Source organism: Girardinichthys multiradiatus, chromosome 3 (genome assembly GCF_021462225.1).
Source record: "Girardinichthys multiradiatus isolate DD_20200921_A chromosome 3, DD_fGirMul_XY1, whole genome shotgun sequence".
Taxonomy (NCBI): Eukaryota; Metazoa; Chordata; class Actinopteri; order Cyprinodontiformes; family Goodeidae; genus Girardinichthys; species Girardinichthys multiradiatus.
Genome location: NC_061796.1, coordinates 48,575,871 through 48,719,263, shown reverse-complemented (window position 1 = coordinate 48,719,263; position 143,393 = coordinate 48,575,871). Strand labels below are relative to the sequence as shown.

The following is a 143,393-nucleotide window of genomic DNA, read 5'->3' as shown; positions in this document are numbered from 1 at the left end:
ACCATGCAATGTTTATGTTTGAGAACCAAGGATTATCTTGAAGAATCTGGAAATGAAGTTAAGTTAGTCTTAGAACCAACTTAGACAATAATCAGCAACGTTTAGACAACCATTCACAATGTAAGATCAGATAAAATATTATTTTAATAAAATAATGTTTTAAAGAATGATCTGCTGAATAAAACCAACCTTCTGGATGACCATTTCACATTGGTGTCTAATTAGCTGCCTTTAGTTGTTGAAATAATATTTAAATAAATATTATTAAGGGAATATTTTGGAAAAGAGCCAAATCTTTCTGGAGAAATGGGGCTTAATGATGTTTACTTAGTTATCAACTTTAGTAAATGATGTTCAGGGACTATTATTCACTAGCTTGAAAACCAACAACCTTTCTGTCGACTAGCCTTAATGCTAGCACACGTGTTCTTACCGGTTAGCCGTTGGGCTAACAAAGAAGCTAATAGCTTAGCAACAGAATCAAACACACCTTTAAAATATCAGGTTAATAAAAGGGTTAAAATGCATAAGCGCGGACGGCGCGTTATGAGCAATGTTCTGTTTAAAACCACCCTTTAAATAAATGTTATCTTAACTTTACAAAGAACACGAACCGGCCTGTGTGCTACAGGTAGCATGCTACAGGTAGCATGCTAGCACAAAGATAGCCGAGTTCCACAAAACAAACTTCATAACATGAAAACGTTTAGATCATTTCATCCTAAACATATCTGTTAATCTGCCCAAACCCAACCTCTGACCATGTTGAGGGAATGTTGTCCAAGGGCGAAGTTTGAAGAAGGTATCCAGTCAACGAGCGGTTGGCTCGGTAGCTAACCTCTGTGTTCGCTGTGTGAACAAAAGAGTTAGCTCCGGAGAGCTGGCGGCTCGGCCTGTCCGCTGCCCAGCTGTTCGTTACCGTAACACGGTTGTGCAGGCCGTAGTAACTTCCTTCAGACTGGGCTTGTAGAAACAGCTTCTCCACCGGGATCTCTCCTTGACACAGGTTTGCTTCTGTGGGGCCTCGAAGAGAAAATGTAAGCAACTCTTACACCTTAATTTCCCCGTTCAGGAATGAAAATACCGGATATACAGACAGTATTTCATTCTACTTAACTTTGCATATGATCGATGATCGTATGGCTTCGGATCCAGTTGAATTTATGTCTTTTTACCAGCAAAAGACCTCAGCGCGCTTTCCTCTCCTATCCGGTCTCTCTGCAAGGCCGCGTGGAAGAGAGCGATATGTGGGAAGGGTGGGGGTCTTATACGGGCAGTGGCATCACTGGGGCGTCCTCTGCTACCCCCCTTCCCCCTTCGGAGTTGTGCTTTTATTTGGGTAATGGCGCCACAGGAAGTCCGCAGTTATCCCCTTTTCTGGCTGAAAAGTTCCAGGAATGTCCGTACCAGTTTAAGTTGAAATCCATGGCTGTATGGTCCCAACAGCATGCATCTGTGGGGTGGCTCTGCACCTCCTTTAGGAGCCTCCTGCTCTAACTCCTCAGCTCAGTCATGCAGCAGAAGCTCTCTTCTCAGGTCAGAGAGCACGTTGGAAATGTCAGGGAGAAGCCTGCAGCGGGGAGAGCTGCTGCCACAACGTTTCTGTTTCTGCTGTGAATCCAGGCGGAGCAGCAGGAGAACATGGAGTCCCGTTAGTCGGGTCAGCTGGAACTACTGCTACCCGGCTAAGTTAACGGATCAGAGCCTTTAGGCAACTCGCAGCTTCATGGTGTTTAACAGAAGAAGCTGCTCAGAGTCTGGGGTTCTTTAAAACCACATTCAGAAACTGAAATGTTTAGGTGACATCTCACAGATTCTGCTCAGTCTACAGTACTGTGCAAAAGTTTTAAGCAGGTGTGAAAAATGATGTTAACAAAGAAAGCTTTCAGAAATATAAATGACGATTGTTTCTTTTTATCAATTACTAAAATGCTAAGTGAACAAACCTAAACATAAAGCCAAAGTCATGAAGAACTATCTTCAGCACAAAGAAGAACAAGACTTACTGGAAGTGATGGTCTGGCCCCACAGAGTCCTGATCTCAACATCATGGAGTGTTTCTGGGATGACATGAAGAGACAGAAGGATGTGAGGAAGCCTCCATCCACAGAAGATCTGTGGTCGGTTCTCCAAGATGTTTGGAACAACCTACCAGCCGAGCTCCTTTAAACACTTTGTGCAAGTGGACCTAGAAGAATTGATGATGTTCTGAAGGCAAAGGGTGATCACACCAAATATTGATTTGATTTGAACCTACATAATGAGCTACAACATTTAATTTCCCTTTGGGGTTAATAAAGTATTTTTGAATTTGAATATGGATTTGATTTATGTTTCTCTTTTGTTTATTCACTGCATTTTGTTGATTGATGAAAATAAATGATTAAAACTTTCATTTCTGAAAGCACTCTTTATTGACAGCATTTTTTTTACACCTGCCTAAAACTTTTGCACAGTAAGTTAAATGATCTCAGCATCTTCACAGCAGAAAATCCCTTGATCAGCTGGTTGGTTTCACTAAGAAGTTCACAGATCCAGACTGAAACATGAAGGTGGTCAGACGTCCGCAGTGGTTCTCTCTGTATGTGCAGATGAGTGAGCCAATGGAGGAGAGCCTGGAGATGTGGAGGTATGCTCTGAGGAGACAGGGGAGGACAAGAGTTTCAGTACCTGGGCCCAAACATCTAAAGCAGTAACTGCAACAGGGTGGAGCGGAAAGAGATGAGCGTTAGGGTGACGGAAGGAGAGGTTTCCTAAATGGAAGGTAGATCTGCTGGCTGTAATAGTGGATGGTTAGAAGTTAGTGGCTCTAATGCAAAGATGTTCATATCTTCATCGGGGAGACAGCTCAGGTTGGAGACAGGATCAGAGAGGCCAAGCTGTTGAGATGTTGGATAAAGCTGCTACAAAGAGAACGCAGCATGCTGACTCCATCTGATGGTGTTAGAGAGGACTCAAGCTGAAGAAGCCCACTCCCCCTCGGATCAGACCCGCCTAGCTGCCTTCATCTCTTACCTGGCTTCTCCTAATGACACCTGCAGTGGCTCAGGGACCGAAACGGTCCATTTACAACTCAAAGTCGTCGATCCCAGAGCTAGTTAGGAGGATCAGAGGTCAAACGTCACCACAGCCAGAGGTGAAATAAAAACAAAATCTGAAATGGAGGAAGCAGGAGACTAAAGGAGCAACAGAAAGTCAGTGTCTCATAAACAAACGGACCAATCAGAGTCTTCTCCTCCTCCTCGGCTTCCTCCTTTCCGATGTCACAAGACCTTTGACCTTTTCTTGACTAAATAAATCAGTGAAAACAAAATAGTGAAACATTATATAGATGAATTCCACAGACAGATGTTTTTAAGCCTTTAATTCTAGTAATTATGATGTTCTGCTTTCAGCCAATGAGAACACAGCATCTAAGATCAGAATGTAACATCAGACCAATAAAACCATTTTAATAGATGTGAGCCAAATGAGAAGGATGTTTAATACCTGAAAAGTTTTAATCTGACAAATGGGCCTCATCAGAACCCAGATTTTAGTTTATGAAACATGACATTAACATGGTGTTAATGACAGAAAACGGATCTGTGCAGAACTTCAGAAGACACCAGATTGAGCATCTTCGTCATTCTCTGCAGCTGCACGGTCAGTAGGTCGGACTGGACTGATGTTCTATCAGAACTCCCAGTTCAGCTCAACAGAAAGCTAAAGGATGTTTGAAGTCCAAAGCGTCAGCTGTGGAAAATAGCTCAGGTTTACTGGAATCCCGCAGCAGAGCCCGGTTCTGTCTGAGCCGGGTCAGCTGTGTGTCCCCGTCTCCCTCTCTGTCTGTGGTCCATTCGTTCCTGATATTTGCAGAAATGAACAGAAACATCAGATAGATCAGAGTTTCTCCAGGTGAAACAGAACCTTCATCCAACATTATGATGAGCATGTGAACTTCCTCCATGTTGTCAGAAAAGTGACTGGTGGTCCGTCCTCTCTAATAAACTAAAATCCTCACAGCATCTCCATCATCATCATCATGATGTCTGCTCTTAAGCAGGAGTTTAAATCCCTGTCTGCAGCCAGAACCTTCATGACTCAGAATCCAGGAAACACAGTCCTGATTTAGCAGAACATTTCTGGTGATTATCCCTCAGAAGGTTTCTGGCTCCAAGCCTCAGTCCAAATTTAGCTCCAGTAAATCTGTTCTTGCTCTGATCTGATATTGGGCTCCGTTTTGTTCTGGTCTCAGAGCAGCAAAGGAGACGAACTGCTCAAAGCTCCAGATCAGAGCATCACACTGGACCAGGTTGAGTAATGTGGGTCTAACAGCGGACGAGAACCAGAGGAACCAGTTGGTCAGTTTTCCATGCTATCTGAGGCAGGTCAACATGCAACCCTCCATCTACCTGTGAAGAACCTGTGAAGATCAGTTGATGATCACGGTTGCCCTCCATGATCAGATCTACAGGACTGTAAATCATAGGTAAAAGAGCTCCTCCATTTCACAAGACTCCAAATTTCAAGATGCCTCTGTCTGGAAATGATCCAGACTGGGAGGAGACCCTGGGTCAGGTCCTGAACATACTGGAGAGCTGGAGTTTCCGACTGTACCAACCTGTGTGTTGGAAATATCTAGGAATTTTATCATCTGGATCAACTCTATTTTTTTGGTCAAATGGATTTGGTTTACTGAGGATCTGCAGACCAATGTGATGAGACCCCAAGAAGGTCCAAATGCAGTCCAATATGGATTCATCCTGAAGCAAGTTTAAGATAGAACTGATCCAGAACCTGGAGGATCACAGAAGGTGGCTTTTTTACATTTCCCACTGGGTTAGGTCTGAAGCTGCAGGTAAACAACCCACACCTCAACCTTCTGCTGAGGGAACCCCTCATCCTCCTCCATCTTCCTCGCCGTCCCGCTCATTACAGACCTTCAACACCAATGTTCTCCAGGATAAATGGGAGCACTTGTGGTTTAATTAGGAAGTCAGAAAGATGGACCAGGTGGAGAGCAGAAGGTTCAGGTGACAGTTAGAGGAACTCTGCACAAAAAAACTTAATTCATCCTGAGGTCCAGTTTAAACCAGTACAGCCCAGTGCCATTGAATCAGAGCATGATGGAAATGATCTGGGTCAGTCAGAACCGTTAATAACAGTCTGAAGGCAGTTAGAACAGAACCAAGCTCAACTGTTCACCATCATCAGTCACATTAAACAGAAAATTAATTTTCCAGAAATATCGGAAATGTGATCAAGAGAGTGATCATGGAGTCCAATGAATGTTCTTTCACAGTAAAAGCTTCTCAGATTGAGGAGAACCTTTACAGATGTCCACCAATGAGTTCCTATCTGTCCTCCTTGCTGGAGGAGCCCAGACCCGAACCGAACCTGAAGATTCCTGCTGCCATCTGCTGGACAGACAATGTTACTGCACCTATTCGTCCTAATAACTCACCTGATCAGATAGTGGAACAGACCCAAAGACAGGTGAGAAGGTCTTACCAGACTACAAGAACCAGGTCCGGAAGATGTAGTGATGACATCACACTAAGGAAGAAGAAACAGAACACACACAGCTAAGATCCAAATTGAGTCTTTTTGAAAAGAAAACCCACTACCAGCTTCAGAGCTGCCATTCTTCTCTAGTTGTGTTGTGATGATGTCACAGCGGCAGGAAGGCGGCGTGGGAGGAAGCTAATTCACTGTGAAACAGAGTCTGAGTGGGAACTGAAGCTCAGCTGGCTCCTGCAGGTCCGATCTGATTCACTGTCATCTGATCAGAAATGCTTCTAGGTCATTCTGTTTAATGCTGCTGAATCTGACTGGTCCTGATCAGCCGGTCCTGGAAGTTTAGTATCCGAGGATTTCAGGAGGAAAGTTAAGCAGCTTTCTTTTGGAAACATGTGAAATGACTATCTCAGATGTTTCACCACAGCAGGACGTAGAGGAGCGTTTTGAGCTCCACTCTGATTTAAGGTTCCACTGAACTCAGAACCACAATTAAATGCTGTTTCAGATTCAGCTTTGGACATTTGAAATAGAAGCTTTAAACCATTAATGGGAGTGAACACACACCAGTATAATGTATCACTGCTGGGAACGCGCTCTGAAGCTTTTCTCCTCATGCCTGCTGATTTTCCAAACCGGGTTAGAACATACCAGGTTCAGGTATAATCACTGTTAGGTTATTTTCCTGTTGGGCTTCATGTGTCATCAGACCTTAGAGGCTCTTTTCTACCCGGAGGATCTTCTGAAAGCTGCTCTGATTGACTGATTGGGCTGTTTGTTGGTGACTGTTTGATTTTAGTTGGTTTTAAATGTTTAACATTTTAAAAAACTAATCTGAGAATTTCTCAAATTCTCTAGTTTTTCTTCAATTAGATTAAAGTTATTCAGGAATCATCAGAAGCCTCCAGAGAGCTCCTAACGTGAGGAGATGTTCAGAGCAGTGAGGAGGACCTTTAGTGATCCTAAGAGTGTCTGAAGCAGAGAAGATGGAGGAAAGACAGAGAGAAAGGAGAGATCTTCTCCTCCAATGAACAACAGTGAATGAATAAAACGCTACCAGGTCCATGGTGCAGAGATCCACCTCCTAAACAGTCGAGTTAATGAGAACAGAAACTTCTAGAACAATCATATAATTATTAATATAGAGATAAGATTAACTTTATCATCCCCCTAGTGGGAAATTAAATAGTTTCAGCAGCAGGACAGGTTAAAGGTCAACCTCTAGTAAGGTGATATTAGGAAGGATCAATAAATAATAGAAACGTGAGGATTTTAGTTTATTATCATTTTTCTCCATTGAAAACTGGGAGCACATTTGTCTGTTTTTTGTTTTCTTTTAACAACCAATCACAGCTCTCAAAAGACAGCGTCACCCCTTGCAACGGGGTCAACCACACCTCCTCACTAAGATAGGAAGTCCTCTTCCCAGCAGAGAACCTGAAGAGACTCGTTCCCAGGAATGTTGAGACCAAGTTAGGAGCTCTCTGAGAGACTCTCCGGATCTTTGGTAATAATGGCCCCGACCTCCAGGTCCAGTTCTGTCCCCCATGCAGGGGGCGCTACAGCCTGAGCAGTCAGACTGGTCTCTGCAGTGTGTGTGTAGGAGGAAGAGAGAGAAACTCAGCGCTAGAACAGAGAAGGCTAAACTTCCGGTTGGAAAACAGGAAGCGTTTATTAATAAGACAATAAAACAATAAAAATCCTGATGAGTCAGGAATCTTAAGGCGCTCCGCTGCGGAGCAGTCACGTGATTGTTCTGAACACACAAACAGGAAGTAAATCATTTTTTGCAGGAAGTCCAAACAGGTTCAGTCTCTGACGTCGCAGGTGACGTCTCAACGTGAGGCCACATCCGACCTGCTTAAGCCCCGCCCCCGCATATCACCCGGATGTCTGATTGTTCAAGAATTCTGTGCACGTGATCGTGGCGCGTGCACAGTGACCCCCCCCCCCACGTTGGACACTCACAGACACGTGTTATATAAAAACAGAACCACAACTCCCATTGGATCCAGTCTGATTCAAAATGTTCTAATCCAGTATTCCCAGTTCTCCCAGTCAGACGCAGGGCAGGCTGTCCGGACCACGGGGAAGGTCTCTGCAGTCTGGGGAGAACTGCAGCCTCCGAACCGCCTCCTTGATCAGGTTTCCGGAGATAATCAGTTCTTGTAGCAGCCGGTGCGGGTCTTCCTCCTGGACCCGGACTGGGACTCGTGTCCTGTTCCACGGCCTTATCTGGTCCCAGTCCTGGTCCACATGGGTGGACAGTTGGTACGGGCTGCGGGTTCTATAGGTTCCCCGCTGGTTCCTAATCTTCAAACAGCAGCTGCGGGGGTTCTGCTTCAGGTTTGGGATCACCGCCGCTCCGCAGAACCCGGTCCTCTGGTGCCCCCCCGGGGGTCCGTGGAGCTGCAGCGTCTCTTCGATCTTCGTGACCAGCGCGTCCACCTCCGCAGGGTCCACGGTCACGGACTGCTGCAGCACGAGGTAGTTCTCCTTCAGACACGGCATATTTCAGCGGGATGAATGAAACCGGACGGAACCGGGCCGCTCTGCTCAACGCACACAAACAAGTCGTTTGATTTGTAAACAATGGGTGACGCGTCTGGACCGTACCATCTGGTGGGGGGACGGGTGGAGGGTTTCGGGGGCTGTTTACCCTTCATCAGAACCTGAACCGAACCCCCCCACCACCACAGATGGAACCATCCATTTGAAGCAACATTACATAACTGCAGTCTGCTGCTGGAGGAATCCAAACAAAAACCAGAACCTCATTCGACCCAACCCGAGGACACAATCAGCTACAACAGAACTCTCAGAACCAGCATGACCCAAATACCAAAACACCGTCTGATCTTCCTTAGTATCAATAAGCTTTTATTACTGAAGTGGGTAAAAACCTCATCCTGGTTCCAGAGGTTCTGACAGCTGCACACGCGTGATGATGGTATGGAACCAGAACCAACAGGAGGTTCTGAACTTCATGCATACGGTCAGTGTGGACGTGTGGTATTTGAGATTGTCCAGAACGTGTGTGTGTGTGAGAGGACATTGTGTTCAGTGTTTCTCGGAACCAGCCTCTGAACCCGTCGCTCCCTCAGCCCTGATGACCATATAAGGAGCCATGTGTTACAGCAGCCAATCAGAGGCCTCTCCTCTCTCCCGAGTGTGTGTGTGTGTGTGTGTGTGTGTGAGAAGATTCCTGTGGCGGTACCTTCCTGAAACACTGGATCCTGGGCTGAACTGGTTTTAAACGGTCATACTTGGCTCAGACTGGGACCATATGGTTCTGTTGGAGGTTCTCCTGTCTGTTTCTGACCTCCATACATGTTACACAAGAACTGATTTAAGATCAGTTTGATTAATGGAACTAAATCTCTCCATCAGAACCACTTCTGGTGGATTCTGCTGAAGTTTCTCCATAAAAAATGGAATGTTCCACATAATCCAGGTTCTGTTCAGTTCTGGTTTTCAGGGTCACTGCTTCTTTAAAGTAACATTTTATTTTTGTGAAACTTGGTTCTGGTTAGTTTTGGATCTGCAGCTGAGACCAGACAGAACCACTCCTGAAGTGCCTATCAGTGAAACCCGTGTGGTCCGTCCTGTTGGTATCCTTCACGGAACCATTTGGGAGCACACTCAGTATCAGAACTGGGTTTTTTATATATTTTTGCTGCACTAGAGGCCTTCATTTTTCGACAGTAGGTAGACAGGAAAGAGGGTACAGGTCGCCAGTCCGGGACTCGAACCCAGGACCACAGCCTCTGCACATGGTTGGGCACTTGACCGCTACACCAGCAGAACCCAGAACTGGTTTTTGATGAAGTGGATTCCCACTGTGTTTCTGGATCAGCTCCGTGTTGATGTGTCGCAGAAGGACCCGACTGGAGTTTCCTTTTCTCTAGAACTTGGATGATCTAGATACAAATATTTGTGGGAATTTAACAAAACTGAAAGAACTCGTGTTATTTAGAATAATGATTTAGCAGAACATCTTTAATGTTCTGAAGGTTCTTCTGTTTAAATCCAGTAAATGGAGCAGCTGCAGAACTTCAGCGGAACCTTTCCTCTCTAGATCACAATGCTCCTGATCCTCCATGGATCCTGTGGACTGGGTCGGTGACGGGCAGAGCCGATCTGGGAGTAGCAGACAGAAACAGAAGCTGCAGGATCACCAGATGGAGCTCAGCCAGCAGCAGCTGAGTTCACAGAGTTTGTTTCCTCATCCAGAGACTGTTTATCTCCACCCTCCATCTCCACCACCACCTCCACCCCCAGCGCCTGAGCTCAGGGAGGAACATTCGTCCCTCGCTCTCTGAACTCGTGTTTAAACCCGTTTCTGGAAAACCTCCTGGAAGCTGTTGAAGTTAAATCTCTGATGGGTTCCTCACAGCGTTCCTGGTGGTTGTTTGTGATTGCATCAGGTCTAAAACACTGACTGAAGCATGACTGGTTCTGATCGGAGACATTTGCAGTCAGGCCTCGGACTGGTTTCACTGGTGTTTCTCTTAGTTCCTGCAGTAAGTCTCCATGTTGAGCAGTAAAACTGTGTGTGTTCAGCCCAGTGATCATCTCAGGTTATTGTTAGCGATGTTCTGTAAGAACACCATCAGAACCCGACTGTGTTTGGAATTCAACAACTCATCAGTGAAGATCTGGACTGGTCAACATCATCAGGAAACAGGTGACCTTCAAAAGTATGATCAGATCTTCAGAGGAGGAGCTGAACAGACAGGATCACATCAAGTCCAGAACATGTCCAACAGCCAGTTATCTGAGTCTGAACAGTGTCAGCCTGCTGGATCCTATGTTTCCCACAATGCACCAGCATGAGAAGCAGCAGACTGGAAGTTAGAGCGGCACAAACAGTTTAACCCGTTGATCCATCCAGGAACCAGGAGAACTCAGTATCTACAGATTTCTGGTTGTTGCTTCTTGGTGATAAATGTCAGACTGAAGGAAATCTTGATCGTTTCCCCTCTAAACGGAGCAACATCTGGAAGGAAAACATCTGTGGGTTGAGTAGGAAGGAGGCTGCTGCGAGAAAAACCTCTTTGCCAACCCAAAAGATGGTGTGACCCAGCATCTTCCTCACTAGACAAACGAGGCTTATTATCATTAGAGGCCACCTAACTCCAGAGAGTTACGACGATGAGATTCTGGAGCCATTTTCCCTCTCTTTAGGACCAACCTCTGTCCTCCAAGATGTTGCTGCTGCCTCCAACAGAATGGATTTATCAGAAACCACCAACAGGATTTGGAGGTGGAGAGGATGGAGTGGTCCTCTCCTGCAGCCCAGACCTCAGACCCACTGTGGGTGATCAGCTTCGTGTCGGAGTCAGAAACATTAAACGTCACCCAAGCCAATAAACAAGTCAGTAGCAGAATGCACTCTTTAGTATCTACTGAGAAGGTTTGGAACCGTGAGCAAAGCCCACATGTTCTAATGTGGCTCCATCTGTCTGTAGGTTCTGTTTTCAAATGTCTCCTTCAGGTTCCCACACTAACAGTCAGCTGACAGGAAGCTGAGCATCAAACAGGAGGAAAAGTTTCAACTTCCTGGGCTAAAAAGTTGCTTCAATGTAATAAAACGGATCATGTGATAAAAATGAGGCACAGCACACAAACATCCAGAACCCTTCAAGAGAAAGTAATAGTCCCAGCAGATGGTTCTGATGGACCATATCAACATTAATCTGTGTGTTCAGTCAAAGCTTAGACAGTTGGTCCAAACAGCAGCTGGGTCAGAACGGGGCAGCCAGCTGCTGCAGGTTCTGGAGAAGAAACACCAACACCTCCATCTTCTGGACAGCTGCAGGAACTGCAACTAAGTTTAAATATCTCAGCAGGGTTTCATTAAATAAAAGTGAAATATTTCAGACAGATTCATGGACTGTATGTGCAAAAAAAAAAAAAAAGAACAAAGTATTAGACCTAGAAATGCCGGTGCCCATATGTTCTGTTTACGGTCAACGTCACTTCTGTCCCAGTTATCGGCCCGCTGATCCCAGTTTTACAAACGATCAGATTCAATTACAAGAAAGTATTTTCACATCAAGACAGAAACAAACAGAACCTGTCACCACAGACACGAACTCATTACTAACATTTTAAAAATAATCTGTGGATAGAAATAAAAAGAACGTATGCGAGCAAGACTGCATGCTGGGAAAAAAATAACCCAACCAAAACCAAGAAACAAGAAGGCTTTTAGTTCCACATCTAGATGTTTATTTTAAGAACCATCTTCTGTTCTAAACATCGAAACTTCAGACAGAAACTTGATTTAAAAGAATAAAATGTCAAATCAATCTTGTAAAAGTTCAGATTCTGCTGGAATCAGTTGGTCTGCAGGACGCCGGAGTTTATTTCCCTCCAGCTTCTTTCTTGGTGTCGGACCACAGAGGTTTTTATGGAGAAATTTCATCTTAATTCACTTTAACAGGTTAATATCCAAACGTTTTGGTTTGTTTTTCACATCTGTAACTAAAATTAACATCAAACAAGAAACACCCTAAAAGTTCTCCCTGTGCATGTGTGGGTTCACCTGTCCAGGTGCTGAGATGGGCAGTCCTGGGCGGCTCGCTGGCAGGTGGACTGGTGGTGTGATTGAACAGAGACCTGCAGGGCTTTATGGAGCTTATGGGCCAACGGTGAAGACACTTCAGGAAATGGTTCTCATTCTGTTCCTGCCAGATTCTGTTGGACTCTGTGTGCTTCATTGTAAACATTACTGTTTGCTACAGCTTAGCCATAAAGGTTAAAGGTCACTTCTCATCACGGTTAGCCTTAAATCTGCTTGAATTAGGTCATTTTAACAGATTACATCTCATGTTTTATGCTTTCATGTGATGCTTCGCTTTTAAACTCTTCCTTTAAAGCTGACACTCCACAAATAAACTGTCCTCACATTATTGCATAAACAGCTTTCCATACACAGTCTAATCTACATGTTCTGTCTCCATGCTAGGAGCTCGTAGTTACCATATACCAGGGGTCGGCGACCTTTAACACCCAAAGAGCCTTTTGGACCCGGTTTCCACGGAAAAGAAAACAGGATGAGGACACTGTGTATATTCTTTTTTCTTATCTTTACACGTTGTATAAACAACTATAGTGTGTTGCTTATGAAATCCATGAAGTGCTACAGAGAAAATGTCATTTTATTTATGTAATGAACGCATTTTGAATTCTAAGTAACAAAAAAAAGCAACACGCTGATTTTAAGGTCTGTTTCAGATGAATTAAAAAGCTGAACTTAAACTATCCATGTAGAAAACAGGACTGTCGTCTGTGAGGCGTGAGCGTTGTTTGTCTTTAACGTATAGCTACAAATGTGGATCCAAAGATCGAAAGGACTCCAAATGCTAATTTCTTCGTCTTTATGCAGGTGTCTGGGATGGCAGGCCATGTTTCTGGTTCTGGAAGGTTCTTAATATCGCTCCATTTGTGAATCTGAACAAGAGTGGCCTTCTGACGAGCAACACCTTCAAGATCTTCTGTCGAGCGTTTGAATTTGGACGCCCACGTGTCTTTGTCAGCTATGTCAGCCAGCTGCACCTCCAGATCAGGTTGACTTGCACCTGTAAATGCAGTCACATTTAACAGGGACGGACCGATGGTCAGGGGAGTGACGGGGAAGAAGGACAATGTATTTTTTTCCTCTCTGAACTCAGAGTCGTTTCCCAAACGAAGCTTCCATGGTGGTGATTGCAGACTGCAAATACTCTGAATTTATCACCCTGTGAGCTTGTTCCATTAAAGAGGGGAAATGACAGTGTGCCTCTGTGTAAATCTCTGATAAAAATGTCAGTTTGCGCTCAAACGCTAACGCCTCCTCCAGCATGTCCCTCCTCTCCCCTGAAGAGTTGGGTTCAGCCGGTTCAGGTTCGCTCTCATGTCCACCATGAAGTGCAGCTTTTCCAGCTACTCTGGCTGTTCCAGCTCAGGAAAGGTGAGCTCTTTGCTGCTCATGGAAGTTTTCATCTCTCCCAGCAAAACGTTTCAGCACCTCTCCTCTGGACAGCCACCGGACTCTTGTCATGCAGCAGGAGATCAGACTACGTGCTCTCCACCTCATCCAGTAACGAACAGAACCGACGGTGATTTAAACCTTTAGCCATTATTTTATTGATAATCTGAATGACAACATTCATGACCTCTGTGCATTCTGGATGACAATGCCTCTTGGTGCAGCTTTCTATTCAGTGACCTCTGCAGCAAAGCCACAAAGCCACTGTGCGCTCCAGTAACTCGGTGCCCCATCAGTTCCACTGACACTAGGTGGGTTGTTTTTATTTCTTTGGCTCTTAAACAATCACGCACAGCCTCTCAGATGTCCTCCCCCGTGTCTGGCATCTTAGTGGCATCAGCTCAACCATTTCTTCACTTAGAGTTCACATATCAGCAGAGCAGCACTATTTGTTCATTTGGACTCATCACAGGCGATTGAATACGCTGCAGCTGAAATGATGTCTTATTTTGTGATATTTTCTGCCATTTTCATGGTTCTGTCTTTGACACAGTCTTATAGGTGTTCTGAAAGCTTAATGACTCTTTCATATATTCTCCATCTGTGAACCGTTTCCCCTGCCTGACTATTTCCTGAGCAGCTAAAAAACTGGTAGCTGAACTTGCAGAGTTCATCCGCTTCTTGATTTTTCCTGAGATCAGCCTTCTGCATCCGTTTAGAAACAACTTTTCTCTCTTTTCCCTCCTGATATTTTTCAGCGAAGGCTCTGTGTTTATTTTAGAAATGTCTCGCGACATTTGACCGTTTATTGTTAGCCAGGGTTAGGCTTAAGCATACTGGTAGGCCACTCTCATCAGTAGAAAATGCAAATGAATCTGTCCAGGCATCATGAAATGTTTGATTTTCTTCAGATATTTTTCTTTTCTTACATACTCCATACTTGGCCTACCTGGGGTTGAAAGTCTCAATAAATGGATGCCGTTTTGGCAGGTATAATGGTGCGTTCACACTGAACGCAGATTCTGCGATAAGGAGAGGCGCGTTCAGGAGCGGCGCGGTGCGAGGCGGTACGAAGGACACGGTGCGGAAGGCACCCCGAGTGAAGCAGGAGCGAAGCGATGAACGAGTTGAAAGATCTGAACTTTTTCCTAAAGTCGCGTCAACCAATCAGGGACTGGATGTGGCTGTGATGTAGGGTGAAGAACCGCAGCGGAGAAGAAGTGGTTGTCAGTGAAGATGGAGGACCAGATCATAATGGTGGTGTGTAGCAAGCCAGAGTTGTATGACTCAACTAATTACTTTTACCGAGACAAGTACAGAAAGGACCTGGTTATGTTTAGGCACAAATATCTTATATTTAGGAGATGTGGACATTAAAAACCGACTGTTTTTTATTTACTCACCGAAGACAGATGGACAGGCGTTCAGCAGCGGGGATACAGCACCGGTAGTTGGTGTCTCGGAGGCCGATTCATCTCACAACGCGGGGCAGCAGATCTTCGAACTGGGTCCTGGATAGACGGAAGTACCGCTGAAATCAACCGTCATCCAGACGCAGCTCCTGGAATAAGTGGTGGTAATCTCCGAACTGTTCCCGTCCCTGAAGAATCTGGTGTTTTTCAGCTCTCCACAGGTGATTATCCGTGAAATCCATGTCGGCCATGTTCAGTTGAAACCAGCAAGCAGCAGATAGAAGCTCCTCCTACTTGATGACGCGGCGAAGCGTTGCTGCTTGTTGCCAAACGGCAACGCGGAGTTCACGCGGACAAAAGCACACAAATGAGGCGAAAAATTCGCAGAATCCGCGTTCGGTGTGAACGCACCATAACAGCTTCGCTGAGTGTGACGCTTATTTTGAGCGAGAGAAAACAATATAATTTTATTTTGACATTTCAAGATCACAAGTCTTCCAATTTAGAACTAAATTTTTAAAAAAGAACTAACAAATGAAATACACTTCAATTAAATTAAATTTATTTTTCCCAAGCCACGCAGAGCCGCGGGTTGCCGACCTCTACCTTATACACTTAGACAAGGTTCTAACCCTGGCTGAGCAAAACAGGTCCAGCTGCATCCTGGGCCACAGGAGAGGAGATAAATGAACCAATCATAACAGCTAGGGGGCTCCGCCCCAATCAGTGGTCCCCCTGGTATGAAGAACAACCAGCATCTTCTCAGAAGGTAACGTCGTTTATTCACATTTTCTGTCAAAGGCTGGGAACAAAAGTGCAGCTTCAGTAATTCGGATTTCCAACGCAGAGAGAGGTCAGTGAAGTGGACAAAAGCATCGCAAACAATAAAAGAACAACTGAGGAGAAGAGCTGCAGAAACAAAGACCAACAGAGAGAAAACTGAAGCTCAGGAACCAATCAGCAGCTAGATCTTTGCTGCTCTCAGTCAGTAAATAAAACCTCGTTCCGTCCTCATTAAAAACCAAACCTGATCCAGACTCCGCCCCCTCAGTCTTCCAGAGACTGCCCCGCCATCATCATGTACTCGTCCAGCTCTTCGTCCAGACGTCTGCGGGACATGGACATGTAGTCCTCCAGCTGCTTGTCCAGCCTGCTCCTGGACAGAGACATATACTCATCCAGCTGTGCATCCAGTTGCTTCCTGGTGGGAAACCACCGGCCCTTTAACGATGTGGCTCCGCCCCTCTGCAGCGTTTGACTCAGTCTTTGTCCTCCTGCCAGAAAACAGAGTTCATGTAAGCGACCGCTTCAGACATCTGATGCTGGTCCTTCAGGATGTTTTCAGCTACAACCAGCTTCTGCAGATGTTGCTGGAGCGAACTGCTCACAGAAGGTGCAGCAGGAACCGGATTAGCTGATGTCTGTGGGAGCGTATCCAATCACAGTTCGGTTTCATCAGACTGAGGAACTGACCTGCAGTCTGTGTTTGGAGCTTTGCTGTCCTCACCAGGCGACTCTGGCCCAGACAACCGTCCAGCTTTCCTCGTCCTGTGGAGAACCAGCACAGAAGCATACAGGTTGGATCCAGAAGACACAATCTGAGGCCTCCAGAAAGGCGACGGTAGCAGCTCATGAGTCTGGTGAGGCATCTAAAGAAATCTCAGAAGGATCTTCTGTTAAAGCAAGAAGGCTAAACCTGGTTGAGAAGAAAAAAGGTCTGCAGAGTGGACAACTAGCAGGTCTACTGCTTCTTCAGCTAGATGTTCATTAACTCACAGCTCAGTTTGTCTCTGGGTTCCTAGTGATGATCATCTGCTGCTGCACAACACAGAGAAACAAACCTCAAAGTTCAAATATCTGCCAGTCCAAACATGTATGTAGCAACAAGTCTGGAGAGCAACAGTTTTAGCTCCAAGACCTTTAGGACCTTGAGAAAAACAAAGAAATTCATGGATTTCAAGCACCAGGATGAATCCTGAATATCAATCGTTTCTGCTGCTCAGCTGTAGACATCAGGAGATCTTTGGGTTGAGGAGACCATCTCACAGATCTAGAGAAACTAAAACAATCTTCATCAGAACCATTACGTTTAACTCTGATATCACCTGTTCAGCTGTTTTATCTTCATGTTCTCCATATTCAGTCAGAAACTTTCAGTGTTTAACCCTTTCTCTCTCCTAGACATGGCTACTGACTGAGCTTCTACTGTAACTAACTCTATGTTCTCTTTTTCAGACTCTAACCTTGAAAACTAGTTCAGAGTTTATCTGTTCTTTCGTTCTAGATGAAACGACTAAAGGAGCTACATCCATTAACATTTACTTTTCCTTCCCATAGAAAGTACTCCTGGATCAGTGCTTCTTTGTTCTCTTTGTGTCTCTGCTCTGTTCTCTCAACCTCAGTGGTCGTGGCAGATGGCCGCTCACACTGAGCCTGGTTCTGGTTCTGCTGGAGGTTTCTTCCTGTTAAAAGGGAGTTTTTCCTCTCCACTGTCGCTACATGCATGCTCAGTATGAGGGATTGCTGCAAAGTCAACACCAGTGACTGTCCACTGTCTCTACATGCTCATCCAGGAGGAGTGAATGCTGCAAGTCACTGACTGGATGCAATCTGCTGGGTTTCCTTAGATAGAAAAACTTTTGATCCAATTTGAATAAATAACTGAATCTGACTGAACTGTTCAATGGTTACGATTAATAGGAATGTATGAACCTGACTGTTGTGAAGAACCTTGAGACGACATGTGTTGTGAATTGGTGCTATAGAAATAAACTGAATTGAATTGAACAAACAGCTCCATCGTCCCAGGATGTTCTTTCATCCAATCATCTCTGGTTGAAATCCACCAACGTGTTTTGCTTGCCGCTTCAGTCGCTGCTTGTGGTACATTTCTTTGTTTCTATTGAAAAAGTGGCATCTGGTAGACATGCTGTTGGGCCACTTGTTAATGCAGATCTTCCTGCAGGTTCTGCTGGGTTTGAACAGGTTGAAAGAGGTTTTTAGCATCATGTTTTTACCCAACTGCAGCCACTTTTAGAGGATGATTTAATCTTTGAAAGATTTCAGTCTAGCTTCAGACAGCGAACTAACACAGAGTCTACCTGACTAAAGAGTGATTTCAGTGTCAAAATCTAGCTTTGACCAGCTTGGTCTTCTAGCTGAAGCTCAGCCTTTGTTAACCCGCGCTGATCTTGCGAAGACTATACACGCTTTTCTTTTTTTCACGGTGCTTTTATTTGAATTTGCATGGAACAGACAGATAGTTAAATGGGCATTAAGGACATTGTAGAATCCTTCATTTAGAGATATCTTGTTATAAGTAACCATTTCTGCTTGAACTGATCAGATCTTAGCTGTAGTTGAGCCGTTAGGGCCTCCAGTTCATCCACCTCCCTCAGCTCCTGTCTCCATTCTACCAACATAGGCGACTGTGAGCTCCTCCATTTCATCGTTATCAATTTCCGAGCAGTCATCAAGAGTATATGTAATTCTATACACGCTTTTCTTGGCTCAAGACGTTATGACTGTAACGCTCCTAATGTTGTTGCCTCTCCGTCGCCCCTCAACAGGCTTCAACTGATCCAAAAAGCAGCTGCACGTCTTTGAACCGACACCTCCAGACACGAGCACATCAGCCCGTTGGACCCTCCCTCCCTGGCTGCCTGACTGCTTTAAAATATTAAAAACTCGTACTCGTCGTTTTCCGCTTATCCGGGACCGGGTCGCGGGGGCAGCAGACTCAGCAGAGACGCCCAGACGTCCCTCTCTCCAGACACCTCCTCCAGCTCCTCCAGGGGGAGCCCAAGGCGTTCCCAGGCCAGCCAAGAGACATAGTCACTCCAGCGTGTCCTGGTCCGTCCCCTGGACCTCCTCCCGGTGGGACGTGCCTGGAACACCTCCAGAGGAAGGCGTCCAGGAGGCATCCGGTATAGATGCCCGAGCCACCTCAACTGGCTCCTCTCAATGTGGAGGAGCAGCGGCTCTACTCCGAGCTCCTCACCCTATCTCTAAGGGAGTGCCCGGCCACCCTACGGAGGAAGCTCATTTCAGCCGCTTGTATCCAGGATCTCGTTCTTTCGGTCATGACCCAAAGTTCATGGCCATAGGTGAAGGTAGGAACGTAGACCGACCGGTAAATCGAGAGCTTTGCTTTTCAGCTCAGCTCTCTCTTCTTTAAACCTTTATTGTTCCCACCTTACATTTCTGATTGAGTTTCTGCATGTGTGGTTGATCCCTGAGGTCACCGTCCCAGTTGTTCTTGAATGTTCCGGGTACTAAATATAAACGTTGGGGTGACCGGGCCTTCTCGGTCACGGCACCCAGACGCTGGTACCAGCTGCTCTGGATCTACGCTCAGTCACTGACCTGGGCCTTTTTAAATCCAAACTTAATACATTTTTATTCAGGAAGGTTTTAATGCTCAGCAGCACTGTGGCACTTTATTCCAGATTTTTACTTTTCTCTGTTTCTATTATTTTATTGTTAAACAGTTTGACTGTCTGCTTTAAAAGGGCTAAATAAATGAAACCTTAGAACAGGAACCTGGACATCATGCTGACTGATCTGATGGAGCAGCATTAGGAACAGTTTACAGCTCCCACATCTGGTAGACCTCCTCACCAAACCCATTTAAGCTGCTTGGAGTGACCCAGACCAGTGGTTCTGCTGGTACTCACTCCTGTAGGTGGCGCTGCGCCTGGCTCTCAATGTGTACTTATTCCTGAAGCTCCAGAATCCGGGCAGGCTGCAGTACGACAGGTGGCGGGTGAGCTGTAGACCTCCGAGTCGAGTCCAGACACTCCTCCTCCTCTTCCTCGGACGCAGCTTCATCCTCTGAAAGACACAAGTGATGATGACGAATCTGAGACAGGCTCTTCAAAAAAGGTCAGGACAAGCCCAAGAGGGTCTTTTGATCTTTCAGCTGCAGTGTTTAACCTGCCCTGTTACCACGGCGACACACCTTTTGACCAACTGTTTTAGGCAGGATGAAGGAAGCATCTTTCAGACAGAAAAGCTCTCTCCAATCACCTCTGATTATTATTCATTGACTGAATCGAGCTTCTATTTCTGACTATGAATCCAAGACATTTAATGCTCATCCACCCATGAACACCTGACCTCTACTACTTCATGAGAGGTGAAGCTGCAGCTCACCTGTGACAGAGGCAGCACCACCCTCTTCAAACGGCTCCGGGGGTGCAGAGAAACAGGCTCAGAGGTCCTAATAATGGGCTTGTTGGGTCGGGTCAGCTGGCTCTGCAACACCTGAGAGAAGCTGAGGAACACAGAGAGGAGTTTCAGAAGAAAACTTGTGCTAAACCTCGCGAACCAGGTGACATTGCAACAAAAAGGCCAAATCAGCTTTCTGGAGGCTTCAAACTAATGCTTAGAAACAGGTTCAGGTTCTGGTTCTGTCTCACCGCTCATTCAGGGAAACTGTCGACGTGCTTCTCAGGTACAGCGGCCCGGGTTGAGATGGATCCATCAGGCTTCTGTTCTGCTGCTGAGAGAACCCGTGTTCCCCAGCAGACCGATCAGCAGGAACAAGTCCTCTGTTTCTACACAGAGAAGAACTTCAGCTAGCACTTCATGGTTCCTCACAATGGCAGACACAGCACAGAAGATCACAGTGATTCACCGAGGCGTTGCTAGAACCTCAGCCCAGGTCCAATACAGTTTCATTTTCATCTGACAGCGGCCCAGTTCATTAGTAATTTAATATTAAACTAATACAGGAGCTGTTGTACTGGTCCTCTGCCAGGGCTGGGTCTTCAATAACTCTGAGAACCTTTACTTGGTTTTAATTCAGAAAGCACCCATAGGAAAATCTAAGCCGATATTAATATTGCTCCTATGGCCGATATTCACTGATATTATATATTATACATACTTCCATATGCAAGTTGTTTTGGTGGGCATTTTTCTCACTGGGTTTTGAATGAAAGAACCTGGAGTTTGTTCTGTTTAAAATAAAAGAACAGCTCTCAGGTGTCCTAATTTTCTAGGTTTTTCTGTTCAGTTTATGTTGTTTTTTGAACAAAGCACAAAGACAATTAACTTCATTTAACCCTCCTGTTGTCCTCATTTTCTGTATACACCCTGTGTCCTCCGTCTTCACTAAACCCTCAATATAAACAGCTTAATTGAATTTTAAACACCAAATTTCATCTTGCATATTGTCATTGAGCTCAGAATGTGTGAATACTTGAGTTTTCCCTCTTCATTTGAATTTCTATAACTTAAGAAACAAAATGTGCAAAAAGGAGTTTTGAATACATTTTTATTCATCCCAATGACTCAGTTTCATTTTTTTCCCCCAGTGAACAATTTAAGACGATGTACAATACAAAAATAGGAAAAATAACATAACCCATTCAACTAATTAGCACATGTAGGGCAGTATACAAGTGCACAGCTCCTGCAGCACACAGTATGTGTTTTACCGTCCTTCATTTGAGGGCAGAACTGATATCTCTTCCTCTTACGTGCCCTAGCTGGGGAAGTAGCTGTGGTAGATGGATCCTCAGGTTGATCAGGAGCTCCTGCACTCTGAATAGCTTTCACAACTGCTGCTGAGGGTTCTGTGCAGGGGACATGTTTCCTTCTTTCAATGAGTGGAGTTACAAGTGCCTTTCCTAGCTGCTCCAGGAACAACCTCCTCTTGTTCTGCTCCAAATCACAAAGGCATTGTAGGAGGAAACATCAATGATGTTGTGGAAGATGACCAGGGACCAGCAGTCATTCTTCTGCAGCTATATGTTCCAATCACCTAATCCAGGTTGTCCACACCTCCTTTGTTGCGGTTGTAGTCATGGATGATGATTGGCTTCCTGCCCTCATGATCACTAATGTCACCGTCTGTGTGCAGTTTGCTCAGAAGAACTACATTCTTGTTTTTCTTTGGGAAGTGGGAAACTAGAGTAGTGTTGGGCGTGAAGGCAAACTTTGAGGAGAAGACCTCTCAGTGCAGGTGGGAGCTCAGGCTTATTCTTTCGAACTGTACCAACCATGGTGATCTTCCTCTTCAGGAGCTGCTGTCTGAGTTCATAAGAGGTGAAGAAATCATCACACGTCACATTGTGACCCCTCAGTCCCATCAAGCACAACTCGCCTGGTTCTTCTCTGGGCATCCACTGGTCGGCTTCCCAGTATAGACTTGCATTTTCCAAGCATAGCTTGATTTGGCATTTCAAGCCACCCATGACTTGGTCCCATATTTTGCTGGCTTGCTGGGCATATACTGCCGGAAAGAACAATGACCTTTGGAAAAAAGACATTAGCATCCGTGATTAGTATCAATGTCACGGAAAACAGTCAAAGAAATCAGTAGTGAAAATCACTTTTATTACAAATATGAAAACAGATTACCTCTAAATGGAACCAGTTGTTCATCCACTGTTACTTCAGGTCCTGGATTGTAGAAGTAGGGCAGCAGCTCCACCCACTTGTCCCATACCTCTCTTATGGCGGCAAGTTTGTCTGTCACACGTCTTGCTGGTCTTGACTCACGGTCATCAAATCGTAGCACTCTTGAGGAGGTGTGAAAGACTTTGAGTGGCATTGTGGCTCGGAAAATTGGCCTTCCACTCTCAGCATCCCATAGACTAGCTGCAGCCTCACCTCGGGACCTGTGTACACCTGCTGAGATTAGCTGCCCTAAGTAGGCCTGCAGGTCAATCTCATCCATCTTTTTCCAGCTGTCTCCATATTTGCGAAAACCCTCCAGATTTGTCATCCCCAGGATTATTTTTTCTATTGCTGTTGTGATAAAAAGGTAGAATGTAGAGACAATATCATGGGCATGAGAAACGGCATACCTTGTGGGTCCTGGGGTTATCTTTATGATGTTTTGTTCTGCATGCCTGCCGTGTTGGTCATATGCTGCTGAGGACCATGTTATTTTGCCTTTTTTTGAAAGGAAAGTCTCTCTTTCAGCTTCAGGGTTTTCTTCTTCTTCTGAAAATGATTCATCATGCTCTTGGTTGTATTCCTTCCCATCTTCAGATACATCCTCCGCTTCTTCTGAATCAGAGTTGTCTTGTTGGACATCTGAGAAAATCAGCTCTACAGCGTCTTCAGCAGTATAACGCACACTCATGGCTTCAGCACAGACAGAATTCAGGGTCCTGTTATCTGCAGCTTCTTTATAACCTCTGGAAATAAACAGGTGGTCTTCTGAAGCCTGCGAGAAACCACCTGATTTTCCTTGTGAACTTCTGCTACTGATTGATCTGAGATACATCTAAAACATTGTAACATTCTGTGGTTTGTAAATAACTCTGTGACCTTGATTTCAACTCTATTTGTCTCATGGGTCATTTTGACCAGAAGACCACCTTTGTACCTTTCTTTGTACAGCTTATATGGAAATGTGAATAAAAGGAACATTTCACTTTTTCTATTGTTGGGGCCAATCTAGGAAAAGTCATAAAATTTCAAGTTAAAAAAATAGCATTTATTGGATTTTTGGGGGGGTTTTAACACAGTGGCGGGTCATTTTGACCCGAGGACAACAGGAGGGGTTAAGCATGTTGAAAGCCTGATCAAACTGCTACCAATTAACAAAAGTATAAAAAATGTACATTTGACTGAACTCTGATTATCTAAACTACTTTTATCTTCTGCTGAAGCTGCAGCTGAGGAGGATCATCTAACGTCCAATGACCACATTTAACCATTATTGTCCATCTCATAACATCCAGATTTTTTATTAAAATAATTAATTTGGTTCCAAACTTTTTGATGTTTTAGATTTATAATAATTTTTCTTTATGATTTGACCTTTATTAGTTTTCGGATCGGGGCGTTTCATAACTTGCTGCCCTTTCTCTGCACACTCCGGTCACAGTAGTAACAAGTAGTTGTCCGGTATTAGTTTGTTGCAGTAGGAACCATGTTCGAACCGCGTGGTTCTGTGTTCATTCGCACCCAAACCAGCGGATTTTACCGCTCAACGGCGACCTGAGACCGCATGGAGCCGCTGCTACTAGCGGCGGAGGACGTCCGTTTGACCGCCTCCATGCCCCCTCAGGGCGGCTACACGCTAAAGCTTTCTGCTCCTCTGAGACTTCTTCGTATATTTAAATGTGATTATGTTGTTTCTCGTGTTCATAATTCAGGAAAATCTAGAAATACAAGAGCTGAATGGAAATTAGAGGACCAGTTAGCTCTGATGCTAACAGCCCGAAGCTAGCAAACTCCCCAGCAGTTCAAACTCATCTAAACCCGCCGGTTTAACTCGGATAACTAGTCCCACAGGTAAGATAGACCAATTAACCCACCTGTACAGCTTTCGGTGGCCGGCCTCTCCGGTTCCGGAGAAACCCGGTGGTTTGTTTCGCTCCATAACCGCCGAGCCGCCGCTGACCTTCACCTCTGACGTCAACCTGGACTCCATGTTGGTTTCCAGAAAGTTCGGTTTGGCTGAGTGGGAAAAGGTTCTTGAACCAAATAAAGTCATAAAGATCTCATTTAAATGGATCCACAGATTTTACCTTGTGAAACAATATTTATCCAAATCAAAGAATGATGCAGATATTTGTTGCTCTTTTTGCCAAAAGCAACATGAAGCATCAACTCACTTATTTTGGTACTGTGAATTTACCTGCAAATTCTGGACGGACCTTTAATACAATTATTACAGATTCTGTCTTTTCCAATTTTCGCCTTTACTATAAGAATGCTATTTTTGGTTTTCATTATTTTAATAACAAAACTAGTGATGCTTTTTATTTTTGGCTAAATTTCACATACACAAAAAGAAATTCATCAACAGGAAGCCTGAACTCTTTATACTGAGAAATTAACTTGAATAATATGTATATATGTCTGTATATGTATATAAGGACAATCTCCTCATCGAAAAACACAAAGGCTCTAAAGAATATCAACATTTATAAACCTTTAACATCTTTACTTGAAATACACTCTCCCTCTCGTCTTTCATTTTTTTCAAAATGTCTCATCTATACAGGTCCTTCTCAAAATATTAGCATATTGTGATAAAGTTCATTATTTTCCATAATATCATGATGAAAATTTAACATTCATATATTTTAGATTCATTGCACACTAACTGAAATATTTCAGGTCTTTTATTGTCTTAATACGGATGATTTTGGCATACAGCTCATGAAAACCCAAAATTCCTATCTCACAAAATTAGCATATTTCATCCGACCAATAAAAGAAAAGTGTTTTTAACACAAAAAACGTCAACCTTCAAATAATCATGTACAGTTATGCACTCAATTCTTGGTTGGGAATCCTTTGGCAGAAATGACTGCTTCAATGCGGCGTGGCATGGAGGCAATCAGCCTGTGGCACTGCTGAGGTCTTATGGAGACCCAGGATGCTTCGATAGCGGCCTTTAGCTCATCCAGAGTGTTGGGTCTTGAGTCTCTCAACGTTCTCTTCACAATATCCCACAGATTCTCTATGGGGTTCAGGTCAGGAGAGTTGGCAGGCCAATTGAGCACAGTGATACCATGGTCAGTAAACCATTTACCAGTGGTTTTGGCACTGTGAGCAGGTGCCAGGTCGTGCTGAAAAATGAAATCTTCATCTCCATAAAGCTTTTCAGCAGATGGAAGCATGAAGTGCTCCAAAATCTCCTGATAGCTAGCTGCATTGACCCTGCCCTTGATAAAACACAGTGGACCAACACCAGCAGCTGACACGGCACCCCAGACCATCACTGACTGTGGGTACTTGACACTGGACTTCTGGCATTTTGGCATTTCCTTCTCCCCAGTCTTCCTCCAGACTCTGGCACCTTGATTTCCGAATGACATGCAGAATTTGCTTTCATCCGAAAAAAGTACTTTGGACCACTGAGCAACAGTCCAGTGCTGCTTCTCTGTAGCCCAGGTCAGGCGCTTCTGCTGCTGTTTCTGGTTCAAAAGTGGCTTGACCTGGGGAATGCGGCACCTGTAGCCCATTTCCTGCACACGCCTGTAGCACGGTGGCTCTGGATGTTTCTACTCCAGACTCAGTCCACTGCTTCCACAGGTCCCCCAAGGTCTGGAATCGGCCCTTCTCCACAATCTTCCTCAGGGTCCGGTCACCTCTTCTCGTTGTGCAGCGTTTTCTGCCACACTTTTTCCTTCCCACAGACTTCCCACTGAGGTGCCTTGATACAGCACTCTGGGAACAGCCTATTTGTTCAGAAATGTCTTTCTGTGTCTTACCCTCTTGCTTGAGGGTGTCAATAGTGGCCTTCTGGACAGCAGTCAGGTCGGCAGTCTTACCCATGATTGGGGTTTTGAGTGATGAACCAGGCTGGGAGTTTTAAAGGCCTCAGGAATCTTTTGCAGGTGTTTAGAGTTAACTCGTTGATTCAGATGATTAGGTTCATAGCTCGTTTAGAGACCCTTTTAATGATATGCTAATTTTGTGAGATAGGAATTTTGGGTTTTCATGAGCTGTATGCCAAAATCATCCGTATTAAGACAATAAAAGACCTGAAATATTTCAGTTAGTGTGCAATGAATCTAAAATATATGAATGTTAAATTTTCATCATGACATTATGGAAAATAATGAACTTTATCACAATATGCTAATATTTTGAGAAGGACCTGTATCTGTACTTTGTCCCTGTTCTTGATCTGATTTTAATCTGATTGTACTTCCTAACATTTAATAAAAAGAAAAAAGGGGGAAAAACACCCCAGCTGGACCAGACCGAACAGAACCTCTGAGTTCCCCGGAGCGGATAAAACTGGATCCACAACAAACTGAGCATCTGCGCTGTTAATCTGATGTTTAATATAGAAAAATATTATTCGTTTTTCTAGACAGGCGCTTCATTCTGCAGCCACTCTATGTTGTGACTCTAGGGGGCGCTCTAGGGTTATTAGCCAATGTGAAAAGCTTAGGTTTATAGATCTGAACAGCATCAGAACACAAAGACTGAGTCAACACCTTATACAAAGTCTTCAAAGATTACATTACAAGTTAAATACTATATTAAAACTTTATTCTGACAAAAATGAACATTTTTCACCACACTACAGCAGCTTCCTGTCTGCTGGAGAGCAGCTCTCATACCAGACTGTGGTGAAGAAGGTGAGGGTCCTTTCAGCTAGATATCTGCAGTTGAATATCAAGCCCAGTTTGCCCCAACTATCTGACGTCATGCAGGTTTTGGTAGTCCTTCCTATGCTGGACCATACCAGGTTTCTGCAAATATGACCTGCATAATCAAAGCTGTGGTCCATTTCTACAGCTGCTCCAGTGACGAGCTTCCTCCTCTGCCTAATGTTAATGTCTTTTTGGGAAGGGCACTTACCCCAAGTTGATTATTGATATGTACATCAATGTGAATCTAGTGTCAAATATTTCGTGGTCAGTATGACTAGAAAGGGTTTGTACAAGTTCACTTAATTTACCATTTAATTAATGAATCCTTTTAAAGTTTTAAGGGAAGACCTCCTAGGAGTGCTGAGTGTGAAGTGTGAACCTACTCAAACACCCATCCATCTATTGTCTATACCTGCTTGTCTTGCAGAGTTGTAGGGGGGGGCAGTTATTTGAGGGAGAGACAGTGTCCACCCTGGACAGGTCTCCAGGCCATCACAAGACAATGCAGAGGCACACAGGACCAACAACCATGCACACACTCACCCCAAAGGTCAACTAAGAGGGACCAATTAGCCTAGCTGTAATGCTTTTGGAATGTGGGAGGAAGCTGGAGTACCTGGAGAGAACCCACAGGCGCACAGGGAGAACCTTGTAAACTCCATACAGAAACATCCTATGCTGGGATTTAAATCCATGACCTTCTTGCTGCAGGGCAAGAAGATTATAGAATAGATTAACACCAAAGTGTTATCAAACTCTGCAATAGGGTGAAGGTTGGGTATTCATCGTAGCAGAATTAAAAACATAAATAAAACAACAACACCGGAAATAGGACACCAGACGTTAAAAGAGAACCAGAACTGCACCCACACACGCACACAAATCCCAAATTAAAATCGCACACTAATTGATGTTGTTCCTTTCTTCGCCACTAGATGGAGCTGTGTTCCGATTGCACGATGGCCTGCTGACACCAGGTAACCATGGGCAACCTCACGCGCGCGCATGGTCTCGCAGAACAAACTTTAGTTGTTCGTCCTTTCAAAATAAGAGCTTCTGTTACAGCGCAGGATTTTATGTTTTTAATGGGGAACTGCTTGGTGATCAATGGGCTGATTTTATAGCGGCGTGACGTCACAAGCTAGATAAAGTGTTTGTTGTTGATCGGTCACGTGATGGTGTCCTGTCTCTTGATTTTTCCTTGGTCCAGTAGAGCATGCGCTGATGTTAGAAGCTTTCTGTGACCTCATTTCTGATTCTGTTAACACTTCAACTTCCGCTCTGGCGCTGGGAGACCTGCTGTTTGGATCAGAACAACGTACTGTTCGCTTCTGTTTGGACTCTTATTTTCCTAAAACACGGAGGTCAGCAGACTTCCTGTTATGTCTAGCTGTCGGGGGAGCGTGACACAGCCCCCCCCCACCCCCCAGACAGACGGTCTGCAGCATCACACTGAGACCCACGCAACTCCGCACCACAGATACACGCGGCTCAGCACAGCCCAGACGAGCGCTCCGAGTCCCGGTGAGTGCCGCTGAAAGAGCCCGCTGCGGGGTGGAGGGTCTTGGGGAACAACTGTTGCTGCAGCGGGGGCTGACTTTCTGTCTCTGTGTCTGCATGGCTGTCTGTCCAGACTGTCTCTATCTGTCTTCTATGTCTGTCTGCCTTTCTTTCTGTCCATTTGTCTGTCCTGTTTGTCTGGGTCCATCTTTCTGTTCCCGTCTCCCTGTCCATCTGGGCGTCAGTTTAACCGATTGATTATCAGGTCACTCATCCATAACATCATTCGATCATCTATAAAGGTGATCAGATATTTTTCAGAAATTCTGTTATTTATATAAGGATGGCTTTGGACATTATGTTGGTATTGTCTTTGTGTCTCCATGTCTATCTTGCTGGTCCCTGTCTTCCTGTCTGTCTCCTTTACTCTGGTCCTGTCTCTCCTCCTGTCTTCCTGTCTCTGTGTGTCTAAGGGATGGAGACTCTGGAAGAAGGTGATGTAACATCAGTAATGAAGCTTTAACTCATGTTTCTGATCAACAGAGATCAATACAGTTGTTAACAGCTTCCTGCTGGCTCCCTAACACCCTCCCCCTCCCCAGGGGCCCCTGGTGGCCCCGGGTTGTCTTCCTGTGTCCCCTGACGGTCTGGTCTGGTCAGTTGGACTGTATGTGTTCTGTCATGTTATCTGTGAACTGTTATCACATTTATTTAAATTCTGCATATTGGGCTGATTTAAGGCCATTTATATACTGATAATGTGATATTGTGTATTAATTTGTATGACTGACAGATATTACAGTGACAAAGTGATCAGAAAGTGTTTGTTACTGCAGACTTGTGAATCTGCCTTCCAGTATTTCCTGTAATCCTTCCTTGTTCAACTGTTCTCTGGGCCTTCTGAAGGTTTGGACTTAGCTTAGTTGAAAGGTTTAGACGAGCCATCTGAGCTCACAAATGACCAGAATAAACTCTCATCCTGTGTTTGGGTCAGAAATATCCTTCAGTTAACTCATCTTATTATTTGCTCTCTAATTGTCTTGCAGCTCCGCCCCTCTATATTAAGTGACCATGTCGGTGCTTGGCCCCGCCCCCAGCAGCGCCGACGCCTGCCTCAGCATTGTCCACAGCCTGATGTGTCACCGGCAGGGCGGAGAAAACGAAGGCTTTGCCAAGCGCGCCATTGAGAGCCTGGTGAAGAAGCTGAAGGAGAAGAAGGACGAGCTGGACTCGCTTATCACCGCTGTCACGACCAACGGCGTCCACCCCAGCAAGTGCGTCACCATCCAGAGGACACTGGATGGACGGCTGCAGGTAGGAAGCAGGGGGAAAACCTGACCAGATGGCCTGCAGACAGGACAGTACCAGATGTTCTGAGGATTCCTGATATGTATCTGTGAGAAGCACCTCACCAGTGACTCAAAGCGATCTCCCAAATGTAGCAAATGTTAACGCTGCATCAGACGTATCTTCTCTTAGTCCTTTCACACCCTGATCCATGTGGATCCACATCCAATCATCTTATTCAATTCAATTCAGTTTATTTATATAGCACCAATTCACAACACATGTCGTCTCAAGGTTCTTCACAACAGTCAGGTTCATACATTCCTATTAATCGTAATCATTGAACAGTTCAGTCAGATTCAGTTATTTATTCAAATTGGATAAAAAGTTTTTCTATCTAAGGAAACCCAGCAGATTGCATCCAGTCAGTGACTTGCAGCATTCACTCCTCCTGGATGAGCATGTAGAGACAGTGGACAGTCACTGGTGTTGACTTTGCAGCAATCCCTCATACTGAGCATGCATGTAGCGACAGTGGAGAGGAAAAACTCCCTTTTAACAGGAAGAAACCTCCAGCAGAACCAGAACCAGGCTCAGTGTGAGCGGCCATCTGCCACGACCGACTGGAGGTTAGAGAGAACAGAGCAGAGACACAAAGAGAACAAAGAAGCACTGATCCAGGAGTACTTTCTATGGGAAGGAAAAGTAAATGTTAATGGATGTAGCTCCTTTAGTCTTTTCATCTAGAAAGAAAGAACAGATAAACTCTGAGCCAGTTTTCAAGGTTAGAGTCTGAAAGAGAGCACATAGAGTTAGTTACAGTAGAAGCTCAGTCAATTTATCAGACCTGCTTATTGATTTATTGATCAGTGTCCATCGCTTCATGTTGTTTTATTTACAGCCAGCAGGGGGCTCTGCTCGTACAACGCGGTTCCAGTCAGAAGCACAGATGTTCTTAGCCTCTGACCTTCTGCTGGAAGCCATGCATGTTCACTCAGAGATTCTCACAACGATAAGATCACTCACTCTCAAAAAAGCAGTTATAAAGAGAAGTCTTTTCCCTGACGGGTCGTCCACATTTACACATGAAGCTGAAGTGTATGGGTTCTGTTAAGGCTCAGAGTTTACTCCCATCCAAACTGAAGCATAGACTTCACTGTGAGCAGATCTGAGTCCTGAGAGGTTGGACTTCATTACAGGTTTAATCAGGAGGTATGAAAACTTCTCAGCCTAAAGCTAACCAGTGAAAATATTCTGGTTCTGACTTAGATCAGGATCCTTTCTGCATGAGCCGGTAACACGGCGGATCTTCTGTGAGGTGGTAGGAAGAGGTTTCTGTCTGAAGTTCTGATGGTGGTTCAGAGGTTTCATGTGCAGCTGATGTGTGATAGTAATTATGTTGAGCTGCAGCAGACTGGGCGTGACCCAGTCCAGCAGTAATCATCACGGCAGACACTTTAGTCTGTTCAGGTCTGCAGAACCACCACGCAGACTCACTGTAAATAGCCCGTGCAGCTCTCTTAAAGAGAACCCAGCAGAACCTCTTTAGAATACTTCAATGAATCCAACAGGGAATTCTGAGCAGCACAAACAATGAGAACCAGATTCAGACAGAGTGGACGGCTGGAGGTCAGAGGTCAGGAACCATAAAACAAACCGTATTAGCAGTAAGTATAGTTATGGTCCAGTCTGGAACCGGATCTGTGAAGACTCAGATTACAACAAGCCAGATCCTGCCAAAGACTCCAGACCTGCTCAGAACATCCCAAACACACCACAGTTGGACTGATTTCTAGGATTTAGCTCCAACAAGGTGATTTCCACAGAGCTGAAAACTTTGGTTACAGCAGGAGGACGCTGAAGCTCTCAGATCCTGGATCTTCTGAAACAGATCACTACTCCAGACGTTTCCAGTTCTGACTTCTGTTAGCCAGTTTCTCCAGGTTGTTAAAGGAAACGCTGCTGAGATATTCCGGGTTTTCTGCTCTTTGGGATTCACTTTGTTGGAGCTAAAAACCCATAAATCAGTCACAGGTTCAACAATCTTCTAAGCAGTCAGGTGCTGGAACCGAAACGGCCAAAGTCCAAAGACAAACTGGGAAATTGTTGATCTGGATCAAAGGAAGGATAATGATACCTGGATTATTCTGCTGCAGTTTACTCAGTGTGTAAATGAACCTGCTGATAAGTTGTTGGTGGAGCTTTTTAAGAAGAACCAGGAGAACATCTCCCTAGAAGACTGAACAGGACCCGGCAGCAGCGGCTGATCAAGGCTTACAGAGAACAGGCTCCGTTTGTCTGGGATTCAGACGTCCTGCAGCTGGTTTTACTGGGAACTGACCCTGTTTGGAGTCTGGGTGTTACTGGATCCTCGGAGACAGAGAAGTCTGGATCGTCCTGGAGGAGGAGGAGGAAGGGCAGCTGGCTTGTTTTGTCTGAAGTACAGGAAAGGGGCTGGGTTAACTAAAGCCAGAGTGTGTGTGTGTGTGTGTGTGTGTGTGTGTGTGTGTGTGTGTGTGTGTGTGTGTGTGTGTGTGTGTGTGTGTAGGCAGACAGCAGAATGTGGACTCGTCTGGTGGATCTCATACCACAGAGTTTCCAGGCTGTAAGAAACTCCGACTGATTCAGGCTGAAGTTTCCACATGTGACTGTGTTTGATCCGGAATAAACTGGTTCTGATTCCAGTCAGAGTTCAGTTAGGGAGAAAACTGAAACTAAAGTCGGATCAGACGGTTGGACTCCAACTAACTGCTGTCAGCCATTTGCTTCTCTTCTTTCTGGAACGACATTAGGATCACAGTCTGGTCCTGATGGAGAACTAACACAGAGTTGGAACCCAGGCTGGTTCTGGTTCTGTCCTGCATCATAATGAGATGATCTGTATCAGATCTCTCTGCCTGATCCTGATGGTTGAGGCAACATGTTTGGAGAGCCAAAGATCTTCTGTGTTTTGTCTGCAGCCTTCTCTTCCTGCCCTTCACCTGTGCACACAGAGCGCTCTGCGCCAGACCCGACACACACACACACACACACACACACACACACACACACACACACACACACACACACACACAGCAGGAAACGGCACGCTGCATCACTAGAGGTCCCTTTATCAGTTCTGAGCTCACTGAGGAGAGATGAACTTTATGAGATGAACTACCTCAGACACCACCAGGAACCTCTGAACCATCAGCTCTGAGCAAAGGCTTTGGATCTTCAAGATGAGATGTTGTGTTCCAAGAAAGCTACAAAGCATAAGACCTGAATCCCAGCGGCTCAATGGTCAGAGATCCTTTAACAGTTTAAGTCCTTCCTTCTCGTAGCGAGGGGGATCTTTGACATCCAGCTCCATGTTCTTCCTGCTTCCAGATCCGAGTGGAACCGTGTGTTTCCTCATGTTTTCCACAGTTAAAATGCTGCGGCTCATTTTCTGTTTGTTGCATGGCTGCAGGTAACAGTGGTGCGGAAAGGTTTCTTCTTTTTTGCATGTTTGTCACGCTGAAGTGTTTCAGATCATCAAACTAATGTAATTATTAGTCAAAGACAACACCAGTAAACACAAAATGCACTTTTTAAATGATGGTATCTATTATTATCCAAACCTCCATGGCCCTGTGTGAAAAGTGATTGACCCCTAACCCTGATAACTGGTTGGGTCGCCCTTAGCAGCAGCAACTGCAATCAAGTGTTTGTGAAAACTCGTAGTGAGTCTTTTCCAGATTGATAGATTACAATTCATTTCTCATTTGTTGCTGAATTTCTTTGGTTCTTGGCACGATGTCTAGCTTTATAGGATCTTTTGGTATGCTTCACATTGTCAGGCAGGTCCTATTTAGGTGATTTCTTGATTGAGAACAGGTGTGGCAGTAATCAGGCCTGAGTGTGGCTAGGGAAAATGAGCTCAGGTGTGATAAACCACAGTTCAGTCATGTTTTAACAGGGGGCGATCACTGTTCACACAGGACCAAGTAGGTTTGGATTTAGTTTCTCTTTTGATAAAAACCTTCATTTAAAAACTGATGTTGTCTTTGACTAATATTTACATTAGTTTGATGATCTGAAACACTTCAGTGTTTAAAGAAGAAATCAGGAAGAGGGCAAACCTTCTCATGTCGCTGTATGTGTTCACCATAAACTGTCCTGGTGCTGCACTGATTACACTTCAGAGTTCCACCTTCAGCGTTCTTCAGAATTAGGTGATAAATAAACATTAGGATAAGTGAGTTCATCTAGTCAGAATCGTTCAGGCCTGCTTCACCATGCATCTCCAACCCTGTTGATAAACAAGTCTGAGGTGTTTGCTGGCATGGAAACTTTGACCTCAGTCTTCTGTGGTGCTCCTCCTGATGTCATGATCTTCCTGCTGTTTAAATTGGTCTGATCCTCCCTGCAGATTCTACATCCAGTGAAGACCCCAAGACACGAAGCAGGTTAGATCTGGGTGTTCATGTGATTCTGACCTCTCAAGGTGAAGGATGGGCTCTGGTTTCAGTCACCTTCACTCATCTGACCAGTCTGGTCATCCTAAACAGAAACCAGTTAGAACCATTCACAGTTCAGTCCATCCCAGTTCTCACTGTCCTGAGAATGGAGCAGAACATTTAACCAGAGCAGATGTTCTCAGAGTGAGCTTAGTCTGATGAAGCTGCTTTAGGTTAGAAAGTATTGATTGCTTTCTGCATGGTACATTCTGACATCAATCTGGTCCAAACTTCTGGGAAGAGCTGATCTGAAGTCTCTTACATTATCAAGCTGATGGTAATTTAATCACATGTACGTCTGCTTATTCTCCATGATCTTTATGTCAGTCTGGTCTTCTCCCCTAAATCAATAAAAAACAAAGATTTTATCCAAAATGTTTCTGAAAGATTGTTGGAGCAGCAGCTGAAACTGGGTTGAACCTTCCAAGATGAACTCACCTGAAAGCTCTCCAGGAGTATAGTCTGGTTCTGTGTGAACGGACTGACAGTGGGACATCGCTACCTCTTCTATGGTGTGAGTGGAGACCACAGAACACACCAAACCACTGTGGACACCTGCAGAATATGGATCTGTCTGCTGGTGACAGATGGACACAGTGTCCATGTGTCCTGATGTGGACTGGACCTTAGCTGGTCTGAGTGCAGTCCAAATGCTGCAGCAGCCTGAGGTCATGCTTTTTCTTCATGCTTTCACTCTGGATCACCTGGTTCACACATACACAGACCTTGTTTCCATGGTAACAGTCTCTGTATTAATTACTTTGAGTGTTTTTAAAGTCCCAACATGGAGCCTATTCACAAATTGACTGTATGCAGTCTCACCTGTCTGTCTCTGTCTCTCCTGTCTCTCTCTCATCTGTCTACCTCACCTGTCTGTCTCACAGGTAGCAGGCAGGAAGGGTTTCCCTCATGTGATCTATGCCCGTCTGTGGCGCTGGCCCGACCTACACAAGAATGAGCTGAAACACGTGAAGTTCTGCCAGTACGCCTTTGACCTAAAGTACGACAGTGTGTGTGTGAACCCGTATCACTACGAGAGAGTGGCGTCCCCCAACTCTACAGGTAATTGCCACATACCCACTGCAGGCAGAGGAGGGCTCCGATTGGTCAGACAGACCTGAATGAAATAATCAGAATCAGCTTTATTGCCAAGTTCGTACATACCAACAAGGAATTTGACTCCGGTACACTTTGTTCTCTGGGTTGTTTTTTTGGTTTTCTTTTTGTTTTTTAATACGTTCTAAGATATATTTATACATATATCTTTATGTCCTTAAATATACAGACATAAAAAGGTACATTTGCAACATCTGTATGCTGTTGTTTTGTTCTCTATTAAATGTTCAACAGAGAAACAGTCTGGGGGAAGAAACTGTCTCTGTAGCTGGTTTTAGTGAACAGTGCTCTGTAGCGCCACCTGAAGGTAAAACTCTGAACAGTTTATGTGCAGGGTGTGTGGGGTCAGCAGAGATTTTAGCAGCTCTTTTCCTGACCCTTGACCTGTATAAGTCCTGGATGGAGAGAAGGTCAGTCCTGATTATTGGTTGCAGTCTGGACCTGTCCTGTTTGGTGGATGAACCAAACTAGACTGAGATGGATGAAGACAGGACAGACTGGATGATGGCAGTGGAGAAGATGACCAGCAGCTCCTGTGGAAGGTTGAACTTCTTGAGTTGCCTCAGGAAGTACAGTCTCTGCTGGGCCTTCTTCTGAACAGTATCTATGTGTGAAGACCATCTCAGGTCCTCAGAGATGGTGGTTCCTAAGAACCTGAAGTGGTCCACAGCCGATACAGTGTTGTTGAGGATGGTGAGGGGGGTGTATGGGGGTGGTGTTCTCTGAAAGTCTACCATCATCTCCACAGTCTTGAGTGGGTTCAGTTCCAGGTAGTTCTGACCGCACCAGTGTACCAGCCGATCCACCTCCTGTCTGTATGCAGACTCATCACCGTCCTGGATCAGTCCAATGACAGTGGTGTCATCTGCAACCTTCAGGAGTTTCACGGACGAGTCCGATGAGGTGCAGTCATTTGTGTACAGAGAGAAGAGGAGTGGGGATAGAACACACCCCTGGGGGGCACCAGTACTTATTGATCTGGATCAGGAGAAGATGCTCCCCAGTCTCACCTGCTGCTGTCGGTCCATCAGGAAGCTGTTGATCCACTGACAGGTGGAGGCTGGGACGTTGAGCTGTGTGAGCTTCTGGTGGAGGATGTCTGGTATGATGGTGTTGAAGGCCGAGCTGAAGTCTACAAACAGGATCCTGGCGTACGTCCCTGGGTGGTCGAGATGTTGCAGGATGAAGTGTAGACCTAAGTTAACAGCATCATCTGCCGACCTGTTTGCTCGGTAAGCAAACTGCAGGAGGTCCAGCAGGGGGCCTGTGATGTCTTTCAGGAGCTTCAACGCCAGAAGCTCAAAGGATTTCATGACCACAGACGTCAGGGCTACAGGCCTGTAGTCATTTAATCCTACGATGGTGGGTTTCTTGGGAACCGGGATGATGGTGGATCTTTTGAACCAGGAGGGGACCTCACATTTCTCCAGTGATTTGTTGAAGATCCTTGTGAAGATCGGAGCAAGTTGATTTGCACAGGCTTTCAGGCATGATGGGGAGACGTTATCAGGTCCTCCAGCTTTCTTTGTTTTCATGCGCTGAAAGAGCTGTTTACATCTTCCTCAGAGGTCTTTAGTGCAGGTAGAGGATCTGAAGGTGGAGGGTTGGTAGCTTTATGGGAAGAACTTGTTCCTGAATGGGATGTGGAGGAGATGGTTTGAGGTGTGAACAGCTTCTTGTCATGTCTGCAGTAGAAACCATTCAGACGGTTGGCCAGGAGACGACTCTGTTCAGGATGGGTGGGGGGGCTCCTGTAGGCAGTCAGGTTTCTCAGACCAGTCCATACAGCTGAAGTGTCACCAGTAGAAAGGATGTTCTTCAGCTTCTTACTGTAGCTTCTCTTAGCTGCTTTGATCTCCTTTGTTAGTTTGTTCCTGGCCTGCCTGTACCGCGCCCAATCTCCACTGCTGTGAGCTTCTTCCTTTTCTCTGCGCAGATTCCTGAGGTGTGGAGTAAACCATGGCTTGTTGTTCCCAAAGGTGCAGAAGGTCTTGGTCTGCACACACATGTCCTCACAGAAACTGATGTATGATGTCACCACATCAGTGAGTTGGTTTAAGTCAGTGGCTGAAGTTTCAAAAACAGTCCAGTCTGTGCATTCAAAGCAGGCCTGTAGCATCTGCTTTGATTCCTCAGTCCACTTCTTAACAGTGTGAACCTTGGGTTTGGAAGCTCTTAGTCTCTGTCTGTAGGTTGGGATGAGATGGATTAGATAATGATCTGAAAAACCCAGAGCAGCCCTGGTAACAGCATGATATGAGTCCTTTAAAGCTGTGTAACAATGGTCCAGTGTGTTTTTGTGTTCCTGTAAAGGAAACCCATTAAGAACCTAATTTAATAATTTAGCTGCGAATTGATTAACAGAAACTAAGACAGCTAAATGCTTCACCTGGAGCCTGGAATGAGTTTGGAACCTGGAAGGTTCTGAGACAAACCTGGAATAAGGCTCTGCAGCTGAACTGCTCATTTCCAAGTTCTGTGCACTAGCGCCTCCTGCTGTCTGCAGTTTGAAGCCTGGATCAGACTCAGAAGAGGTTTTCCAGGTTATAAAATGCAACTACCTGTGAGAACAACATCACGGAAAGCTGTAGAGGTCTGTTAGCCTCGGCTCTGCCAATAACATCTGACATCTGAAAAGATCTGACAGCAGCCTTAATTTCAGCCAGCAGGGGTCGCTGTTTGTGTAAGCAACATAAATATCTGAACCCCCGGTTGTTGCAAACAACCAATCAGACTAAAGTCTCTGACTCCCTGCCCTCATTTAGGTCCACAGTCTCTGATAAAGGAAGAGTTCATGCAGGACTGTCTGCAGCTTGACCTGACCCCCCATACAGACCTGTATGACCAGCACTGCCCTGTCAGCATGTATCCCAACATGTCTCTATCTCCTCCAGGTGAGCACCTGCAGTCTATCCTCAGCTGTGCTTCAGGATGTGGAAATTCTAACACTTCTTTGTCTCCTGCAGGAAGGAACTCCATGACGCCTGCAGCTCTGAGTGTGACAGGGGTCAGTGAGGCTTCAGAAGGCCCCGGACTCCTGCAGATCACCATGCCCCAGAACCACGGGGGCCGGACCTCCCCTCCTCTAACCCCCCAGTCTGCACACCCTGATACTCCCACCTCCCCACCACCGCAGAGCCCAGATTACAGCAGCAACCCCACACCTGGTACTGCTCCCATTCTGCAGCTCACCTGTACAGCTCACCTGTACAGCTGTATGGAACTGTTTGCAGTAGTTTTAAACAACCCTAATCTTTCACTAACTTTAGAAAGGTACTGACTCTAACTCTGCTGTGTCTTTGCAGCTAACTGGACAGGTAACAGCCCTGCTCCCTATACACCTGCAGGACATCAGCAGAGAGGCCGGGCCCACACACAGCAGTCAGCATTACATCATCATCACCACACCCCCAACGCTCACTTCTGTATGACACCATGGGAATATTACTGCAGCATATCTGGTACTGATTATTACTGTGAAATTCTACATTATTGAGTCAGTGTTTGTTCTTGCAGGGTCACAGCATCACAGCACTCCTCCATATCCACAACCAGTCTCCAACCATCCAGGTGAGACATCTGAAGAAAATCCAACTTTATCCCGGCCACGAAGATGTCTCTGTCTCTGCAGATGTCCTCTGTTTGCACCCCTTCTATTTAGTCTCAGTCACACTCACTCGTTCCGTTCTGCAGGTCCAGAGTTCTGGTGCTCCATCTCCTACTTTGAGTTGGACGTTCAGGTTGGTGAGATGTTTAAGGTCCAGTCCAGCTGTCCTCTGGTGACGGTGGATGGCTACGTGGATCCTTCAGGAGGAGATCGATTCTGTTTAGGACAGCTGAGCAACGTCCACCGAACTGCGGCTAGCCACCGTGCCAGGTGACCAGTCACACCAGATCCAATCAGTGTGTTCAGACCAGTTCAGTCAGTTCTGGGTTGACCAGTTTAGATTTATTTAGATCAGTTCATACCAGTTTGGATTCAGTCAGTCAGTCAGTCATTTTCTACCGCTTCTTCCATAGTGGGTCGCGGGGAAGCTGGTGCCTATCTCCAGCAGTCTATGGACGAGAGACGGAGTACACCCTGGACAGCCAGTTTGGATTCATTTATACCATTTGGTTCCAACCAGTTGATTTCAGTTCAGACCAGTTCAGAGATGTGAAAGTAGTCTGTTTTACTATTTCATTTAAGGAGGGCAGTTCAGACGTTTTTTTTTTAGACCAGTTTAAACCAGTTCAACCAATTCTAGTCTAGTTTGGAGGAAGGAGTAAGACCAGTTTTGAATCTCTTAACCAGCTGACAGCAGCAGGTGGTAGCTGAGATGACAGTCGTAACTCGCCACCTTCCCGTCCTGCAGGCTCCACATCGGTCGGGGGGTCCAGCTCGAGTGTCGGGGAGAGGGTGATGTCTGGATGCGTTGCCTTAGCGACCACTCGGTGTTTGTCCAGAGTTACTACCTGGACCGGGAGGCGGGCCGAGCACCAGGTGATGGAGTTCATAAGATCTACCCTGGAGCTTATATCAAGGTGAGTAAAAGATCACTCGTCCCTTTTTCTTATCTGTATTCAGGTGTTCCTACTCCTGTTTTCTGATTGGTTCTCTCTTCCCTGGATTTACTCCATCCTTAGCAATAACAAAACACTCGGTGTACCTGTGTTGACAACAATACCCAACCTGTCTCACCTCTGTGTGTGTCCATCTCCACTGTCCATCTGTCTCACATGTCTGTCCCATCTGTCTACAGGTGTTTGACCTGCGCCAGTGCCACAGGCAGATGCAGCAGCAGGCTGCAGCAGCTCAGGCAGCAGCAGAGACTCAGGCGGCAGCAGTTGTCGGTGCGATGCCTGGTCCCAACAGTGTAGGCGGAATTGCACCTGCCCTCAGTAAGTATCATCTGTCTGAACAATAAATGATTCATCTGTACCAGCAGTCTGCAAGCGTTACCTGTTTGCACCTGAATACCTAATTAATAATGGAGATGTTACTGGATGCTTTTGGTGTTTGCCGGCAGATGTCTGTAAGTGTGCAAAGATGTGTTTTGCTCCACCGTCAGGTGTGTGCTCGACAGCAGGTCCGGGCGTGGATGACCTGCGCAGACTGTGCATTGTGAGACTGAGCTTCGTCAAAGGTTGGGGTTGTGACTACCCGAGACAGAGCATCACGGACACCCCCTGCTGGATGGAGGTCCACTTGCATCGGGCACTGCAGCTGCTCGACCAAGTGTTGCACACGCTGCCACCACGAGAACATGCTCTCTGACACACTCGCCTGAAGACACACACCTGACTACTGTCAACGTGCTGCTGCACCAAACCACCTGTGATCTTCTTGGCTCCGCCCCATTCCTCTCTGCACAGGCACACCAGCAGCTCATTGTTCAGCTGAGAGACCCTTAGCTCCAGCGTTTCCAGGGTAAAAGGATCCAGGGGTCAGTTCAGATGGAGAAATCCGGGGTCATCTGGAGTTGATCTACATTCAGCATCAGGAAGACGCTGAATGTAGATCAACTCCAGAGCTTTGTGTGAATTGATCCTTTAACAGCTGATTTCATATCAGCTGAGACCAAAAATCAGACGTTTGTCTATGCTTGTCAGGGTTTATTTTAGTATTTATTTCCATTGATTATCTACCAAAGATTCATTTCTAACTAATGACATCATATCAGACATCACATCATATTGATCAGATCCTCTGTCGGACTTGTTTTTCCATCATGTGGCTTTTGTTTTTACAGCTTTAATCCTATTTTAAACACTTTTCTACAGAAAGCTTGGTGCCATCTGCTGTTACCATCAAACCTTTCCCATTCAAATAAACATGTCAAAGCTTGTCCTGCATTCTGGTTTCCTCCTGTCTTCTAGGTGATGTTGGAGTGAGTTTTTATGAATGGACGTTTGTTGTTCTCAGTAAACATGGCGCCAATCAGGACAAAGACTTCGCGCCCACAGAGTTTAAATCTTTCTTTCACGCCTTCTCATTTGCCTTAGTAAAGTCCCACCTTTGCATTTTCCACCAGTTACTGACAAAATATTTACATAGTGCGCTCGAGGGAGGGGCTTGTGACACATCAAGTCTTCGGACCAATCAGAGCGCGAGCTCCTTTAGCTTATTAATATTCATAGAAGAGTGGGCGTGGTCTATCGGTGGGGGTCGGGCAGCAGCGAACATGGAGGTTTAGTCATCGTCTAATGGCGGCTGGAGAAGGAGAGCATTACTGAGTCTGCTTTTAGTTTATTCGTTTCTCAGTTACACTTTTTATCCGCTTTGTTCGGCCTTTCATCATGGAGATGAAGAAGAGAATCAGCCTGGAACTCAGGAACAGGAGTCCAACGGAGGTTTGTCATAAAAATAATGGCGAATATTTATGTTATTCCCAGAACCAGCAGCTGAACGATGCAGTCCGACATGATGGATATGTTCCGCGGGAAAGAGGCGTCCCTTTCTCCGCTCTTAGCAGCGTATAAGTTTTTTTGAAAGCTGCCGCCGCGGCGGACCTGGAGCTCGGAGAGAGACTCGGTCTCCGCTCGAGTCTCCGTGGATTCCGCCGCGTGCAGATGCTCTCGCTCACTTCTCGTGCGGTGGTGGGGGCGCCTCGCGTGAGCCGACTTTAGCTACGAGCTAACAGGCTAACAAACCTAGAATCCGGTCTGTGTGTTCCGGAGCGGCTGAGGGCTCCCAGACCCCGTGGTTCAGAGAAAACCAGACCGGATGATTTAATCATTCGGGGTTAGATTTTCTGAAAGGCCGCTGTTTGGTCTCCTGACCGGGCCAACTCTCTGTAACCTTCAGAGATAAACAGTTGGATATTCATCACGCTGTAATGGCGCATCAACCAGACTTAATGTTAAAAATGTTAACTTTTATATTTTACCGACTGTAAGCCCAGTCACCGTGTTGACTCCGGTTCGTGAAAGTGTTAAAACGTGTTTTCAGTTGTTTTGGATCAGTTCGGCCCAGTTTTAAGGCAGCATGAGCAGTTTGTCTTAAAGTTTACGAAACCCGCTGTTCCCGCCCACCCCGCTGCTGCCGAACCTCCGGAGAACAGTTGACTTGTGGCGGATTTTAAACGCCGATAAACCGCGTTCAGGGAAATCTGTGACCGTTTCCAAACACACAGATGGTGTTTCCTGTCTGCGGTTTGCTTCGCTCTCTTTTAACCGTCTCAGAGCTGCTGGTGCTCGGTAGCCCTGCTGGGTGCTCCCCGTCCTGCAGCGGGTGGGGGTTGATCGATCAGCGGGCAGGTCGGCGGATTTTCTCCCATTATTCTGTATTGCGCAGGTTGGATGTGAGAGACAAGCTTTAGTTTCTGATTTTGCAGAATCTACATTACATGTTTACATTTTATAATAACACATTTAATTTGCAAAGATAGTCACATTATTTGCACAGCATGACGACACACAGTGAAGCACACAGGTGAGGTTTTCAGCTCTAAACTCCAGCATTTTACAGCCTACATTCTGAGCTGACAACTTATGATCCTCAGATACTATTAATTATTGATTCTGATATAAACTTGGATTCTTTCTGTTAAAATCTGAATTTGAAATGACTGAAATATACCCGATTATGAGTGAACAGTTGACGGATCCGGTCCGGTTCCTGCTGAAGATTTACTCTGCATAGACTTCACCTTTTCTGTCCAATATTAACAAATATTAATCATTTATTGTCCATTTATTGTCAAAGAAAACCAAACTATGTCTCGACAGTAATATCAGCCCAGTTTGCAGACCTCCCTGCACAAGTGATCTGCAAACTGCAAAATTTTATTGTTTTGGGACAACAAAACGAACCTAATCTCCGATGGCAGCATTCTGCAGAGCAGCTGGGTGTTCATGAGGAACACTGAAGCAGTTTGTGGACCTCACCCAGATGTAAACATGTGTTAGATGGATGCTATATATCCAGCATGTTGCATGATCCTCTGCAGAAACATGGTTTACTTTGTTGTATTCAATGTTTTACAAACTGAGAATCAGTGGACAACAGAGCAACCGGTTCTTAGGCTCTCTTCACACCTGCTACTAAATCTAACCTGGGATCCCAGTCACCTGCTTCACATCCAGATAAATATATTAAATCAGCTGCAGTACATTAAACGGATCATAGCGCTGCTCAAATTCACACCAGTCTCATGTAGCTTAATGTGATGAGGAGAATAAATGGGACAGCCCAGAGCTCAGCAGCAGCACAAACATTTGACGGCTCTCTTGTGAAACGGATTGATCATGTATGTGATTAGCTCAGGGCATTATACAGTAATTACTACAAGACCACATAGAGTGACCCAGACCGCATCCTAACATTCTCTGATCAGTTCTGACAGAACATCCTGTTTTAGATCAGCTGGCGACAGTCCAGCTTTCCAGGTAGGAGCTGCTGCTGCCTGATGGGAGTCCCTGCAGGTCTCAGGACTTCCAGATAGAGTCCCAGGCCTCCGCTGAATGTGAGTTATTGCATCATTTTCGGGAAGATCCCATTCTGAGGAGTAAAACCGACAAGCTCTTCTTGACGTTTCTGGACCCTAAAAGTTGGCAGGAAGCTTGGGATCAGTACTTGTGCTAAACAATTTTGTCGTCCCATAGATAAATATCAAAAATACTTTCAGGCATTGGTCGATGTGCTAACTGCCCTCTGCTGAGAGCTACAGTGGTACCAGTTCATGTAAGTGGTGTGGAAGAAGCAAGACGTGTTCTGATTGTATGCAGGTGAACCACAGTAAATGCATAATATATACAGAGGTTGGACAATGAAACTGAAACTCCTGTCATTTAATGTGGGAGGTTTCATGGCTAAATTGGACCATGAAATGGTGCAAGGAGCACAAATCTTGGGCTGTGGACAATGTGAAACATGTATTGTTCTCTGATGAGTCCACCTTTACTGTTTTCTCCACATCCAGGAGAGTTACGGTGTGGAGAAGCCCCAAAGAAGCGTAACACCCAGACTGTTGCATGCCCAGAGTGAAGCATGGGGGTGGATCAGTGATGGTTTGGGCTGCCATATCATGGCATTCCCTTGGCCCAATACTTGTGCTAGATGGGCGCGTCACTGCCAAGGACTACCGAACCATTCTTGAGGACCATGTGCATCCAATGGTTCAAATATTGTATCCTGAAGGTGGTGCCGTGTATCAGGATGACAATGCACCAATACACACAGCAAGACTGGTGAAAGATTGGTTTGATGAACATGAAAGTGAAGTTGAACATCTCCCATGGCCTGCACAGTCACCAGATCTAAATATTATTGAGCCACTTTAGGGTGTTTTGGAGGAGCGAGTCAGGAAACGTTTTCCTCCACCAGTATCACGTAGTGACCTGGCCACTATCCTGCTAGAAGAATGGTTTAAAATCCCTCTGACCACTGTGCAGGACTTGTAGATGTCATTCCCAAGATGAATTGATGCTGTATTGGCTGCAAAAGGAGGCCCTACACCATACTAATAAATTATTGTGGTCTAAAACCCGGTGTTTCAGTTTCATTGTCCAACCCCTGTAGATATTATGTACACTGCTCAAAAAAATAAAGGGAGCCTTCAAATAACATCCTAGATCTGAATGAATGAAATATTCTCATTGAATACTTTGTTCTGTACAAAGTTAAATGTTCTGACAACAAAAACACAAAAATCATCTGTGGAGCAACGTGACGTTGGTGGATGGAGCGAGACATGATGTCCCAGATGTTCTCAATCAGATTCAGGTCTGGGGAACGGGCGGGCCAGTCCATAGCTTCAATGTCTTCATCTTGCAGGAACTGCTGAGACACTCCAGCCACATGAGGTCTAGCATTGTCCTGCATTAGGAGGAACTCAGGACACACCGCACCAGCAGATGGTCTCACAAGGGGTCTGAGGATCTCATCTCGGTACCTAATGGCAGTTTTGTTACCTCTGGTTAGCACATTTCTTTGGAGGGCCGTGCGGCCCTCCAAAGAAATGCCAGCCCCACACCATTACTGATCCACTGCCAAACCAGTCATGCTGAAGGATGCTGCAGGCAGCAGATCTCTCTCCACGGTGTCTCCAGACTCTGTCACATATGCTCAGTGTGAACTAGAGGGTGACACGGGAGTGGATTTTCTCTCCCGTCCCACTCCTGGTAAATTGACTCCCACTCCTGTGACTCTCCCATTTTAGTTTTCTTCATTTAGTCTTTTGGTCATTTCTTTCTTTGAAGGACCAGTTAGGTCCCTGTTTTTAGTTGTAGTAAAGGCTAGTTAAAGTAAAAAGAATAATAATAAAGAAATAATAAAATATCAAACAAGGAAACAGACCATGTCTATCTTAGTTGAATAAACAAAATGTACATAGTTGTATTTTCCGCACTATAAGGCGCACTTAAAAACCTTTACTTTTTTCAAAAAATGACAGTGCACCTTGTAATCCGGAGCGTCTTATATATGGATTAATTGGTTAATTGGTTGATCCATACTGGTTGTACACGGCGCTCTGTCAAAATGTTTCAGTACGACTGGTAAACTACAAAGCCGCACCGCTTGCAGCATTACGGCTACCGTAGTCAGGGGTGTCGCCGAAGTAATAGCGGTAAACACCTGTACTGTGCTAACTCCTAGTCCAACACTTCTTGTGTGTGTATAACGACTCCAAAATGGCACCTTTCAAGAGACACGCTTACGATGCTGAGTTCAAACTCAAGGCTGTCAGATACGCAGTCGAACATGGGAATAGAGCAGCAGCGAGAGAATTCAACAGTTAACGCTACTATATTGTGAATGTACTAACGTTTGATTTAGTACATCAAACTGTTTCTTTTACGTGTTTACTGAATTTCACGTTTTAACTAACGTTTGATTTCAACTTCATGGACTCCAATGCATTCCTAACGTGCGGTTGGCTCTATTCAATAGAATCTATGTAGAGGAGACCTTATCATGAGAGTGAATGGAGTTATCAGAACGCTGGTTTGTAGTTTATTAATAAAGTTTCACTGACTGACTTTGTTGACATTCTCTTTAGCTCCATCTAGTGGATGCATAACGCAACCCCAGTCAAACGTTTGACTGCAGTAGCTTCTATTCTATGCGCCTTATAATCCGGGGCGCCTTATAGTGCGGAAAATACGGTAGTTGTATTTTACTCATTTATTAAGTGATTGTTTCCTTTGAACAATGACATCACTTTTATGTTTCAAGTTGCTGAAATTAAAGAAAAATGCACCTAGTAAGAGAACTGTTCTTGGTGAACAAAAGGGTGTAAAAAGATTACCTTCATAATTTAGAAACTGTACCTCAATGGTTCACAGCCCTGGTCCTCAGGGACCTCTTCCCTGCAAGTTTTAGATGTTTGTCTGCTCCAGAACACCTGATTTAAATTCTGACATGACCTCCTATACAGGCATCAAGAATGGAGGGTCAAACTGGACAAAATTAATACAATAAAATTATCATTAAATAAATAAATGTTGTGAATGTCCCATAAGTGAAGTAAATGTAACATGAAAGAAATGTAACATTAAATGTGCCATTAAATTAAAGGTACCATTTATTTATTTAATACATCATTAGAAACAATAAATGTACCATTATATCATGAAATGGACTATTATGCAATTAAATGTGCCACTGAATAATTAAGTATAAGTTTAAAGACGACATGATGTAATTAGTGGTACACTTAATATTTAATGATGTATTACATAAATTGTACATTTAATGGGACATTCAATTTTTTTCTATTTCACAACATATTTATTTAATATCTTCTCTTGATGAAGCCTTTCTACGAGGTCCGCGAGGGGACATGGGGGGATGTTTTTCTCTTTTGTTTCCCCACGCAATAGTCTTTGAGTTATTTCGCAATATTTTGTGGGATAGTTTCCAAACCAGATAACTGCTAAAATGAAACAAACACTACACCCGTTATTGAGATTATTGAGTTTTATTTTGAAATCAGCCTTAAATAAAATGATCTTCAAATCAGACTAAAAGACAGTTTTTATCCACAAGCTGTCAAACAAACTACTGAACAATAAAACTACATGAAACCACATCTGTGACACTTTATTTCCTTATTACTGCTGCATGATGGGTACTTTTTTTTGTATGACATTAGTGTTTTTGTTTTTATCGTGATTTGAACGGTTCTTCTTATCCTAAACATTTAATCACATTGTTTACTGCATGTTAACCTGCATATGATAAATAAATCATATCAATGACATATCAGTGTTTGTTTTATGAGCAGTTTATCATCTGTGCTGTTGCTCCAAAATGCCGAACGTAAAAGTATTGCGTGGAGACGCAAAAAAACAAAAACAACCTCCATGTCCCCTCACGGGCTTCCGTACCTTTCCCCTCTACTGTGGCAAAGGCTCTTAAATCTTTAATGCAGCAGTTTTGTTGGTCAGATGAAACTTGACACATGATGGTACTTTTGGTTTGATGAATGAAGAGATGCAGGACTGATTTAATCCAGAATCTGTCTAACAAGTGTCCTTTAATCTCTGGTGAACTTGATTACAACTAAACACGTTTTACAAGCAGCAGACTGCGTGTTAACATCAACTCTCCTGAAGTTCAGTAATATTTGTGACTTTCCTGTCAGCTCTATGAGTTTAATAGATAAATCTTTACTTCTGACTTTACGTTGCTAATCCAATTTTACTACGTCCAGTTCTCCACCTGCGTTTGTTCCCTCCATCCTGAACGCAGGTGGAAAACATCGAGCAGAAGCACTGTTGGCTTGTGGGTCATGTAGTTCGTTTGACTCACATTATAGTTTAGGTTTCTTGGAAAAAAACTACACAATGGCGGCGTCGATCCAAGTTTTATTTTTTCTTAAAGTTTATAACAAAGTCTCAGTTTTACATTTCCAAAGACAATTGATCCTAGTTTATTTTCCTCCTATTGATTAGCTCCCGCTCCCGTCTGCTCCAGTTCATGTTTTATCTTGTACCGTCCCAATCACGTGATCTTTACTGACGCTGTCTCCCGTCCCGCGGGTTTCCCGAAAAAATGTCAGCCTCTAGTGTGAACCTGCTTTCATCTGTGAAGACCACAGGGCACCAGTGGTGAATTTGCCAATCCTGATGTTCTCTGGTAAATACCAAGCGTCCTGCACGGTGTTGGGCTGTGAGAACAACCCCCATTTGTGGACGTCGGGCCCTCATACCATCCTCATGGAGTCGGTTTCTAACCGTTTGTGCAGACACATGCACATTGGTGGCCTGCTGGAGGTCATTGTGCAGGGCTCTGGCAGTGCTCCTCCTGTTCCTCCTTCCACAAAGGTGGAGGTAGCGGTCCTGCTGCTGGGTTGTTGCCCTCCTACGGCCTCCTCCACGTCTCCTGGTGTACTGGTCTGTCTCCTGGTAGCGCCTCCAGGTTCTGGACACTACGCTGACAGACACAGCAAACCTTCTTGCCACAGCTGGCATTGATGTGCCATCCTGGATGAGCTGCACCACCTGAGCCACTTGTGTGGGTTGTAGAGTCCGTCTCATGTTACCACGAGTGTGAAAGCACCACCAACATTCAAAAGTGACCAAAACATCAGCCAGAAAGCATCGGTACTGAGAAGTGGTCTGTGGTCCCCACCTGTAGAACCACTCCTTTATTGAGTGTCTTGCTAATCACCAAAGATTTCCTCCTGTTGTCTTTTTCATTTGAACAACAAGATGTGAAATTAATTGTCAATCAGTGTTGCTTCCTAAGTGGACAGTTTGATTTCACAGAAGTTTGATTTACTTGGAGTTAAATTGTGTTGTTTAAATGGTCCTTTTATTTTTTTCAGCAGTGTATAAATATAAATGTATGAATATAAGCCAGGAATGTTTAGGCTAAGTTAGGAGCTCTCTGGGTCGATGTTGCTTTTCTCCAGGATTTAAATTCACCTGGATTAGTTTTTCTGATCAATGATCCCCAACAGATCCCTGCTGACTGTTCCCGGCTCAGTCAGAGGTTCTGACCCGGCTCTGTCGGAAGATTTCTCATGCACACTTCTCTTCAGCGCCGTTAATTCTTCAGATTAAGAATAATCTGTGTTGTTTTGGTCTTCAGGTGGCGGAGCTTGTGGTGGACAACTGTCGCTCTACTGATGGAGAGGTGGAAGGTCTGACGGACGAGTACACAGAGCTGGAGATCCTCAGCATGGTCAACATTGGCCTCAGCTCGCTGTCCAAGCTTCCCTCTCTTCCCAAACTTAGGAAGGTCAGTCCACCCGGATGCTCCAGGACCACAGAGGTTCTGATGGCTGTAAAATGCCTCTGAGTGAAACTGAACTGTGTGTTTCAGCTGGAGGTGAGCGATAACTCCATCTCCGGAGGGTTGGACACACTGGCGGTGAAATGTCCCAACCTGACGTACCTGAACCTGAGTGGGAACCAGATCAAGGAGCTGAGCAGCATTGAGGCGCTGGTAGGTTCTGACCCGTTGACCATTGCATCAGGGACAAATGTAAACCCAGCCAACAGTTTTACTCTGAGTTCCCCTGGGAAGAAACCACATTATGATCTTCTTCACTCTCAGCCCAGGTTCTAAACATGAAGTCTGAGAAACGTTCTGGTCACCAGAACATTTGTTCTATACGATCAGAGCGAAAGGTGTGTTGGTTCTATTAGCTCGGAGCTGACTGGACACGGGTCCCGAATCCATCTGTTGGAAACAATCTGGTCCTGATTTGGCCTTCAGCTGCAGAGCATCAGGAGAACTTTGGCGATATTCCTAGTGATTGATCTGAAGCACCTGCTTTGGGTTCACTGAAGGTACTGCAGCTGGGTTGAGACTGGACTGGATCTCTGTGAGGAAACACAGCTGCTTACATCGAGTTGTCAGCTTCACAACAAGCAAGCATGTGGTGAGAGCAAGAAGGAAAACTGCCTTTTACCGTCAGCAGAACCAGAACCTAGCTGACCAACTGGGGAAGACGGAGCGGAGACGCAAAACCTAGAAGCACTGATCCAGAAGAACCAAGAAGATGATTAATGACATCAGTAGCTTCATCCAGGAGAGAAACGCAGATAAGCTCCGAGCCTCTTGAGGAGCACCTACTGGATAAAGAACCAAACGTGTGGTTAGTGGCAGCAGAAGTTCTGTCTGTCACTACAGACTCCACCAAAAGGTGGCGCTGTAACCGATTTTAATGGATATGATGATTAGCAGATGTGATCTAAAACGGCTAAATCCCTTAGATCTACCCTAGACGGAGGACCACTGCCGACTGACACGGGTTCCTGCGGTGGAACCAACATTACCACAGGCCGGTGTTGGGAAGTGTGGGTCAGATTTGGGTTTGTACTGGTGTTGCATTCAGGTATAATAGGAAGTGTGAATTTCCATCATCTGACTTTTAAAGGAAGGGTAAATGTCATCGGTTGTGTTTGATCATTAGAACCTCTGTTCTTCTGAACTTGAATGAAATATACAACTGCTCAGGAGAACCAGGCGTATAGTGTTCTGGTGGACTCATCTCTGCAGCTTGGTCTGTTTCTTGCTTAAAACTGCTGTGCTGTGACCCTGCAGCAGAACCTGAAGAACCTGAAGAGTCTGGACCTGTACAGCTGCGACGTCACGGCTGCAGATGACTACAGAGAGAGCGTCTTCGAGCTGCTGCCTCAGCTTGTCTATCTGGATGGATTCGACCAGGAGGACAACGAGGTGCCGGACTCTGAGAACGGTGAGCCTCCATGCTGACCTCACGGTCCGTCAGAACCACTGGTGCTGGTTGGACTCATGCAGTTTCTGGGTTTCCTCTGAACCTAATGGGTCGATGCTCTGTCTCAGATGAGGACGATGAAGCCGGACCACCTGGAGACGACGATGAGGAGGATGATGAGGAGGAGGGTTCTGAGAGAGACGAGGTGGGCTTGTCGTACCTGATGAAGGAGGGAATCCAGGTGAGTCTATGGGTGATGTGACCACTGGTCACTGGTCACCGCTCCTCTTCCTGTTTTCTTAATTCACTGTCTTTTTCAGGATGAGGAAGATGATGGTGATTATGTGGAAGAGGATGAAGATGATGAGGAGGAAGAGGAAGATGGAGGTGGGTCTTGTTCATTAAATGTTAACCATCAGAACTTTGTTCTGTTCTGAAGTTTTTCTTCATAAGAAGTAAAGCTCTGCAGTGTTCTCCTTCAGAGATGTTCTCCATCAGGTACTGAGATAGAACTCATCAGCCTGAGGGACAGTACCACACATCCAAAGTTAGGGGGCGCTATAAGTCATAGATGGATCTGTGGTAGGTTTGGTACAGCTGTTGTGGAGAATCAGAAGAAACTTTATTGCCAAGTAGTGTTTCACACGTACGAGGAATTTGCTTTGGTGATACAGACAAGATATTAAATGTCCCACCAGAGATAAAAACACACTGAACCATTGTTACACAGCTTTAAAGGACTCATATCATGCTGGTACCAGGGCTGTTCTGGGTTTTTCAGATCATTATCTAATCCACCTCATCCCAACCTACAGACAGAGACTAAGAGCTTCCAAACCCAAGGTTCACACTGTTAAGAAGTGGACTGAGGAATCAAAGCAGATGCTACAGGCCTGCTTTGAATGTACAGACTGGACTGTTTTTGAAACTTCAGCCACTGACTTAAACCAACTCACTGATGTGGTGACATCATACATCAGTTTCTGTGAGGACATGTGTGTGCAGACCAAGACCTTCTGCACCTTTGGGAACAACAAGCCATGGTTTACTCCACACCTCAGGAATCTGCGCAGGGAAAAGGAAGAAGCTCACAGCAGTGGAGATTGGGCGCAGTACAGGCAGGCCAGGAACAAACTAACAAAGGAGATCAAAACAGCTAAGAGAAGCTACAGTGAGAAGCTTAAGAACATCCTTTCTACTGGTGACACTTCAGCTGTATGGACTGGTCTGAGAAACCTGACTACCTATAGGAGCCCCTCCACCCATCCTGAACAGAGTCGTCTCCTGGCCAACCGTCTGAATGGCTTCTACTGCAGACATGACAAGAAGCCATTCACACCTCAAACCATCTCCTCTACATCCCATTCAGGAACAAGTTCTTCCCACAAAGCTACCAACCCTCCACCATCAGATCCTCTACCTGCACTAAAGATCTCTGAGGAAGATGTCAACAGGCTCTTTCAGCGCATGAAAATAAAGAAAGCTGGAGGACCTGATAACGTCTCCCCATCATGTCTGAAAGCCTGTGCACATCAACTCGCTCCGATCTTCACAAGGATCTTCAACAAATCACTGGAGAAATGTGAAGTCCCCTCCTGGTTCAAAAGATCCACCATCATCCCGGTTCCCAAGAAACCCACCATCCTAGGATTAAATGACTACAGGCCTGTAGCCCTGACGTCTGTGGTCATGAAATCCTTTGAGCAGCTGGTGTTGAAGCACCTGAAATACATCACAGGCCCCCTGATGGACCTCCTGCAGTTTACTTACCGAGCAAACAGGTCGTCAGATGATGCTGTTAACTTAGGTCTACACTTCATCCTGCAACACCTCGACCACCCAGGGACGTACGCCAGGATCCTGTTTGTAGACTTCAGCTCGGCCTTTCTGGAGAGCAATTATCATCCCGATCATTTGAAATATGTCATCCAAACAACTCAAAATGGCCTCATATGATAAATTATTCCTCTCAATTTGATCTGCTGAGGTAACCAGAGCTGAATGAAGTTAAAGAAACTCCACCATCCTAAACCTTGAGGTGGCGCTGTAGCTGCTCAGGGAGCAGGTACCCAGGAAACTAATCTATGTAAAGCTCAGCCAATGAGGATGCAGATCCAGCCCGATGACGCTGATTGGCCCACAGTCATTCAGTTGTAAAGTGACATTATGAAATAAACGGCCATATAACATAAAATCTGGCTTTTAAAAATAATTTTAATGGAAAATAAAATATATTTCATAATAGTGAGCTGACAATTGAATATGCTTTCAAATATTTCCCAATTTAATTGTCACATTAAATCATTACCTATATTTTATTGATGTAGATATGTTTTATTTATTGATTTAATTATGAACACTTTGGTTCCATCAGTTTCTGCTCTGTTCACGATCGCCTGCCCTAACTTTCACCAGCAGATGTCACCATCGAGTAATGAAGCTTTTTTTCTTTAATTGTGAGCCTGACACCGGGCTCTTGGATGGGAACATGTTCCCTGCGTGTTTTGGGTTTCTTGCCTTGAACATTCTTCAGATTGATGCTCAGAGATCCCTCACTGGTGCAGCTCCAGTACTGGATGTTCAGCGGGGAGGCGCCCAGGTGGGTCAGGCTGCAGGAGACACATCTGCTGGATCAGCCAGTTTAGGGAGGGTCCTGCTGCCACTCGCCTTGCTGGTTTCATTTATCACTGTGATGGTGTTAAATCAGTCGCATTAAGAATATAATCTACCATTACAACCATGTTTTATTATTTTTTCATTTAAACATTAAAAACTGATTTTTGTGGCTTTCCTTCAGAGGATGATGAAGCTCCTGCTCAAGGCGAGAAGAGGAAGAGAGATGCAGACGACGAAGGTGATGATGATGATGACGAATAGAGGAAACACTTGGCACCGCCCTTACCTGCTGACCCCTCCCCCTGCTGGGCGTGGCCTCAGAGATGCAGAACAGGAAGTCCTGAGATTGGGTTTACAGCAGGGTTGATGATGTCTTTGTTACCATGGTAACCTTACAAGAAGTTGTGAAATTGACATCCAGTCTGAATCCACTGATGAACATCCATCAGTTTTTTTGATTATGTAAAAAACTAAACAAAGAACAGAAACATGCTGCAGCAGCTCACATGATCCGGGTCCCATCACCAGCCACATTTTGTTCTGACAGCTGAATGCGGGTCAAATCCAGTTGTGTCTTTAGATTTTTATCAGAACACATATCCAGTTCTGCCAATTGAGGAAATCCTGGTTCTGACCCAGAACTGGATCCAGACCTAGTAAAGTGTAATCAGGGTCTGCAGCATGTTTCTGTGATAGCTCAAAGCTGATTGGTTCTCTCAGACTGACTTCATCCTTCCACAAACTTTCCTGTTCTACCAGTTGAACCAGCTCAGCCTTTCTAAGACTACACTACCCATGATCCTCAGACCTGACTGGTATCCAGCTCCAAGTCTCTGCTCTCTGATTGGACGCCTCTCTGGGACTTTGTATTGGACTGTTACTGATTAGCTCTGCCCCCTGTTCCCCCTGCTGTCTGGTCCGTGTAAATAGACGTGAAGCGGTCCCTGTAGGTTCTGTGGTGTCGTCTCTTTCAGTTTGGAGCGGGCTCTCAGCTTCTCCAACGTAATTTTATTTTTTTATTCCTGTCTGCTGATGGTGTCGCTGTAACCGGAGTGTTTTTGAATAAAACCACTGAAACCAAAATTTGATCTGAAGCTTTTCAATCATTCAGCACAACATCAGAACCAGAACCTTCCTGAGGACCTGCTTTCTGGAAACTGACCACAGGTTCTCAGTGGAGTTCAGATCTAAGGAGTTTTCTGATCACAGGTCCAATATTTCTATGTTCTGATCTTTGACCCACTTTGTTCTCGCTTTAGCCGTATGACCCGGTGGTCCATCATGAAGGAACATCCACAGATAATTATAATTCTGTTCCTGGATGGAAGTTCGCTGGTGTCACCATCCTGATTAAAACAGCCTTTGGTACCTCTGGCAGTGTGGGCCGGTAGCAAGCCCTGATGGAAAATGAAATCAGCATCTCCATAAAGCTCGTCAGCAGAAGGAGGCATGAAGTGCTTTAAAATGTCCTGGTAGATGGCTGAAGTAACTGGACTTTAGAAAACCCAGTGGACCAGAACCATCGGATGACACCACCACCCAAATTATTATTGGCTCTGGAACCTTCACACTGGACCTCAAGTAATGTGGATTCTGTCTATTCACCTCCAAGTGATTTCCTGATGAAACTTCACTCTCATCTGAAAAGATTACTTTGGACCACTGAGGAAAGTCCGCTTCTGATGCTGTCTTGTTGGTTCAGGAGGAGTTAAATGTGACAGCCCAGCGTTCTGGTTCCATCTATGTGTGGTGGATCTTGAAGGTCTGACTCCAGACTCGGTCCAGACTTTGTGATTCTCCACAAAACTCTTGAATGGGTTTGCCTGCTGCTTGAGCTTATTTTTCTGCCACAATTTTTTTCTTTCCACTCAACTTTCCATTTGTGTACTTGGACACAGAAACAAATTGTGTCACTGACTGTCTGCAGGACAAATGTCCAGTTAGCAGTCTTCATGATCATGAAGAACATAACAGAACTTCTCTTTGTAAAAATCTGTCTGTGTGGAATGGATGAAATACTAACCAGTTGATGATATTCTAATTTAGACTGCAGGTTTGGAAATGTTTATGAAGAACAATTATTTGTTATAATGTGAAAGTTTGTGATTCTCCATTCAGGAGATTTCCTCTGTAAATGATTCAGCTGCTGCAGTTGCGGTTGTTTACCTGTAGAGGGCATAGCTGCTGCACTGTTACCGCTGTTTGGTTTCATAATGTTACCATGCCAACGGCTTCTGGGTCACAGGTGGTTCAGGGTGTCTTTAATAATGGATGTTTTATTTCTAAATCAATGAGTCTGACCCGGAACCATCATCAGACGTGGAACAGGTCAGTCCTGCAATGAACTGGTCACCTGACTGCCTGTTTTAACATCAGCTTCCTGTAAGGACTGCTGCACGCACACACACACCGTACACACACCACACACACCGTACACACACACCGTACACACACACCGTACACACACCACACACACCGTACACACACACCGTACACACACCACACACACCGTACACACACCACACACACCGTACACACACACCGTACACACCGTACACACACACCGTACACACACCACACACACCGTACACACACACCGTACACACACCACACACACCGTACACACACCACACACACCGTACACACACACCGTACACACACCACACACACCGTACACACACCACACACACCGTACACACACACCGTACACACACACCACACACACCACACACACCACACACACCGTACACACACACCGTACACACACCACACACACCGTACACACACCACACACACCGTACACACACACCGTACACACCGTACACACACACCGTACACACACCACACACACCGTACACACACCACACACACCGTACACACACACCGTACACACACCACACACACCACACACACCGTACACACACACCACACACACCGTACACACACCACACACACACCACACACACCGTACACACACCACACACACCGTACACACACCGTACACACACCACACACACCGTACACACACACCGTACACACACCACACACACCGTACACACACCACACACACCGTACACACACCGTACACACACCACACACACCGTACACACACCACACACACCGTACACACACACCGTACACACACCACACACACCACACACACCACACACACCGTACACACACACCGTACACACACCACACACACCGTACACACACCACACACACCGTACACACACCACACACACCGTACACACACACCGTACACACACCACACACACCGTACACACACACCGTACACACACCACACACACCGTACACACACCACACACACCGTACACACACACCGTACACACACCACACACACCACACACACCACACACACCGTACACACACACCACACACACCGTACACACACCACACACACCGTACACACACCACACACACCGTACACACACACCACACACACCACACACACCACACACACCACACACACCGTACACACACACCACACACACCACACACACCGTACACACACACCACACACACCGTACACACACCACACACACCGTACACACACCACACACACCGTACACACACACCACACACACCGTACACACACCGTACACACACCACACACACCGTACACACACCACACACACCGTACACACACCACACACACCGTACACACACACCACACACACCGTACACACACCGTACACACACCACACACACCGTACACACACCACACACACCGTACACACACCACACACACCGTACACACACCACACACACCGTACACACACACCACACACACCGTACACACACCGTACACACCGTACACACACACCACACACACCGTACACACACCGTACACACACCACACACACCGTACACACACCACACACACCGTACACACACACCACACACACCGTACACACACCACACACACCGTACACACACCACACACACCGTACACACACCACACACACCGTACACACACCACACACACCGTACACACACACCGTACACACACCACACACACCGTACACACACCACACACACCGTACACACACACCGTACACACACCACACACACCGTACACACACCACACACCGTACACACACACCGTACACACACCACACACACCGTACACACACCACACACACCGTACACACACCACACACACCGTACACACACCACACACACCGTACACACACCACACACACCGTACACACACACCGTACACACACCACACACACCACACACACCGTACACACACCGTACACACACACCGTACACACACACCGTACACACACCGTACACACACCACACACACCGTACACACACCACACACACCGTACACACACCACACACACCGTACACACACCGTACACACACCACACACACCACACACACCGTACACACACCGTACACACACACCGTACACACACCGTACACACACCACACACACCGTACACACACCACACACACACACCACACACACCGTACACACACCGTACACACACACCGTACACACACACCGTACACACACCGTACACACACCACACACACCGTACACACACCGTACACACACCGTACACACACACCGTACACACACACCGTACACACACCGTACACACACCCACACACACCGTACACACACCGTACACACACACCGTACACACACCACACACACCGTACACACACCGTACACACACCACACACACCGTACACACACACCGTACACACACCACACACACCGTACACACACCGTACACACACCACACACACCGTACACACACACCGTACACACACCACACACACCGTACACACACCACACACACCGTACACACACACCGTACACACACCACACACACCGTACACACACCACACACACCACACACACCACACACACCACACACACCGTACACACACACCGTACACACACCACACACACCGTACACACACCACACACACCGTACACACACACCGTACACACCGTACACACACACCGTACACACACCACACACACCGTACACACACCACACACACCGTACACACACACCGTACACACACCACACACACCGTACACACACCACACACACCGTACACACACCACACACACCACACACACCGTACACACACACCACACACACCGTACACACACCACACACACACCACACACACCGTACACACACCACACACACCGTACACACACCGTACACACACCCACACACACCGTACACACACACCGTACACACACCACACACACCGTACACACACCACACCACACCGTACACACACCGTACACACACCACACACACCGTACACACACCACACACACCGTACACACACACCGTACACACACCACACACACCACACACACCACACACACCGTACACACACACCGTACACACACCACACACACCGTACACACACCACACACACCGTACACACACCACACACACCGTACACACACACCGTACACACACCACACACACCGTACACACACCACACACACCGTACACACACACCGTACACACACCACACACACCGTACACACACCACACACACCGTACACACACACCGTACACACACCACACACACCACACACACCACACACACCGTACACACACACCACACACACCGTACACACACCACACACACCGTACACACACCACACACACCGTACACACACACCACACACACCACACACACCACACACACCACACACACCGTACACACACACCACACACACCACACACACCGTACACACACACCACACACACCGTACACACACCACACACACCGTACACACACCACACACACCGTACACACACACCACACACACCGTACACACACCGTACACACACCACACACACCGTACACACACCACACACACCGTACACACACCACACACACCGTACACACACACCACACACACCGTACACACACCGTACACACACCACACACACCGTACACACACCACACACACCGTACACACACCACACACACCGTACACACACCACACACACCGTACACACACCACACACACCGTACACACACACCACACACACCGTACACACACCGTACACACCGTACACACACACCACACACACCGTACACACACCGTACACACACCACACACACCGTACACACACCACACACACCGTACACACACACCACACACACCGTACACACACCACACACACCGTACACACACCACACACACCGTACACACACCACACACACCGTACACACACCACACACACCGTACACACACACCGTACACACACCACACACACCGTACACACACCACACACACCGTACACACACCGTACACACACCACACACACCGTACACACACCACACACCGTACACACACACCGTACACACACCACACACACCGTACACACACCACACACACCGTACACACACACCGTACACACACACCGTACACACACCACACACACCGTACACACACCACACACACCGTACACACACCACACACACCGTACACACACCACACACACCGTACACACACCACACACACCGTACACACACCACACACACCGTACACACACCACACACACCGTACACACACCACACACACCGTACACACACACCGTACACACACCGTACACACACCACACACACCGTACACACACCGTACACACACACCGTACACACACACCGTACACACACCGTACACACACCGTACACACACCACACACACCGTACACACACCACACACACCGTACACACACCACACACACCACACACACCGTACACACACCGTACACACACACCGTACACACACCGTACACACACCACACACACCGTACACACACCACACACACACACCACACACACCGTACACACACCGTACACACACACCGTACACACACACCGTACACACACCGTACACACACCACACACACCGTACACACACCGTACACACACCGTACACACACACCGTACACACACACCGTACACACACCGTACACACACCACACACACCGTACACACACCGTACACACACACCGTACACACACCACACACACCGTACACACACCGTACACACACCACACACACCGTACACACACACCGTACACACACCACACACACCGTACACACACCACACACACCACACACACCACACACACCGTACACACACCACACACACCGTACACACACCACACACACCGTACACACACACCGTACACACACCACACACACCGTACACACACACCGTACACACACCACACACACCGTACACACACCACACACACCGTACACACACACCGTACACACACCGTACACACACCACACACACCGTACACACACCACACACACCGTACACACACCACACACACCGTACACACACCACACACACACACCACACACACCGTACACACACACCGTACACACACCACACACACCGTACACACACCACACACACCGTACACACACCACACACACCGTACACACACCACACACACACACCACACACACCGTACACACACACCGTACACACACCACACACACCGTACACACACCACACACACCGTACACACACCACACACACCGTACACACACCACACACACCGTACACACACACCGTACACACACCACACACACCGTACACACACCACACACACCGTACACACACACCACACACACCGTACACACACCGTACACACACCACACACACCGTACACACACCACACACACCGTACACACACCACACACACCGTACACACACACCGTACACACACCACACACACCGTACACACACACCACACACACCGTACACACACCGTACACACACCACACACACCGTACACACACCACACACACCGTACACACACACCACACACACCGTACACACACCGTACACACACCACACACACCGTACACACACCACACACACCGTACACACACCACACACACCGTACACACACCGTACACACACCACACACACCGTACACACACCACACACACCGTACACACACCACACACACCGTACACACACACCGTACACACACCACACACACCGTACACACACCACACACACCGTACACACACACCACACACACCGTACACACACCGTACACACACCACACACACCGTACACACACCACACACACCGTACACACACCACACACACCGTACACACACCGTACACACACCACACCACACCGTACACACACACCGTACACACACCACACACACCGTACACACACCACACACACCGTACACACACACCACACACACCGTACACACACCGTACACACACCACACACACCGTACACACACCACACACACCGTACACACACCACACACACCGTACACACACCGTACACACACCACACACACCGTACACACACCGTACACACACCACACACACCGTACACACACCACACACACGTACACACACACCGTACACACACCACACACACCGTACACACACCACACACACCGTACACACACCACACACACCGTACACACACCACACACACCGTACACACACACCGTACACACACCACACACACCGTACACACACCACACACACCGTACACACACACCGTACACACACACCGTACACACACCGTACACACACACCGTACACACACCACACACACCGTACACACACCACACACACCGTACACACACCACACACACCGTACACACACCACACACACCGTACACACACCACACACACCGTACACACACCACACACACCGTACACACACACCGTACACACACCGTACACACACCACACACACCGTACACACACCACACACACCGTACACACACACCGTACACACACCACACACACCGTACACACACCACACACACCGTACACACACCACACACACCGTACACACACCACACACACCGTACACACACACCGTACACACACCACACACACCGTACACACACCACACACACCGTACACACACCACACACACCGTACACACACACCGTACACACACCACACACACCGTACACACACCACACACACCGTACACACACCACACACACCGTACACACACACCGTACACACACCACACACACCGTACACACACCACACACACCGTACACACACACCGTACACACACCACACACACCGTACACACACCACACACACCGTACACACACACCGTACACACACCACACACACCGTACACACACCCCACACACCGTACACACACCACACCACACCGTACACACACACCGTACACACACCACACACACCGTACACACACCACACACACCGTACACACACACCGTACACACACCGTACACACACCACACACCACACCACACACACCGTACACACACACCGTACACACACCGTACACACACCACACACACCGTACACACACCACACACACCGTACACACACCACACACACCGTACACACACACACACACCGTACACACACCACACACACACCACCACACACACCGTACACACACACCGTACACACACCACACACACCGTACCACACCCACACACACCGTACACACACCACACACACCGTACACACACCACACACACCGTACACACACACCGTACACACACCACACACACCGTACACACACCACACACACCGTACACACACACCACACACACCGTACACACACCACACACACCGTACACACACCACACACACCGTACACACACCGTACACACACCACACACACCGTACACACACACCACACACACCGTACACACACCGTACACACACCACACACACCGTACACACACCACACACACCGTACACACACCACACACACCGTACACACACCGTACACACACCACACACACCGTACACACACACCGTACACACACCACACACACCGTACACACACCACACACACCGTACACACACACCACACACACCGTACACACACCGTACACACACCACACACACCGTACACACACCACACACACCGTACACACACCACACACACCGTACACACACCACACACACCGTACACACACACCGTACACACACCACACACACCGTACACACACCACACACACCGTACACACACACCGTACACACACCACACACACCGTACACACACACCGTACACACACACCGTACACACACCACACACACCGTACACACACCGTACACACACCACACACACCGTACACACACCACACACACCGTACACACACACCGTACACACACCACACACACCGTACACACACCACACACACCGTACACACACACCACACACACCGTACACACACCGTACACACACCACACACACCGTACACACACCACACACACCGTACACACACCACACACACCGTACACACACACCACTCACACCGTACACACACCACACACACCGTACACACACCACACACACCGTACACACACACCGTACACACACCACACACACCGTACACACACCACACACACCGTACACACACCACACACACCGTACACACACACCGTACACACACCACACACACCGTACACACACCACACACACCGTACACACACACCGTACACACACACCGTACACACACCACACACACCGTACACACACCACACACACCGTACACACACCACACACACCGTACACACACACCGTACACACACCGTACACACACCACACACACCGTACACACACACCGTACACACACACCGTACACACACCACACACACCGTACACACACCACACACACCGTACACACACCACACACACCGTACACACACCACACACACCGTACACACACCACACACACCGTACACACACCACACACACCGTACACACACACCGTACACACACCACACACACCGTACACACACACCGTACACACACCACACACACCGTACACACACCACACACACCGTACACACACCACACACACCGTACACACACCACACACACCGTACACACACCACACACACCGTACACACACCACACACACCGTACACACACACCGTACACACACACCGTACACACACACCGTACACACACCACACACACCGTACACACACACCGTACACACACCGTACACACACCACACACACCGTACACACACCACACACACCGTACACACACCACACACACCGTACACACACCACACACACCGTACACACACACCGTACACACACACCGTACACACACCACACACACCACACACACCGTACACACACACCGTACACACACCGTACACACACACCGTACACACACCACACACACCGTACACACACCACACACACCGTACACACACCGTACACACACACCGTACACACACACCGTACACACACCGTACACACACCACACACACCGTACACACACACCGTACACACACCGTACACACACACCGTACACACACCACACACACCGTACACACACCACACACACCGTACACACACCACACACACCGTACACACACCACACACACCGTACACACACACCGTACACACACCACACACACCACACACACCGTACACACACCACACACACCGTACACACACACCGTACACACACCGTACACACACCACACACACCGTACACACACACCGTACACACACCGTACACACACCACACACACACACCACACACACCGTACACACACCACACACACCACACACACCGTACACACACCACACACACCGTACACACACCACACACACACACCACACACACCGTACACACACCACACACACACACCACACACACCGTACACACACCGTACACACACACCGTACACACACCACACACACCGTACACACACACCGTACACACACCACACACACCGTACACACACACCGTACACACACACCGTACACACACCGTACACACACACCGTACACACACCACACACACCGTACACACACCACACACACCGTACACACACCACACACACCGTACACACACCACACACACCGTACACACACCACACACACCGTACACACACCACACACACCGTACACACACCACACACACCGTACACACACCACACACACCGTACACACACACCGTACACACCACCACACACCGTACACACACCACACACACCGTACACACACCACACACACCGTACACACACACCGTACACACACCACACACACCGTACACACACCACACACACCGTACACACACACCGTACACACACCACACACACCGTACACACACCACACACACCGTACACACACCACACACACCGTACACACACCACACACACGTACACACACCACACACACCGTACACACACCACACACACCGTACACACACACCGTACACACACCACACACACCGTACACACACCACACACACCGTACACACACACCGTACACACACCACACACACCGTACACACACCACACACACCGTACACACACACCGTACACACACCACACACACCGTACACACACCACACACACCGTACACACACCGTACACACACACCGTACACACACCACACACACCGTACACACACCACACACACCGTACACACACACCGTACACACACCACACACACCGTACACACACCACACACACCGTACACACACCACACACACCGTACACACACCACACACACCGTACACACACCACACACACCGTACACACACCACACACACCGTACACACACCACACACACCGTACACACACCACACACACCGTACACACACACCGTACACACACCACACACACCGTACACACACCACACACACCGTACACACACACCGTACACACACCACACACACCGTACACACACCACACACACCGTACACACACCACACACACCGTACACACACCACACACACCGTACACACACCACACACACCGTACACACACCACACACACCGTACACACACACCGTACACACACCACACACACCGTACACACACCACACACACCGTACACACACACCGTACACACACCACACACACCGTACACACACCACACACACCGTACACACACACCGTACACACACCACACACACCGTACACACACCACACACACCGTACACACACCGTACACACACACCGTACACACACCACACACACCGTACACACACCACACACACACTTCACAGAAGAGATGGAGCTTCCTGTTTTCCTTATAAGGGAGAAAATGACAGTGAAGACCATATACTGGTTCTCTGATCAAAACCACAAACTAACCCATAAATAACGTCCCACTCCCACCATTAGTTACATACACAACCATCCATTGATCTTATCATTTCTATAACAATACAGCGTTGTTTAAAAGTATTTACCCCGTTACAGATTTTGTAAATTTCTGCTTTTTGTCCCACTTAAATGTTTTAGACTATAAACTAATTTTAATTTCAGACCAAGATAGGCTGAGTAAAACCAAAATCATCATGTCCTGATCTAGAGAAATCAAGAACAAATGAGAAACAAAGCCTGAAAAGGATTAATGAACCATTTGTAAGGCTCTGGGACTCCAGAGAACCACCCTGAGAACCATTATGCACTTATGGAGAAAACATGGAACAATGGAGTCCTTCCCAGGAGTACCTGAATTACTTCAAGAGCTCATCAACAACTCATCCAGGAGGTCCTAGATGAACCCAGAACAACATCTAAAGCCCAGCAAGTCCCACTGCCCCAGTTGAGGCTAAAGATTCAACAGTAAAAAAGAGAGACTGGGCAAAAATATTCTCCATGGAAGAGTTTCCAGGCCAGAACCACTGCTAACCCAAAACAGCACTTGGTTAAAAAAATCACCCATCTCACATTTACCAAAATAAATATCTTGATGATCCTCAAGACATCTGGGAAAATATTCTGTGGACTGATGAGACTAAAATTGACCTTTTGAAATCAGGTTTTAAAACTAACAGTATTTCAAAGCCTACAGTAAAACATGGTGGTGGCAGTGTGATGGTATGGGACATCTTTGCTGGTTCAGGACCTGGACAACTTGCTGTAATTTTTGGAACCATGAACTCTTTTCTCTGGCATTTTTTAACCTTAAACCCAAGTTACCTTTGGTTCTGAAGGACTGTGGTCAAAAGCACACCAGCAAATCCACCTATGAATGGTTAAATTAAAAAGCAACAAAAAGATTAAGATTTTGGAGTGGCCTAGCCAAAGTCTGGACTTAAATCAGCTTGATGTAACTTTAAATAGGCCGTTCATGCTGGCAACCCCCTCAATGTCTTTGAATTAAAACAATTCTACAGTGCAGAGTGGGTCAAAGTTCCTTGTAAGGTTTAGGGGGTAAATACTTTTTCTCACAGGGTCAGGCTGGTGGATGGACTTTTTTTCCCTTAACGACTAAAAGGGGTTTCTGAAATGATTTAAAAAAACAGCTTTTGGTGTTTCCTAAGTCATCTTCATCCAATATCAACATCAGTTTGAAGATGTAGGATTAAAAAAAGCAACCAGTTTCATCAGCAGTAAACCAGCTGCAAACAGACTACAGCATCTGCCGAGTCACCGGCTGCACCTGTTCCCCCCGGTGACCTCACACACACCTGAGCATGTTACGGTCGTCATAGAGACTGACATAAGGAAGTTTGCATCCAGTTTTAATAACACCAGTTTCAGACTGGAGCTCAATAACACACATGCCTTACACCAAAACAGTTTAGATCTGGTTTACATTTAGAGTAGAGCACACATTTAAACCAGTTTAAACACTGTTAGGTTTAGTTCAGACTTCACTTACACTCAGCTTGGACTCTGTTAGAACCACTTTTTGATCCAGATTTAGATTAGATCACATTTAAAGCCAGTTTAGGTTCAATTTTAAATTAAAAGCCTAATCCAGTTTAGATCCACTATAAATACAACTATTTTCAGAGTGGATATTGGTAAAATGTTTTAGTCCAGACTAGTTTAGACCCAGTTTAGCACCTATGTAACCCAGCTTTGGCCTAACATTAAGGTTTAATAATAATCCAATTTAAACCCAGTTTGAGTTCTATTTGTACGCAAAGTTAGCCATGTTTAAACCCATCTTGGATCCAGTTTAAAACATACTTTAGATCCAGATTGGATCTAGTTTAAGTTCTGCGGATCCAGCCGGGTTATACCCAATTTAAACTAGTTTAGATTCAGTCTCAACTGCATTCATAACCATTTTAGAGTATTTTGGAAAATCTCAATGCAGTTCTGATCCAGTTTAGTTTACATCTTAATTGAAGTGTAATCACATGTTCATTTGTCAAGAACACCTTTCCAGGTGCTCCTGCCTCTGTAACCTGGAGGAACGCTGGGATGACCTCCTGGACCCTGAGGTGGATTCATCAGGTAAATCAGATAAACAGGAGCGTGTCAGATTTTATTTTCAGTCCTTCAGCCACATGTCCAGTTTAAACTCCCATCAGTTCTCGTAGTATTTCCAGTTTTTGGTACAGTACGAGTATGTGATGTACCTCTTCCTGACACTTTGCTCAACATAGAAGAGGCAGAAATCACTTCATTGACAGTTTCGCTTCCTGTCACTCTGTTTCAAAATTTGAAATGATCTGCAGGTGTTTTCCTGTTGGCTTCTGGAACCAATCAGCTGAGAGGGTGAATGATGAGAACGTGACTGTTACCTTGACAACACGAGGGGGTCAACTCTGCAGGTGTGAACTTATGTTTGCATGTTGGATCAACATTTGTCATGTTCTGAATAATCAGAATAGTTCTTATGAGCTCAAAGCCCGTTACCTACATTAAACTGAAATAACAGAACTTTAACCCAACGTACATCAGAACCACACAAGAACCAGATATGTTTAACTTTACCCTTAAAATCACTGAAATACAACCATAAACGGTTGTTGGTGTTTGCTTCACAGTTAAGTTTACAATAAAGCTCTCTCTCTCACACACACACACACACACACACACACAGTTAACGAGCTCCTCTTTCATGAGCTCCTCGTTAGCAGCAAAGTGAGACTCCACACATTCAGGTTCAGTTTGCAGATTTTTATTTAGCACGAGCAGTTCATGACTCAGCTGCTTCAGTTGTTTCACATCGTATCTCAACTAAACTACATTTCCCATGATCCCCTGCAGGGTTTAAGGCTATAGCAGCAGCTTGCTGCCACAGGAGCACATTTAAAATATGACTGAAGGAGGCAGGGAAGACAGTTAAAAGAACATCCCAGCATTCTGAGAGATGAACTAACACCGACCCGGATTTAGTCCAACTAGAACCACTTGGTCTTTATTCTGGTTCCAATGTGGCTTCAGGCTCAATTCTGTCCAGTTCCAGTCTGAACCCAGGAATGTTTCAATCTGGTTTCAGTCTGGTTTTACTCTAAATCCAGACTGAACCGGTTTGATCCCAGTATGGTCCCACTTTGACCCAGTCTGGTCCCATCCTGAACCACTCTGGTCCCAGTCTTGACTGGTTCCAGTCTGAGTTCAGTTCAGTTCAGGTTTAAATTTGGTTCTTACCCAGTCTGGTCCCATTCTGATCCCAGTCTGTGTTTAGTTCAGGTTTAAATTTGGTTCCGATAGTTTTCTATCAGAACATCGAGCTGTCGGCCCTTTTACACAAACTTTGAGTCCAGTTAAATTAGATCTTAAGTGGATGAGAAACTAGTGTCCCACTGGTTTCACTCAGAACATTGACTGGTCCAGGTTTAGTTTGAGATGATTCCACTGTTCAGCTGGTACTGACAGACAGATGAGGATGGAGGGATTCAGTCCGGTTGGTCCAGTTTAAGGTTCACCTGAGCTGTGAAAAAGTTTCTATCTAGAGAAGAAGAATCAGTGGAGTCTCCAGAGAGCTCAGTCCAACATCATTCCAATGAATGTGAGACAGAACAGTACCGGCCCTGCAGCAGTTGGTCCAAATAGAACCAACGCTGCTGCAGTTCTGTAACTTTTAAACATGGTTTTTCCCTGATGGAGCAGTTTGGGTTGAACCAATTAATTCAACCGGACTTTTTATCCATAGCTGGCTTCATCCACAACGTTCCTGTAAACAGAAGGAAGATCTGACAGAGGAGCCGAGTACCAAGCCCTGAGGAACGTTCTCCAGCAGGAGAAATCATTAGATGGAGTCCGTGGTTCCAGAAGAACCCCGATGTAATCTGGTGGTACCAACACTTTCAGAAGAACAATAAATGCAAAGAAGCAGCGCCACTTGGAGATCCAAACACACTCTCTCAGTTCTTCATTCAGATTTAACACACCGGTACCCTGTGGGATAAAACCGGATCCAAACACTCCACTCAGTTGGAGCTCTTGGCACGTTCCAGGTGAAAGGTTAGTTTAAATCTACCTGAGAAACAGCAGGAAGCAGCAGGGTCTGGTTCTGAAAGGTTACAGGTGGGTTTGAACTTCCTGTTTGGATCAGTAAAACCCTGCAGATGTGATGAGATGAGTTCGGTTCTGTGCTACAGAAAGCCAAAGATACCAAAAGAGTTTACATAGAAAACAGTTTTTCCCAATTGTTGATCTTCACAGCAGCTTTTCTGCAGAACAAAAAGTCCAAGTCAGCAGAGGGGAACCAGGGCTGTTTACAAAATGAAATCAGAACCTTTTCCTAACTGTGTTTTACAACTTCTACCATCAGTCCACCACTGCAGAACTGGCTGTGGAGCTAACAACTCCAAGTGCCAGACTCCACAGCTCCTTCTGGACAATCCAAACGTATCCCCAGAACAGTGCCTTTAGGGGGTTCTGGGTCTGGCAGAGGTCTCCTCCCAGTAGGAGAATTCTGAAAAACCTCCAAATGGGTCATCCTGATCATTCAGAAGAACCAACTCAGCTCACTCCATTCGATGTGGAGCAGCAGCAGCTCTACTCTGAGCTGCTCCGGGATGATGGAGCTCCTCTCCTCATCTCCAAGGCAGAACCCAGCCACCCTGCAGAGGAAGCTCATTCAGCTGCTTCCATCCAGATTCTGGATCTTTCAATCTTGATCTATATCTCAGAACCATATGTGAGGACTGCAGCAGTAACTCCAGAGCTTCACCCTTTAGTTGAACTCCTTCTTCTCCACCACAGACCTGAGCAATCTCCTCATTGCTCCTTCTGCTCCATCCTGACATCCCTCAGGAACACCGGGACACTGGAACTGTTCTTCTGCAGTTGGAGACAGAACCCGACCCCAGAGGGAACATTCAACTAGTTTAGAACCATGACTTCAAACTGAGATCGGACTCTCATCCCAGCAGCTTCCCACTCTGCAGGGAACTGTCCCAGTACAGCTGAAGGTCTTGGCTTTTAGAACCTTATCAGAACCAGAACAATGTTTGTTTAACATGTCTTTTCCGTGTAGAAATAAATCCGCTGGTTTTGCTTTAGAATATTCTAGAACTACCAACATCGATCGGTTGGCTTTGAATCGGGTTTCAATTTCATCTGGATGAGTTCATAAACTGGATCAAAATTCAGTAAAAAACAGCATTTACATACAGCAGAAGCTTTGTTTAAATGTGAATCCTGCAAAATCAGCAGCACCATTTGGCTTTCCAGACCCAGATCATGGTTCCTGAGCAGGGAGTTGGTCCAACCAGAACTTCAGGCCAACGTTCAACCTGAACCCTGCTTAAAGAAGCCACAGAAACCTGAAAAGACACCTGAACGTACAGGTAGGGTTGCAGGTACCCAGTGAGGTCGGCTAGACACCCATGATGCTGGGCGGTCCGAGAGAAAACAGAAGGTCTCACAGGCTCGATTTTGGAAAACAGAACTTATCTGCTGATTGTTACAACAACTTGTGCTGTTCAGACTCCTGAGGAGGTTCTTTGGACTTAGCTGAGCTGAACAAAGCAAAGCGGTGCTTCCAGTTTTGAGTCCCTTCATCTGAGGTCCAGAACCAGGTCTGGGATTTCTGGCTCCCCCTGGGTCAGCCCAGTCTGAAAGACCTCACCACCTATATCAGACTCTTGCGGTTGGGGTTAATTTTGGTGCTGTTGGAGGGGGAGGTGGAGTAGCTGGGATCCAGCTGTCGGTACAACGCCTTCAGCTCCTTGACTTCCTCCAGGACCTCTCGGGCCTGGTTCCAGGCCGCCGCCGCCTCCTTCAGGAGTCTTTCTGCTTCAGTATGGGCTCCATCTGTCGACTGTTTCCCCCCCTTCCCAGCATCCCCGTCGCTTCTGACCTTCATCAGCAGCTTCTCTGTCTTCTCCAGCTTCTGGCTGATGAGCTCCTGCAGCTGGCTGATCGGCATGGTGGTTCCGGTCGGTGTAGAGGTTGAGGAGCGGGATGTGAGTGAGATTTTGTTCTTGGCAGCTTTGGTCTCTGAGTGGTTCAGGATCTCATCCATGGAGGAGCAACGGTTTTTCTCTGTTGTGCTGAGCCGTTTGTCCGGCTGGGGAGTATGGCTCAGGCCCGTCCTTTGCCACACCACCGTCTCACGGGGAAGGCTCTGAGACTTGGTGGAAAGCTCGGTGGTCCAGTCCGAGAGGGCACCATCTGTTTGAGACCTGGGACAGTCTGGACTGAGCTGGGACATTGATTTGTTCAAGTCTTCTGTGCTGACTCCTTTATGAGATGCAGCGACCTCCTCTTGGATCAGGTCCAGAGTCAGCATCCCGTCTGAGGAGGAGGTGGAGGCCTGACAGACAAAGAGGAGATGGGTCACTGACACCTGGTTCTGAGAAAGTTCCTAACCTGAAAAACTGGTGAGCCCAAACATCCTGACAAGAACACCAATAATCCCACAGGATTTGAAATGTTGGGATGTTGGTGCCGGTTGGGGTCAGCAGCATGTGGTCATAATGTTTTGGCTCATCTGTTCTGGATGAATGTTGGATCAAAATGAATAAGCTGAAGGTTTCCCTTCATACTGACCACGGCCAACAGGTGGCCTCGGGTTGGAAGCCGGCGGTTTTGAGGAATCTTCACGCGGTCTCTGGTCAGATGAGACAGCTGAGAGTCCTCCACCATCACCTGGAAGATGAAGAAGAAGCAGAGACCTTGTTAGACTGAATCGGGTTTAAAACCGGAACTAGGGCCAGAAGAGGTGTAAGGCCCGAATGCTGTCGGTTCTTATTGACCCTGACCCGCCTGCTGTCAGAGGGGACCAACAAAGCCAGGGACAGGAAGCTTCGAGACATCAGACAGCTGTGGTGTGAAGACAACAGGAAGTCAGGGTAAAGATTTTATCAGACATCGGGGAAGTCGAGATCCCTAAAGACACTGAGAAACAACAGATCAGAAGAACCCTTCAGAACCAACTACAGAACCTGAGGGTCAGAGACAGTTTAATGTAAATCCAAACAGATCTGACCTTGCTCTGGGGAAGCACCAGAAATCCTGAGAGAACGGAACAAAAATTAATCAATGAACCTCTTTAGACTCATTCAGCAAATCGATGTAAAGCATTTCCACTGATGCCCAGAAAACTTCAGTTTCCCAGGTTGGGTTTAAACCCAAAAGAATCTCTTTAAGCCAGCTAGTGAACAAGTTAACTTGAATGGGTCTAAAACAGTTCTGATTGGAGCAGAAAGGACTGAAAATATCCATACATTTGTATTACAGTTTTTTACTACTGCTTAAGCATGATTTTGAAAACAGGACTCAGAATTTCAAAACACTTCACATACAATATGCAGAACACCTCAGATCCTGTGCAAAATGAAACACTCTTGTAGCACGTTTCTAAAAACCATATTCTGTTACCATATGAACCACACACATTACATAAGGCCGAAATCTGTTTGAACCAGTTACACACTGCTGTGTTTCAACACTTTTAACGAGCCTTGAACAGCCGCAGCGTCGATTTGGTCACAAGCCTCTTCCATGGCCTGAATGAGGGGCACCTGAGCCTGGGGCCTTCCATTTTGGTTGAAAGCAGGAGACCTCACCTGCTGCATTTTTCTAGTGCTGAAACCTGATTGGTGGGTCTACAATAAAGCAATCAGGTGTTTGCACACCTGATGTGTGTGTTTGATCAACTGGTTAATCGTTGTGGTGATTTGTCAGTCATTGCTTTGGAATTGCAAGGAAGTGACATCATGATATACTTCTGTGTCTGACGTAAACAAGTATGTTTAGTGTTTCGCTAATCACTGTGTGTATTGTTCTGCAAAAAGTGTGAGGCTGACTTTGTGTTTATAGTAGTGAGAATCTGGTCCAACGTTTTCCTCCTTGAGTGTAAGGTGTTGATAATTATGTGATTTGCTTTAATTGTTTACGCAATCATAAAAAACTGTAATTTATTCTGACCAGAACCAAGAAACCAGCACAGAAACGGGTTTGTTTGTACACCTGGTTAAAGATCCAATCAGACATACTGGTTAAACTGGGCTATATACCTCATCCAGGATCAGGTTCTTGGCTCTGGCGATGGCTGTGTTCAGAATGTTGATCCAGGACTCCTTCTCCTCTGGACTCATGGCCAGGAAGACCAGGTTCGGAACCTGAAACACACACATGGTGACACACCTGAGTTTGTGAGAGTGGGCGGAGCTTTTTCCAATACCAAGGCCACCTGCTACTGACTGAAACAGCAGCCATGTGGGAACAGTCTGTTGGAGAACCTCTCACTGCTCTTGGACTTAGCTGCGAAGTCCCTCAGGGTCAGATTCTGCCAGGTCAGGTCCAGTACCAAACATTTGTGGAAAGAACAAAACTAAAACCTGAACTCTGCCCAAAAAAAGACCTTAAATCTTCTTTCGTTCAAACTTGAACTTTCAAAGTGAGGTCTTTCCTTCACCCCCAGGTTTATTGTGAACTCAGCCAAGCAGAGAACCCAAACGACAGAATCTGAAATTATTTAGCTTCACACTGACTGACCAGGTAGGAATTGGAGGCTGTGTGTACAGGTGTGTAGCTGTGTGTAACTGTTTGTGCAGGTGTGCAGCTGTGTGCACAGATGTGTACAGGTGTGTAGCTGTGTACACTGGTTCAATTCAATTCAATTTTATTTATATAGCGCCAATTCACAGCACATGTTGTCTCAAGGCACTTCACAAAAGTCAGGTGTGCAGCTGTGTGTACAGGTGTGTAACAGTGTATACTGTGTGTAGCTGTGTATATTGTGTGTATAATTGTGTACAATTGTGTAGCTGTGTGTACAGGTGTGTACCGTGTTCCCTGGCGAGCTGGAGCGGTGCAGTCTGAACTTGCTGTGGCTTTTCTTGCTGCGACTCTTGTTCTTCCTGATCTCTTCGCAGCGTTCGTAATCGGACAGGTCCAGGACTTCATCAGCCCGACCAAGCTCCTTCACCTGGAGACACACAGGAACAACAGGTAACTGACACAGGAGTCCTGGATGACAAGGCAGAGCATGGTGGACATTAAATGTCAGAGAATCAGGTCCACTTTAGTAACCACAGTGGGAAGGTTTTTAAGTTGGGTTTAACAGTGTTGTTCTAAAGATTATATTTCATCTTTTATGGTGAAATTGTTTCCTTCATGCATTAAGAAAAAGACAGAACCATGATGCAAAACACAACAGAATGATTAACCTGATTGCAATGCTGTGGCGAGACCTTAGAAGAAACCTGAATGAAGTGAAGCAATGTTGAAAAGAAGAGTTGGCCTTAACTTCTCCAGAACAAAATGACCCTTTTATCTTTCAGAACGTGGTAGTGTTAGTGATTGACTCAGAGACAGCAGAAGTCACAGTCCACACTCTGATTACCTGCAGCTTCACCTCAGTTTGTTGGTCTCCATGGAAACAGGATCCATTATTAACCAGCCTTAAACTGAGACTTCCTGGGAGGGAGGCCACGCCCACATGCTGGACCTATCTACCTCTGTAAGGACAGGCAGTCTCACTCATTTTGTACTGCTACCCACCCAGACCTTTTATCTGATTTAGTGTTAAATACAGATAAAGTTATTATAGTGGGGGATTTTAACATTCATGTTGACACTGAAAGTGATAGCCTAAATATAGCCTTTAATGCTATCTTAGACTCAATTGGCTTTGATCAAAACATTAACAAACCTACCCACCTTTGTCTTCATTCTCTGGACCTTGTGCTGATATATGGCATTGAGTGTAAAGACATAACAATATTCTCTCATAACCCTGTCCTGTCTGACCATTTCTTGATAACATTTGAGTTTAATTTAACTGAGTTCTCCACACCTGAAAGAACATTTCATTATAGTAGATCATTATCAGACGATGCTGTAACAACCTTTAAAGAATCTGTTCCACTTTTAATTTCCTCATTATCACTGAAAAACACAGTGGAGGACAATAATTCTGTTTCTGCCCCTTCACAAATTGATTGTCTGGTTCATAGTGTTTCTTCATCATTGCATGGTGCATTAGACAATGCAGCCCCCTTGAAAAAGAAGGTAATCATTCATAGGAGGCTAACTCCTTGGTTTAATTCAGAGCTGCGTACTTTAAAGCACAATGTTAGAAAATTGGAGAGAAAATGGCGCTCTACACACCTAGAGGATTCCTACTTAATCTGGAAAAATAACCTACTGTTGTATAAAAAGACACTTCACCAAGCTAGAACAGCTTATTTCTCATCATTAATAGAAGAGAACAAGAATAATCCTAGGTTTCTCTTTAGTACAGTTGCTAAACTTACACAGAGTCATAGCTCTGTTGAGCCATCCATTCCCTTAGCTCTCAGCAGTCATGATTTTATGGGATTCTTCTTAAATAAAATTGATTCTATTAAAAATAAAATCTTTGACATACTCCTGAAGATGATTACTTCATCCTCAACAAGTGAGACAACATTGGAAATAACTGCAGAACCTGATCTGTGTTTGGACTGTTTTGATCCTGTGGAGCTTCCTGAGTTATCAGAAATATTAGCTTCATCTAAACCTTCAACTTGTATGTTAGACCCAATCCCAACCAAATTATTTAAGGAAGTGTTCCCTCTGATTACCAGCCCCATTTTAGATATAATTAATCTATCTTTAGTAAATGGATCAGAACCACAGGCTTTTAAGGTAGCTGTAATTAAACCTTTACTTAAGAAACCTTCACTTGATCGAGATGATTTAATAAATTACAGACCTATATCCAATCTTCCATTCTTATCTAACATTCTTGAGAAAATAGTTGCTAATCAAATGTGTGAACATTTATACAGCAATGACCTGTTTGAAGAGTTTCAGTCAGGTTTCAGAGCTCATCATAGCACTGAAACAGCTCTGCTGAAAGTCACTAATGATATTCTTATGGCCTCAGATAATGGACTTGTGTCTGTTCTGGTTCTGTTAGATCTCAGTGCTGCATTTGATCCAGTCGACCATAATATTCTCTTAGAAAGGCTGGAATATGCTGTAGGGATCAGGGGAACAGCACTAGGCTGGTTTAAATCTTATCTGTCTGACAGATTCCAGTTTGTTCATGTAAATGATAAATCATCTTTAAACTCCAGGGTTAATTGTGGAGTACCACAGGGTTCAGTACTTGGGCCAATTCTCTTTACTATATATATGCTTCCAATAGGTCAAATTATTAGGCAGCATGGGATAAATTTTCACTGTTACGCTGATGATACTCAGCTTTACTTATCCATAAATCCTGATGAACCCAACCAGTTAGATAGACTACAAGCATGTCTTGAAGATATAAAAACTTGGATGACTTTAAATGTTTTGCTTCTAAATTCAGACAAGACAGAAGTTGTCATCTTTGAACCGGAGTCTTTAAAAAAGAAACTTCTTAGTCAATCACTTAACCTGGATGGCATTAAATTGACCTCTGATAATAAAGTAAAAAACCTTGGTGTTAACTTTGACTAGGACATGTCATTTAAATCCCATATTAAACAGGTTTCTAGGATTTCCTTCTTTCATCTCCAGAACATTGCCTAAATTAGAAATATCCTGTCCAGGAGTGACGCTGAAAAACTAGTCCATGCATTTGTTACTTTAAGGCTGGACTATTGTAATTCTTTACTATCAGGATGTCCACAAAATGCAGTTAAAAGCCTTCAGTTGATTCAAAATGCTGCAGCAAGAGTTCTAATGAAAATTAAAAAGAGAGATCATATTTCTCCTATTTTAGCTTCCCTTCATTGGCTCCCTGTTAAATCCAGAATATAATTTAAAATTCTCCTCCTCACATATAAAGCCCTTAATGATCTAGCTCCATCATACATCAGAGATCTGATTGGTCCATATGTTCCTAACAGAGCACTTTGTTCTCAGACTGCAGGTTTACTGGTGGTTCCTAGAGTCTCTAGAAGTAGAATGGGAGGCAGATCCTTTAGTTATCAGGCTCCTCTCCTGTGGAACCAGCACCCAGTTTTAGTCCGTGAGGCAGACACCCTGTCTACTTTTAAGGCTAGGCTTAAAACTTTCCTTTTTGATAAAGCTTATAGTTAGAGTGGCTTAGTTTATCCTGAACTATCTCTGTAGTTATGCTGTTATAGGCTTAGGCTGCTGGAGGACATAATGACCACTTTCACCCTCTTCATTACATTCTCATACTACTCTCCAATTATTTTTACCTCTGTCTTCTTCCCTCCCTGTTGGTTGGAGTAAGGGGGAGTCAGGTTTAGCCTAAACCGGCTCAGTTATGGTTGAGGTCCAAACACACCCTCCATTTCTGCTACCTGTATGACCCCTTCTCTTTTCCAATGATTATAATCAGTCTGACAGAGAGAGGTATCCCAATCCTTGTGGTTTTTAGTATAACAATGACCATCAGTGGGCTCTAGATGGACAAACTTTATCAGTTTATTATTTAACTTAGTACCCCTACCCTTTGAGAAGAGCCTTGAGACGACATGTGTTGTGATTCGGTGCTATATAAATAAAACTGAATTGAATTGAGGAACAGTTCAGTTTAGGTTTGGTTTCTGTGTTCTTCAGGTTCCATTCGGGATTAGTTTTGATCGGTTCTGTTCAGTGTTCAGGAAGAAGCAGTATTATCCACTTCTGCATTCTGATTCTGACAGGTTTTGTGGACTGTTTCAAACTTTGTGACACTTTGGGTGGGTCCTTCTTCGAGACTAAACCAGAGTTAAATCTGATCCTTTAACCTGCCATTTAAAGAACCACAGTTCTCCCATGGTGACAAACTTGCCCCAGCAGCTGAACAGAACCTCCATGAGACCAGCCGATCCTCTCTGATTCTGTCTGGGTCCTCGGGCTGGTATGACTATTCCCTCCGATGTACCCGCTTGCATCATCAATCGATAATCAATACTCAGTCCCTGTGAACAGTTACATAACGAGCTGCAGCGACCTCTGACTGTCCCCAACACGTTGCTGTTCCTGCATGGAACCATCAGCAGCTGCAGCCGACAGTTTTGGGTGTATTTCAGATCCAGAACCATCTCAGTGACAGCACGGTTGTCTTTATGACTTACTGTTTTCCTTCCTGTGATCTAACTGCCCTGTAACCCTTGAAAGAGGTTCTTCAGGCTTTCTGAAGGTCTAAAAGAGTTTTTTTTTTTTTGGATTAGGGCTGAATCAGGACATTAAAGCTGTTCTGTATGACTGACAGGTGCAGCGGCCAATAGAGGACGAGCCCCGGTTAAAGCTCCATCTGTTGGACCACGATATGTTAATCCTCAGTAATCTTTAGTGTCAGACATGATGTTCACACGAGTACAAACTGAGTCCAGGCAAGTTCTGCTGGTTATCAGGTCACATCACATCAGTTACTTACAGAATCTTGGATCTGATTAGTGTGGGCTGGAGAACATCCTACTGCATCACTGATGTTCTGCTGCAGGAACCGGTAGTAAATCCTGTGTGTGGGTGAAGCTGCAGGTTCTCAGCAGGTGTGTTGGTCCCTGCAGAATGACCTTACCCTGTGCTGCTAAAGCTCATCATGCTGGACTACATCTCCCATCATCCCTCAGTGCAGACTGTGTGTTTCAGACTGCAGAAGTGCATCCAGATTAGATCCACGCAGTGTGGACATAAAGACAACCTCATGACAGCTGATCCAGACCTCGGATCAGAGTCTCTGAGTAGAGTTGGATCAGTGCTGGGGCTGACTGCGGACAACGTCCTGAAGGACAGGACATAAATCACCTGCCAGACCTTTCCAGGATTTTTTTAAACCAACTTATCGAGAGCTGAGCTGCATCTGTAGATTAACTTGTGGTGTCTGGAAGCAGTTCTGCTCGGATCCGAGGAGATTCTGAGGAGCTGATTTGATAAATTAATTTCATTTTAATCCCGAACCGTCCGAGACAATGTCCCAGTCATCCTCACCTTCATCGCTGAGGCCCTGCTGGTTGTCATCGGTTACCACTGGGGGAGGGTGAATTCCTGTGGTTACCATGGAGACCCCTCTCCCCCCGCTATCAATGGCGTCATTTAGGCGGAAACACACACCAGTATTTCTGTGCATATAAGGACCGACTGATCTGGATCTTACTGAACCCTGAAACCAAGTCAGAACCATCAGACTGAACAGCCTCACAGTGACATTCTTCTGCTTTCAACAAGTTCTGTTGGTCAGTTGTTCAGTCTCCTACAAATCAAACTGAAGGCATCAATATTTTCATCTGAATGGAAAAATTCCCTTAATCAGACAGAAAACTGGGAAATCCAAACTTCCCTCTCAGTTTGGATTTCAGGAGAACAAATCCGTGATGTTCAGTGGATCACCTGCCGGAGCCAAACAGAGGAGGTTTATTTCGTTGCAAAGTTACTGAATGGCCAGCAGACAGAGAAAGAGGTGGAGGAGGACTGTTTCTGTTCCTCGGTGGTTCTTCTGGTGCAACACTGAGGTTATTTCTGATCGGACAGGAAGACAAGCTGCTGAAAAGAGGAACCTCACTCTTTCTGATCTCCACGGAAACGCTCTGAACCAACGACTGATGTCTCTGACAGCCCAATATGGTGCTGAGGCGGCTGTCAGGAAGCTTCTATGTGTCATGTGACCAACATGGTGGTGGTCAGAAAGAGGAACCAGAGGAAGAATCGGTTCTTCTAAATAAGGAACTGGCTGATGTACCTGAACGCACCACAGACACATAGCTAACTCACATCCAGACCAGAGACCGGACTCATCTCTCCATTATTATCCTCACAGACCTGTTCCCACTGCGAAGCATTACTGCTGCAGGATATAAGGGTCTTCTTTATACAGAGAACCTGCAGAACCATACATTCTAGACCCATGTGGGTTCTAAACTCAGAAGGTCCTCCCTGCACACATCAAGATAAACGGAGACAAAGGTCAGCTAAGGTTCAGTAAGACCAGGAGGTTCTAAACATATGTTGTGTACATGTTGAAGGTTCTGTGTAACCCATAAAAGTTCTACAATGGTTTTGTGGAGACCGTTCTGCAGGTTCTCTGTCTGATGAAGGTTTAGGGAGGATATTTGTATTAGTTAAAGGTTCTCTATGGACAGTTGCTTCTGAAAAAGGTTCTGTGAGAAGGTTCTCTCTCTGCTAAAGGTTCTGTAAGAAGGTTCCAGCCTGTGTGGCAGCAGTGAAACCTGAGCTTTCTGTGTGTCTGCCTCTCGGACTGAAACTCGACTCCTGCAGAACGTCAACAGCAGAAAGTGGAGGAGATACATGAAGATTGCAGATGGAACCAAACCAACACCCAAGGAACCCAGAGGAACCTCAGATTCTGCTGAGTTTTGTAGAACTCTTAGGTTCTATGATGTAGGGCTGAATGTTGTTCTCTAAGTTTAAATCTTTAGAACAAAAATTAGGAGAACCTTTGATTCAAGACGTTCTCTGTGATGATGTGTAAATTAAAAAACTGCACTGTCTGTTTAAATCAGTCACACTGACTGAGGTCATTGATAACATCAGGTGGTTTCTGTCTCCATGACAACACCGTCTGTCATGTGGTGTCCAGTCCTCTGGGACAGGTGATGATTAAGGCTCTGACGGTGACAGGTGCTGTTCACCTGTAAGCCCCACCCCCTGCTGACTGACCTCTTTCTCACAAATAAACAGCTGGTCTCCTTTCAGAACCACGAAGCGGTTTTTCCAGATTTCCCTGAAGATCCCCTTTCCACAGAACTTTCTGATCCAGCCCATTTTATCCGGCGGAGCGTTCTGCTGAGCGGACTCCGCTGGGTCCTGAAACAGGAAGAAGGAAGCTGTCAGGTGAGTCGGATACACTTTATTGACGTGAACAGACTGAACTCTGGTGGTGACCTCTGACCTTCATGGTTCTGATAAGAACATTTGAGCCCTTTGAGTCTCTGCTGGTTTGATGTGGGATTTTGGTTTCATGTTGAAGTCAGGTTGGAGCTTTCCAGAAACTGCCGCAGGAAGAAGGAAAATCTACCAACAATCTGTGTTTTAAAGCTGCTGGTGCTGGTTCTGTTCTGTTGGCCTGCAGTTTTACTTCGGCTCAGAATAAATCATTTTACTCCTGATACAACAACACAATAATCGGAGAAAAGTCCGAAGATTCACCACTCCGAGTTTCTGTTACTGTTTAAACTGAAACGTTAGGGTTAAAAACACGAACAAAATCACTCAGAACCGGTTCTATCAGTTAGAACTTTATCCTAACTTGATTTTACTTTTTTAATCTATGTTGCGTTCATGGTCCTGAATGATGATTTTAACCGGTTGGTGCGTTCAGCGTCCTGAGTGTTTGTTATAAAGTGCCCTGTGTTGCGTTTAGGTTCCTTATTGTTAAATGCTTTTGTCTGTGGTGCGTTAAGGGTGCTGATTGTTCATTTGACCTGCCCTGTGGATGCTTTCGAGTCGCAGTTGATAAATTGAACTGCTCTATGATGCGTTCAGGTGTCAGATGTTGGTCATCTAATCCCGTGGATATCTGTAACATGAACCTTTGTTGGCAGATTAACTGTCACTCTGCTCTGGGTGGCTCCTTCCCCTCGGAGCTTCTGGATTTAACGACACATTTGTTTACACCTGAACCCATCACATCACTCTGTTTCAGATTTTTAATTTTTTTTCTAACTTTTTAAACTCTTTAAATCAAACCGAGTAGAATCTGTCCGCGTCAAACACCACAATAACAAAGTATACCTTTTATTGTGAAAATCGAAAACACTTTTTGCAGCAAATAACGGCTTTTGTGACCTTCAGAATAAAAGTGCAGCCTAATCCTAGGGCTTTTGTTCCCCCAGGTTCGGTTTAACGGTGGAAAAGCAGCCGGTACCGGTTCCGCCAGAACTCACCCGTTTCCCGTAGCTGTTCTTCCTCATGCTGGGGGTGTCAAGCAGCCGTGAACAGAACTTCTCCCACTTTCACAGAACTCCGTTATTTGTCCACGCAGCGCTGCGGAGCGGCACAGCCGGTGAGAGGTTAAAAGCCGGAGAAAGTTCCGCAGGGAGGACCAGGGCTTCCTGCTCTGCGCCGCCGCACCTTCGCTCTCTGTCCGCGGGGTTAACTGTGTGACCGCCCCGCTGCTACTACTGCCGCCGGGCTCCGCTTCATTCTGAGCAGCCAGCAGCAGCTCTGTGGGTCGGTGTCCGATTACTCCCCCTCCTCTGGACTCCCCGCTGGCTCAGCGGCTCCTCGGCAGCTTTACAGCGCCTCCCTCTGGCGAACAGCAAACGTGGACCCAGTTCAACCAGAGCCTGTTGGCTTTAGTTCTGGCTTCGTTTGCAGCAGCTCTGAGATAAGATCCAGAATGAAAACATCGATGATTTGCAGAAAGAAACTAAAATCTACATTTTTTTTTTTTTTTAGGAAATTCATTTATCATCAATGTTCAACTTATTTAATTTCAGGTTCCTTCAGATGTTCTTAAGGCGAGTGGCCTAAGTTCTAAATGATGTTTTCTGAAGCAGGAGACCAGAAAAGAGGTTGAGGTTTGGATCCCTAGGATGGATGTCGCAACATTTATTAAAAGTGGTTTGGACCAGCTGAATCGTCATTTGTCCATCAGATGGACCGCTCTGTCCTTTGTTTATTTTCATTAAAACATGGACCTCCTGCTACGTGTCTCAATGTTGCAGATGGTGTAATAACAGGTTATGAGGACTGAGTCTCTACTTGACTGAAGGAGCTCCAGGATCCTGGTGGTCCTGAGAAATGGTAGAATGGAGCAGAAGATGGACCAGTTCTTCCTCTGCAGTAATAAGGATGTTGGTGGTGAAGGAATAGTTAAGTTAAAAAGTTAAGCTCTGGATTTATTGTTTCATCTATATTCAAGCCCTCACCTATGGTTCTGAGATATGGATCATGACTGGAGGAACCAGATCCTGGATAGAAGCAGCTAGAATGAGTTTCCTCTGTAGTGGCTGGGCTCAGGGAGGAGCTCCTTACTTCTCTACATGGAAAGGAGTTGGCTGAGGTGGTTCTTCTGATCAGGATGATTATGAACCAGATGGATTTATGGTTTGGTCCGAAGTAAGTGATGTTCCCTCTACTGGTCCTGTCTGCAGATCCTTGGTTCTGATGTGGATCACCGTGTTAATCCCACTCATCCTGGTCTGGATGTCGGCAGATGTTGAGGCTCCCAGCTGACCTGGAGTCAGTTTCAGTGTCGGCTCAGATCCCAAACTGGGTCAGATAGAGATGGAGTCTGATCTGCAGATTATCTGCTGACACGCATCATTAAAACAACAACAATGACAACAACATCATCCTCCTGAGCTGCAGATTATCCTGCAGGTCCACTCTGATCTGGTCTGGTTCATTATCAGCTCAGACAGACATCCAGCCCAGATATCAATTAACCGTTTATTGGTTAATTAACTGCCCACTGTGGACGATGCAGTCTTCATCATCACCACCATCAGCAGCAGCTCTGTGGGTCCAGACTGGTGAACAGCTTCCAGCCCCGTTCAGGGTTAGGGTTAGGGTTGAGCCTCCTTCACTCCGTTATGAAGGCCAGAATCTTAAAGTAGAAGGTTCAAGATTCTCTATTGGATCCTCTGGTGTTCTGATGAGAACTGGAAGCAACAAACTATTTACAAGCAGCAGAGTTTAAATAAGAAAAGTTTGAGGCATTTATTGGGCTCAGATCATGTGAGGTTATCTGTCCAATCAGAGCTAAGGATGATCTGATGGACCGGTTCCTTTTGATCTTTACTGTTTGGAAATGAATGATTTCAATGAGAAGCTCTGAGATTTTTGTAAAAAGTTTAAGTTAAAGAAAAAGTTCATTAGAATGAGAATGAGACACATTTATTTATTTTTTGTTTAAATCTTGTTTTCCCTTCAGTTTTAGTTTTAATTAAATGTTTTATTAATTTTCTTCATACTAATGGACCATGAACCCTGCCCTACCTAACCTCAATCTGTCTCATCCACAGGTGTATAACATCTGTCCAGCACCTGGGGTCCGAGTGCAGGAGGGGCGGAGCTTCTTTAGCACCAAAATATATTAAAAGATTTATGGCTGTATCTTCTATTTCCTGTCTACTCTGGATCCCCAGAACCAAATATGGAGGAGCGGCATCCAGTTCTTCAGCTCCGCTGATCTGGAACAAACTTCCAGAATCTCTGAGTTCTTTTAGATCCAGTTTAAAACCCAGTTGTTCTATTTAAACTCTGAACTGAAACATCATTTATTTGGTCCAACTTTTCTTTCCCTTTTTTTTATTGTGACATTGCTGTGACCTTCTGTTTTCTTTTTTGTTTTCATGATGTAAAGCACTTTGAATTGTCTTGTTACTGATATGTGCTACAATTAAATGTGCCTTTGTGAGAGCTGCTGATACAAACCTACTCAGGTGTGTCTCTACTTTATTTATTTAGAACCAGTTCCCAACAAACGCCATTTTTTGGACAAACATTTTTAGTTCGTACACAGAAATATACAGTCAGTCCAATCGGACCGTTTCAGAGCCAGTTACATTCATTTCAGTTTATCTCAGTTTCGTCTCAGTCCGGTTCTGTTTATTATTTCACCCGGTCAACAGTTTTCTGTCTAAAGAAACCCAGCCCACTGCATCACTGACTTTTCCTCAGTACCTCCCTCCTGAACATGCATTTGGTGACAGTGGACAGGAAAACTCAACTTTTAGAAACCTCCAGCAGAACCAGAACTAGGCTCATTAAGGGCAGCCATCTGTTGCAACGGACTGGGCGTTTTGAGACGGACAAAATCAAAACCATGTTTGAGCCTAAAGGAAATGGTCTGAAGCTCAAACCACATTACTGCTGCTACTATAGGTGACTTTCCCATTTGTCTGCTTTGTACATGTTTTACCACTGATGTGAAGAAGGCCCTGACATATGTTTAAACTGTCCATTAAGGTCCAGGATGGTCCCATGTTCTCCTAGTGGTCGTCAGAATGTGTCTGATTCCGGTAAAACCTCTTCAAAATGAAGGTATTTCATATTCTGGAGCATAAATGAAGTTGTGGTACAGTCAGTTTCTGATATTGGGTATAAGGATATTTGACCTTCGTTAATTCAGCCATGTAACGGCACCCTCTGAAGTCGGTACATCTAATTGTCAAAAGATTTGGTGCAACACCTGGAACCTTCCTGCTGCAATTTAAGCCACTAGATGTTCCTGTGACGTTAGATCAGATCCTAGCTCCATTAAACGTTCAGAAGGACCTGTCCAACTAAAAATAAAGGTTAAGAAGTTCTGCAGTCCAAACCCAAAGAGGGTTGAACTTAGTATGAAGTAATTCAACCTGAAAGGTTTTATTTAGACATGAGGATGGATGTACACACAATGGAGATGGGCTGAAGATCAGCGGGAGCATGTTCAGTAAAGTCCTCCTGACTTGATGACCCTGTGACACATCAGTGGAAGAAACAGTTCGAAAAACACTGAGATAAGAGTCGGTACCTGAAAGGAACGCAGACAGACCACCAAGAGTCATGTTTAGGAAAAGGAAGGAGATGTTCGATCTCCAACACCCTGCAAACCTGCTCATCTGCTGCCTGAATCATCTGCGTACAGGAGAGACTACGGTGTGTTGCTATGGTTACACAGATGCAAAGTGAGGCTTTAAACATTTTTACATCACATCTATGTCCGCATATCATACATCACTTCCTGTCTTTGGTTCCCTTGGTTGCTCAGTTGCTTTCCTATTGCAGGCGACCTGCAACGGAATCAAGACCCATGTTTTCAGACGGACCAGAGTTCAGATGAGCTGACACACCTGCCCAACTGAAACGGACTATCGGAGGGAACAAACTGTTGTCCGTTTGAAGTTCACCAAATGGATCGGAAGTAAAAGGGTCCTGACAGTTGAGAAACCCCCTAACCGTTTCATTAACAAGCAGACATGGGGAGGAAGACGAACAGATCATGAAATAAACACGAGGTGAACAAGGAAACTTTTAAGACTTCAAGGAAACACCAGAGGAACATTAATGGGTTATTTCTGGTTCTGATACTGAATTGGTTTAAATTCTAAATGAAGCATCTCTTCATTCTGTTTTGATCTAAGGTAGCACCAGTCCAGACTCTAGGACTGTAAAAAGACCTCAGGTCCAGCTCTGTGCCGGACTGGAGAAAAGATCTGGTTAATGGAGACAAACAATCAATCACAGCAGAGGAAGAGGCATTTCAGGGACAGAATGACCTGGTTCCAAGTTGGAACTTCAGCTGTGAAGGTGAAAAACCATAAAGTGTGTTATCTGGGTTTTTACAGAACCATTTAAGAACAGTTCTAGCACCGGCCCTGGTTTAGGCCTGCACCCTGTCAGAGAAAAAACTCTGGACCCAGGCTGGAGTGTTGCTGCTCTGCTCCAGACTTGATGACTGATGGAAAACTCCTGGAACACCTGGGTTGGTCCACCTGACAATAATGACTGTTTCATCTCTTCCTCACTCTGTCCAGATGGGGGCACTGCAACCGTCTCTGTGACTTCTTGTTTGCATGTTAACCAGCACATTAGAGGTCACCATGTGCCCTTCAATCTAACTAGTCGGGCGCTTTCCTCCCACAACCTCCAGGCCACATCGTCATCCCGTCCCTCCGGTGCTGCCTCCTTCTCTGCACAGTCACTGTGGACACAAAACATTCTGTACATCACTTGGTCCACTAAACCGACCAACTGAGCTCACCTCATTAGATATACCACACAATGCTCCACAGCTCTATCTGACCAATTAAAATCAAACACTGTGATGCTGATATACTGTCAATTGCAGCACAAGCATGAAGACACACTCATTATCCTTCCTGCACGCAAGTTTTACCCTCGCCCTCTACCTGAAGTAGTGGCCTGATAGTTCCTGCAGGCCCGGCGTCACAGCGCAGAACACTGTGGTCTGGCTGCCCTCTCTCGGGGTCTTCATCAGCAGCAGGGCAGGAAGCCTCAGCAGTGCCCCCAGCAGGGGGAACCAGCCCTCTACATGGCGACCAAGCTCAGTCCGGATCACGCCAGGGTGGAGACAGAAAGCCGACACGCCAGAACCTGTAGGACAGATGAGGAACGTAAGAAACCCATCACAGCACAGTGCTGAGATGATGATATTAATACAGTCTATCTTTTTGTTAGACTTCTTCTTTAGTGTTCATAAGTACATTTAAATTCCCCAAACATCTATGTTCATGTCTGTTTAAGGTTGGATTGTGTAGGTGAAGGGTCAAGCTGGACAACACAGACGTCCCTCTCCCTAGGAACACTCTTTATCTCCTCCTGGAGAATCCCAAGGTGTTTTAATAATAAAAATAATAAACTTTATTGACATCACAATGGAGAAATTGTCCATCCCTTAGTGCACCGTGGGCTGTCATTGTGTGGCACCTGAGGAGAATTCAGGGGCTAAGGGTCTTGCTCAGAGACCCAGAGTGGCAGGCTGTGGGATTCAAACCAGGGTACTTGTGGCCTCCCCAGTACGTAAATGCCCTGCTCTTTAACCACTAGGCCACTCCTCCTAAGAAGTTGATGACGATGGATACTCAATCCCTCCAAAAGTTCTAGTTGTGTTTCAGAATCTCCTTCTGGTTTAATTTCCATGGACATGTTTCTGGAGTCATCCTGATTAAAAGAACCACCTCAGTTTTGATTTAGCTCCTCACTTTATTTCCCGCTCTCGGTTTGTGCTTACAGTTTGACCTCTAGAACAATGTCATGACCCAGCACTGATGGCTTAGAACGCTCCAGGTGGGGGTGAAGGATTGTTGTTGTTTTGCCAGTATCTGAAGGTTCTCTCATTCAAACAGCAAATGTAACTGTGCAGTTAGGATGCACTGCTGTGCTCTCACATCTTATTCTGCTCTACATACTGCTCTACATTTACTCTCACTCACTTAAAACTGTGCACATATATTTCTATTTATTTTGTAGCTATGTTTATAATGTTTAATTTGTACTGTATTGCACCAACTACGCCAAAACAAATTCCTTGTATGTCCAAAAACGTACTTGGCAATAAAGCTTTTCTGATTCTGATGCTGCTAAAGGACCTGACCCCTCTACAATTCTTCTTCTGCTACCAGATGTTGAATACTGGCATATTTTCTCAATTGCATCTGCTGTTTCAAATGAGTACTGCAGAGAGTGCAGTCTGAAGAAGCTATATGAATTTTCTTGGGAAAGGATCTTTGGTTTTGTGGAACCAGCACAATAAAGAAGCTCATTTCAACTGCTTTTATTTAGGATCTGGTTCTAGTTTAAATCACGTTCCATATCTCACAACCACAAGCGTGTGTTGGATGGAAAAGTAAATCCAGGACCTCAAAGTGTTCCTGGTGTGGGTGAGAACCGCAGTGTTCTGGGGCCTCAAGTCCTAAAGAGTGTGCAGTTTTCATACTAAACGTTGGCAGCAGGGAGAAATTGCAGTGCACAAAAAAAAAAATCAGATGTATGAAACCGTGTGTAGACAGGGATGTTTAACTTCAATAATTCTCTGTCTCTCTCTCTGAAGGCTCTTTTATTCTTGTTAAGCAGGTCCTTCAGGTCACTGGTGATCCAGGGTTTGTTATTGGGATAAGCATCTCACCATTCTGTTGGGGCTGGTGAAATCCAGACAGACGTTTATATAGCCAGTCACACATTCAGTCATGGCATTGATATGAGTCTGTAGCCTCAAAACAACTGCGCAGGGCTTCTTCAGCTTCCTGTGACCATCTTCTTATAGTTCTCTTTATTACAGGTTGCTTCTGAACAAGGGGCTTATATTTCGAGCACAGAAGGTCCAACTTTAGAGATGTGAGTCCTTGACATTTGCATAAAACAAATCCAATGTTTTATTTTCTCTGGTAGAGCAGCTGACAAACTGTAGAAACGTTGGAAGTGTAGCAGAGAGTGCAGCGTGGTTAAAATCACCAGATATTGCCACAAACACATTGGGGTGTTGTGTCTGTAGCTTAGCAACAACCGAGCAGATGGGATCGCATGCAGTGTCGGCAACAGCTAAAGGTGGAACGTAAACTGAAAAATAACACAGATAAACTCTCTGGGTAAATATTGTTGACAAAAACTTACTGCTAACAGTTCAATATCTGGACTGCAGAGATGACACTTCACAGTAACATGTCCTGGATTACACCATCTGTTGTTCACAAGTACTGCTAGTCCACCTCCTTTACATTTGCCGCTCCTCTTTAAATCTCTGTCTGCTCGTATGGTTAAAAAGCCTGGCAGAGAGACGCTGGAGTCGGGGATATGATCCTGCAACCATGTCTCAGTAAAACACATGATACTGCATGCCCGGTACTCTGGCTGGGTCCTTTGTAGGGCTTGGAGTTCATCCAACTTGTTTCCCAACGATCTCACATTGCCCATCATAACCGACGGAAGAGATGGTTTGAACTTCCTCCTTCTCTCTCTCCTCTTAGCTCCTGCTCTGCATCCACGGCGTCTCCTTTTCAACTCATCAGGGATTTGGGGTTGTAGTTGAAGTATTATTTGAGCTTTTAAGATATTAATCAGCTGCTCCCGGTTGTAAGAAACAACCCTGTTGCCATGGCAATGCATCATAACAAATGTCCTAAAGAATAACACGTATTGACAAAAATCCTTCCAGCTGCACAGCATCCAATACTAAAAGGAACAATCATCCAAGAAAAGCTATCATCATCCACAAAATGAGGAATTCAAGTTTTTTTTAAATATGATATCAGAAGGAAAACAACAAAACTACTCTGTGAGCAATGCAATTCTAGAATCGGCTCCTCGCTGCAAATGAGAGGCACAGTTCAGGGGAACTTTCTATATCTGAGCAACATACCGACAAGGCCAACCCACATGGCTGGCATGGCCCGCTCAGGGATGACTGTTAAATACCCAACCTGTCAGTCAGCTCCCTCTGAGAAGGTCCGGTTGAAAGGATTGCAGGGTAGGAAGATCTAGAACTGGTAACAGAGACCCACAGTTCCTCCTGGTTTCCCTCTGTAGCACTGGGGCCAGCTCCATGCAGAGCTCCAAGATGATTGTCCTGGACAATCTAAACCTGCTGATGAGCCATGCATCATCATGTACCAGCAGGTCAGGAGGATCTCTCTTCTTTCATTGGTGATGTCCTCCAGCTGAACCAAAGCTGCCATCGTTCCCCAGTTAGGAGCAACTTTAGCAGCTGTTCAATTCAATTCAATTCAATTCAGTTTATTTATATAGCGCCGATTCACAGCACATGTCGTCTCAAGGGTCTTCACAAACTCAGTTCAATCCAATCATCCAGATTCCCAGTCAGGTTCATACATTCCAATTAATCATAACTATCAAACAGTTCAGTCAGATTCAGTTATTTATTCAAATTGGATAAAAAGTTTTTCTATCTAAGGAAACCCAGCAGATTGCATCCAGTCAGTGACTTGCAGCATTCACTCCTCCTGGATGAGCATGTAGAGACAGTGGACAGTCACTGGTGTTGACTTTGCAGCAATCCCTCATACTGAGCATGCATGTAGCGACAGTGGAGAGGAAAAACTCCCTTTTAACAGGAAGAAACCTCCAGCAGAACATGTGTGGTGGACATGTGTGATTGTCTCCAGCTGGTCCACCTTAGGAATCATCAAACCTGACATGTTAGGAGTTAATCTGCTGATCCAACATTTTCTTCTCAGTGAGAATGAAAGTGTCCCTCAGATGATTCTGATACATTTTCTGCTCCTCAGCGCTCAGACTAATGAGCATTTCCATCTACAGGTGACAGAAACAGACGAAGTTTCACACTTTCCATCCGACTGAGGTTGTTTCCATCATTTTCCTGGTGTTCATCAGGATCTCAGAGACTTCTGGGGTGAATTAACATGTGTGTTCTGTTTGTGTGAACCTTTGAGTCGTCGAGCAAGTTCTCGTGTGAACAGGACGTTGGCCAGTTTGCTCTGTCTGTAGCTCTCCAGAGCGCTATACGGTCTGTTGCTGAAGAATAAGTCATCAAAGTCGATTCGACCTGAAAACCAGTACAGACAATAACCATCAGCAGGGATCAGAAACATCTCAGAAATATTAAGAAGCTGAGGTCACAGGTCATACCTCCCTTGTGGGCAATGGATGATACGTTGATCACACGGCTGGGGGCGGAGCTTTTTAGCATCGGCAGCAGCAGATTTGTCAACAGGAAGTGACCTAGATGATTGACGGCCATCTGAGTCTCAAAGCCATCTTCTGTGAGCCACCTGGGACACATCATCACACCTGCAGCATAGAAGAGTAGATGGATGAGGACAGAGACAGACAGATGGACACACAGACAGGAGTACAGGTGAGCTCACCTGCGTTGTTGACCAGGATGTCTAGTCTGTCTTCACTATCCAGGAAGTCCTTGGCGAACTGTGAGACAGAGTAAACCGAGGCCAGGTCTAGGTGTCTGATCACCACATTGCCGTTTCCTGTCGACTGGCGGATCTCCTCCGCTGCCCGCTCCGCCCGGATCAGATCCCTGCACGCCATCACCACCCGGGCTCCTGGTATCACAACCAACACATTGGTCTGCGGGCGACTGTGGTATTAACGAGTGCTGTGGTTTCTGAGCCTGATCGTGGTTTTAGGATACTTGTGTGGTATTAATGCAGGATGTTAACCAGCAGCACTCAGAAGATAAAACCAGCTGAGCTGATTAACAGGATTGTCTGAGGAAGCCCTCTGAGCTCCACCTGTTCGATTTAAAACTTCTTTAAACCAAAGAACCGATTTCTCCATCAACATGTCAGATCAGCAGAACAGTCATCTTAGCATGCAGACCTGCACCTCCATGAACAATCAGTTGTCCCTGTGAGGAACCCACAGAGTTTTCATCAGTGGGAGAGAAACCTGGGTCTCTTCACTTGAAGTCATTGCTTAGTTTCAGCAGCGGAGCAGCAGACCCTCACCAAAACCTGGAGGTCCTTCTGCAGTTTCCTCCTCTGATTCAAATTCATCTGAAGCTACCAATCATACTGACTCAGCATAGTCGGTACATTTCAAAAGCTCTAATACTTATGGTCCATGTGTAATTGAAACTCGTACTCGTCGTCTTCCGCTTATCCGGGACCGGGTCGCGGGGACAGCAGACTCAGCAGAGACGCCCAGACGTCCCTCTCTCCAGACACCTCCTCCAGTTCCTCCAGGGGGAGCCCAAGGCGTTCCCAGGCCAGCCGAGAGACATAGTCCCTCCAGCGTGTCCTGGGCCGTCCCCTGGGCCTCCTCCCGGTGGGACGTGCCTGGAACACCTCCCCAGTAAGGCGTCCAGGAGGCATCCGGTATAAATGCCCGAGCCACCTCAACTGGCTCCTCTCGAGGAGCTCGGAGCAGCAGCTCTACTCCGAGCTCCTCACCCTATCTCTAAGGGAGTGCCCGGCCACCCTACGGAAGATGCTCATTTCAGCCGCTTGTATCCGTGATCTCGTTCTTTCGGTCATGACCCAAAGTTCATGGTCATAGGTGAGGGTAGGAACATAGACCGACCGGTAAATTGAGAGCTTTGCTTTTCGGCTCAGCTCTCTCTTCACCACAACGGACCGGCACAGCGCCCCCATTACTGCGGCAGCCGCACCGATCCGTCTGTCGATCTCCCGCTCCATTCTTCCCTCACTCGTGAACAAGACCTTGAGATACTTTAACTCCTCCACTTGAGGCAGGAACTCCCCTCCAACCTGAAGAGGACAAGCCACCCTTTTCCGGTCAAGAACCATGGCCTCGGACTTGGAGGAGCTGATCCTCATCCCAGCCGCTTCACATTCGGCTGCGAACCGCCACACCGCATGCTGTAGGTCTTGGCTAGAGGGGGCCAGCAGGACCACGCCATCTGCGAAAAGAAGAGATTAAATCCACTGGTCCCCAAACCAGACCCCCTCCGGCCCTTGGCTGCGCCTAGAAATCCTGTCCATAAAAGTTATGAACAGGACCGGTGACAAAGGGCAGCCCTGCCGGAGTCCAACATGCACCGGGAACAGGTCCGACTTAGTGCCGGCAATGCCGACCAAACTCCCGCTCTGCTCGTACAGGGACCGGATGGCCCCTAATAAAGGGCCCCCGATTCCATACTCCTGGAGCACCCCCCACAGGGCATCACGAGGGACACAGTCGAATGCTTTCTCCAGGTCCACAAAACACATGTGAACCGGTTGGGCAAACTTCCATGAACCCTTGAGCACCCTGTAGAGGGTATAGAGCTGGTCCAGTGTTCCATGGCCGGGACCAAAACCACACTGCTCCTCCTGAAGCCGAGGTTCGACTATCGGCCGGACTCTCCTCTCCAATACCCTGGTGTAGGTCTTACCAGGGAGGCTGAGGAGTGTGATCCCCCTGTAGTTGGAACACACCCTCTGGTCCCCCTACTTATGAAGGGGGACCACCACCCCAGTCTGCCAGTCCAGAGGCACTGTCCCCGACCGCCGCGCAATGTTGAAGAGGCGTGTCAACCATGACAGCCCAACAACATCCAGAGACATGAGGTACTCAGGGCGGATCTCATCCACCCCCGAAGCCTTGCCACCATGGAGCTTTTTTAACCACCTCAATGACTTCAGCCTGGGTGATGAAAGAGTCCAACCCTGAGTCCCCGGCCTCTGCTTCTACCAAGGAATGCGTGATGGCAGGATTGAGGAGATCCTCGAAGTACTCCTTCCACCGCCCAATAATGACCTCAGTCGAGGTCAGCAGTCTCCCGCCCCCACTATAAACAGTGTTGGCGAAGCACTGCTTCCCCCTCCTGAGGCGCCGGACGGTTTGCCAGAATCGCTTCGAGGCCAACCGGTAGTCCTTCTCCATGGCCTCACCGAACTCCTCCCAGGCCCGAGTTTTTGCCTCTGCCACAGCCCGGGCCGCAGCACGCTTGGCCTCACGGTACCCGTCAGCAGCCTCAGGAGTCCCACAAGCCAACCACAGCCGATAGGACTCCTTCTTCAGCTTGACAGCATCCCTTACTGCCGGTGTCCACCACCGGGTTCTGAGATTGCCGCCGCGACAGGCACCGCAGACCTTACGGCCGCAGCTATGGGCAGCAGCATCGACAATAGATGCGGAGAACATGGTCCACTCGGACTCTATGTCTCCAACATCACCCGGGATCTGGTCGAAGCTCTCCCGGAGGTGAGAGTTGAATACATCCCTGGCCGAGGGCTCCGCCAGGCGTTCCCAGCAGACCCTCACTATGCGCTTGGGCCTGCCAAGTCTGTCCGGCTTTCTCCTCCTCCAGCGGATCCAACTCACCACCAGGTGGTGATCAGTGGACAGCTCAGCCCCTCTCTTCACCCGAAGAGTCCAAAACATGCGGCCGAAGGTCTGACGATACGACAACAAAGTCGATCATCGACCTCCTGCCTAGGGTGTCCTGGTGCCAAGTCCACTGATGGACACCCTTATGTTTGAACATGGTGTTCGTTATGGACAATCCGTGACTAGCACAGAAGTCCAATAATAAAACACTGCTCGGATTCAGATCGGGGAGGCCATTCCTCCCGATCACGCCTCTCCAGGTGTCACTGTCGTTCCCCACGTGGGCGTTGAAGTCCCCCAGCAGAATAACGGAGTCCCCGGGAGGGGCTCTATCCAGCACCCCCGACAGGGACACCAAGAAGGCCGGGTACTCTGCACTACCACTCGGCCCGTAGGCTGAAATGATAGTCAGAGACCTCTCCCCAACCCGAAGGCGCAGGGATGCGACACTCTCATCCACTGGGGTAAACCCCAACACGAGACGGCTGAGCTGGGGGGCAACAAGCAAACCCACACCAGCCCGCCACCTCTCCCCGTGGGCCACTCCAGAGTAGAAGAGAGTCCAACCCCTCTCGGGGAGACGGGTTCCAGAGCCCACACTGTGCGTGGAGGCAGGCCCGACTATTTCTAGTCGATATCTCTCGACCTCCCACACCAGCTCAGGCTCCTTCCCCACCAGCAAGGTGACATTCCATGTCCCTAGAGCCAGCCTAAGCATCTGGGGATCGGACCGCTGAGGTCTCCACCTTCGTCCGCCACCCAATCCTCTTTGCACCGGTCCCTCACGGTTCCTGCAGGTGGTGGGCCCACTGGGGGATGGCCTCGCGTCTCTCGTTTGGGCTTGGCCTGGCCGGTCCTGCGAGGAGCAACCCGGCCACCAGGCGCTCTCCGACGAGTCCCGACCCCTGGCCTGGCTCCAGGGTGGGACCCCGGCTCCGCCGTACCGGGCGACGTCACGTGCCTCGATATTTTGTTCTTCATGAGGGATTCTTGAACCACTCTTTGTCTGACCCATCACCTAGAGCATGTTTGCCATGGGAGACCCTACCAGGGGCATTTAGGCCCCAGACAACATAGCCTCTAGGATCATTTGAGCACTCAAACCCCTCCACCATGTTAAGGTGGCGGTTCAAGGAGGGGTGTAATTGAAACTATGAAAGAAAATAGTAAACATCTATCCATCCTGCTTCGTCTTCTGCTTAACAAAGATCAGGGAACACATCCAAGATGGAAACCCCGAAGGTCCTTCACCCAGCTCCTCCTGAGGGATACCAAGGTAGGTCAATACCAGAAGGGATTTATTGTCCTTGCAAAGACTTCTCCATCTTCCATGGGGCCTCCTCAAAGTGGGGTGTGGCCTGAAAATTTTCAAAGGGAGGCCCTCGAGAGACATTCTGATCAGATGACTCCTTAGCTGACTCCTTTTGATTTGGAGGAGCAGAAGCCCTACTCCAAGCTCCTCCTGGATGAACCCAGAAAGCTCTTGCTTTGGTAACAAGGAACCTAGTCCGTTAGTTCTGCTGTCCACTGCAGGGAAGATACTGACTGCCCAGAAGTGCTCCCTCTGACCAACATTACCTGGACTGTCCCGTTGACTATGAGAACATAGTTTCATTTATTTTTTTAAAATATGCAATAAATGTATGATTGACATTCAGACCATGTTTCAAATTAATAATATTTTCAGTTTTTGGACCCTTCAGAACCTCACAGCTTTCTGTCAGGTGACGTGCAACTGTCTCACCTCTTCCTGCCAGGTCTCTGCAGGTCTCTTTACCAATGCCAGTGTTTGCTCCGGTCACCAGAACCGTCTTTCCATCCAGCCGGACCGAACATTGGCACACTCCTCCTGCAATCCACTTTCTGAGCACAACCACACCTGGAAATGAAGAAACAGCAACAGGTGAGAAGAGATGCAAACTCAACACTGACTTTCAGATTTAATGGTAGAAATTGATAAAACACCTGAGGTCTTCCAGTTACTGCAGGAGAACCACACCTTGTTTTGCTGCTTTGAACAGTTTTTGTTGAGCACCAAGTGTTTTATTTCAGTAGTTATTTTAAGGTGTAAATAGATCCTTGGTTTTCTAACGATGTTGACTGTGTGCCTGGATTCACTCACTATGTCTCCAGTTTTTATTGTTATGTCAATGTATTTAAATTTGTTGTTTAATTTGTCTTAAACAAAATACCAGATATATCTTTTTATCTGATTTTGACAAGAATAAACAGCTGAAACATGCCTGCTTCCTAAAGGACGTAATTCAACAGTGATATTCATTTTACAATCCTAATAATATTTTAAATATACAACAGAATATTTCCTGTATATTCATGTTTCTGGCTCTTTCAAAGATGTCAACTACACCATAAATCTGACGAATACAAGGAAAATTATTATGTTTCATATTTTATAGAAAAACTACAGGCAACATTTCATGTCACCAGGTGGCAGAATTAGATCTTTCTGTGTGATAAATGGGTGATTCCTCAGGCTCAAAGCAAGTTCAATATTCCTGTGATTTGGAGCACATGAAGAACAGAGATGGAGATGTTTGGAAGGCACATGTAGAAATGCCACTGCTTCCCCTAGCTCAGGTAATACACAGTACTACAACATCTCATCTCTCTATACTGATGATACAGTTATATATTTCTGTGTCACCAGGTAACCTCAGTCCCTTCCCTGAGTTGGTGTGTCCATAATGTCAGTGAGTGAATGGGTCAGAACTTCTTCCATCTTAGTGGAGAAGAGCTCATGAGGCTAAAAACCACCAAGCGTGCCAGAAACATCTGTGTTGTAATGGACTCAGAGCTAAATTTGAACAACTACAGAAAGTTTGTTTCTAGTTTTGCCACCTGAAAATCCTTTATTGATGTAAGAAATTCCTGCTGCAGGCTTTTACTTTCAGAATATCACAGTGGGGCCTGTAGACACCCGGCAGCTGCAGCTTATCCAAAATACTGCTGCCAGAGTCCTAACCAACACCAGGGAAATGGATCCCATCCAAGCAGCCCTTAAATTACTGCTTTGGTGATTGTCTACATTGACCTTTATAGACTCAGAGTCACTGTCACTTACAAAGCAAGTGTACCCCTCAAGTGCTCAGAGCAAATTCCCAGAAGCAGAACAACAACTCCATCAGTTCTGGAATCAAGTTCCTGAAAACCTGAGATGTTCCAGACACAGTTTGGCCCTTTGAATCAGGCTGAAACATGATTGCCTACTGCAGCTTGTCCATAAAGGACATGGTAAAGTAAAGTAAAGTAGATAAGAAACCTCTGAGGTTGTAATTATTTGTATTATTTGTCACAATTGGATCTCAGATTTGTGAACTCCACAGAAAAAGTCCAGTTTACTACAGGTCATGTAGAAGACCCAGCAAACGTGGAAGAAGGTGCTCCAATTAGAGGAGACCAAAATTGATGTTTGTTCTACATGCAAAAGACAACTTCATCCCTTCTTTGAAGGAGGGCAACTTTTCTGCACCCCTCTTCCCAAACGATTCAACACCAAGTAAACTCGTTTTGTTTTCTGGTTTTGGTCTCTAGTCTGGGCTGGGTTGAGGTGATCTAGTATCACCACTCGTTAATTCAAGGGATTAACGTGTTGCATGCAATATTGATTGAATTTTATGATGAACTGTTTAATACTGTTGGACTCTGAAGCGCGGCTGTGCCCACCAAAGGTTGAATGCCAATGCGTTTGTACCGTGTTCTAATTAACTGAGCGCTGACCTAGTTTAAAGTTAAAGTGGACTTTAGAACAGACTGAGGCGATGAAATGAGCCTCGTGTTCATCTCCATTGTTTCAAAGTTTATGGCCCTTTGTGTTTCACTGAGTTCCCACCTTGGGGGATTTTATGCTCTGTTAGCAGGTAAAGAGCTAAGCCGCTCCCAAAGGCCTGCCTATGTGGAAAACTCCTTACCATTTATTAATTTTGTTTCCATTTTCCAAGTTAATCTGAAGCTTTGACCCATTCCCACTCAGTCCATAATCTTCTGGTTTGATCTCCATCTACCCACAGTATGTAATCCTATTTTTAATTATTAGTTCAATTCAATTCAATTCAGTTTATTTCTATAGCACCAATTCACAACACATGTCGTCTCAAGGTTCTTCACAACAGTCAGGTTCATACATTCCAGTTAATCGTAATCATTGAACAGTTCAGTCAGATTCAGTTATTTATTCAAATTGGATAAAAAGTTTTTCTATCTAAGGAAACCCAGCAGATTGCATCCAGTCAGTGACTTGCAGCATTCACTCCTCCTGGATGAGCATGTAGAGACAGTGGACAGTCACTGGTGTTGACTTTGCAGCAATCCCTCATACTGAGCATGCATGTAGCGACAGTGGAGAGGAAAAACTCCCTTTTAACAGGAAGAAACCTCCAGCAGAACCAGAACCAGGCTCAGTGTGAGCGGCCATCTGCCACGACCGACTGGAGGTTTGAGAGAACAGAGCAGAGACACAAAGAGAACAAAGAAGCACTGATCCAGGAGTACTTTCTATGGGAAGGAAAAGTAAATGTTAATGGATGTAGCTCCTTTAGTCGTTTCATCTAGAAAGAAAGAACAGATAAACTCTGATCCAGTTTTCAAGGTTAGAGTCTGAAAGAGAGAACATAGAGTTAGTTACAGTAGAAGCTCAGTCAGTAGCCATGTCTAGGAGAGAGAAAGGGTTAAACACTGAAAGACAGGGCCATGTGGATCATCTGTAGAAGGTGAGCATTAAGTTGTTGTCAGCAGAAGCTTGGACGATGCCCCTCTCCAGAAAGGTGTCACAGGTAGACACAGAGTCAGGCCAGGTGTAGCTTCTAGAAAGAGAAAAGAGAGAACAAAGTTAAAAGCTGAAATAACAGCAAATAATGCAAAATTGGAGAGTAGTATGAGAATGTAGCAAAGAGAGTGAAAGTGGTCATTATGTCCTCCAGCAGCCTAAGCCTATAGCAGCATAACTACAGAGATAGCTCAGGATAACCTAAGCCACTCTAACTATAAGCTTTATCAAAAAGGAAAGTTTTAAGCCTAGCCTTAAAAGTAGACAGGGTGTCTGCCTCACGGACTAAAACTGGGAGCTGGTTCCACAGGAGAGGAGCCTGATAACTAAAGGATCTGCCTCCCATTCTACTTCTAGAGACTCTAGGAACCACCAGTAAACCTGCAGTCTGAGAACAAAGTGCTCTGTTAGGAACATATGGACCAATCAGATCTCAGATGTATGATGGAGCTAGATCATTAAGGGCTTTATATGTGAGGAGGAGAATTTTAAATTCTATTCTGGATTTAACAGGGAGCCAATGAAGGGAAGCTAAAATAGGAGAAATATGATCTCTCTTTTTAATTTTCATCAGAACTCTTGCTGCAGCATTTTGAATCAGCTGAAGGCTTTTAACTGCATTTTGTGGACATCCTGATAGTAAAGAATTACAATAGTCCAGCCTTGAAGTAACAAATGCATGGACTAGTTTTTCAGTGTCACTCCTGGACAGGATATTTCTAATTTTGGCAATGTTCTGGAGATGAAAGAAGGAAATCCTAGAAACCTGTTTAATATGGGATTTAAATGACATGTCCTAGTCAAAGTTAACACCAAGGTTTTTTACTTTATTATCGGAGGTCAATTTAATGCCATCCAGGTTAAGTGATTGACTAAGCAGTTTCTTTTTTAAAGACTCCGGTCCAAAGACGACAACTTCTGTCTTGTCTGAATTTAGAAGCAATCCATTTAAGCAGCACTGAGATCTAACAGAACCAGAACAGACACAAGTCCATTATCTGAGGCCATAAGAATATCATTAGTGACTTTCAGCAGAGCTGTTTCAGTGCTATGATGAGCTCTGAAACCTGACTGAAACTCTTCAAACAGGTCATTGCTGTATAAATGTTCACACATTTGATTAGCAACTATTTTCTCAAGAATTTTAGATAAGAATGGAAGATTGGATATAGGTCTGTAATTTATTAAATCATCTCGATCAAGCGAAGGTTTCTTAAGTAAAGGTTTAATTACAGCTACCTTAAAAGCCTGTGGTTCTGATCCATTTACTAAAGATAGATTAATCATATCTAAAATGGGGCTGGTAATCAGAGGGAACACTTCCTTAAATAATTTGGTTGGGATTGGGTCTAACATACAAGTTGAAGGTTTAGATGAAGCTAATATTTCTGATAACTCAGGAAGCTCCACAGGATCAAAACAGTCCAAACACAAATCAGGTTCTGCAGTTATTTCCAATGTTGTCTCACTTGCTGAGGATGAAGTAATCATCTTCGGGAGTATGTCAAAGATTTTCTTTTTAATAGAATCAATTTTATTTAAGAAGAATCCCATAAAGTCATGACTGCTAAGAGCTAAGGGAATGGATGGCTCAACAGAGCTATGACTCTGTGTAAGTTTAGCAACTGTACTAAAGAGAAACCTAAGATTATTCTTGTTCTCTTCTATTAATGATGAGAAATAAGCTGTTCTAGCTTGGTGAAGTGTCTTTTTATACAACAGTAAGCTATTTTTCCAGATTAAGTAGGAATCCTCTAGGTGTGTAGAGCGCCATTTTCTCTCCAATTTTCTAACATTGTGTTTCAAAGTACACAGATCTAAATCAAACCAGGGAGCTAGTCTCCTATTAATAATTACCTTCTTTTTCAAGGGGGCTGCATTGTCTAATGCATCACGCAATGATGAAGAAACACTATGAACAAGAGAATCAATTTATGAAGGGGCAGAAACATAATTATTGCCCTCCACTGTGTTTTTCAGTGATAATGAGGAAATTAAAAGTGGAACAGATTCTTTAAAGGTTGTTACAGCATTTTATTACTGAACCAGTTCGTAGAATAGTGCAGGCTCAGTTAGGAGAATGTTATTTGACCAGAATAGTTTGATTGTAAGAGGGACTATTGGTTAATACATTTCCACATTGATAAAGAGTTTGTGTTTATTTTGTGTAAGAGTGATTAACGGTCAAGATAAGGTAAGAATTCCACCTTTTGGTGAAATAACACAGCGACATTTGGCAAGATCTTGGTTAATAATTATGAATTATTAATAATAATTAACAAATTGTAATTATTAATTGATGTGAGCCCACTAATCACACCACCAGAGTGTATCTCTGATCTCTATTTGTATGAAGTGATTTTGGTTAGAATTTGTTTCTTTTGAAGTATGATTTTAAATTCAAATTTTTGATAAATATTTATAATCAGTAATCATAATCTCCTACACAAATCCATGCCACATGTTTCAGATTTTATTTGTAAAAAATATTAAAAACTATGCATCACAGTTTGACCCCTCCACCGTTCACCACTGCTTTGTGTTAATCTGTCACATAAAATCCAATCAATACAATAAAATTAGTGGTTAAATAATGTAAGAGTTTGAGGCTGTTAATACTTTCCGAGGTGAAGTTTGACTTCTAGTTTGTTTTTCATGTAAATGGCCTCCATCGGGATTTGTTGAAAAATCATTATTATAATTTAGAATAATTATTCAATCATTATTATGACTACTGACAGTAGAAATGTTGGAGGATCTGAATATTTCACTCAATTTAGCAGGAAAACAGTTTTTAAATCTCCTGCGTGAATCTAGGAAACAAAAAAGATGTCCAAACAAAGATCTTACAGATCAGAGTGACTCCCACTGCAGCTCCACACTTCAGCAGCACACCTCCATAACCGTCCCCTCCGGGCCCAGGTTCTGACCCTCCACTGCTGCTGCCGGGCCATGGCAGAACCAGGAACTCCTCTGGAGCTGCCGCTTTCATCTCTGCAGTTCGGAATAGACAGAGCTACACTGAGCCGGGCTAGAGGAGGACAGATTAAAGATTAGAGCAGATTATGGATCACAGAGCTGCTCTGGAATCAGTTACAGGCTGAAGGGCAGGAAGGATTATGACTGCAGGAAACCAGACAAATAACCCTAGAACTGTTAATGGACCTGTTGTCAGAACACCACAGCTAAATCAATCATGAACATATCTGTAGAGACCATGTCTGTCTGTCCTTTGAGGACATTTACACCCTGAGATGTCTCAATGGGACCAGGACCATAATAACAGATGGCACACATGCTGGACAGGAGCTGTTCTCTGTCCAGTTCTCTAGGAGGCCATAGAAGAACCTGAAATACAGAACAAACACAATAATCAATATTTCTAATTATTTATGATCAGCTGGTTACTGATATTTTTCTACTCTTTGATGGTCTGATTTGAGTTGTATTTTAGTAGTTTTATTGTTATGTTCTACATATGTCATATGTGATGTTTTATGGAAGTTGGTCTTTTCAGTTTCACCATTTCATCTGCAGCGTTTTTATTTCATCACCCTAATCAAGTGTGTGAGCATTTAGACAGTAATGATCTGTTTCAAGAGTTTCAATCAGGTTTCAGAGCTCATCACAGCACTGTACACACACACACATACACAAATACATATAAATATATGAGCTACAACAACATTTAATTTCCCTTTGGGATTAATGAAGGAGTTTTTACTTGAATTGACCCAGTGAAACACAAAAAGAAGAGACCCTGGGTCAGACCCAGAACTCTCTGGAGGGACCATATACAGGTCCTTCTCAAAATATTAGCATATTGTGATAAAGTTCATTATTTTCCATAATGTCATGATGAAAATGTAACATTCATATATTTTAGATTCATTGCACAATAACGGAAATATTTCAGGTCTTTTATTGTCTTAATACGGATGATTTTGGCATACAGCTCATGAAAACCCAAAATTCCTATCTCACAAAATTAGCATATCATTAAAAGGGTCTCTAAACGAGCTATGAACCTAATCATCTGAATCAACGAGTTAACTCTAAACACCTGCAAAAGATTCCTGAGGCCTTTAAAACTCCCAGCCTGGTTCATCACTCAAAACCCCAATCATGGGTAAGACTGCCGACCTGACTGCTGTCCAGAAGGCCACTATTGACACCCTCAAGCAAGAGGGTAAGACACAGAAAGACATTTCTGAACGAATAGGCTGTTCCCAGAGTGCTGTATCAAGGCACCTCACTGGGAAGTCTGTGGGAAGGAAAAAGTGTGGCAGAAAACGCTGCACAACGAGAAGAGGTGACCGGACCCTGAGGAAGATTGTGGAGAAGGGCCGATTCCAGACCTTGGGGGACCTGCAGAAGCAGTGGACTGAGTCTGGAGTAGAAACATCCAGAGCCACCGTGCACAGGCGTGTGCAGGAAATGGGCTACAGGTGCCGCATTCCCCAGGTCAAGCCACTTTTGAACCAGAAACAGCGGCAGAAGCGCCTGACCTGGGCTACAGAGAAGCAGCACTGGACTGTTGCTCAGTGGTCCAAAGTACTTTTTTCGGATGAAAGCAAATTCTGCATGTCATTCAGAAATCAAGGTGCCAGAGTCTGGAGGAAGACTGGGGAGAAGGAAATGCCAAAATGCCAGAAGTCCAGTGTCAAGTACCCACAGTCAGTGATGGTCTGGGGTGCCGTGTCAGCTGCTGGTGTTGGTCCACTGTGTTTTATCAAGGGCAGGGTCAATGCAGCTAGCTATCAGGAGATTTTGGAGCACTTCATGCTTCCATCTGCTGAAAAGCTTTATGGAGATGAAGATTTCATTTTTCAGCACGACCTGGCACCTGCTCACAGTGCCAAAACCACTGGTAAATGGTTTACTGACCATGGTATCACTGTGCTCAATTGGCCTGCCAACTCTCCTGACCTGAACCCCATAGAGAATCTGTGGGATATTGTGAAGAGAACGTTGAGAGACTCAAGACCCAACACTCTGGATGAGCTAAAGGCCGCTATCGAAGCATCCTGGGCCTCCATAAGACCTCAGCAGTGCCACAGGCTGATTGCCTCCATGCCACGCCGCATTGAAGCAGTCATTTCTGCCAAAGGATTCCCGACCAAGTATTGAGTGCATAACTGTACATGATTATTTGAAGGTTGACGTTTTTTGTATTAAAAACACTTTTCTTTTATTGGTCGGATGAAATATGCTAATTTTGTGAGATAGGAATTTTGGGTTTTCATGAGCTGTATGCCAAAATCATCCGTATTAAGACAATAAAAGACCTGAAATATTTCAGTTAGTGTGCAATGAATCTAAAATATATGAATGTATTCCACATGGTCTGGGAACACCTTTGGGTGCTGCAGGACGAGCTGGAGTGTGTTGCCTGGCAACTCTCTCTGGCTACAGGAAAATGTTTAAACTCAAGTTATTGAAACAGCAGAATGGGATTCTGGATGGGATTTCTGTCGGAAACAGAACTGGGATCAAACCCAGTTCATTTTTTATGTAATAATGCTTTACTTGAGCGTCATGTCGTTCTTTAATAAGTTATGTTTACTGAGCAGTTGGGAACAAAAATGAGCATTAGGATCTGTAACATTATGCATGTTGTAAAATGCTGCTGTTTTTAAGGACCTGAACACTGAGATGCTTCTTCTAATGAGAATCATCACCATCCAAACTCTGAACGTTCATTTTAAACTCATTCACTTCCGCATCTTATTAAACAATGTCCCGTTTCTCTATTTGTTGGTTTCTATCTGTTTATGTTTGTTCCAGAACACAAGGAAGTCGTTTTTTAGGTCAGCTCGTGACGTCGCATTTGTGACCACGCCCCCTGTAAAAAACAACATGGCGGACTCCTCTGACTGTTTCTACAGTTTTGGCTCCTCCAGACCGCCATGTTGGCTCCAGTGGCTGTCTGTTTGTGAATAAACGCTTCTGAAATGGATCGCTCTGGGTCAAAGGACACGCTCCGGTCGAACTGGACCAAGTAATCCTTGGTAATCTGAAAACCCGCAGCACACATTAGATTGTCCAGAAAAATGTCATCAACCAATCAGAGGAAGGGCTGCCTGATGAAGGAAGTAACGTGTGACACCTGAGAGCCAATCCACGGCTCTGATAGAAACATTGAGGAGGAAAACCCGCCCCCTGCGTGTCGAACTGCAGCGCGCGTGAAGAAGAAAGAGTAGAACCGTCCGAATCGGTTCGGTCTGACTTCTGAAGTGCTGGTCCAGCTGCAGGTAGGAGCGGGTTGATCCAGAGTCCACAGAGAGAGCTAGGCGGGGGTAGGAGGGTGTACTCGGTGTGTGTGTGCGGACAGCCGCTGGAGGAGCGGGGCGGGCGGACACAGGCTGGAGAACTGTATTTCTGTGGTTCAGAACGGACTCGATCCGCCCCTGAGTCCCCAATGACCCACAGTCTCCTGTACTAGTGTCCCAGTTCGGTCCGCTCCGGACCGGACTTAAGGTATGTTCCCGCCGGAACAGAGACGCTGCAGGGAGAATCAAAGGAACATAAAAGGACCTGGAGTAGGCGAGCGCCTCCTGCGGCCACAGCTGGCACTGCAGTGACGCGTTTAACATCAGTGAGTCTGGACAGCGCGTAGTATTAAAACACTTTCTGCAGAACAAGCCGCGACACTTATTAATTATTCATAACATAAACATTTTTATATTATAAGGGAGTATTTGCTTTGTGTGTTTAATCAGGATTGGCTGGAACAACAAAAATAGTTCTGTCCTTTTCATCATTATTATGTGTATAGAGTTATTAGAGCTGCACAATAAAATCATTGTCATATTGTAATATAATCACAACGGGCTTCTAGGATGCAGTGTTTGGTAGCTCATCATTTCAGATGGCATGCATTAAAACTGCTTTCCAGTAATATAACTGGTCCATTCATGACAACAGGGGACCAGGAAGTTCAGGGAGAGTGGTGGGGATATTGTGATGATGGAGAACAAAGACATCTCCATCTCTGGTCTGCATGTGGACCAGATTACATTCATGATGGTACTTTGCAGGACAATTTTAAAGAATCAAACGGATGATTTGCTTTGTAACTCGTTGGAATCTTTTAAATGGTTTCATTCGTATTCCCTGTTTATCCTGAGACAAGAATATGGATTTTGCATGTTTAATGAGGTCATTTGTTGCTTTTTGGACACCAATCTTTGTCATTGTTGGTGAAAAAGTTTGATTTTAGTAAAGTTATACCATGCGTCTGTACCAGTACGACATGACTTTCACCTCACAGTAAGACATTAAACTCGTTCAGTTCATTCCTACATAAAGTTATAATAACTCGCTCTGAAGCTGCCTTTCCACGGCTAACTGGACCTGGTTAGTTTCTGTCCTGTCTCCATAGGAACATGGACCCTGAGCTGTTTATGGAGTGCGAGGAGGAGGAGCTGGAGCCATGGCAACAGGTGGACGACAGTGTGGAAGAAGATGACGTGGAGTTTATGGACCATTACGGAGAGCCAGGTGAGACAAAAACTCTCCGCATGTGGTTACTGATGTGTAGGATCAGTACCGGCAGTGTGGGCTCTTCCTCCTCTGTGTCAGCTGTTTCCTCCTGCTAAATGATCGTGATTAGAGCTCCGTCCTGAAGAGGTTCTGTCAATTTTTTACAACTGTACTGAGCTGTGCAGCTTCAGATATCATCAAACATTCAGAAAGACCTTGAAAAGAACCACCTCTGTGCATCTTTAGCTGTAATAGTAGCAGGATCTGGCCAATACCTTCAGAGAGGATCTACAGCGCCTGTCTGCTGACAACCACTGAGCAGCATTGAAGATGGACTTTGTCCAGGTTTAGACCAGACCATTTCAGTTTTAGAGAAATTACAGTTTGATCTGTAGCCTCAATCTTTTCAGGAACTCCAGAAAGAGCTGAGTGGGCAGGAATCATCCAGTGATTGAGCAGAATAAAGTTTTCTTCCTGTGAAAGAGCATCTGTTCACCTCAGTTCCTCACATTTGATCCAGAGGAACATCTCTCTGTCACTGTGGTAAGCTAAGCTTAACTCATCTTAGCTTAGCTTACCACTAAGCTAAGCTCACAGAGACCTTGATGAGTTAAGTAGGAATCTTCAGTCACCATGGAGCTGATTTATTCATCATCTCAGAGAAAATCTTAACAGTTAGTCGGCTCCAATAGAACAGAGGGAGAAGCATTTATTGGTGACATACCTGTAAAGGTGCTATAGGACGCTGCAGAAATATTTTGGGTCTTTTTCTGATAGTTTTCTATAAACCTTTGAAGTCTGTTGTTGTTTCGTTTCCACAGTGGAGGATTCTTCATCTTCTCCTACCTCCGTGACTCCACCTCCCAGGTCTCCTCCATCCATACTTGTCCCAGCAGGTAACTGTCCGTCCCAGCAGGTAACCTGAACTCTCCTGTTTTTAGCTAAACCTTTGTTCTCCTTGCTGTGTTTTCGTCCTCAGCCTCTGCTCCTCTGCAGTTCCTCTCCTCCTCAGCGATACCACCTCCTCCTCCTCCGTCCATCACTGCCACCTCCTCCACACTCTGTCTCACTGCCACCTCCAAGCTCGCTGCCTCAGCCTCACCCCTCAGGGCTCAGGCTCCACCCCTCATCTTGACGCAGACAGCAGGTGGAACATTTCTCCTCCCAGCTGCTCCAGGGACCGGCAGCACCCAGCCCATCTTCCTGACCACACAAGTACTGAAAACAATTACACCTGGTTGAGATCATCAGCGTGTTTCCATGGCATAAAAGATAATGATGTGTTTCCTGTTTCAGGGCTTTCAGATGCCCACAGTTATGAACCCCGGTGCTCCTCTGGTTCTGAACTTGCAGCCGGGTCAGACGATGCAGCCGCTCACTTTGATCCAGTGTAGGTCCAGTTGATCCATAACAAATACGGCACTGATCACTGATCCTACCCAAGGCTAATCCACTCTGTTTCCTGTCTCCACAGCGCCCTCTCTGGGTCAGCTGATCCGGCCTGGTGTGGGCATGTCCACGGTTCTCTCGCAGAAGCAGCCCGCCCCAGGCCCCTCCCACCCAGGCTCCACCTTTACCAGCATGCAGCTGCCCACTACTCTGACCATCCGCACCAGCGCACCAGGATCCGGTCAGCGCACTGGACACTCTGGGAGGGGTCTTAGCTGCACTGGTCAGTCTGGTGGACTTATTGATCTTTTGTTGTTTTCCAGTTAACCTGCAGGTGTCGCAGGTGAGCGGTGGCAGCTCCCAGAAGCTAGCAAGTTCTCCGGACCAGAAGTCTGCTTCAACAAACGGAGTCATGAAGGCCACAAACCTCAGCACCACCAAAGGTTGGACGATCTTCAATGAGTTCTCAATACTTTGGTCCTCAAGCTCCAACAGATTGAAAGGTTCTAAACTGAGGCCCAGATCAGGATGTGCCGGTTTGATTAATGGAGTTCTGTTAGAAACAGGAGGAGCATCACAGAGAGGAAACTCACGGCCTCAAAGCTGTAAAACTGGTTTCTGTAACCGTTAGCAACCAAAGCATTCCTGAAACATGAACTACACCTGTACTTTTATCCATCCATCCATCCATCCATCCATCCATCCATCCATCCATCCATCCATCCATCCATCCATCCATCCATCCATCCATCCATCCATCCATCCATCCATCCATCCATCCATCCATCCATCCATCCATCCATCCATCCATCCCTCCCTCCCTCCAGAAGAATGTTTAGTAACAATTTCCATGTATCACCTGGTCCCACAGCGCCTGGCCAGACCCTCTCTGTTGTTACTACGACAACAGCCTCCGAACCCCCGCGGGTGGTGATGAGTGTGGAGGAGTTTTACTATGGGAGGTTTAGTGGAGACATTAGTCTGAGGAAACCTCCTCCTCCTGGAATGAATATCTTCTCGTTCACCTGCTACATCTGTTCCTTCCGGGCAGAGAACAACCTGAGGTGGGTCCACAGATCACCTGAACACATCTGTCCACACCTGGACTTCCAGCTCACTTCCTGTTTACCTGTTTGTCTGTGTGTGTAGGTTGATGCAGCACGTGCTGTACCACTCTGAGCTGGTTGTAGATGGCAAAGACAGGCACTGCTGTCACTACTGTTACCGACAGTTCTCATCTCCGGGTCAGCTGAAGGACCACCAGGACGAAGTGCATGGCTCCACTCAGTCTTCCTGTAAGAACCTCATCTGTTCTTAAACCTGTGACATGGATTCATGCCTGTGTGCTTCTGGGTTGTTGGTCCTAAAGCTGACCCAGATTTAAGATCTTTGCACACTGAGTCTGTTTGTTCTGTAGGCTTCAGTTTTGGGTTGTTGTCCCATAAAATCAGCATCAGGTATGGACGAGGACTCTGAAGGTCCACATGTTTGGTATAGGATCTACCGTCTGTCCTCATGCTCTGAGCTGCAGTTTGTTAGATGTTCTCCATCAAACTGCTTCAGCTTTGTTCCTCATGCCTTCTTCTGAAAGCTGATGATTCATCAGAAAACCTTGTTCTGTCAACTTTAACTGAGAAAAGATCCAAAGGTCCAAATCTGACCTGAGCTGCTTGTTTTTAATGCTTGGCTTGGTGTACAAGAATGTGCTGAAAGGTTCAGACTGGACTTCAGGTTCCTGTCATGACCCAGTGTTGGTCTTGATTTGGGTTTTGTTCTCCAGATCTGATCTCGAGACCTGGTTTTGTGGAAGACACAAACGTGAGCTCACCTGTGTTAATCTGTCTGTGCTGCTGCCAGGTTTGTGTCGGATCTGTGAGTGGGCCTTCGACAATGAGCCGGCCTTCCTGAACCACATGAAGTCCAACCACAAACCGGGCGAGATGCCCTACGTCTGCCAGGTGGGTGTGCCGTCTCCCCACCGGTTCTTCTCTGTGCTCTCAGGCATCTGACCTCAGGAGTGTTTCCAGGTGTGCTCGTTTCGCTCGTCCTTCTACTCAGACGTCCTGCAGCACTTTGCCACCTTCCATAGAGAGACTCTGTTCCTGCTCTGCGTCTTCTGCCTGAAAGTGATGAAAAACCCCACCAACTACCAGCAGCACCTTTACCGGCACAAGGTGAACACACACACACTCACTGTTGATACTGCGTCTGAACACACAGCTGGTGACTGTGCTGTTTACTCCACTGTCTCAGTGAGCATGCTGCTGCTTTCCCTTTAAGCAATCAGCTGGAAGCAGGTGACGGAAACAGGCGAAAGAAATAGGAATGATGTAAAGGATGGCTTTTCTTCATTAAGTTGCATATTTTTACTCCATGTTTGGATTTACGTCCTGCTGTTTGTATAAAAACTGCTGTAAAATGTCTCTGACGCACTCGGGTCGTTCCTGTGGCAACAGGTGAATACAGATCAAATGGTCTTTTAATTTGAAAGGTAACCCCTGTCTTCCTGTGTTAGCTGAGTCAGGCCTTCCACTGCAACAGGTGTCGCCTTCAGTTCATCTTCCTCAAAGACAAAATGCAGCATAGGGTGGAAAACCACCGCAGCTTCCGAAGGCCGCCGCAGCTGGAAGGACTGCCGCCAGGATCCAAAGTGAGCCCCGCCCCCCAGACAAGACCTGCCCACTTTATTCATCCTCTGCTCTTGTACTTGATGATGTCACAGCCCTGTTTGCTCATCATGCTGTTTGTCTGCAGGTGACGATCAGGACCTACGGAAAGCTCAAACCTCAGATGGCACCAAACTCCATTTTTCAGCCAAACAGAATCAAGACTGAACACCCCAAGTTCCCGATCCAAAAGAACCCTACACTGATTAAAGCTCCCAAATCCCCAACCAAGAGAGGGCCGGGTCGCAGGGGTCACAGCAGGTGAGATGGCAACAGCTGCATTTGTCCTGAAGGTGGCAGCAGAGGACACCCGGGGTTCCTACGTTGCCTTGAAAGGTCTAGAAAAGCTAGGAAATTCTCTTTCTGGGTCTGGAAAATCGAAAAAAGTTAATGAATGCAGCAGTTTTAAAATAGATTAATATTCTTTCTGAAAGCAGGTGCTGTTCTTTTATGAGGCTCCAGTGGCCTTTATTTTTGTCATTTATTTTGAAAGTTAGCAGACAGGAAGTGTGGTAGAGAGAGGTGGAAGACAGCTGGGTCAGGGTCTGAAGCCTCCGTGAATGGGTCGCTGTTTAAATGAGATCCATATCTCAGTAAAATTTACTGAGAATAAAATCGGAAAATGAAAACATATCTCTTTGATCTGCTACATCGCACCCTGACCTTTTACTGGGTTTTTATGCACATTCATTCAAATGAAATGAAGGTACCGGTTTTCACTAACTGGGCTTCAAAGAACAAGCTGCCTGGGTTTCAGGGTGTTCCAGGGAACGTTGGTCCAGATATCTAAGAATCAGTGAAACGTTCCTGCATCAAACTGAAAATCAGAACCCAGGTCCAACTTTGTTTTCCTACAGATAATCAATCAGCTCAAATGTTAAAAACTTCAGAGAATATCTAGAAATTTGAGTCTTGAAAAAGAAATGAATGTGTAGAAAACCTGAACACCAGAACCAGAGGTGAGTTCTGTCAGGTTCTGAACTTCAGGTGTTACTTCAGCCCATTTGTGTCCTGCAGGTTGTCGTCAGGGGACCAGTTGGTGTGTTTGGAGTGCGGAACCGACGCCTCGGACCTGACGGCTCATTACCCGACCTACGTGCACTGCCTGCTGTGTCCCTACAGCAGCTGCTGTTCCCGGGCCTACGCCGCCCACATGATCCAGTAAGACCCAGAGTACTTCAGAGTACTACTGCACACTATACAGAGCAACATGGAGTGTACTAATGAGTATGTCAGAGTACTACTGAGAAATACACAGGGTAATTACTACTAATAACTGTTTGACCAGAGTACTGCACTATACAGTCTAAGCAAGTAGTACACAGTGTAATAATAAGTACTACAGGGAATACTGCTGTAAATGACAGAGTAATGTTTACTACTACATAGAGTACTTTACACCCTAAGAGAGTAGTGCACAATATAATACAGAGTAATAAACAGAATAACACAGAGTACTACAAAATACCAGAGACTCAAAGAAAATTGATAGTATTACACAGAGTATTTTATAGATTACTGTGCAGTCTAACGGTACTACACAGAGCACTACTCAGGCTACTATACAGTCATAGACAGTAGTACAAAGTGTAATACAGAGTAAAATGCAAAGTACTACATAGTGCTACTGTGTTGTACATTTAGCACTATACAGTACACCACAATACTACACAAATAAATAATGTGTAGTACTTAAAGTACCACACAGTTGTTGACATTACTATAGATTATTAGAATACTACACAGGGCTAATAAGTATTGCAGTGTACTACAGGCTTTTAAGCAGTGGGTTACACACAGGGCAGTACACAGAGTACTACTAGATGGTATAGGACACAGTGTTTCACAGTGTACTACTGAGTACCACTCAGACGTCCATCAGACTGATGAGTTCTGATAGGTTCTGTTGTGTTCCAGCCACCATGTTCGCGGCTCCAAGGATAAGGTTCTCCCTGTGCAGAAGGCGCCTCCTCCCTGGTGAGGATCAATCATCTCGCTCCATCAGACGTCCCATTCTTATCGTGCATCATGACGTGTTTCTTCTTCTCCTGCAGCGCGTTCGTGCTGCGCTGCTCCGGATGCCGCTTCCAGCCTCGGTCTGCCGACCAGATGGCCGAACACCTGCTGAGGAACCCGGAGCACAACAGCGCCATCTGCTGCGGCCGCAGTAAGACTGCACCTCCACGCCACACTTTCAGCAAGCACACAGTGGTTCCGATCCAGCCTGTCTAGCTCTCCCTACTCCTCTGCTGCGGAGCTCAGCCCGAAGCTGGAGCCACATTTAAGCAAACAGAACCGAACCAGAAGGATTCTGGGAACAGGCTGCTGCTCATCGGCTGCTTGCTGCAGAGTTCCTACAGTTCAGCTTTCAGTGTTGAAGATGAGTTTCTGTCAGATGATCTCTGAGGTCAGCAGATTATTATTTATTCTCAACATCTGAGGGCTTGGTTCTGATTTCCAGTGAAGAAAGTTTTTTTTATATTTTTTGGTATTTTGACATAAAGCATCTATAGAATTGAAATAGAGATGAATATAAATGGTTTTCAGTCCATCCTCTAGCATCGCTGCGTATTTAATTTAACCTCAGTGGGCTTCCTGTCACGTCTCCTCCTACATCCTGTTGTCTCCGCTGGCTGACGGGGTCCAGCTGTGACTAAACTAAACCAAACTGACCGGAGGTCAGACTGCCGCCTCCTGGACGCCGTGGCGACATCAACAAACGGATGTTTCCTTATGAACTTCATGCAGTTACAGCCTGAAGGAGCCTGAAGAACTTCTCAGCCTATCTGAACATCAACAGGACGTTTTCCTGCACTCAGAACTACATTAAAAACTATTAGGTGGAGCTGGTTGAATTTGGTTCTGGTTAGAAGGACCTGGACTGGAACATCTGGAGTTCATCATGCAGGCACCAGTGGAGCTGCTGTAGGGACACGGCATCATGAGAAAAAATAGCTGACAGCCCAACCAGAATAATTGGTTCTGCTGATGATACGAGACCCACAGCAGTAAAATCCATCAGAGGAACACGTCTGGTTACAGCTTCGCCTTTAATACCTGCAGGGCCGTGGGTTTAACCCAAATCTCTTCAACAGAACCTTAGATTCCATTTAAAGGGTAGAATAGGCCCAGAAATCTAGAACCTCTCTGGTTTCCTTGAGCAGTCTTTTCAGTCTGCATCTATGAATGAAAGTAGAAGTTCAGGAAGTGGTCCCTGATGTTTCCACAGCACCTCTGTGTTGGTTCTCCAGCTCAGCCTGAATCTGGTTCTGAACTTCTGACGTTGGGCAGCAAAGAGAAGTTTAGTGAGGTTTGTTGCATCAGCTCCTCTTCAGCAGCAGTGAGGCCCACAGAATAAAATCAGAACTTAGTGGACTGGAAGTTAAACCTTCAGAGATCCACCAGAAAGGCCTCTTAGAAGGTTTGTGGTGGTGGTAAATAAAACTTCTCTCCTGTCTTTCTCTTCTTCTTTCTTCAGAATATACTGAACCTGACATCCAGTTGTGCCACAGTGCAGAGCAGCGATCTTCAGAGGAACCAGACCAGAACCAGGACTTACCAGAACCATCCTGGAAGCTGGCAAATAATTGGAAACTGGCAGATGAAAGCTCCAAGACCCCCCCCCTGGCCTTCACTAACCCCTGTGGACCAAACCACTACCTGTCCAAGAACTGCGACGCCATCGACTTCTTCAACCTGATCTTCCCATCTGCACTCATTGAGCTGATCACCAAGGAAACCAACGCCCACGCCAAGACCTGCCGTGTCCTGGGCTTCTGCCCTCCGGACTGGGTTCCTGTCACCACCCATGAGGTCAAAGGTTTCATCGGTCTTGTTATTCTCATCGGGATCCATAACCTTCCAGACCTGTCCCACTACTGGTCCTTCAACCACTTCGACAACAGCTACACCTTCTACAGAGCCATGACCATCAAACGCTTCAAGCAGATTGCTGCCCACATCCGGATGGGCAGCTTCATCAACGAGATTCACGGATCCGGCCTCTCCAGCGACCCGCTGCACGTCTTCAGGCCCATGCTGAGCATCCTGGGCTGTGCCATGTGGGAAGCCTACCAGCCGAACTGCTGCCTGACCATCGACCGGGCTCTGCTGCCCAGTCTGGAGGAGGAGAGCTGCAGCACCCAGGGGAACCCAAAGAGCCAGCCTCAGGTGTGGCTCCTCTGTGATTCCAAGTCCGGCTACTGCCACCGCTTCCTAATCCAGGTCGGAGAGAAGTCCGGCCAGGACCTGGGCTTCAGTGTGGTACTGGAGCTGGTGAAGGACCTGAACAACAAGCACCATCAGCTCTTTCTGGCCAACTCTCTCACATCCATCCCACTCATGCAGAAGCTGCTGGATCAGAACATCTATGCCTGTAGCTCCTTCCCTCCACCCAACCCCATCCTGCCCAGAGAGCTGTGGGAGGAGGGTGAGCTGGAGAAACCCGGGGACTTCCTGCAGAGGCAGTGTGGCCCCCTGCTGGCCACCCGCTGGAGGGACACTAAAGAAATGGGCTGCCTGTCAACCAACGCAGCAGCAGGTGAACAAGATGCTGTTTGGAGGAGGTCTCCAACCAAAGCGGGGGGACTAGTCACCATTGACCGTCCCATGGCCTTCCGCCTCCTGCAGGAAAACATGCGAGGGGTCGACATCTGCAAGCAGCTGCTGGCATGCAATCCACTAGGAGGAATACCCCAGGACCGCCACTGGCGCAACCTCTTCTGGTTCCTTGTGAACCTGAGCATCGTCAATGCCTTCATCATACTGCGCGAGAGCCGCAAAGACAACCCGCCCGCCTGGGTGCAGGACGGCCTCTTCAGCCAGGTCAACTTCCGCAAGCGTTTAGGCAACCAGCTCGCCAAGTGTGCCCAGAAATACTTTGAGACCTTGGAGGTGTCGAGCTCCCGTGGGGGAAAGAGCGACGCTTCAGAAGAACCCATCAAACAAAGACACAGGATGTCAAAGATCAGCAGCATCTCTAAAAGATGCAAGAATTGCAACCTGAAGAACATGCGCCATGAGAGCGTGTACGGCTGCATCGTCTGCGAAGCCAACCTGTGCAAACAGCCCAGCTGCTTCTGGGAATATCACGGCCTGTCGCCTCTCAACAAAGGTGAGTCTGCTTACAGGTGCATCACCTGAAGGTGCTTTGTTTTGGATCGGTCCAAAAGTAGATGTGTTTTCTGTTTTTACAGGACCAACAAAGATTGGATTTCTCAAAGACAGAGTCAGGTAACCAGGTTCCACCAACATTCATATGTTCAGTTCTGGATGCTTTCTGCTTTCATTCAGTTGAACCGTTTTGTGTTGAAATGTTTGGGTGTCATAATGATGTCAGTATTTTCTCACTGCAGCGGAGAGATCAACGTGGACGAGGTCAAGGATAACGTAGATGAGACCATGGGTCCGGTGGAGGACCTGGACTTTTCTGACGATGATAAACTGGATGATGTTAAGGACGATGAAGAGATCAACGCACAGAAGAAAGACCTGACCAGTGAAGGTTCAGAGTCCCAGCTGCCATCAGAGACAAACAGACATGTTCAGCCAGTAGCTCGGTTATCTTCCTCAGCAGAGAGTGATGGTTCCCTGTCTGTCCGTCAACTCAGAATCATCCTGTTTGCTCTCTGTGAAGGTCTCCGGCAGGCATCCAGGGTCTTCTCAACCGATACGCAGCTCATCCGGTCTTGGCTGAAGGAGGCCAGGAAGCGTTTGAAGCAGACAGAGCAGGAGATGCTTCATGCTGATGGCTCAGAGCGTATGGTGGCTTGGGTGCTGTCCATGCGGGAACAGCAGCTTCCGATCACAGAGAGCAACCTGTTCAACAAAGCCTCCATCCTGAAGAAGAAGAGGGCCTTCAGCGACTCCTTCCGGATCTCCTACGACTGGGCCGTGAGCTTCCTGCTGCAGCACCGTCTGGGTGTCTGCAGGGTCGGCAGGGCTTCGTCTCTGGCTTGCAGCCGCCCTCCTTTCCTGGAGTTCAGAGTCCGATCCTTCAGAGACTTTACCCAGAAGGTGTTCCGGGTCCACCGGCTGACGGAGCGCTCTGTCGCTGCGATGGACGAACTGAGTCTCTTTGTGGACTTCAGGTTAGCTCAGGACAAATCTAGATGCTCTGAAGCTCTGGAGCTCTCTGGCTCTACACCAGTGATCACAGTTTACCTGACAGTTCTGGCCGATGGTACCATGCTGCCAGCGCTGGTTCTGCCCACCAAGCAGATTCAGAAGAAAGTTGTGCCGCACATTTTCTTACTGGAGGCCAGTCCAGACGTTCTGACTGTGGAGGAATCCTTGGATCTCTGGTACACCAAGGTTTGGCTGCAACATCGTTCTGGTCCAACTCAGCCTGGGAAGTCCATGCTGATCTTAGACCGGCACCGAGAACACTTAGGAGACCGGTTTCTGACCTCCCTCAGTGCGTCACAGAGCCTGCCGGCAGTGATCCCTGCAGGCTGCTCCTTCTGTCTGCAGCCCCTGGAGGTCTGCCTGAAGCCCGTGCTGCAGCGCCTCCTGTTGTCTCGCTGGTCAGCGTTCACTGCCAGAAATCCTCCAGAGCTGGACGAGACACCGACCCACAAACTCCAGGAAACTGTAACCCAGCTGCTGGTTGACTGGCTGCTCGAAGCCCTGACACACCTTCACAAGCTGCCGGAGCTGTGGAGGTCATCCTTTCACCTGACGGGTCTCCTGCAGGCATCTTCTGAGGGCAGAACCACACAGAAACCAGAGGACAGTCAGTCAGAACTCCTCAGGACGCTGACCGAAATCCTGCTGGAACCAGAAGCAACAGAGGCAGACTCACCAGAACTTCAGGAGCTGGAGGACAAAGACGATGAAGGGGACAAACGGGAGACATCTGAGGAGAATCTGGAGTCCAGAGATGACAGGATGAAGGTTGAGGAGTCAGAGAAGGAGACAGAGGACACAGACAGAGAGGACATTGAAGAGGTAAGACCAGAAGACAGAGAGACGGCAGGTGAACAGAAGGTAACAGACCGGAAGGACACCAGTGAAACAAAAGACGAAGACGGGGAGGAGGACTGGGTGGAGCAGGGAAAGAAGACAGAGACAGTAAAAGACAACACTAAAGACAAAAGACCCAAGGACAGGGAGAAGGCAGGAGAGGGGACAGACGGAGTCAGAAAGGACACCAGGAATAAGGAAACTGAGACAAGAGACGAGAAGGAAACTCAGACCCTGGAAGAAGACAGTGAGGAGGAAGGAAAGGAGAGAGAGGAGGACATGAAGGACGTGAGCAAAGAAAGACGAGAGACCAGGATTGTGATCGGAGAGGAAGTTGGGGACGAGTGGAAGATCACAGTGAAGAACAGGAGCGAAGGCGCCAGATCTGAGAAAAAGGAGCAGAGCTGAGTGGGTCATTAAGTTCTCCTGGGACATTTGGACCTAGTTTACTGAGGTATGAGAACTTAACCTGTAAACACCGAGTCCAACCCCACCTGTCCTGCTGTGGACTCGGGTGGAGGGATGGACAAGGACCATGGCTGAAACCAGAACAAAGAATGTCCGGTTTAAGCGAGCACTAATCGGTCAACTGATGACTCACGTTTCTGTAAAACTGTTCTTTGGCGTAAGCTGAGCTCCATCTAGTGGCCAGAAGAGGAACTTCATCTGCTTTCTGGTTGGTTGGACCAGAGTCGTGTCTGCTATGGAAAACCGCCGGGCTCAGTGGGTCCAGATTTCACAGGCGGAGACAGGAGCAACGATTTTGACTGATCTGTAGTTTAAAAAGATAAAATTATGTCTTTCCAAAAACCAATGAGATCAAAGACCTTCTTCTACACCAGCCAATCAGGGTCCAGCTTTAAACATCATGTGGGCGGGCCTTCAGCACTCATCAGAACAGAAAGATTTAAAATGATGGAAAGGTCAAGGAGATGGTCCGGGTGTGGGTGGAGTCATCACCTGTGGTTCTGCTGGGGATGCTGTGAGGTTCTAATGAACAGAACATTATCATGTGTTCCTTCCTGAATGTTTGCTGTCTGAGCTGCTCTTGGATAATAGGGATCATCAGAACCTTCAAAGTCCAGGTTCAAACAGATTCATGAGCATAGTCAGTCAGTCAGGCAGGTGTGTGTGTGTTACAGAGAAGAAGATGAATCCTCTTCATCATCCTAAAACACAGAGTTCCTTCACAGCTTTAGTTTTGATGATTGATGATGTCACAGTGAGTCCTGGACCCTGATTGGCTGGTCTGCTTAGTTATGTTTGTAGCTGCAGGTAAATGATCTTAATTTTGCGGAACATGAACGCTTCCTGTTTCAGTTGTAACATATGAACATGCTGGATCTTCTGATGATGATGACTCCTGCTGCTGTGCAGAAACCTTCACATGATGTTCTTCAGAAATAAAGCAACAGTTTTCAGAAACAGTTTCCTTCATGTTGTCTCCTGGTGAAGGTATCTGTGATGTTTGAAATCCTCCTCAGTAAAATAAGTAGGCTTTTCCAGGGTTTCCAGACCTTCTCTAGGCTTTCTGAAGGTTTCTCTGAGTTCTTCGTTGGTCTTCGGCTGCTTTTCCACCCAGTTTCAGTCCAGTTCTTGACAATCATCAGAAGAAAGCTGAATCTGTAAGCAGAGTTCTACAGGTAGAAGAACTAGTGCCTGAGAACATCTCACCATGATGTGCAGTTCATCTTCAAAAGTAGAGTTATGTGAACAGATGGAGGACCAGAGAAGATACCATCAGAATCTTAAAGTCATGTCCAGCTAAGAAACTGGAAGAATCCCTCAAAGAGCTGAAACAGAACCGAAATGCACTGAAGATTTTTTGGTTCAGTCTGACCTTCAGGAAGAAGCCAAAGTCAGACTGTCACACAGTGGAGGTTCCATTATGGTTTGTGTTTTCAGTCAGCGCCGATGGGGGCTGATTGAGGTTCGTATTAAAATGGTGTCAGTTATGGACCGACCCGATCTGAGCCGGAACTCCACATTAAAGAAGTGAGAGAAGAAACCGTTCTTTGGAAGTGCTTCTCTACAGGACTGGAAAGGTGGTCTGAGTTTGTGCTGAAGATAAAAAGTTTCAACACGAAGGATGACTCCAGCCAGAGAAGCAGACTGTAGGCGGGGCAACATCTTCTGGGTTAGGGTGAAGACCTGACAGAAGATCCAAGTGTGAAACCGTAGTAGGAGGAAGATGGACTGACTGGAGCCCAAACAACATAAAACCCAGAAGGTAGAGTTAGTTCTCCATGTTGGCTGGGATCCGTTCTTCTCATTCATCTGATAAACTGTCAGAGTGGGTCTGCAGTAGGTCTCAGAGGTCCAACTTTATCACCAGGGCTTGAACAGAACACATCCACAGAGGAGGATTACTGAGCGTCAGATGTTTCCTGTGAATGATCCTGAGCTTTTCTCACTGACCTCACTTGGAAACACCAGGATGTTGGAGATTCAGGAAAGCAGAACATCAGTGAAATGAAAATTGGACTGAGTGAGTGGACCTTCAGCTGAATCTGGTCTGCAGCACAGAACCTGTATCTGTCCAAATGCATGTCAAGTATTGAATATGCAGATTATCAGCTGTCCTCCAGAATTTATTAGGAATTACAGTTAATGAATAATTTGAATTATTCTATTAATTAATTACAGTTGCTGCTGAGGAAATTGGGTCATTTAAATCCGTCCTGAAAGAAGGAGAACAGGAGCTGTTTCCTGTTAAAAGGGAGTTTTTCCTCTCCACTGTCGCTACATGCATGCTCAGTATGAGGGATTGCTGCAAAGTCAACACCAGTGACTGTCCACTGTCTCTACATGCTCATCCAGGAGGAGGGAATGCTGCAAGTCACTGACTGGATGCAATCTGCTGGGTTTCCTTAGATAGAAAAACTTTTTATCCAATTTGAATAAATAACTGAATCTGACTGAACTGTTCAATGGTTACAATTAATAGAAATGTATGAACCTGACTGTTGTGAAGAACCTTGAGACGACATGTGTTGAATTGGCGCTATAGAAATAAACTGAATTGATTTGAACTGAACATCAGAGCTGTCCTCCAGTCACTTCTAACAATAAGCAACAACCTTTTATCTGAGAAACATGAATGAAACCGTAAGATCCAATCAGTGAGATGGATCCTTCCTGAATCCGACCTAAAACCTGGGTTTGGGTTAAAGATGGTCCCCCGACTGTGGAGCTAAATTAGGGCCATAAAGTTTGTTCAAAAGAAAAACATTTGAACCTGAAAAATGGTTTTGAAAACTGAAAAAAACCAGATTTCCTCGGTTGCCCCACTAAGCCAGTTTGACCCTGGCTGTGAGTCACTAAATGAAGACCAAACATGTTTTAATTAAAAATGCACCAGTAACAGAAACCCGAGTCCAGTCCATGTGAAAACAAGTCCTGGTTTAATTATGCAAAGATATTCGGAAAATACCGGCTCGTTTTGCATCTGGTTTCATTCCCGCCGCTTAGTCTGGTGGTTCTTTTGCTTGATGTTGAGAAGATGGGACTTAAAATGCTGTACAAATCTGTCAAGATCATATTTTCTCCTCTGAGATGCGCGTTTTTCTTTTGAACAAACTTTATGACAAGGGTCTTTATCTGAAGGACCTCCAGACCTCAGACTGAAAGTTTATATCTATTATGTGAATTCTTGTGCTCGTCTTCTTCACTGCTAACACAGTTGTACATGTGGTCCTACATTCAGTCCGATTGTTGGGCCCCTGAAGCTGTGGCCCCTGAGACTGCAGCAGCTAAACTCAAGAGGAGCTGGAGGGTTAAAGCCTCACTGCCCCACCCCTCCTCTCTGATTGGCTGTTCCCTGATTCACAAAAGGAAGTCCCTCCCTGTTTTCTTTCCGCAGTTGATCCAAGTTTTGCAGAATCCAGGGGTTCAGGATCGGATTAAACCAGGATCTCCAGCATGGGTGAGTTGGTTTCAACTGCTTTAATCTGCAGGCTTTCTCTGTGTGAGTTTCTCCCTCCTGCTCCTTCACGCTGAGGAATGTTTCATGGTCTTCAGAGCTGCAGCCCATTAAGGTGAAGATCTCCAGAGTCACTGAAGTATTTCTCAGATCGCCTTCAGCTTCAGGCTGTTGACTCCTGTCAATGAATAAACCGTGAAGAAGTTAAGCGATCATATAATCAATGATCCTCCAGCTGTAAAATGTCTACATGGTTTATTTCATGATACTCTGAAAACTGGGATATTTCAGTTTTAAATGAGAACAGCGTTAAATATGAACAGAAACTAAAACGAACTGAAGCTGCAGCAGTTTACTGGTTGTCCAATTGGATCCTTACTCTGAAGTTCTGGTGTGAAACCAGCAGGCTGATCAGTGTTGATGGGGAGGAGCTGTGTGTGTGTGAAGGGAGCCTCCCAGCTCACTGGGATTCATAGCAGAGGTCGGAAGGAGGTTTGTGTGCAGAGCCGAGGAATCTCTGGACTTTGGAAGGACTCCATAAAGGAGAAGCTGAAGGGGGCGGGGGGGGTTGTTATATAACCTTCTTTGTCAGAGTCAGTTGAGTTCTGCAAGAACTGGATCTGGTCCGATCTGGACTTGGATCTGCTGCTGATAATTTGGCAACACCTAAGGTGATTTTGGCTGTGGCCCCTGGGGGCCAAACAGATATGAACTAATCCTGAGATAAGCAAGAAGATTTCTGTTTTATGTCAGAATGTGACGACACAGTAATGAGCCAGGTTTGGATCCAGTGGTTCAGTGGGACTTCTGGTTCCAGAGCTGCTCTGTAGGGATTTTTGAATATGAACAAATTAAAACTGTTAGAGGAAGTTACAGCTGATCTTCTGTGGTCTGCTGCTGAGAAGACTTTATTACTTTCTGTTTGTAGCAGCAGGTTGGGAGGCGGTTAGTTCAGTTTGACCCATTAATGATAAAATAAAAAAAGGAAAAGCGGATCTTCAGTTTGATGCACTCTGCATCCTGAGCATGCCCAGTAGGGTTCAGCATGACAGAGCTCTGTTGTTTAGATGTGAAGGAGATGAATCAGCTTAGAACAAACATTAGTTTCATAGAAGCAGGATTTATTCCAAAAATAACAGAGGTCCTACCACATAACCTTGAGGAACGCCTCTGTCTAACATGGTGCAGGACATGAAGATCCACAGACCAGAAATAAATTGGAACCATTTTAATAGGGAACTCGATGAAATGACTGGAAGAACCTGTTGGTGCTCAGATGGAGCTCCAGGTCTGCTCCTGATCCATGAACCCTGTGATGGTTTGCTGCTGACTCCGGATCCATTTGTGTTTTACAGCCAAGTGTTCAGGATGTGGACCGGGATACCGCAGCCCGCTGGATGCCATGGAGGGTGAGTCGTTCAAAAAACACCATCTCCTGATCCGAGTTCTTTGCTTCATCGGGGACTGAGTGAAGCTTCACCAGTTTGTAGGTGGAGGTCATGCTGGCTGAAGGACCCACACAAAACTATAACAGAGACCCAGTTCATGTGAAGTCTCTGGTTCTGGTTCAAGGGTAATACAGTTTCCTGAACAGAACCTTGGTGCTGTGTTGGAGGTTGGTTCAGTGAAGAAGGGAAACTCAGCAACCTTCTCAGCCAGCACTGTACAGTCACTGTCTTTTATATGTGATCTTCTGCTCCAATTTCACACCTTCAGTTTTATTTTAACCAGACATGATTGGTCCAATCAGAACTCTGGGCAGGTGTTCTCAGCAGGTGAACCTTCCGGTTTTCTGTCTGAAGGTCCGCGGGAGGAGATTGTCTACCTGCCCTGCATCTACCGTAGCACCGACACCCAGAAACCGGACTACCTGGCCACCGTTGACGTTAATCCTAAGTCCTCCACCTACTGCCAGGTAGAACAGAACAAGCACCTGGATCTGGTCCTGCTCAACCCGTTTCTGTGTTTCATCCTTTTAAGCCTTTGTTTTCCTCTCAGTTATCTGTTGCTTCAGTTTCCTTCTCAGATGTCTCACCAACTCTTCATCTTCGTCATGTTTTCCCAGGTGGCGGTTCTTTGATCAGGACCAGTTTCAAAGTTCTGGGAACAAGTTCCTAAATCCTTTGTCTGTGCAGGTGATCCACCGCTTGCCGATGCCGAACCTGAACGATGAGCTGCATCACTCTGGCTGGAACGCCTGCAGCAGCTGCTTCAACGACCCGTCCAAGTCCCGAAACCGCCTGGTCTTGCCATCCCTGATCTCCTCCAGGATCTACGTGATTGACGTCGGGACCAATCCCAGAGCCCCCAAAATCCACAAGGTCTGCAGCTGCACACATGTGACCTGCAGGTGCAACTGCAACATGCAGAGAAGATGGTCATGGAACTGAGTATGTTACCGGCATGTTGCCTCTGTTTAAGTCCGATGTTCATGCAGAGAGCAGCTGCTCATGATCATAATGTGATCCTGGAAACAGCAGCTGCTGTCAGAGATCAGGAGGAGGAGGTTTATGCAGAGTTCATTTTGGATCAGAAACACCATCTGAGCCCTCGTATTAAAACCAAAGATTTCATGACAGATCTGTTGTTGATGGATCTCTGAACCCAAACAGCTGTGGACTAAACTGGTTTGGTTTTATTCCAGCACTAAAGACTGAGCAGCTGCCGTTTCTGAACTGCTCTACAGAACTGTATGAAACAATATAAAGGGTTCTGTTCTGTTCATTTCAGATAAGAACCTGGACCTCCTACAGGTAGCTTCGTTGTTATATCTCAGAGTGAAGAAGGTAGATTCAAAGATTCCTTATTGTCATTATGTCACCATAATGAAATTTAGCTGAGATCCGGTTCAAAGATACACATGTAGGTTAATTTAAAAACACTTGTAGCTCTCTGGTCTGTTTGATTGTCAGCAGCGATGTTTAGTGTCCGCCTCAGGAGGACAATGGCCTTCATTGCTTTAGGAAAGAACCTGTTTCTGAGTCTATTTGTTCTTGCTGTGATGTTCCTGAATCGTTTTCCTGATGGAAGTGGGACAAACAGTGCGTTGCCCGGGTGGCTGTGGTCTGTAGCAATGTGTCTGGCCCTTTTCTGGACTGCAGCATAAATTGGGTCCAGATCCGGTAGACGACATCCCACAATCCCCTGTGCTGTCCTCACCACTCGTGCTAAGTCCTGCAGCTCCCATACCACACTGTCACACTGAGGCACAGGATGCTTTGGTGGTGCAGATAAACCAAGGTTGTGGAGCTTCATGGCCAGCGTGTCAGAAGGGACGGTGTTGAAGGCTGAGCTTAAGTCCAGATATAGCATCCTCACATAGGTGTTAGGGTGCTCCAGATGAGTCAGAGCCGTGTGAAGTGCTCAGCGTCCTCTGTGGAGCGATTCTCCCTGTAGGTGAACTGCAGGCTGTCCAGGCCAGCAGGGATAGTATCCTCGATGTACTTCAGGAGGATCCTTTCAATGCACTTCATGATGACCGGGCTCAGGGCGACTGGACGGTGATCATTAAGGCAGGTGATGATTGATTTTTTTGGGCACAGGCATAATACTGGAGGACTTCAGGCAGGCAGGCTGCTGATCTCTCTGCTTATAGGCTGTGATGGATCTGATGCCTCTCCACAGACTGCGTGGGTTGTCGTTGTTGAAGTGCTCCTCGATGCGCTGCTTGTACCTCCTAGTCTGGAGCTGTCATGCTGGGCTGAAAACCAGCCTTCAGACTGGGAGTGAGGATCTCTGGTCCCATCCTTGCTAACAAGGACCAGAACTTATTGTCTGTGCTTGCAGCTCCCGTCCACATGGTTGATGAAAGAACCAGAAACTTTCTAAATCCAGATGTGGTGTAACTATCTGGGTGGACTGGATATCTGGAGAATATTTAAATATAATGACTTAAGATCCGGTCGGGCTTTTTGTGCAAGAAACCAGAACCAAGGCGGAACAGTTTTATGAATTGTTTGTCCTGAATTTAAACTTTAAGCTGAAGAAATAGACGACCAAGAAGAGAAGAAGTTGCTCTGCCTCAGCCATGACCTGACTTTATTGCCCCCTGCTGGTGCAGCTTTGGTATTACAGTGGTTTTAATTGGAAACTGCAGAATAGCGGCATAATATTATTAAATGTGTAAATCTTTTTATGCATGAATTTAAAAGAAGAAATAATGAGCTTTAGAAATATATGTATTTTTTTTTTTTGTAGGAGCCATTTATGTTCTTAGTGTTGGGTTATATTTTGATTTATTTTATATAGTTTGTTTTGGGTGGTGTTTACACACTGACCTATAATTGGTTCTACCACTGGTGGCGGTATGGGGTGGCATTTCTTTCCATGTGCTCTCCAGAGGTAGCCTGACTGCCATTAGGTACCGAGATGAGATCCTCAGACCCCTTGTGAGACCATATGCTGGTGTGGTTGGTCCTGGGTTCCTCCTAATGCAGAACAATGCTAGACCTCATGTGGCTGGAGTGTGTCAGCAGTTCCTGCAAGATGAAGACATTGAAGCTATGGACTGGCCCGCCCGTTCCCCAGACCTGAATCCGATTGAGCACATCTGGGACATCATGTCTCGCTCCATCCACCAACGTCACGTTGCTCCACAGATGATTTTTGTGTGATTTTGTTGTCAGAACATTTAACTTTGTACAGAACAAAGTATTCAATGATAATATTTCATTCATTCAGATCTAGGATGTTATTTGAAGGTTCCCTTTATTTTTTTGAGCAGTGTTTATATATATTGTCAGAAGAATCAGCTTTGTTGCCAAGTTACAGAAATGTTCAAACAAACGAGGAATTTGACTCCAGTACACTTTTCTCTCAATAATGAAGAATATATTTTTAAATGTACGTATATCCACAACTGTGGCGGCTGGTTTTAGTGAACAGTGCTCTGTAGCACCACCTGAAGGTAAAGCTCTAAACAGTTTATGTGCAGGATGTGTGGGGTCTGCAGAGATTTTAGCAGCTCTTTTCCTGACCCTTGACCTGTATAAGTCCTGGATGGAGAGAAGGTCAGTCCTGATTATTCGTTGCAGTCTGGACCTGTCCTGTTTGGTGGATGATCCAAACCACACTGAGATGGATGAAGACAGGACAGACTGAATGATGGCAGTGGAGAAGATGACCAGCAGCTCCTGTGGAAGGTTGAACTTCTTGAGTTGCCTCAGGAAGTACAGTCTCTGCTGGACCTTCTTCTGAACATTGTCTATGTGTGAAGACCATCTCAGGTCCTCAGAGATGGTGGTTTTTCCTAGGAACCTGAAGTGGTCCACACCTGACACGGTGTTGCTAAGGATGGTGAGGGGGGACAGTCTTGAGCGGGCTAAGTTCCGGGTGGTTCTGACTACACCAGTGGACCAGCCGATCCACCTCCTGTCTTCATACAGACACATCACTGCCCTGGATCAGAGCTTCTGGTGGAGGATGTCTGGGTTGATGGTGTTGAAGGTGGAGCTGAAGTCCTGGCGTACATTCCTGGGTGGTTGAGGTGTTGCAGGATGAAGAGTAGTCCCAGGTTAACTGCATCATCTGCCGACCTGTTTGCCCACCAACTGCAGGAGGTCCCTCAGGGGGCCTGTGATGTCCTTCAGGTTCTTCAACACCAGAAGCTCAAAGGATTTCATGACCACAGATGTCAGGGCGACAGGCCTGTAGTCATTTAGTCCTGTGATGGTGGGGTTCTTGGGTTCTGGGATGATGGTGGAGCATTTGAAGCAGGAGGGAACCTCACACAGCTCCAGAGACTTGTTGAAGATCTCAGTGAAGATTGGGGCCAGTTGGTCGGCGCAGGCTCTCAGGCATGATGGGGAGACATCATCAGGTCCTGAGGCCTTCTTTGTTTTCAGGCGCTGAAAGAGCCTGTTTACATCTTCCTCTGAGATCCTTAGTGCAGGCAGGGGGTCTGAAGGTAGGGGTTGGTTGGTGTATGGAGAGAATTAGTGTCTGAATGAGATGTGGAGGAGTTGGGTTAAGGGTTGAACTGCTGCTTTTCATAACTGCAGTAGAAGCCATTCACCTGATTTACCAGGTGAGGATTCTGCTCAGGGTTGGGGGAAGGTCTCCTGTAGGCAGTCAGGTTTTTCAAACCATTTCAAGCAGCAAGAAGCTGTTCTCTAGCTTCTCTTCGCTGCTTTCATCTCCTTGGTCAGTTATGAAGCAGTTTCCTACTGAATAATCATGGAGGTCCCAGATATTTGGAGCAAACCAAAGAGAAGGCTGATTGGTCCCTTCTGTGTTCAGATGGTGGAGCCCATCGATCTGTACTGGAAGTGCGGCCTGGCCAACCCTCATACCAGCCACTGTCTGGGCAGCGGTCAGATCATGATCAGCTGCATGGGAGAGCCAGCAGGCGGAGGCAAAGGTAAGACCTCTGTCAGAACCCGACCTGGGACAGACAGAGACCTAGACTTTCATTCTGCTGGACTGTGTTAGTAACTGTTGCTGCTGCAGGTGGCTTCGTCCTGCTGGACGGTGAGACGTTCGAGGTGGTCGGTAACTGGGAGCATCCAGGTGAAGCGGCACCTTTCGGCTATGACTTCTGGTACCAGCCACGCCACAATGTGATGATCAGCACCGAGTGGGGAGCGCCCAAAGCTCTGATCCACGGCTTCAACCCGGCTCATGTCAAGGAAGGTCAGAGTTCACCAGTTTGTGGTGTCAAAAAAATGTGATCTACGCAGTATTCCAGTAAGACTCTATGAGTTTTCAGAGTGGGAATTCTGTGATTTGTTTCCTGCTCCAGTAGCAACCCAGTATCACCAGTAGGGTATGCAGATCCAATCAAAAAAGGGTCAGTTTGGTTTTAATTCAGATTTACAATCCAAATCAGTTCAGCTCATTTCAGTGCTAATCAGAGTCAGACTGGTTTAACTGGTCTCTAAGTCCTGATCCACATCTCAGGCTTTATATGTTCCTCCCTTTGAACCAGTCTGTCTGAATCTTTTAAAATGGTCCAAATGAGCAGTTCTTTAGAGTTCTGAAGGAGTTCTGAACCTTGGCTGTTTTTTTCTCCCAGTTTCAGCCCAGTTCCTGATTATTTTCAAAGGAATGAACAGTGAATCATTGGTGGAGAACCAGGTTCCTAAATGCAATTATTTGTATTATTATTAATTCTAATATAATTTATCCACCGTGTTCTGACAAAGACCTACATCTTGAAACAGATTCTGCTCCCATCTGGACCTGATGGACAAGTTTGCTCCTGCATGTATTTAGTGCAGCCAGCTTTGAAAATCCAGTGCAGAAATAAAGCCACCTAAGGAGCCTGGCTCCTCTCAGGATGGACTGGATCAGAGGTTCTGGATGTATTGAGGTAGAGCACCACTAAAATAAAATAGTAAACATAAAGAAATTCATAAATCTAGTTTAATTCCGTCCCCATAAAACTCTCCCAGCACCACAGTTTTCCAGTAACTGTTCCTGAACTGGTCTCTTTGGAGTGTAATTAGAATCCAGACGGTTTCTAGTTAAAGTTTGAGGTCCTGGTCTCAGTGAGAACCTCAAGACTGACTAAAACCCGATTTATGTCCTCCGATTCTATGTTCCAGGTCACTATGGATCTAGCCTCCATGTTTGGGACTGGACCACCCACAGGAAGCTGCAGACTCTAGATCTGGGAGAAGATGGTGCCATTCCTTTAGAGATTCGATTCCTCCATGATCCAAATGCCACTGAGGGCTATGTGGGATGTGCTCTCCGTGGATGTGTCTTCAGATTCTACAGGACCCTGGTAAGAACCACAGGACTCATGAGGGTTCAAACTAGTTTGGGTTGACTTGTTTTGATAGGAGACCGATGACTGAACCACAGCGGTCCTGGTATCTACTATCTCTAAGGCTTCTCTGCAAGATGTTCTGGTCCAAACAAATCTCTTAGCCGACCTGAAAGGAACTCTGTCAGCTGCTCAACATCCGAGCAGCTGGTTTGTGTTAGCAAGGTCCAAAAGATCCGTCTCTAATGTTCTAGTATCAGAAAGCCTGGGACATCTCCACATGGCCTTTACCCAGGTCATGTGTCTTCCTACCTGGTCATACATTCATATCGCTGAGTTCATTGATTAGTTCTAAATGGATCGGAATGAACCCCGAAGCTGCAGCTCAGACGGTGAAGATAGGTTCTGTAGATCAGGTTCCAGATGTCCATCAGATGATGAATGCTGTTCCTTTGGTACCTTATGGTGCTGTCTGATGATTCTTTTATTTCCTCAGAAAGGTGACTGGGCTGCAGAGAAGGTCATCAGTGTTCCAAGTAAGAAGGTGGAGGGATGGATGCTGCCTGAGATGCCAGGTGAGTCTGAAGATTTACCTGTCAGACTGTTCCTAAAATTATTCTTAAAAAAATCATCAATTTTTATTCATCCAAATACTAAGCCTGGGATGACAGAGAAATGTCAGTTTTAATCATGGAGATGTGGATAAATGGGAGGAACTCAGCAGACAGGTGAAGGAGGAAATTAAATTGACCCAGCAGGTGGTGCTCTTGCTGGATACTGGTGGCTGCGTGGGATGGAGTTAAAAACATGGTGAAGATGCAGAACAACCAATAAGCAATCTTATTAAATGGCCAAACTGACCTGGAGCTTTCTAATGAAATGAAAAATCATATTAATATCCATGGTTTTGGTGAGGAGGTGTCTGATTTTAGAGATTCTGTTTCCAGTTCTGCACAGAACTATTTTAGCATTCACAGAGACAGAGTCTTAAAGCTCTTTCATGGGGTCAAAGAGAAGAAAAGTTCTGGACCTGATGGTACTGGAGGCCATGTTCTTAAAAACTGTGGTTATCAACTTGCAGATATTTTCTGCTTTATTTTGCAGACGTCCTTAAAACTGCAGAAGGTCCCTACCCTGTGGAAAGACTCAATGTTTGTACCAGTCCCAAAATCGAACATTTCAGAGTCACGTAATGATTTTAGACCAGTGGCTCTCTGGTTATGAAGGTATTTGAGAAATCTTTCAAGGAGATGTTGTTGGACATGGTGCAGGACCAACCGGACCCTCTCCAGTTTGCTTATGGGCCAAACAGAGCTGTGGAGGATGCACTAGGGACACTTTTAAACTTGGTTTTCAAACACCTTAAAGGAACTACGCCCCCGGTCCGATTTCTTTTTATTGACTTTTCTTTTGCTCTTAATTGTGTCCAACCTCATGTTTTAGCACATAAATTAAAGACCTTTTTAATATCAACAGTGGTTTTATTTCTGATGAATATTTTAACTGGGAGGGACAACAAGTCCAAGTGAATGGTGTTTTATCTGAGTCCGTCTTCTCTTCTACTGGGACTCCCCAGGGCTGTGTCCTCTCACCTCTTTCATTTGTTTTATACACTAATTACACCACATTATTACATTTGCAGATGATTCGTTCATTGTGTCACTTCATAGCAGAGAAATCTCTGGACAAGGCTTGGTTGTCAGTGACTTTAAGCTGGTGCAAACAATCCTTTTTAAATATTACTGTAAATAAAACAAAATAAACATCCCCACACTGATCTCTCCAGTGGTGATCAACGTCCAAACAGTGGAGCCACAGCAGCTGTATAAATACCTGGGAGTTCTCATTGAAGAAAGGTTTTGAGTCGCTGTTAGACTGAGTGGTAAATGCTTTAATCGTAAGCTTTGTACTTTTAATGTTTGCTCTGTTTTTATGAGGATGTTTTATTCTTGTTTAATTGAATCTGTTCTTACCTTTGCTTTTATCTGCAGGTACGGGTCACTTTCCATCAAAAATAAGAATTGCCTGCAAAGTATTGTGAAGGTTTGCAGTACCATTGCTGGCATAACTCTTAATGATCTGAGTGAGCTTCATAATTCCTGGTTCTTTAAGAACGCTCGGATCATTTTGGATGATCCAAGCCATCCTCTGTGGGCACTGAAAAAATTCTTTATCCCCGGTGCCGTTAGCCTGCTCAGTTCCAGGTCCACATCGTAAAGACTAATATTTTATTTTTTGTGTGGGGCTGTTTTTCTTATATTTTCACTGCTGTCTGCTCTACAAATTGCCCCTTGGGGATATTAAAGTTTACTTGACCTGTTCACTTCACCGGTCTGTGTGTGCAGGCCTGATCACTGACATCCTGATCTCATTGGACGATCGTTTTCTCTACTTCAGTAACTGGCTGCATGGTGACATCAGACAGTATGACATCACAGACCGCAGGAACCCTCGACTGGTTGGCCAGGTCTGTTGTCATCACATCCGCCTGGTGCTGATGCTGAACAGGTGAGATCTCAGAGGAAAAAGCTCACCTGTCTGTCTGTTCCAGGTGTTCCTGGGAGGAAGCATCATCAGTGACGGACCAGTCAAAGTTCTGGAGGACCCAGAAAAACATGGGCAGATCCGCCCACGCATCATCAAGGTATCATAAAGAGGCTCTACCTGGGTCTGTTTCACCTTTCTTTAACGCCACTTCTTCTGTCTCATTATTTCCTGCCTATGTCTCACCTGCCTGTCGCTTTCACACCCTGCCTCTCACCTGTCTCACCTGCCTGTCGCTTTCACACCCTGCCTCTCACCTGTCTCACCTGCCTGTCGCTTTCACACCCTGCCTCTCACCTGTCTCACCTGCCTGTCGCTTTCACACCCTGCCTCTCACCTGTCTCACCTGCCTGTCGCTTTCACACCCTGCCTCTCACCTGTCTCACCTGCCTGTCGCTTTCACACCCTGCCTCTCACCTGTCTCACCTGCCTGTCGTTTCACACCCTGCCTCTCACCTGTCTCACCTGCCTGTCGCTTTCACACCCTGCCTCTCACCTGTCTCACCTGCCTGTCGTTTCACACCCTGCCTCTCACCTGTCTCACCTGCCTGTCGCTTTCACACCCTGCCTCTCACCTGTTTCACCTGCCTGTCGCTTTCACACCCTGCCTCTCACCTGTCTCACCTGTCTGTCGCTTTCACACCCTGCCTCTCACCTGTCTCACCTGCCTGTCGCTTTCACACCCTGCCTCTCACCTGTTTCACCTGCCTGTCGCTTTCACACCCTGCCTCTCACCTGTCTCACCTGTCTGTCGCTTTCACACCCTGCCTCTCACCTGTCTCACCTGCCTGTCGCTTTCACACCCTGCCTCTCACCTGTCTCACCTGTCTGTCGCTTTCACACCCTGCCTCTCACCTGTCTCACCTGTCTGTCGCTTTCACACCCTGCCTCTCACCTGTCTCACCTGTCTGTCGCTTTCACACCCTGCCTCTCACCTGTCTCACCTGTCTGTCGCTTTCACACCCTGCCTCTCACCTGTCTCACCTGCCTGTCGCTTTCACACCCTGCCTCTCACCTGTCTCACCTGTCTGTCGCTTTCACACCCTGCCTCTCACCTGTCTCACCTGCCTGTCGCTTTCACACCCTGCCTCTCACCTGTTTCACCTGCCTGTCGCTTTCACACCCTGCCTCTCACCTGTCTCACCTGTCTGTCGCTTTCACACCCTGCCTCTCACCTGTCTCACCTGCCTGTCGCTTTCACACCCTGCCTCTCACCTGTCTCACCTGTCTGTCGCTTTCACACCCTGCCTCTCACCTGTCTCACCTGTCTGTCGCTTTCACACCCTGCCTCTCACCTGTCTCACCTGCCTGTCGCTTTCACACCCTGCCTCTCACCTGTCTCACCTGTCTGTCGCTTTCACACCCTGCCTCTCACCTGTCTCACCTGTCTGTCGCTTTCACACCCTGCCTCTCACCTGTCTCACCTGCCTGTCGTTTCACACCCTGCCTCTCACCTGTCTCACCTGCCTGTCGCTTTCACACCCTGCCTCTCACCTGTCTCACCTGTCTGTCGCTTTCACACCCTGCCTCTCACCTGTCTCACCTGCCTGTCGCTTTCACACCCTGCCTCTCACCTGTCTCACCTGCCTGTCGTTTCACACCCTGCCTCTCACCTGTCTCACCTGTCTGTCGCTTTCACACCCTGCCTCTCACCTGTCTCACCTGCCTGTCGTTTCACACCCTGCCTCTCACCTGTCTCACCTGTCTGTCGCTTTCACACCCTGCCTCTCACCTGTCTCACCTGCCTGTCGCTTTCACACCCTGCCTCTCACCTGTCTCACCTGCCTGTCGCTTTCACACCCTGCCTCTCACCTGTCTCACCTGTCTGTCGCTTTCACACCCTGCCTCTCACCTGTCTCACCTGCCTGTCGCTTTCACACCCTGCCTCTCACCTGTCTCACCTGCCTGTCGTTTCACACCCTGCCTCTCACCTGTCTCACCTGCCTGTCGCTTTCACACCCTGCCTCTCACCTGTCTCACCTGCCTGTCGCTTTCACACCCTGCCTCTCACCTGTCTCACCTGCCTGTCGCTTTCACACCCTGCCTCTCACCTGTCTCACCTGCCTGTCTGTCTTCCAGGGGAAGCGTGTCTCTGGAGGTCCTCAGATGCTGCAGCTCAGTCTGGACGGTCGCAGACTTTATGTGACCACATCTTTGTTCAGCGGTTGGGACAAACAGTTTTACCCCGACATGATGAGGTACTGACTCACGACCCAGCAGAACTTGCTGTCTGGAGGGTTCAGGTCCAGAACAGAACTGCTGCTTTGCGTGACACAGAACCTGAACCGGGTCCTGCTTTGTGTTTTTCAGAGAGGGCTCGGTCATGATGCAGATTGATGTGGACTCCGACCAAGGCGGTCTCTCTGTGAACGAGAACTTCCTGGTCGACTTTGGTAAGGAGCCCGATGGTCCGGCTCTGGCCCATGAGCTTCGGTACCCGGGGGGAGATTGCACGTCTGACATCTGGATCTGAACACATCTGCAGCTAAAGTTCTGACTGGATCAGATCTGCTTTCATTTTCACACCAATAAACCTGATATTCATTCATTATTAGTGATCATCATAAATCTTATTATTTCTGGAAATGTTCTGATTCCATTATGAGGGTCAATCACCTACCCTCTGTGGACGGTCTGTCTGGAGACCCAAACATTTTACAGAACAAACTGAATCTTAATTTGTGTGTAGCTGTGAGTCCTGAGATCATTTCTGTGGAATTGAATAAAATAAAGCGATAACCTGATGGTTTATTTATTTTTAAAGAATTTTCTTGGCACTAGAGGCCTTTATTTTGACAGTAGACAGACAGGAAGGAAGTGCAAAGAGAGGGGGAGACATTTGGCAAAGGTCACCGGGTCCGGGACTTGAACCCGGGACGGCTGTTTCGAGGACTATAACCTCTATATGTGGTCCCGTGTTTAACCCCTACATCACCAGCGCCGCGCCCTGATGGTTTATTTTTCATAGAAGAATAAAGTGTGTGGAGCAGCAGCTCCACCACTCAGAGAAACCCAGAAAAACCAATTAAAGCTCCCTGTAGAACCCTCAGCAGTAGAAATGGTTCAGGAGAAGATCAGCAATGTTCAGAGGGAGGTCTGCACTAGTGTCTCCATCAGAGGAGGTCCCTGCCCCGACATTCCTCCTTACGGGCCAGTTCTGGTTTCTTACACCTGTTGCTCCTCTCCTTGGTTCTGTACCGTGTTCTCACCAGAAGTTCCTCCTCCAGTTGCAGCTCCTCCTGTGCTGTGATCGCTGCCTGAGCTTCCTTTTCTGTCTCCTCATCTTGGTGCACAAGGAACAGCTGCTGCAGGTCGGTGCTCAGGTCCTTCAGACTCTGCTTCTGCTGCTGATCGGTCGTCACTTTCTGATGGTTCTTTGAGGGCACCGACAGCTGCTGAGCATGGAACTGGAGAACCATGGAGAGCATGGTTCGGTACAGCTTCACACTGGGCCTGTCGCTCTTCAGGAAGGTCTTCAGGTCTCCACCGGTCCTAATCATGTGGACCAGCTGGTGGACCAGCGTCCCCTGATATAACCTAGAACAAAACAGGAGTTTAGATCATTTACCTTCAGAACCTTCACTCATTGGTTAAAGGCTCTTGAAGTTCAGATCTGGCTGCAATAATTGATGAAAGATGCTGTTTATGGTCACGAGAAACATCAAAGCAAATAAAATGGATTTAAATCGATAAGACGGATGAACGTCTGCATCTTTAGTGTTCTGAATGATCATGAGAAGTTAGAGAAAAACAGGCACACCACAGCCCGGTCAGTGTTCTCCAGAGTTTATCATGATTCTGGTACGTCTGCTCTACCGTCTCTCTGGCTGCAATCACCAGATTAGATGCACCTGGTGGCTGCTGCAGTGTACTGCAATCTGTGGCATGCCAAGCACATGTTTCTTCCCTGATATATACTGACTCTGACAAGCAGACGGTGCCAGATTTTTGAAAGCCATCGTGTGAGTAGATATCCAACGTTCCTTCCTGTCTGATCATTGTTCTTGACCTTGCCTTGCCTTTTGGATTTATGCCTCTCTGCCTGCTCCCTGTCGGACTATTTGGGTTTTGGTTGTCGACCTTGTTTCCTGCATCTGGTTTATGCCTCTGCCTTCCCTTGCCTGACGCCTCTTGTTCTGATCGTTGACCCTGTTTCTGTCCTTGGATTATTGAGCCTGGAGTCACTTCTTACCTGTGCTGTGGAGATCACCGCCTGCCGCCCACTGAGGTTTCCCCTCTGGGTTTCAAGTTCCACTCAAGACAAAAGCAGGTTAATGGCTTTTCTGATCTCTGCAAAATCTGGAGAAACTACAAGTCACTAATCCCTCTTTGTGCCTCAGTGATTCCTGGAAGCTGTGAGGAGTGTTACCTGTGTGATGATTTCCTGTGGCTGAATAAACCTTTTAAACTTTCAGTACTGTGTCTGGCTGAATCTTGGGTCCGCCTTTTTCTGATTCATAGCAGGGTTCTGTTACATCTCAGAACCAACTGAGAGCAGGCTCATCTACATCTCTATCCTTACTTAACATGATATCTGCCTCATGATGCATTCACTGAACTTCTTTTGATCTGCTGTGAATCTGGAGAACATCTAAATATTCAGACAGTTCTATTTCTAATGTTACCATACATCATGTGTTCATCACATATTATTTCAATAAATAATAAAAAAATAAGCCAACAGGTAACCATAGAAACCGTAAGAGGATCCCCCCCTTCCTGATGCTTTCATCATGAAGATGCTTCATTGAAGAGATCCTCCTGATCTTCTGCAGTTTAACTCAGATTCCTACAGCATCAGATTTCTGGAATATTGTAGATAATTCCAGAATAATTAAGCTTTCCTGGCAGATATCTTTGGTACTCTGTTGAAATGTTACCTTCTAAACATGCAGTAGGTACAACTTCTACCCTCATCTGGACCAGTTGCAACATCTCCCATCTTCTTGAAGGTTCTCGTGAAAGCTTCTGTCACGACTCAGTTGCCCCGGTGGGCTAACAGGGCTGACACTGGGGCATTCCTGTCTACCTTCAACAAACGCTTGAAGACCCAGGTCATCAGAGAGCATCTTCTACCCCCTCTAGACTGCTCTCTGTTTTTAGCCTGTCTCCTCTGACAGAAGAAGCTCATTGCTACGTCTCTTTGGATTCAGTTGTCTGCCAGATGCAAGAACAGAAACATAATTTCATACTATTTTGTTTCTGTGGCGTTAATTTCCGAAGAACCAGCAGAAAACCACTCCTCCGGCTTATACACTTGTTTAAAATGCAAAGATCTCTCTCTCATGACCCCTCATGTCTTCAACATATCTAAAAAGCTTAAAATAGTCAAAGGGAACCATTCATTTGTTGGGGATAACTTGTGCCCTGAGGAACACCAGTTTTACGTGATGGAACAGAAAATAACCGTCTATGGACGGTTTGATAAAAAGTTTCTGACTAATTCCTCTGTTAACATTCTTCAAGTCTCTTCAAGAAGATTAAATTAAATTAAGGCTGAGGGGAAAACTAAAAGCCAAGTTCTGACAGAGTGGGTGGTACCTGGAGATGCATCACTGTAGCATCATTGGTCCCTCGATGACTTTTATACGCAAACTGAGAATTTGATATACATACAACTCGTTTACATGAAGCTGTAGATCTGAGATCATGTAACCCGGTTAGGTTCTTTAGGAACAGGAACAATATCAGAGGACTTCCAGGACTTGGGAACCACACCCCTCTGGAGGAGCAGCTAAAGTCCTGTCAGAAATCGTTTTACCCGATGAACACATGTTTAAGTATCACCAGTGAAACCAGTGAAAGTAGAGCCAGAGCACTAGATTTCTGCAGGTTTTTTAGCAGAACTTGTTACTGAAACATCAGAACCTCAGTAAACCGGGTCAGCTAGTGGAAAATGTCTCACCTTGCAACATCTGGTTCAGTCAGAGGGTGGCCCAGTAGCTGGTTCAGACGGATGCTGTCCTTCAGACAAGCCTGCCACTGCTTGAAGGCGTGAGCCACATTCCGATCTGGCTTCTGGTTCTGTTCTGTTTGCAAAGCTGCAATGCAGACATACGATGTGTTATCCAGTTGAAGAATAAAACCTGAAAACCATCGGCAAGCAGAGTTGAAACAAACGGACCAAGAATGAGAAACAAGCAGGTCAGAGCAGCTTCACCTTCAGTTCCTCCACAATCACTGACACTAATTAGAAAGCATCAGCTTCTTAAAAAGGACCGTTAGAGACGTTCATTTTGAGCTTCATTGTAAAATAAGAGCAGCTCACAGAGACATCTTTGTTCCTCACTGAGAGACACGTTCTTCTGACTGATTGACAATGATCTGCTGCTGTGACCCAGTGTCAGACCTGGCCTGGCTGCAGTTACCTGTTCTGGATCTCATGTTCCCGTTGCTCATTCCCAGCAGCTGCGCCTTCAGCGGGCTGCGATCTGGAGGAGGCTGAGCTCTCTGCAGCCAGTAGCAGGTGATGGCTACTGGGAATTTCAGCTGAGGCGGCAGGAGCCTCAGAGACTCCTCGGTCACTCCCAGAGCTTCCAGTAAGACATTCAGACGGTCAGAGAGCGCCACCTGGAGTCATCATGCAGGAGTTGTTTAATCTACACTGAGAGACAGCTATAGACAAGCACATTAAAAACAGAACTGATGCCTTTGATTTGAATAGAGTGAGCATCACCTCCTGCAGGGAGGAGAGTCTCAGCCTCTCACTGAGTCTGGTGAACTTTGGTTCCACTGGGCTTCTTATCAGCTCCAGATCCCGTTTGTCAAGCTCCTCCACCGGAGCTGACTTCTCTCTGCCCAGCAGCAGCCCATACATCACCTGTCGGAGTGGCTTGGAGGTCATGCATGGGGTTTCACCAGGTACTCTGGCTTCCTCCCACAGTCCAAAGACATGCCCGTTAGGTTGATTGGTCTCTAAATTACCCATAGGTGTGAATGAGTGTGTGCTTGGTTGTTTGTGTGTTGCCCTGCGATGGACTAGCGACCTGACCAGGGTGGACCCCACCTCCCGCCCATAGACTGCTGGAGATAGGAACCAGCTCCCCCAAGGCCCACCACAGAAGAAGCGGTACAGAAAATGACTGACTGTCCAGTAAATCATGAATTGATGCAACATCAAACTCCTTCCTGAGGACCTGGATCTCCTCTCCCTGAAGATGCTGAAACACAGTTTTGCTCCAGCCATTGGATCAAACGAGGACTGAATGACTCAAACAAACGGCTGGTAAAAACTCTGAATCCCAGAATGCCCTGCATGACAGCCCCTGAAGGAGGGGTCACATCTGGACTGACCTTGACAGCAGAGATGCCCCTATATCCTGGCCGGAGCTTCTGCAGAAAAAGAGTCTGAGCCAAAGATTCACCAAGGTGAGACGGTGTCTCTAATGAATCAACCAAGCAGCTTCTCCTTCCACTGCCCTGAGAGAAAATGGCATCGGAACCACAGCTTCACGCGCCTTCGCATGAGTGCCCGTCTTTTCTCTTTAACCTGCTGAAATATGTCCACACAATCCTTAAAAACCGTTAGTGCTAAAGCTAACAACTCTGCTATTGCTTGACTATTAGCCACTATTAGCTCTGCTGTGGTAACAAAAACACACACAGCTCTCTTATTCCCTGATTGGCTGTAGCGCCAGGGCTCATAAACACATTAATATTTATATCATGGTATTTCAGGGAAGGTGTGATTTAAAGAAGTTCCTGATGTGATGTCATCACACCTTGTGGTTCCTAGTCCAGTTTCAGAGTTAATAGATTCTTATATTTTGGAGCGAAGTTGTTGGGATTATTCTGTATGCGTTTAGGACATACTGTTAGGGAATGTCAGAGCCAGAATTCACTCTTTAACTGATAGTTCTATGGTACCGCCAAACTGGGCCGGTGTTCACAGGACAGACCCTAACAGGCCAAAACACAGACTTTGTAATGATTTTGATAATATCTAATATTTATAATTATTCATAATTACAAAAAGCCTAAACAACTATTATTCACAACAACTTCAGATCTTTGGAGTTTTACAAGATGTTCTAGATGTTCTGCTCATTAGTGATGACCCATGACCTTCTTGGTGAATGAAGGACATTACAGAAACCAAAATGTATTTTTCTGCATCTTCAACAAGTTTTTTTTTGTCTTCTGCTGCTGCTATAAAGATTGGAAACCAGTTTCCTCCTTTATGTTTCTGGGAATCAAAGCATTTAATGTTTGTGTGGAACATCTCTGCATGTCTCTGCTGATGACCTGCAGCCATCATTCAACATCACTCCTGGACTGAGGTTTTAACAAGCTTTGGGTGTTCAGGTCTTTTAGGTTCTAGTTGCAGGTGTTCTGCTATAAACAGGTTTTAGAAATAAGCATTTCATCACCTCTTCCAGTGCTGGGAACTGAGGCGGTGCTCCATGAAGGAAGAACCTGCTCAGAGAGCTCCGACATGGCTGATAGAACTCCATCCCCAGATGCAGTGTTTCCAGGACCTCCTTCTTCTTCTTCTCGCTCAGTTCTCCCATCAGGACCAGGGCTTCCTCCAAGGCATCCTGAGGGTCCTGGAACTTCTTCAGCCAGCAGACCAGCCCCTCCAGGCGGCTGGAGGTCTCCCTGCCTGCTGGGACAAACTGAACCCAGTTGATCCCTCTCAGCTTCACATAGTCGTTACCAGCCAAGGCGGCAAAGGTCGGCATGAGCTGGTGCTGGAGTCCAAAGGAGGCACAGAAGCTGGAGGTGTAGTATCTCCTACAGGAGATGTAGCTCTGAGAACCGCTCTGTTTCACCTCCTTCCACTGGAAACCAGAGATGGGCAGAAGACCAGCTGGTAGGTTGAAGATGTAGAAGTCACTGTCGTTGGAAAGAACCGGGCACTGCCATTCAGCGGCCAGGGCCGTTATCTCTTGGTCTGACTCTCCGATGTACTGGGCCACCGGAACCTTCTGATATGCCAATGTCTGTTTGAAGACCATCTCTGCCAGCTTAGGGAGGATGTTCTTCAGCTCACCAGTCTCACTTGCTCGGTGGCTTCTGTGGATCCGAACTTTAGCTCTCTTCACTGCTGTTTCCACCTTTTTATCAGTTACATCAAAACCTCCATCCAGAACCACGTATGGAGTGATCTCACAGGTTCTGAGAGCTGTGATGAAATTCTCAATCAGGTTCCTATAGGCAGCATACTCCCCACCATGATTCTCATCCAGACCTGAAACAGCACAGAACAGAGAGATCAGACTGCTGACCAGAACCAGAACCCTGCTGTCTTAATGCTGGCTTAACTCTGCTGCCTCGATTAACTCAAACTGGGTTGTACCAAACCTGAACCAAACGGTTTACAACCACACCATGACTATGAGAGAAAATGTCCAAAAACTCCAGGCTTCCAGTTTCCACCATAAATCAGATGAAGGTCTAGATGGTTTACTGCCTACATTATGGAGTTGATCTTTGCTGCCTAGACAGAGGTTTGACATCTTGGTGAACAAATGCATTTAGAAACTGATCAGAATCAAACCTTTTCTTCGTTGATTAAAAGAGAAAATGTCCAGCTGTGGACTACCTGCAGAGGTCCTGACCTCTATGTCTCCTCCTGTCCGACTTGCAGTTCTGGATCATCTCTATCGGTGGAGATCTGAGTCATCTTTCTCTGCCTCTAGACAAGCAGTTCAGCATCATCTTCCTGCCTAAGTGGGAGTTTCTTGGGTGTGGGAGAAGTTTGTGAAAGACATGATTGGTGGGACTGACTATTTCGGGAGGGGTTTGAAGAAGTCATGATGGTCAGATTCAAGTACTTTTTTCTCTGTTTGTATAGTTATAGTTATACAACTACAGTCAAAGTATAAGCAAAGTATTGCTGCTTATTTCTTCCCAGTCAATCAGTGTCGCAGGTAACCCACCTGCCTGTATGCCTGCAGTTATGGCATTAGCCAGTATACACCAACAGTATCATCACAGGAGCTGTAACAATATTACTAAAAACAAAACTAACAAAAATTATTCAGAAACTATCTAAAGTTTCCAAAATCCTGTAGAAATAAAATTT

General features: G+C 46.2%; 9 protein-coding genes across 15 annotated transcripts; 4 read left to right on the top strand and 5 right to left on the bottom strand.

Annotated features, from left to right (window-relative positions):
• Window positions 1-7,152: 7,152 nt before the first annotated feature.
• On the bottom strand, window positions 7,153-8,010 carry LOC124865542 (glycogen synthase kinase binding protein). Its single transcript, XM_047360717.1, has one exon. The coding sequence runs from the start codon at window positions 8,008-8,010 to the stop codon at window positions 7,558-7,560; it is 453 nt and encodes a 150-aa protein (XP_047216673.1). The 3' UTR covers window positions 7,153-7,557.
• Window positions 8,011-8,365: 355 nt separating this feature from the next.
• Window positions 8,366-41,181, top strand: LOC124865538 (mothers against decapentaplegic homolog 4-like). Of its 4 annotated transcripts, none has more exons than XM_047360711.1 (11): window positions 8,366-8,494; window positions 29,516-29,783; window positions 35,122-35,299; window positions 38,119-38,247; window positions 38,320-38,520; window positions 38,659-38,778; window positions 38,870-38,923; window positions 39,047-39,230; window positions 39,709-39,877; window positions 40,096-40,234; window positions 40,405-41,181. In XM_047360711.1, the coding sequence occupies exons 2-11, from the start codon at window positions 29,541-29,543 to the stop codon at window positions 40,608-40,610; spliced, it is 1,623 nt and encodes a 540-aa protein (XP_047216667.1). In that variant the 5' UTR covers window positions 8,366-8,494; window positions 29,516-29,540; the 3' UTR covers window positions 40,611-41,181. The 4 variants fall into 4 exon arrangements, with proteins under 4 accessions (XP_047216667.1, XP_047216666.1, XP_047216669.1 ...); XM_047360710.1 differs by lacking the exon at window positions 8,366-8,494 and adding an exon at window positions 27,834-28,493; XM_047360713.1 differs by lacking the exons at window positions 8,366-8,494; window positions 29,516-29,783 and adding exons at window positions 34,245-34,529; window positions 34,625-34,974.
• Window positions 15,427-24,434, bottom strand: LOC124865540. The gene is made up of 6 exons (XM_047360714.1): window positions 24,168-24,434; window positions 20,307-20,444; window positions 20,041-20,161; window positions 19,563-19,719; window positions 16,360-16,434; window positions 15,427-16,160 (listed from the first exon to the last, which is right to left on the bottom strand). The coding sequence occupies exons 1-6, from the start codon at window positions 24,344-24,346 to the stop codon at window positions 15,934-15,936; spliced, it is 897 nt and encodes a 298-aa protein (XP_047216670.1). The 5' UTR covers window positions 24,347-24,434; the 3' UTR covers window positions 15,427-15,933.
• A 288-nt stretch (window positions 41,182-41,469) lies between the features above and the next one.
• On the top strand, window positions 41,470-54,666 carry LOC124865541 (acidic leucine-rich nuclear phosphoprotein 32 family member E-like). Its single transcript, XM_047360716.1, has 7 exons — window positions 41,470-41,686; window positions 49,374-49,523; window positions 49,608-49,730; window positions 50,835-50,988; window positions 51,096-51,208; window positions 51,288-51,354; window positions 53,765-54,666. Exons 1-7 carry the CDS (start codon window positions 41,633-41,635, stop codon window positions 53,842-53,844), a joined length of 741 nt encoding a protein of 246 aa, XP_047216672.1. The 5' UTR covers window positions 41,470-41,632; the 3' UTR covers window positions 53,845-54,666.
• Window positions 54,667-69,506: 14,840 nt separating this feature from the next.
• On the bottom strand, window positions 69,507-85,928 carry plekho1b (pleckstrin homology domain containing, family O member 1b). Its single transcript, XM_047360753.1, has 6 exons — window positions 83,576-85,928; window positions 82,350-82,496; window positions 75,589-75,729; window positions 74,816-74,920; window positions 73,347-73,445; window positions 69,507-73,110 (listed from the first exon to the last, which is right to left on the bottom strand). The coding sequence occupies exons 1-6, from the start codon at window positions 83,600-83,602 to the stop codon at window positions 72,427-72,429; spliced, it is 1,203 nt and encodes a 400-aa protein (XP_047216709.1). The 5' UTR covers window positions 83,603-85,928; the 3' UTR covers window positions 69,507-72,426.
• A 148-nt stretch (window positions 85,929-86,076) lies between these two features.
• On the bottom strand, window positions 86,077-106,470 carry si:dkey-23o4.6 (retinol dehydrogenase 13). 2 transcript variants are annotated; one of them, XM_047360755.1, is made up of 8 exons: window positions 106,333-106,470; window positions 103,540-103,683; window positions 97,651-97,785; window positions 92,984-93,175; window positions 92,745-92,906; window positions 92,542-92,661; window positions 88,532-88,736; window positions 86,077-88,323 (listed from the first exon to the last, which is right to left on the bottom strand). In XM_047360755.1, exons 2-8 carry the CDS (start codon window positions 103,679-103,681, stop codon window positions 88,218-88,220), a joined length of 1,062 nt encoding a protein of 353 aa, XP_047216711.1. In that variant the 5' UTR covers window positions 103,682-103,683; window positions 106,333-106,470; the 3' UTR covers window positions 86,077-88,217. The 2 variants fall into 2 exon arrangements, with proteins under 2 accessions (XP_047216711.1, XP_047216710.1); XM_047360754.1 differs by having other exon boundaries at window positions 103,540-104,037; window positions 106,333-106,455.
• Window positions 106,471-106,562: 92 nt separating this feature from the next.
• On the top strand, window positions 106,563-120,617 carry pogzb (pogo transposable element derived with ZNF domain b). Of its 3 annotated transcripts, none has more exons than XM_047360752.1 (19): window positions 106,563-106,700; window positions 108,074-108,192; window positions 108,996-109,070; window positions 109,154-109,389; window positions 109,471-109,564; window positions 109,649-109,804; window positions 109,887-110,006; window positions 110,435-110,627; window positions 110,713-110,858; window positions 111,421-111,521; window positions 111,591-111,737; window positions 112,079-112,213; window positions 112,318-112,490; window positions 113,247-113,390; window positions 114,147-114,206; window positions 114,284-114,396; window positions 115,708-117,342; window positions 117,425-117,461; window positions 117,584-120,617. In XM_047360752.1, exons 2-19 carry the CDS (start codon window positions 108,078-108,080, stop codon window positions 119,598-119,600), a joined length of 5,697 nt encoding a protein of 1,898 aa, XP_047216708.1. In that variant the 5' UTR covers window positions 106,563-106,700; window positions 108,074-108,077; the 3' UTR covers window positions 119,601-120,617. The 3 variants fall into 3 exon arrangements, with proteins under 3 accessions (XP_047216708.1, XP_047216706.1, XP_047216707.1); XM_047360750.1 differs by lacking the exon at window positions 106,563-106,700 and adding an exon at window positions 106,811-106,943; XM_047360751.1 differs by lacking the exon at window positions 106,563-106,700 and adding an exon at window positions 107,152-107,287.
• Window positions 120,618-123,011: 2,394 nt separating this feature from the next.
• selenbp1 (selenium binding protein 1) lies at window positions 123,012-136,110 on the top strand. The gene is made up of 12 exons (XM_047361114.1): window positions 123,012-123,117; window positions 124,470-124,523; window positions 124,917-125,029; window positions 125,250-125,435; window positions 129,352-129,472; window positions 129,562-129,744; window positions 130,659-130,840; window positions 131,319-131,397; window positions 133,168-133,289; window positions 133,374-133,466; window positions 135,446-135,564; window positions 135,677-136,110. Exons 1-12 carry the CDS (start codon window positions 123,114-123,116, stop codon window positions 135,837-135,839), a joined length of 1,419 nt encoding a protein of 472 aa, XP_047217070.1. The 5' UTR covers window positions 123,012-123,113; the 3' UTR covers window positions 135,840-136,110.
• A 98-nt stretch (window positions 136,111-136,208) lies between these two features.
• Window positions 136,209-142,966, bottom strand: LOC124866159 (protein asteroid homolog 1-like). Its single transcript, XM_047361836.1, has 6 exons — window positions 142,927-142,966; window positions 141,736-142,556; window positions 140,043-140,240; window positions 139,735-139,936; window positions 139,272-139,407; window positions 136,209-136,903 (listed from the first exon to the last, which is right to left on the bottom strand). Exons 1-6 carry the CDS (start codon window positions 142,964-142,966, stop codon window positions 136,480-136,482), a joined length of 1,821 nt encoding a protein of 606 aa, XP_047217792.1. The 3' UTR covers window positions 136,209-136,479.
• Window positions 142,967-143,393: the final 427 nt, after the last annotated feature.

Excerpts from the sequence above, each read along its gene's own strand:
- LOC124865542 (XM_047360717.1), bottom strand. The coding sequence starts at position 8,010 with ATGCCGTGTCTGAAGGAGAACTACCTCGTGCTGCAGCAGTCCGTGACC.
- LOC124865540 (XM_047360714.1), bottom strand. The coding sequence starts at position 24,346 with ATGACTTTATTTGGTTCAAGAACCTTTTCCCACTCAGCCAAACCGAAC. Across the intron at positions 20,445-24,167 it reads GGCCACCGAAAGCTGTACAG|AAACAGAGGACTTGTTCCTG; the intron begins GTGGGTTAATTG and ends TTCTCTGTGTAG. Across the intron at positions 16,161-16,359 it reads GCTCCAAACACAGACTGCAG|GAGGACAAAGACTGAGTCAA; the intron begins GTCAGTTCCTCA and ends GTTTTCTGGCAG.
- LOC124865538 (XM_047360711.1), top strand. The coding sequence starts at position 29,541 with ATGTCGGTGCTTGGCCCCGCCCCCAGCAGCGCCGACGCCTGCCTCAGC. Across the intron at positions 38,924-39,046 it reads ACCAGTCTCCAACCATCCAG|GTCCAGAGTTCTGGTGCTCC; the intron begins GTGAGACATCTG and ends TCCGTTCTGCAG. Across the intron at positions 39,878-40,095 it reads ACCCTGGAGCTTATATCAAG|GTGTTTGACCTGCGCCAGTG; the intron begins GTGAGTAAAAGA and ends ATCTGTCTACAG.
- LOC124865541 (XM_047360716.1), top strand. The coding sequence starts at position 41,633 with ATGGAGATGAAGAAGAGAATCAGCCTGGAACTCAGGAACAGGAGTCCA. Across the intron at positions 41,687-49,373 it reads GGAACAGGAGTCCAACGGAG|GTGGCGGAGCTTGTGGTGGA; the intron begins GTTTGTCATAAA and ends TTTGGTCTTCAG. Across the intron at positions 50,989-51,095 it reads GGTGCCGGACTCTGAGAACG|ATGAGGACGATGAAGCCGGA; the intron begins GTGAGCCTCCAT and ends GCTCTGTCTCAG.
- plekho1b (XM_047360753.1), bottom strand. The coding sequence starts at position 83,602 with ATGAGGAAGAACAGCTACGGGAAACGG. Across the intron at positions 74,921-75,588 it reads CCAGCTCGCCAGGGAACACG|GTTCCGAACCTGGTCTTCCT; the intron begins GTACACACCTGT and ends TGTGTGTTTCAG. Across the intron at positions 73,111-73,346 it reads GAGGCCACCTGTTGGCCGTG|GCCTCCACCTCCTCCTCAGA; the intron begins GTCAGTATGAAG and ends TTTGTCTGTCAG.
- si:dkey-23o4.6 (XM_047360755.1), bottom strand. The coding sequence starts at position 103,681 with ATGAAAGCGGCAGCTCCAGAGGAGTTCCTGGTTCTGCCATGGCCCGGC. Across the intron at positions 97,786-103,539 it reads AGTGGGAGTCACTCTGATCT|GTGTGGTTGTGCTCAGAAAG; the intron begins GTAAGATCTTTG and ends CTTCATTTCCAG. Across the intron at positions 93,176-97,650 it reads CAGAGACCTGGCAGGAAGAG|GAGCCCGGGTGGTGATGGCG; the intron begins GTGAGACAGTTG and ends TTGTGATACCAG.
- pogzb (XM_047360752.1), top strand. The coding sequence starts at position 108,078 with ATGGACCCTGAGCTGTTTATGGAGTGCGAGGAGGAGGAGCTGGAGCCA. Across the intron at positions 109,390-109,470 it reads CCATCTTCCTGACCACACAA|GGCTTTCAGATGCCCACAGT; the intron begins GTACTGAAAACA and ends TTCCTGTTTCAG. Across the intron at positions 110,628-110,712 it reads CGGGCAGAGAACAACCTGAG|GTTGATGCAGCACGTGCTGT; the intron begins GTGGGTCCACAG and ends CTGTGTGTGTAG.
- selenbp1 (XM_047361114.1), top strand. Across the intron at positions 129,473-129,561 it reads GCCAGCAGGCGGAGGCAAAG|GTGGCTTCGTCCTGCTGGAC; the intron begins GTAAGACCTCTG and ends TTGCTGCTGCAG. Across the intron at positions 131,398-133,167 it reads GATGCTGCCTGAGATGCCAG|GCCTGATCACTGACATCCTG; the intron begins GTGAGTCTGAAG and ends CTGTGTGTGCAG.
- LOC124866159 (XM_047361836.1), bottom strand. The coding sequence starts at position 142,966 with ATGATCCAGAACTGCAAGTCGGACAGGAGGAGACATAGAG. Across the intron at positions 142,557-142,926 it reads GGACAGGAGGAGACATAGAG|GTCTGGATGAGAATCATGGT; the intron begins GTCAGGACCTCT and ends GTGCTGTTTCAG. Across the intron at positions 139,408-139,734 it reads GAACATGAGATCCAGAACAG|CTTTGCAAACAGAACAGAAC; the intron begins GTAACTGCAGCC and ends TCTGCATTGCAG.